The following is a 144,179-nucleotide window of genomic DNA, read 5'->3' as shown; positions in this document are numbered from 1 at the left end:
GATGAAGTTTTTTTTCTTTTCTAGTCTATCACAATGTAACATTCTTAAAAATTAAGTAAACAGACTAGGTCAGTAACCACAGTGTTTGAAGTTACCACAAGCAACAGCACATGTTATATCACATCATGTGTGACTAAAATATGCATTGGCTAAGCCCTACCTAAACTGACCAGACATAGTGTTAGAGGCATCTTTCAAAAAAGAAATACATAGAGAACACTTTTCAGAACAAAAGAACTTTCCATGAAGATGAACAATCTTTGGTAAACAACCAGCCTGTATTTACATTATTCACCATTTTCACCCAAGCATTTTTTCATGTAAGATATACAAGATCTGACAGTGGATAAATAACTGTGGGGAACAGAAACCCCATTTACAGCGAGATTTGGAGCCATTTTATGATCTCAGTTAAAGATAATTCTTGAACATGCCTTGCATAGGAAACTAGAACTACTGTTTCCATGGCTTGATACATATTCTGCCTGCATTTCATTTAGGAAATAAACATGTGTTTCTTTACCACCCAAACTTTAATACATTTCAGGGGAGAACAGCTCTTTTTTTTAACTGTGACTCATTCTTTGCTAATTCAATCAAGCTGGGACTGACAAAATAATGAAGATTTTGGAGGTATTTTTACCATGTTTGTCACTCCACCAAATGACATTGCAAAGTTCCCTTATCTGAATTTTGATCAAATACTTACCAGGAATGCTAAGCCTTTCAGAATCCCATAGTACCTGTTTCATGGCATGTGAGTTATTTGCTTTCATCTTCCCTTTACTGTATAAAAGAGGATCTAAGGCTGTAAAAACTTCAATCCAGAGATTCATGCAGCTGTACATAACAGATCCTTCCTCTCTCGTCATTACAGCACAACATCAAACCAAACAAAATGTCTCAGAAAGCTACAGTATTTGCAATGAGGCTGTCACAGATCTCCTTTTTAGCTTTGGAAAAAAGTGGCTGAATGCCCAGCACCTGCCTCCATACTGACATTTTCTGAAACACTAAGGTAAAAGAATCAACCTTTGTCAGTGTCATCACAGTGATTTTTTAGAAACAATGACATGAAAAACCTCAGTCTCTATCCTTGCTTCTTGAATACAGGATTAAAATAAAGGACACGTGATTTTATTGATTTAAGGGATGGAAGCTTCAGTGGAGCATTCCTTATGATTAGAGAACAAGCAGTGTTTACAAGTCCCACAACCAGTTCTTCCCCATTTACTTGGCTTTCCCCATTTCTTGAGAACTTGTTTACATAGTTGGCTGTTACCATGACCCACAGAGTTCATTCCTGTGCTGCATGAAGCATTCAAATACCTGCAGTGATTTCAGTCTGTCTCTCTCAACAGGGAAAGAAAGAAGAAAAACTGAAGGAATTGCAGCACAGTTCTGTAGACTAAAGAGATGAAGAAGAGCAGATAGATAAAACACCGCAACAGCAACAGGAATAACACCTCCTACCCAAGAAGTAGGCTGTGTGTAGAATGCATTAATCTTTTAGTATATTTTATCAGATAGGAATCCCTCCCTGCAGCTATGAACTAAGATGTAAGCTAAAGGAGTTCACTCATAGTGCTTTGTGGTAGATTGATTCATGAACAGTGAGTTAATCTCTTCCCTTAGACCTTTTACCTTTGGGTTGGGTTTTTTTCTCTCAGTATTCATAAGATATAAAATGACATTTTCATATGGTAATCTCTCTCCCTTGTACTGTTGCTCTTCAAGATTAGCCAGAGGGGTGAAAAAAATTGAGCAGTGCCTTCCCAGAAAAACAAAACAAAACTAAAACAACAAAGGCAAAACTAAATTGAAAAATAAAGTTCATTCCTTATTGTCGATTTAGCAGTGAGATAACAGTAACAGAGTTACTGACGCTTGATGTATTTAAATATAACACAATGAATGTAGGTTTATGTCATAAACACCTACAGTAATAGTTCTGTGTACATAAATACATATAAATAAACCAGATATACAGCATTTACTTTGCCCACATGTTAAACTTTTTCCATTCCCTTTAGTTTTACTTACTCTAGGCTCAAGAAGCCAGAAAGAGCCAGTGCTTAGGCATGCAGTTTCCAAACCCAACACTTCCCTGTCCTCTTTTTGGTTTCCCCAAACTAAGCTACTGTCCCTCCCCCATCTCCATTACTCTCAGTAAGTGAGCAAGTCAGAAACCAGGGGACAAAATAATTTCTTCCCAATTGTCTTAAGCCAGGCAAGATAACCTCTCTCTCAAGGGCTGATGCTAAAATATGAACACAGTTCTGACATCTAGACAGTTATGAAATATAGGTGTAGGGCTCTGCACAGGCAGAAGAGAAATGCATCCCAAATGAAGTGCTTTTATTAAAGTATAATCACTGGGATAACTAATTACGTCAATACCACATAGTTAATTAAACCCATTATAGTTACTATTCCCATGGAGGGGAGGTCAGAGAAAGCAGCTGCCCCCCTGACTCTGCTATGCTAACAAAAGAGAGAGAAATTAAATATATTAAACAATGCTTCTCATTCAGGAGTTAGCAGGGCTCATTGAAAGAGCTTGAAACTAGATTTGAAGGGGAGGAAGGATAAAACCAGGCTCACTAGAGATAACCTTGGGGTTGGCACACCAATATTTGAGGAATGGTGTGCTAGTGAGGTTCTTTGGTCTGACCTCGCAGCGCAGGTAAGGGATAGAGATACATGCACGGCAAAGGCACAAGGGTTATTGATGTGTTAGAAACCAGGGAAGCACCTGAGAATGGTCATATAGGAATTAGGGCTTCTCCCCACAAAAAAGTGTTGGAATCAATAGCCTAACTGAAATGCATCTACACCAATGCCTGTAGCATATGAAACAAAGAGGAACTGGAAGTCATAACATACCAGAGAAACTATGTGTCCTAGTTCAGCAGGGGGGGACCAGCTAACCCTGTGTGGGGGTGATCAAAGCTGTGTATTCTACCCCCTCTATTCATTCCCCAAGGACAATGGGCCATTAGCAGCAGCTGCCCAGGGAGCCATTATCACCTTCACACTCAGCCTGAGGGGGCGGAGCTGCTAATGGGCCATCAACAGTTCAATACCCCCTGGCTCCCAGAGTTAATCACCCATTGTGTGAGTCCCCACCCAGGGGGAGGGACTGAGTGCTCCCTGAGGGTACATAGGTGGTGGGTAAGAAGACCTCGGGAACTTCTCGTTGGATCCAGAGCAGCAGCAGGACCTTGACAGAAGGAGATCCCTGCTCTCGCCCAGACCACAGCCCTCGCCTGCACCAACAGGTTTTTCTTTTCCTTTTGCTCTGGACTTGGGGGAACCACAGGGGTCTCAGCACAAGGGCAAACAAACCCCCTTGGGTTTGTGCCCCAGGATACTGGGTTATACTGCTAGGGTTTTGTGAGTTGAAAGCAATTTCCCTTGTGTGTCAGTGTTGTTATTGTAATATTATTATTAAATTTTAGCTCTGACTTATAATCTCTCTCATGGTGAGTTCATTTCCCCTGCTGGTTCACCTTTAAACCAGCACACTATGACATAGTTGGCATCATGGAAACATGGTGGGATGACTTGCATGACTGGAATGCTGCAGTGGATGGCTATAAACTCTTCAGAAGAACAGGCAAGGAAAGGGAGATGGTGGAGTGGTCCTGTATGTTAGGGAGAGTTTTGATTGCCTAGAGCTTAATGACAGTGATGATAAGGTTGACTGTCTATGGGTAAAGAATTAAGAGGAAGACCAACAAGGCAGATAGCCTGGTAGGAGTCTCTTACAGACCATCCAATCAGGAGGAGGAGCTAGATGAAATATTCTATGAGTAGCTAGGAGAAGTCTCACAATTGTTAGCTTCTGTTCTTGTAGGGGGATTCAGCTTACCAGAAATACAACACAGTGGAGAGGAAACAGTGTAGGAGGTTCCTGGGGTGTGGAATATAACTTCCTGAGACAGCTAGTGAGGAATGCAAGTAGCCATGCGTCCTTTCTGACCTGCTGTCTCTGAATAGAGGAGGATTGGTGGGTGATGTGATGGGTTACTGGAGGTCATCTTGGACACAGTAATCATTGAGTGGTAGATGTTTTGTTTCTTAAAGAAATAAGGAGGAGAGTGAGTAGCACGGCTAACTTGGACTTCTGGAAGGCAGGCTTTGGCCTGTCTAGAAGACTGGTTGAGAGACTCCCTTGGTAGACAGAGCTCAGGGGAAAAGGAGTCCAGGAATGCTGGATATTCTTCAAGAAGGAAATCCAAAAGGAATGTCCTCAAGGGGCAAAAGATGACCTGGAGGGGAAGACTGGCCTGGCTGGAAAAAGAGCTTTGGCTGGAACTTGGTATAGGGGGAGCCCCTTATACCGCGCTGGGCTATGGACTGATGGTCAGAAGAGCTCAGGCACAGCAGAAATCAGAAGGCGTGATCAGAAAGCTCACAACTTAAGGAGTTTATTCAAGATAGATTAACAGACAGTTCTCATAGCTCATAGTAGAAGTAGTTAGTTCCTATTACATCACCTCACATCCTAGTAGATCTAGATCTGACTCACTCTCACATCCTAGTAAATCTCTCTCTCACGCAGTAATGTCCACACCTTTTAAGCACTCTCATATCCAACATGCTAACACATAATTGGTTAACCAATTCACCTTGCATACACCACAGCCCCTCACTGGTCACAAGCCACCACACATACTCCAGGTAGCTCTCATCTCTTTAAGGTAGAACTCCAAAACAGCTTTCCTTAAGGGATGAACTTACACTCACCCCCACAACTTGGGGGAGCAGAAAAAAGTTTATGATCTTTGGAAGAAGGGGCAGGCACCTCAAGAGAACTACAAAGATGTTGTGAAGTTATGCAGGGAGAAAATCAGAAGCCAAAGCACAAGTAGAACTTAATCTGTCTACTGTAATAAAAGATCAGTACACCCTCAGTAAGTTTGCAGGTGACACTAAGTTGGCAGGAGTGTTGATCTGCTGGAGTGTAGGAAGGCTTTATAGAGGAATCTGGACAGGCTGGATTGGTGGGCTGAAGGCCAGTTGTATGAGGTTCAGTAAGGTGAAGTGCAGGATCTACCATGTGGGTCACAACCCCATGCAACACTATAGGCTTGGAGAAGAGTGGCTGGAAAGCTGTCGAGTGGGTGAGGCCACACCTCTAATCCTGTGTTCAGTTTTGGGCCCCTTAATTCAAGAAAGACATTGAGGCACTGGAACATGTCAAACAAGGGCAATGGAGCTGGTGAAGGGTCTGGAGCACAAGTCTTATGACGAGTGGCTGAGGCAACTGAGGTTGTTTAGCCTGGTGAAAAGGGTGGCTTGAGGAGACCCTATGGCTCTCTACAGCTACCTGAAAGGAGGTTGTAGCAAAGTGGGGTTGGTCTCTTCACCCAAATAACAAGAGATAGGACAAGACGAAATGGCCTCAAGTAGTGCTAGATGAAGTTTAGGTTGAGTATTAGGAAATATTTCTTCACAGAAAGGGTTGCAAGCATTGGAACAGGATCCCCAGGGAAGCAGTTGTGTCCTTGTCCCTGGAGGTATTTAAAAAACATGTAGATGTGGTGCTTACAGACATGGTTTAGAAGTTGACTTGGAGTGGTGGATTACTAGCTGGACTAAATGATCTTAGAGGTTTTTCCCAGCCCAGACAATTCTATGATTCTGTCAAAACAGAAGAGTATAACAACAGCACAGTCACTCAACAAAGAAACTTCACAGAAGTAATTTATCTTGCTACATTTATATGGGACCTCTTCAAATGGACATCTTAACTGCATGGCACTGTAGTTCTGTTGCCTAAATTCTTGAAAAATAGACACTCAGAACAGGGTTAGTGGAGAAAGATAGGCAGGTATCGTTTATTAGAAGCTTCTAGGTGCACACCAGAGGTCTACGAAAGCATGACATGAGATGTTACAGTTTTTATAACCTTCGAGCAATTAACATATGAGATCTCTATGACCAGCTATGGTTCTCATTTCCCTTGGTGCCCCATCCATAGAGATCTTCAGAACTGCCCCTTGGAGAAGCTCCAGGACCTCTAGGCCTTCTTCCTGTGTTTTGTCCTCAAGCTATCTGCAGGTGGTTCTTCACAAACACCATGGCCTTTGCAGGGCATGAGAAAGTGTGAGAAACATGCTATAAGAAAGAGTTCAATGATTTCTAGTATGTGAACAACCTGGGGAAAACTGACATAATCCTAAAAGTTCTAAAAACCTACAAAATACACTAAATCTTTAGGCATCAGTTCTATTAGATTTGTGTTAAGTGAATAGATGAGGGGAAAATACTAGTATGGCAGAATTGTTCCATACTTTTTCCAGTGACATTTGAATACAGTTCTTCAACAGTGGATATATTTGATAAGTAACCAGAAACACATGACATAGTGTTGGAAGATAATGAGGTTAGCACTGCCACTCAGTCAAATCTCATCCCATCCCACCCACTCAAAGGCTGAATAAATAAAGATGATATCATGGAACATCCAGAAGTACTAGTAAGAAAAAAGTTTTTATTTCTGTTCCCAGTCATCCCTCAAAAATGTTTTCATAGATTGCTATCACCTGTCTCATGACAAGGGTAATTATACTCTGAATCTAGGGACTGGAATTAAAAGTCTGAGCCATAAGGAGCCCCTGTAGAAGAACTTTCAAGTTCTTATTTAATATTCAGTGAACACCTAAAGCAATAACATCAAGAGGCACATAGTATAACATAGTTGAACAATACCATAAAGATCCTGCAATTTTTGTGAAGGAAAAGTAGGAGTTCACAAGTCTCAGAAAAACACTTGATACATGCATGCACACAGACAAACCTTCACAAAGTTTCGGAAGTGTTTTCACAAAGAAATACAGACATTACAATCATCAGAGTTTGTGATAATTGTCTAAATGAATGTTTTTCAACTTTTGATCCATGGATTCCTAGTGATCAATATCATTGTCCAAAAAAGTCGATGAATGGTGCCCAATAAGTATAATTTCACATATATTATACAGCAACCCAGATTTAAGAAGCTTCCTCTGGAGTCCTCATCTCCCTGGAGATTTTGGAAATCCACAAGTCAGAAAAAAAAAGCTGTTCTGATCCCACCCTTGAGGGAAAGAGAGAAGGATGAGAAAGGGAGGTGAGGGGGAAGGGAAGACGAAAGGGAAGAAGGAAGGAAAGTTAAGGGGCAGTAAGCACTGAAAACTTTAATTTTTGCCTGAAGAAAAAAAATAGCAAAACCTAAGATTTGCAGTGAGTGAAGTTCTGCTGCAAAATTGTTTATCTAAGGCAATTCACAACTTTTTAATAATGACACACCATCCCTTAAACCAGAGTCATTATAATGGTATTATTAATTTTATTAGATTATTGCTTTATGTAGTGCTAGAAACTGCATTTCTATACACACACCCACACACAAAAAAAAAAAAAAAGGTCTGGCTTTCCTGAAAAGTTTAATATCCAAATAGATAATAAAATCAATGAATAAAAGAAATGAAGTGTTATTAGTCCTATTTTAAAATAGGCAAATGGGACACATAGCAATCAAGGATGTGTTAATATTCTACATTACAACGTACAATAAAAATCCCAGACTAGTTCCAGATGACCTGGTTTGCCCAGAAAGCTCACAAAGCACAGCTCCCAGAAGAGACAGCAACTCATTTCAGAAATTATACTACTTTATCTTTATGACACTGCACCCTAGTCAGGATGAGTGTAGATGTACCACATGTGACAAACTTCGTGTCATACAAGAAACTTGTGGCAGGCACAGTTACACATGATCTGGAACATGCTGGAAGGAAGGCTAACCTGTTTCACGAAGTTTCCAAAGGAAAACAGAGAACAAGTGTATTGTGCTGGTGGGGTACAGAACAACACGGGCACCTGGTATTGAAACCTTTATCATGGTCATTAATTTGTTATGTTTGCTGAGTCTGCCTCAGTCATGAGATTCATCCTGAGTCCAACTCAAGACATGATTCATTAGGGACTGGCTGCACTTCCAAAATTAGAAAAAGCCATGAAGGGAAAAACTGTCCTGTTTATCTTTGTGGGTACCACCTTGTATGCCCAAAGACAGTGTGATTATTGTGAGTTCAAACAAAGTGAGATGAGAGAGGACATTACTTCTCATTGTCTATGCAACCTAGTCAGAGCTCTCCACAGCACTACTGTAATGCTGTAATAGGGAAGACATTACTACCTTAGCACACCCATCGCATTCAAGCATATCACTCTCACAAGCAACCACATCAAATACCCAAATCTGCTAGGGAAAGTGAAACCCAGAAGGATCCACAATCAAGTAGATGCTACAGTGAGAATAACGAACATGAAGAGCCTGGTAGTAGGCTGGAGTGAATAACTACCTCTTCATTCAGGTGACTGAAACCTCTCTTCAGTCTATTTCCCCTTTAAATTTGTACAAACCAAAGTCTCCAGCTGCCCCTTTAGCAGGAAATACTTTGCAAAGCTCAGGGTTGCCATTTCAGAGCTCATTCTCCATGCTGCCAAGTGGTGAAAATGGTCCTTGGTATGCTTTTTGCTCAGATCACCCAAAGCTCTCCCATTGAAATTTCCAGGTATGATTCAGAAATTAACTCAGAAGCTATTCCAGTTATGCAGTTAGACATACCAAATTATTTCCTTCTCTGTACACCAGCAAAATTAAATCATTTGGGGATGGCCAGACCATGCCAACTGGGTACAAGGTCAAAAAAATGGCAATGGTAATGTCTGTTTTACTGGATAGAGGTAATTCAGCTTGGACATGACTTAACCATTGGTCCCTAGACAGACATCATGTCTTGCTACTTTTACTGATTTAACCCTTAATTTTCTAAACTTCAACTATTAATACTTGAAATAAACAACTTTTAAATTGTCAGAATGTTTCAGAGATGTCTGAACAGTTTTTGAACTCATGTTTTTTCCACTATCTCCATGCTTTTGCTTAAGGTTTGCTGCCATAATTTGTCCCTGTCATCAAGAAAATTGTGCGATCAATGAAATAGTAGGCAAGTCCTATACGGTTTATTTGAATTTTCAACTGGCAGATAAGCAGAACAGGCGTTTTAAAAACAAGCTCTTCACTGAACTGCATAGAGTAACTTGAAGGTTCAAGATACTGTTTTTATTCTTCTCTGAAATCTAATCATACACTGTCAGAAAAAAAAAGTGACTGATATTTTCACTGTTGTCACATAACTTGTTTCCAATCCCAAATAGGACAGCTGAACTTGTCAAATGCTTTCACTGACACAAGTGCTCAGTTCCAATTCAAATCAAAGGCAGACCTGTGTGCTCTCCCTGTCAGAGTCCTAAGACCAATTAGAGAGAGTTTCAGACACCTACCAGAATAAGAACTTACTGTGGAATTAGAGGTAGTTAGTGGTGGTTTTAAAATGCTCTTTTGAGAACTTAAGTGCACTAAAACTAAGAAATCTGAAATGAAGACCCTTATTCTAAAATTGTAAGGCAACAGAGAGCAGCTTTTGCTACAAAAAGATCGATTCCACTGCATAGCTTCCCAAAGCTAAGTATCTTCTTCTAGTTTCCTGCCTTGAGGCACCACATAAAGACCTGCCAAGTCTGTTTCTTTGGAAAAAAAATGACCATCTGACTCATCTGCCCCAGAAGGACTTTACTTGTCACATAGAAGGCTTTCAGCATATGAAGCAAAAGACACTAGCATTGAATTCGGTCCACCTATTGCAGAAGCTAATAGAATGAAATTATATATAGACAAAGTCTATGTTAATTATTTTAGGTCCCATTTCTTTTCCAGTATATGTGATCAATGCTGTTTAGGAATGATCCCTCACCCCTCCACCTGGTTCATCTTTCATGCATAAGGGGAAATTATGTGCTGTTATTCTCTGTGGAATGTTCTGGGCCCCTCATTTCAGGAAAGTTATTGAGGTGCTGGTGGAGGTCCAGATGGGAGTAGTCTCTTCTCCCAGGCAGTCAGCAATAGGACAAGGGAGTACGGCTTAAGCTCTGCCAGGGGAAATTTAAGTTGGATATCAGAAAAAAATTATTTACAGAGAGAGTAATCAGGCATTGGAATGGCCTGCCTGAAGAGGTGGTGGATTCACCACCCCTAGAGCTTTTTAAACTGAGATTGGATGTAGCACTGAGTGCCATGATCTAGTAAATGGACTGGAGTTGGACCAAGGGTTGGACTTTATGATCTCGGAGGCCTTTTCCAACCCAATCAATTCTAAGACTCTATACAGGTCAATGAAGAGTAGGAATTAGTGATTTCCCATTTCTAAAAATTATTTATATGAGGAAAAGCTACTAAGTTTCCAAGCAGTGGATTGAAAACATTGTCATCACCACCAGTATAAAAGATAGTCCAACACTCTAGTTTTCCCTACAGCTCGTTCAGTTAGCAAGGCAGAAGAATGCATGCAGAGTAGAAGGCATCTTCACACCTTGCTATACAGAAGCAGTGGCCCAAATAGTCAAGCCTTCATTCTTCAACTCTGGTTTTAGTTCAGGCTGCATTCTGGAAATGCTACTGACCTCTGAGCATGCCCAAATGCTATGAATACAAACCAGCTGACATGCCTAAAGGTGAGCTTAGAGACAATCTGTCCATATTCTTCTGTGTGTACCATTATTTCTCCTTCAGATACAGACATTAGCTCTGACAACCTCAGGGATGAATGGGCTGGGTGTTGACAGTTGAATATGAGGGGCTCAGACAGAAGGAGAATCACTGAGGCTCATCAAGTCCTGTGATGCTGGCTTTACATAAGGAATGGGCAAAAGAATAAAATGCAGCTAAACACATGTTTTCAAATTCATCCAAAGTAGTCATTCAGTTTTCCAAGAGGTTAGTTGTCAATGTGTCTTGCATGTCAGGCAGGAGCATGACCATACTGTTGCAATGCTATCATTAAAGGTTAAAATGCAAACATGATGTATCTAGTTCTAATCGCCTAATAAACTCATCAGCATTATAGAAAAAAATAAGAAAACAAAAAATAAGCTTTCCTATTCCCATCTTTTCTGCATTTGTCAATATAGTTAAATTGCATTTCATATTGTAAAACCACCAGATATGTCTAATTAACATTCTTACTGAAAGTATGATTCAGTCTGTCTTTTAATATCGCCTTAAGTTCACGGAGAAATACATACCAACCTATTGGTAAATCACAAAATTACAGGAGTGGAAATGAGCATTGAAGCTGTTCCTTTTGCTGCGCCTTAAACAAAACCAGCTGTATCTGTGTCATTTCTTAAAAAGGTCTATCTAATATATATACCAACTGCAATTCATAAACTATTTCAACTCTTTGCTGTCCTTATTATTACAAGGTTTTCAGTTGCCTTGCCTATTGCTTCTGTCTTACTCATGATGCACAGAAAGCATGATTGGCTTCTACATCTTTCATTTATTCCCACATCATTATTTTTTCCTGCCTGGGCATGGCTACTCCTCAGTAACCGATTCAGGTGAGTGAGGGGGTGGGTCAGGCTCATTAGCAGGTGCTGGGGAGGCTATATAAGAGCCTCCAAAGGAGCGGGCTAACAGGGGTGTGGCAGGGCTACCACCTCTCCTAGGTGAGTTTGTTGTTGGGGCTTTTTTCGGGGTGCGTGCGTGCGTGCGTTTGTTTTGTTTGGTTGGTTTTTTTTTCTCTCTCTCCAAAACTCAACTAAAGCTCGTAATGGTTTCCAGAAAAATGAAAACTGTTGCTGCTGTTAATACAAGGAGTGTGTCTACACAGACACTACCCTCCAAGAAGGATGCAGCCACCCAGGTCTCTGGCTGTGCAGAGCGTCTGAGCCTGGCATTGGTACCAGAGAATGGTATGGGAGGCACCTGTGTACAATGTGAGCAGGTCAATGATTTGCTGTGCCTAGTGGTAGAGCTTAAGGAAGAGGTAGAGAGACTAAGGTGCATTAGGGAGAGTGAAAAGGAAATTGACTGGTGAAGTCAAACCCTTTTGACCCCTAAGGGAATCCAACAAGAGGTAGCAAAGCTCTGCCCCTCCTATCATAAAACAGATGGAGCGGACCAAATTGATGGGGGGGAATGGAAACAGGTCCCTGATCAGAGAGGTAAAAGAACCCTCTCTTGAACCCCATCACCACCCTGGGTGCCCTTAAAGAATAGATATGAGACCCTGGACCCAGAAAGTCAGGCAGAGAATAGCCAAGAAGATTTGCCTAGAAAGCCTCCTGGCTCGACACCATCTACAAAATGGATTGCAACCGCAGCTACAAGGAAAAAAAGAAGGGTGGTTGTAGTCGGTGACTGCTTTCTGAGGGGAACAGAGGGCCCTATGTCATCCAGACCCAACCCACAGGGAGGTCTGCTGCCTTCCCAGGGCCAAGGTGAGGGATATTAGTAGGAGATTTCCTGAGCTAATTCAGCCCTTAAACTATTATCCCCTGATAGTAGTCCAAGCTGGCAGCAAGGACATTAATGAAAGAAATGCCAGGATGATGAAAAAATACTTTAAAGCACTGGGTTGGGTCAGTTCAGGGGACAGAAGCACAGATGACATTTGCCTCAGTTCCTGTGCTATCTGGATGGATAAGGAGTTAAATAATGAGAGGAGTAGAAAAGTTCATATCAACAGGTGGCTAAAGGACTGGTGCCACCATCAGAATTTTGGGATTTTTGACCATGGGGCAAACTCCGTGGTACCTAGTCTCCTCAAATCAGTTGGGCTTCATCCTTCTAGGAAGAGCAAGAGGACTGTAGTCCATAATTTGGCGGGGGTAATCAGGAGGGCTTTAAACTGGGTTTGAATGGGGAAGGGATTGAAACTGGACTCTCCAAAGATCAGCCTATGGATGGAAAGCCTGAGTTTAGAGTGAAATCAGCAGCCCACCTCAAGTGCATGTACACTAATGTACGTAGTATGGACAACAAACAAGAGGATCTGCAAGCCATCGTGCAACAGGAAAGCTTTGACGTAGTTGCCATCACAAAACCTGGTGAGATGACTCTCATGAGTGCTGCTATGGGTGGCAACAAGCTCTTCAGAAAGGATAGGCAGGATAGGAGAGGTGGAGGGATGGCTTTATATGTTAGAGAGTCTCCTGACTCTGTTGAAGTTGAGGTCAGCAGTGACAAGGTTGAGTGCCTGTGGACCAGAATCAGGGGGAAGGCCAACAAGGTTGACATCCTTGTGGGTGTCTGTTACAGACCACCCAACCAGGATGATAAAGGAGACGAGTTATTCTACAAGCAGCTGGTGGATGTCTCAAAATGTCTAGCCCTTCTTCTTGTGGGTGACTTTAGCCTGCCAGATATCTGCTGGGAGCTTCATACTGCAGAGAAGAGGCAGTCTAGGAAGTTCCTGGAGTGTATAGAGGATAATTGTCGGAGGAGACCCAGGGTTTATACAGTGGCAAAAATACTACAAGAGATGGATAGACGAAGACGCCAAAGTCCAGGAACCCGGCTCCCCGAACATGGAAGCTCTGCGAGAGATTTATAAGGACTTTAATAAGTTCACACCCTATATTGATATTTCCCCAGTTTAAATGTTATACCCTTAATGTGGCTACCCTGGTTATTTTTCCCTTAGTCGTTCCTTGTCCAAGTTTCCTCTTCCCACAAAACCCTCCCGGTCGCAGCCTCCTGTCCTGGCACGACCCGGCCATGGGGGCAGTTGCCGATGGGGCCGCCCACGAGGCGCCGCTGGAGCCCAGGCAGGGGCTGTCCCTGCCTCGGAGTGCCAGAAGCCCTACGGTAGAATTTCCCCGCCCATCTCATTCTTCTATTGGTCCTTTTGCCGCTCCTCCCCTCCCTCCTTTCCTTCGTTTGCATGCACCCAATGAAGTGCGTCACTCCGCCCCGTTTCCACCCAGTCTCCGCCCCTCTTCCCCGCCTACATTTGGGGAATTCCCATGCTCTCCTTATAAGCTAGTGCGCGGCATTAAACTTGGCTTTTCCTCGTGGACTCCTGGCGAGTGCAGACTTGTTCCGTTCGGGGCGGTCGCTGGGCCGGGGGTGGGAGGAGCCGACCTCGCTTCTAAGGGGCCTGATCCTAGGGGAGCCCTGCTTGCTGCTTTCCTAGCCTGGCTCCTGGAAGCAGAATCCTTTCCACCGTATCGGTGGCTATTTTCAATCCGCTGATAGACAATTTCCTTCATCAACTGGTAAATGAGCCTACCAGGGGTAAGGAACCGCTAGACCTACTATTTACAAACAGAGAGGGGCTGGTGGGAGATGTAGTGGTTGGAGGCTGCCTGGGGCATAGCAACCATAAAATAATAGAATTTTCAATACTCAGAGATACAAGGAGAGCCATCATTAAAACTTCTACACTGGACTTCCAGAGGGCAGATTTTGGCCTATTCAAAAGAATAATTCAGAGCACACCCTGGGAAACAACCCTTAAAAACAAGGGGTTCGAGGAGGGATGGACATGTTTCAAGCAAGAAATTTTGAGTGCACAGGAACAGGCTATACCAGTGTGCTGAAAGGCAAGCTGAGAGGGAAGATGACCATCTTGGTTAAACAGGGAGATTCTGAAGGAAATCAGGGATAAAAAGAAAGTTTATAGACTGTGGAAAAAAGGGCTGGCTATTATGAAGAATTTATGAAGATAGCTAAGTCATGCAGAAAAAAAAATTAGGGAAAGAAAAGTGCAATTTGAAGTTATTTTGGCTAATTCTGTTAGGGGTAACAAAAAGTCCTTCTATAAATACATTAAAAACAAAAGGAGGGACAGGGAAAACCTTCATTCTGTGCTGGACTTGGGGGGGGAAATATAGTTAACAAAGATGAGGAGAAGGCTGAGGTACTTAAAGCCTCAGTTTTTACCAGTAAGGCAGGTGGCCCTCAAGACAACTGGCCTCTGGAGCTGGTAGACAGAGAGAGGGAGCTGAATAACCCCCCTGTATTCCAGGAGGAAATAGTTAGTGACTTACTGAGCCAGCTGGATCCTAACAAGTCTATGGGACCAGATGGGATCCATCCCAGGGTGGTAAGGGAGCTGGCAAAAGCTTCCAACAGTCCTGGCTGACTGAGGACATCCCATATGATTGGAAACTGGCAAATATCACCCCAATCCACAGAAAGGGCTGCAAGGCTGACCCTGGCAGTTACAGGCCTGTCAGCCTGACCTCGGTGCCTGGCAAGGTTATGGAGCAAATCATTCTGAATGCAATCACGCAGCACCTTCAGGATGGACAAGGGATTGGAGCCAGTCAGCATGGGTTTAGGAAGGGCAAGTCCTGTCTGACCAACCTGATCTCCTTTAACGATCAGGTGACCCACCTGGTGGATGAGGGGAAGGCTGTGGATGTGGTCTATCTGGACTTCAGCAAGGCCTTTGACACTGTCTCCCATAATATACTCCTGGAAAAGCTGGTAGCCCATGGCTTGGACAAGTGTACCCTCTGCTGGGTTGGGAGCTGAAGGGCCAGGCCCAGAGAGTGCTGGTGAATGGAGCTGCATCCAGCTGGCAGCCAGTCACTAGTGGTGTTCCCCAGGGATCAGTGTTGGGTCCAGTCCTGTTTAAAATCTTTATTGATGATTTAGATGAGGGGATTGAGACCATCATCAGCAAATTTGCTGATGACACCAAGTTGGGGAGGGAGTGTCAACCTGCTGGAAGGCAGGAGGGCTCTGCAAAGGGGCCTGGATAGACTTGAGAGATGGGCTGGTTCCAATGGGATGAAGTTCAATAAGGCCAAGTGCTGGGTCCTGCACTTTGGTCACAACAACCCCATGCAGTGCTACAGGCTGGGCACAGAGTGGCTGGAGAGCAGCCAGGCAGAAAGGGACCTGGGGGTACTAATTGACAGGAAGCTCAACATGAGCCAGCAGTGTGTCCAGGTGGCCAAGAAGGCCAATGGGATCCTGGCCTGTATCAAAAATAGCATGGCTAGCAGGACCAGAGAAGTGATCCTTTCATTGTAGTCAGCGCTGGTGATGCCACACCTTGAGTATTGAGTTCAGTTCTGGGTCCCTCAGTTCAGGAAGAATATTGAGGTGCTGGAGTGGGTCCAGAAAAGAGCAACAAGGCTGGTGAAGGCACTGGAGCACAAGTCCTATGGGGAGAGGCTGAGGGAGCTGGGGTTGTTTAGCTCGGAGAAGAGGAGGCTCAGAGGTGACGTCATCACTGTCTAGAACTACCTGAAGGGAAGTTACAGCCAGGTGGGGGTTGATCTCTTCTCCCAGGCAGTCAGCAATTGGACAAGGGGACACGGGCTTAAGATCTGCCAGGGGAAATTTAAGTTGGATATCAGAAAAATATTATTTACAGAGAGAGTAATCAGGCATTGGAATGGCCTGCCTGAAGAGGTGGTAGATTCACCATCCCTGGAGATTTTTAAATGCAGATTGGATGTGGCACTGAGTGCCATGATCTGGTAAATGGACTGGAGTTGGACCAAGGGTTGGACTTTATGATCTCAGAGGTCTTTTCCAACGCAATTGATTCTGTGATTATATGATTAGATGATATCCCTCCTCAGTACTCAAAAATTTCTTAATAGATTGAAAAAAGCCAATAAAACATCCTCACATTCATGTTTTGTAGGTCTCTGATCCTTGTGTTTGCCCCCTTCCAGGCTCTCTGGCTAGTCTACGTCTAAGTCCAAGTTTGGAAACTGTGCTCTGTCTGTGCCTCCTCAACGCCAAGGAGGATCGTGTCATACCTGCTGCATGCCATAGATCTGTTTCATTAGAATTGTACAATGATTGCCTTGCTTGACAACAATATGGCATATAGGCTTATAGTCATATATGATTCTCCTGACAGCCTTCCATAGGAAACTGCCATCCAATCAGTTATTCCCACTTTATATTTGTGCAGCTGATTTTTCCTAACAGAGACATTTTCCTTCTGGAAAGTATCCATTTCTTTCTGGAGAGAATATCAGTATCAAAGACTGTTTGCCATCAGTTGTGCACAAGGAAACTGCACAATCAGAGAACAGAATAAAGCCAGGTGGAGTCAAGTGTAAGGTTTTTACTGGGTTTTGTGAATTTTCCATTGAAATCTACTGCCAATATCAAGAATGAGGAGCCATAAACTACCACAGACATGTATCAGGGGTTAGGTAGGTACATAATGAGGTAGGGTTTGTCCTAGAATTCTAAACTGAAACTCAAACTTTTTCATCAAAATTTAAGAAACCTAGTCTTTCCACATCTTGAGAGTTAACTGGAGACTTTACATGGATTATTTATGAAAACCATATTTGCCTTGGTTAATTCTCTCTTATCACGTGCACAAACTGAAGTCAAGACTTGCACAACTGGTGGCAAAGTAGTTCCTTTATATCAACTTCACATGCTAATGAATTGTCATCAAAAATTTAAAATCTCTATTGAACAAGATCCATTTACTGAAAGATATTTCATAAACATGGTTGTCTAATAATATTTTCAAATGCATCCATACTGAAAGAAAAAAAAGGAAGAAAATAGTGTGTTACTTGTAAAAGATCAAACAATAACACCATCAGTTTAATTGGACAGAAATTACCATAATTTCTCCAAAGAAATGCAACAGTTAAGAGTTTTGAGCCACAAAACCATTTATTCTGTATTTCATTGTCTAGGAATAGACCCACAAAGGTGTGGCTAAACTTTTACTGGTCAGTCATGGAATAATTTACTCACAAAAATAATTTCTTCTTCATTATCACAGTGACACAGTTTTATTGCCCCCGGGGGGTAGAAGGGCTTGCAGAAACATTGTAAAAAGGTGTTTTCATTTTTCTTTATGTCATGGTGAATAAGTTCATTATATATAACAATGTTTAAGGCATTTCTCCAACCTACTGAACTTTTGGCTTCTCCTGATGCTTCAAGAATCACCAAGATGTGGGCACCACACTGAGCATAATTTTTTCCATGCATTTGCCACAGATTTGTGTGGAAAAACCTGCATGAACAAGTGATCAGTTATGTCACTAGACTGTTTGCACCTGCAAAAACCCCGTTTATTTTCACAACCATGGTAACCACATATCCATGGAATCACTTTTATTTTTTTAAGAAGACTTTTACATGCGTTTTGGTGGGAGAAAGCCACCCATATAAAGTGATACACCAGACCAGACAGGCAAACTGGATATTATTTGAAAGCTGCACTTTTCATATCATAATGTGTTAGATATTGCCACTGAAGGGCAGCTGAGGTCAAGCTTTATAAATCAAAAAAAGGCTTATTTTTATCGAGCATTTCTATGTGCAAGCAAACTTAGTGAAAGGTGCCAAAGTGGAAGTATACAAAACCAATGTTCCCTGTTTAAAGGGCTGGTGCTGCAGCTGTGGAAACTTTTTCTACCCTTCCATGCCAATTTGTCTCATCTCCAAGCTTGTTGCTAAGCTCAGCCATGTTGCGGATCTAACCAAACTGATGCATGTCCAAGTGACAATTTGCATGTGCAACCAAGGGATGAGTACACAACCTCCATGGAGTTTCATGTTCATTTATTCACAAGTTTGATTTGAAAAAAAAAATTAGAAAAAAATAGACCTTTTATTGCAGTCAGCAGGCACCAAGCTTTTAAGTGGCAATTCACCGAGCTCCTATTTAGTTTTATGGGCCTGCCTATGTTTCCTTTTCATTTGGCTGCGCTAAGATTCTGAACACCATGGCAAATACTGGATAGCTTTCTCAGCAAGATCTGTGCTCTGCAGAGCTTACACAGGACTACCTATTATTAATTGGTTTTCAAACACATTCTCCTGTGACCCGAACTAATATGTGACTATTATACCTATCAACCCAAAGTATGTAGAAATAAAATATTTGCAATTAGTTCATGAAATCTTTACGAGTTTGGTTAGGTTTCCAAGTTTTAAATAAATTATGTAATACTTCTCTGTATAAAAGCAAAACTGGTTGTCCCAAGGCACCTGCCTGTTATATTCACTTCATCTGGCTAATATACAGTGGTCTAGAGAGTTCTGGAGCACAATGACAGAATGTAGTAGAAAGAACACTTTTTGTCTATGCAATTATAAAGAACCCCTTTAATCCATTAATCTTAAGGTGTTTCACAAGCACATATCAAGCTTCACAACTCTCCTAACAAGAAGCTCAAAGGAAAAGGAAAATCAGTTCATACAACCAACACTGATGGACAACTCTTTCTGACAATGGTGTCTGAAATGATTGATGGCAATTACTGATGCTGTTAGCTGAATGATCTCAGAATGAGGCAACTTAGAGAAGTTGCTTCTGGAAAGCAAATGATTGAGCTCTTATCAAAAGTGTACATCCAAGTTTTGCATACACAAAAGAACTGAAAGAGGAGCAGCTTGCCACTAAACCAAAAAGGAAATCCATGAATGAAGAGACTTCTCTCTCCCCATATTTTCCCAAAATTTGCTGTTATACCGTATAGCCACTAGTAGTAGCCAGCCAGAGCAGCCAGGCAGAAAGAGACCTGGGAGCACTAATTGACAGGAAGCTCAACATGAGCCAACAGTGTGTCCAGGTGGCCAAGAAGGCCAATGGGATCCTGGCCTCTATAGCATGGCTAGCAGGACCAGGGAAGTGATCCTTCCCCTGTACTCATCACTGGTGATACCACATCTCTAGTGCTGTGTCCAGTTCTGGACCCCTCAATTCAGGAAGAATATTGAGGTGCTGGAGTGGGTCCAGAAAAGAGCAACAAGGCTGGTGAAGGCACTGGAGCACAAGTCCTATGGGGAGAGGCTGAGGGAGAGTCAGCTGGGGTTGTTTAGCCTGGAGAAGAGGAGGCTCGGAGGTGACGTCATCACTGTCTAGAACTACCTGAAGGGAAGTTACAGCCAGGTGGGGGTTGATCTCTTCTCCCAGGCAGTCAGCAATTGGACAAGGGGACACAGGCTTAAGCTCTGCCAGGGGAAATTTAAGTTGGATATCAGAAAAATATTCTTTCCAGAGAAACAATCAGGCATTGGAATGGACTGGCCAGAGAGGTGGTAGATTCACCATCCCTGGAGATTTTTAAACTGAGATTGGATGTAGCACTGAGTGCCATGATCTAGTAAACAGACAGGAGTTGGACCAAGGGTTGGACTTGATGATCTCGGAGGTCTTTACCAACACAGTTGATTCTATGATTCTATGATAAGCCTGCCATTGAAGAGGTCTTTGTTGAAGATCTGTTTCCAGACTAGAAAATAAAATATCCATCATGCTTTCCCTTTATTGATTATTTAAATACTCATCTAAAGGTTCAAGTTATAACCAATTTTTGAAGCTATTACAATCAGAGCTTCTTTACAAAAAGGCATTTTAGAACATGAATGTCCAACATGGATGTGCAACAGAGAGATTTAAATGCCATTACTTGCTATGTTTAACTCTCAGGTGCACCTTTTTTGGCAATTCCAAATAATTGCTTTTAGAATGCTTTTGAACACTGACATAAGTAACTTCCCTGTTCATTAGCTTCAAAAAAAACAAACAACTGACTTGACATTTTTCCTTTACAGAGTTTTACGAAGTACATATTATTTTTTAAAAAAAGGAATATAGTTAAAGAAATGGCTTCTTTTTTGTAAATAGAACCATACGTATGGTCACCCTTTAAAATTTTGACAGCTGTTTAGATAATTAACCTAATCACAGTATTTAAAAATTGTAAATAGTCCCTGTAGTAAGTTTGGAGCTATTTAAAATCACTGCTGCTAGGCAGAGATCCGAAGCACATTGAATTGTGTGAGATCCTTTCTACCAAATTCAGGAGAGTTTGCTTTGGGCCTTATTTGAATTAGCTCTTTTCCCAAGACAAAGTTTGCAAGTTTCAAACATAGGACCAAAAGTTTCTTACCCTGTCTTCAATGCCTGTAATTAAAACCTGACATCTACCAAAAATTATTGAGTGCACCATAACAAAATCAGTGGATATCTCAGTGCACTAATCAGCCAAAATTCCTGAAGGCTTGTGAATGGACAGGAGAAGGACACCTGGGAACAACCAGATACTGTACCATGTGTATATGTATATAGTACAGTAGCTTTACCACTACTGAAGAAGTTCCCATCAAATGTTATAGCAAGGTTCTAATGTTATAGCATGTTCTAATAGTCTGCTCCATTGGAAGCTAAGGTCTACATCTTCCTGTCACAATTAGTCAATTTATTATTTAATACACAGAAAGTGAAAGGCAGAACAGATGAAATATGTATTTACTATTTCTCATTTTCAGGCCTGGAAAAGGGGAAGACACAGTCAGCAGCACTTGATGACAAAGGGTGATGTTCTGTCCCTGGATATTCTGGGCAAAACCTACTCTGCTCACAGCTCACTGCAAAGTGAACTGTTGCAGTTCCAACAAAGTATATTTAATTTGGTCATGCAGCCCACTGACCCTGCTACCAGTGAGGAAAACAAGAGTGCTGTCAGTCATGCTTCAGGCAAGTAAAACAACTAACACATTTCCAGTTCCTCAATATGTCCCAGTATGGGCACAAACACACATACCCGCACACACTTCAATGCAGCCTGAGCCAATACCATTAAAAGTTCACAAGTCAGTATGTAGTAAATGTGGGTATATAAATATATTTATACACATGCATGCATATGCACATAAAAATTTTTGAAGAGTTAACTGTGCTACTGTAAATATGGAAATACATATTCATTTCCCTTCTTTACCATTTACGCAAAAATGCTTTTAAAGAACCAAAATGCAAAAAAATAGATACTGATTACTTTTAATACCATACTCCTCCTGTCAATCATACCATCTCAGTTTTTGCCTGTTCTTTTAAGTATCTAGACTCAAATAAAAAAATATCTAAATACTGGACTTATTTGGACAGGAAAGCAAAATAAAAAAACTCCTCAAAACTTAAAAAGCAAATAGTGAAATAGATATAATATTTAAATTTAACCCTCACTATATTAGAGCTTTGCAGACTACCAAGATAATGACTGCTAGTGAGAACCATCATAGAGATGGAAATCAATAATGATATTTTGCAAGGGTATTATTACTAGCTAAACAGCAGCTGCAGGAGACCTATCAGAAATCAACATGGAGAAAATCTTCCATGGATGTCCCTTCTCACCAAGCTGCACAATGATAGTGAAGTCATGGCTATAGAACCCTATAACTTCTATAGAAGTCATGGAGAGAACAAAATCTGCTTTATCTGTACCCACCAGCCAGAAGTGGCCTGAGTGAACCACATTTGAAGCCAAGTCAACAGCTATGTTCCTATAGAGGCACCCTCCATTCATGGTCAGGAAACAATCTCTCTCGATCATGGGAAACACAGTCAAGACTTGATGTTTCAGCAACTGCAGCAGACTAGGAGGACAGTCAAATTCTGATCCTTGCAATTTCTGTGCCAAATCTAACTGGTTTTGTGAGGCTGAGTATGTGTGGTTTATGGTCTCCAGATTTCCCACAAATCACCAAATTAATACATGAATTTGCACCTCTAAATGTTGACTGCTAATTTTATTTGACCATAGTCAACCTCATTTTTCTCTTTCTCCTAATCCCAGAAAAGAGGTTATAATATTCCCTGGGACTCTCAATTATCTCTGAGTCAGAGAAAACACAGAAATTTCAGTACAATGGTCCTGAAACCCAGGACCTATTAAGTTTTAAATGAATACAAAGTGTGTTCCACACGGAAATCCCAAATAGCACTGAAGCTGGCAATTACTACTGTTGGAAAAATATGGGAAAACAGTCATGCTGACATGCTTTGCATGCTTCATCCTCATGCATACCTGTTCCACTGAATTGTAATTCATGGTGTCCTAGGGAAGGGATTAACTCCTGGCTGTGGGTTGTGCTTAATTCCCGGCATTGCTGGTGCTGGCCAGATGCACAGTTCAGTAAGTTATCAAGTCTCTGCACTTCCTGACCCTAACAGAACTTCAGTTAAGGAAAACTATTGATTTTTTTGTGTTGCTAGTCAATCAGAACTGGACTTCAACACACAAGACAGAGCAGTTGCCTATGCATAGCTCCTTCCTAACAATTTGTGCTTTCAAAAGACCTCCTAAACTTTATGAATCTCATATTCCAGATGAGACTATTAAAATCCCACAAATTGCTGATTACTGATAAAAAAGAGTGCGGATTGAAAGAAAAAAAAGTCCATTGTTCTATCTGTAACTCTGATTTGGCCGATAACTTGCAGATAAAACATCTGCCTTGAGAAACTTACACTGCTTATTTGACATCCTATTTTGCATGGTGATGGCATAACAACTGCTGACACAACATCAGAGATTGAGGACAGCACAATAAGACACAACAATGCTGGATTTAGGGAAGGTAACATACTTTATGTCAGATTAGGTATCTGGTGCTGAATCTAATGTTCTGTAGCCATCAAGCTGTTTCAGATGGCTTATACAAGTGATATAAGGCTATTTATTTATGTTTGTATCAATGGATAATTCATGGTTGGTCTCTTGAATAATTTATTTTAAGAGGTCTTTAATATTCTTTAGCATTTTATTTGCCTCTTATAATGGTGTTTAGACACATTAAGCATTCAGAATAAGTTGAGGATAAGTTCTAAATATTCCTTATCTCCCACAACTTCAAAGTCACTCTCTGTTGAAGAAATCAAGGCATATGAATGCCAAAAAATATTTTCCCCTTAAAATATTCACTTCCAGGATGACTTCCATATCATTTGTACTCATCACACAAGATTGGAAACATTTTGGACTCCTTTCAACTCTGCTGAGGCCAAGCCAGATGTTGAGAGCAGTATTTTTATTTTTCACTTTCTATTCACTCAACACTAGGCATCATCAAAATCTGCTATTCTCCTTGTGTAGTCTTTTTCATTAGTACAGAGGAATATGCAAAATGCTTTCAGATGAAACATGCAAGAAAAAAAGAAAGCCAGTTTATGTGAGAATAACTCATGAAACTACTAAATATTGCCAGCAAGGCACCAAGTATAATTATACCCAGTTGTCTTCCATTTTTCTTTACAAAGGTGACATTTTCTCATTCCTGTTTTCATTGCTCATGCTTTTGTCATAGTCACTAGCAGTAAGAGAGACTAAGATCCTATTCTTCCCAAATTAAAAAAAAAAAACCAAAAGTAAATCTGTATTTTGAGGAGGGATTTAGAAATCTGGAGTGATGACTTCTAGAGTGAACAAAATATCTGTTAAGAAGTTTGAGATACAAATAGACATTCCACCTTAAATCACTTTATATCTTCCCCTAGACACCATTCAAAATACGAGAGAGAAATAAGGGAACGAAGGAGTAGAAGAGAAGAGGTATTTTGGCTTACTAAAATCTATTTACATATAAGGAGCTGCAAGAAATAGCATCAGTTGAGACAAAAAGACTTGAACTATGTCACTCCAGTGCACAGACAGAAGCCTAAATAATAAAGCAGAAGGAAATTTTATTTTCTGAGAAAAAATATTTCAAGAAAGGAAGAAAAGCACATGCTATAGTGGGGAATGTTTTTAAAAGCAACTTTCAAACCTTCTTGGCAAATAATGTTTTGTTTGGTTTGGTTAAAAACAATGTGGCTTATGCCTTTGGCATTCAAATTTACATGTTAATAAAAGTGTGCTTATAAACTTGAATAACCACACTGCACAGTCCCAAACACAGCACCCCCGAATCTAAAACCTGTTACTGCCAACATATTTATGTTGCCCAGATCTCTCCATCTGCAATCAATTACTTTCCCTACTATGACCAAAATTTCCAGTCCTCTACAGCATACTCACAATTATTAAACTCTAGTTCTGCTTTCCAAAAATTGCAATTTGTTTATCATCTTCCCAACTCCATATCAAATGCATTCACTCTAATTATGGCTTTTTCATCAATTTGTAAAGCTTTACAAGTCTGTGCTGGATTCTGAGACTGAAGCTGAATTTCCTTCATTTCACTGAATGTGCTCAACAAAGGGAGCTGCAGACCAAGGTAACTCCTATTTATACTTATGTGGCCCTGTTGGCTTCAAATTATACTTTCTGATACCCACATATAACTCAAATTTCAGTGCCTTATTATTGGTGCAGTTGACCAGAATATTTTCAAGACAGTTGACAATACACAACGCACACGAAGAAATAGATTACTTTTCTTTTTCTCCCTCACATCACACCCAAGAACAAGGTTTGTTGAATGAAAGGCTGCTACTTTCCAGATCACTTTTTACACTCTGCATGCAATTCAAAGAGCCACCTGTTGTGCCTTATGATTTTGTTGGCATTTTTGAAAGAAAAAAAAAAAAGCTATTTTCCTAACTGCTGCATCCTACTTAATCTGGAAAGCCCTAAGGTATACTGGAAAACACAGGATACAAGTTGCCTTTACTTAGCCAAATCAGTCAGCAAAAAATGAGACTGATTTCATCATTGCTAACTGTAATTCCTACAGATTCAGTCCAAGTTCTTCAGAGCGATAAAGGTTTCTACAGTGTCAGAGCATAATACCCAGTGCCTTTCAAAACTCATAGAGAGAAACAGAAAGAGAAGAAAATTCTGATAACCTTCAAATAATACTGTTTGCATCACTGAGAATTTTTTTTCATGCTTGGACTTCATCATGAGAACTTATAAATGCTGAAGGGACTGAACATATGAAGGCTTTATTTTCTGATAGACACGTGGATGGCAGAAACCCTGCTGGTACTCGGAACTCATTTAGCAGTTTTCAGACAGAAAAGGAAAAAACACAAAACACACCCAAAAAATCACCCTGAAGAGTTACCAGAACTCGTCATCAAAGTAACACAACTGACAAGACTCAGCTACACTTGCCTAAGACTGCCTTGAGACTGACAATCCCCTGGATGCTGGGCATATAAGAGAAGTCAACAAATTAAAATTGGCATAAGAAAATAAGGAATCAGGCCCAATACACTGGAAGATCCTGGCATTTTTACAACATTTACTACTAATCCTGTAGTAGGTCTGATTCTAACTGACAGCATGTGGCATTATCATAAATGTCAGTTGCATTATTGTTGCCACTTTCAGCCCCTAATCTTAGGGAAAGCAGAGCTGTTAAGATGTTGGAAAAGAGATAGAATATTTTATCCTGATGTTATGGACATATGATCACTTGTGGCATTCCGCTATCATGAAGGGGAAAAGAAGTGCTAAAGCTTCTGAGCTGCTCACATAAGATTTAGCAAATTACCAGACTGATAGGTATAAATGGCAGAATGGAAGAAGGACTATTAGCTAAGCCTTTCCTAGTGCATCTGCTTCAGGGATGGCACGGTGTGCATGGATGTGTGCACACATAGTGATGGGGTAGTTTGAGGGGCTTATAAGAGCTTACACAATGTTGTAATGGGATATCAAGGATTTACCTGCATATTCTGAGTTATATGAGTCATTCTAAAATCTTCAGATAAAATATGACTACCATGCCATCTTGGACTATAATACACACACACACACACACACACACACACACACACACACGTGTGTGTGTATATATATATATATATATATATATATATACACACACCCTCACCTCACTTTGGTTTAGAAAAAAATAGAATTTTTGAAAAATCTCCAAGACTCCAAAATTATAATTGAGTTTCTTTCAGTTAGTCTTTTTTTCTCTGAGACATAAAAAAATAATAATATCTCCATAAAAACTATAGAGAAAGAGGGAAAACCATTGTGGCTAGCAGAACAGTGTGACGAACATTAGAATAGATCACAATGCCTGACAGTGCTGATGCAACCTTTAAGCCAGACACACCATAATGAGGGCACAACACACCAAACTAGTGACAGTTACACCATTATACCCAATGCCATTGTTCATTGCTCCTAGTTGTTTTTTGGAACCAGCACTAAGGATAACATACTAATCACTCCCTCATAGATTAAATGGAGGAAAAAATAAGATCTGTGGGACTGAAAGACTGGTAATTTTTAATTTCTTTTACTCAGAAGGGTCTTTTCCCATTTTCATAGACTTACACTCCAGGTAAAAGCAGGTTTAGCTTTAAAAGCGTAATGCCAGTGGCACACAGTCTTTAGAGAGAATAACATTAACCAGCTTCAGGAATTTTAAACTTCAGTTGATCTTAAAATTAATTTAAGTAAATATAGGACTTGTAAATCTAGTAAGAATATGCTCTTGACTGAGACCCTTTTGGATATCACAGGCATTGGTTATAAATTAACATTTTTGACATTTACCAAACATCCTGCTAAAGCTTCTTAAGATTAGGCAGTTCATGTTACAATCAACTTTCTTTTAAAAAAATAAAATCTTTGTATGAACATCAACCTTTGCCCTGAGGCACATCTGCTGAGGAAGAGACAAAAACAGGTTACATCATCTTGTTAGTTTAAGAAGAGGCCCTCAAAATATATATTGAAAACAGAACCTTAAGAAATCACATATTTTATTTTTATTATTCCAGGAATACTGAGCTGGCATGCTTGTCCTTGAACTTACAGTGCCAAAATTAATACAATTATGCACAAAAGCCCTGTATTATACAAAATACAGTTTATGTTTTCAAAATATTAATACTTGGCAGAAGAACTTTCATCATGGAAGAATTTCAGCTTGCTCACAACTAAACTTACTGAATAACCCTACAAAGAAAACAAGAATGGTCCCTATCTGAAGTATTTATTCAGTGAACACAAAAAAGAAGGTCACCCTTTCCCAAAAAAAAAAAAAAAAACCAAAAAAAACCCCAAACCCCAAACAAACAAAACCCAGAACTGGAAACCCAGAACTGGAAAAGCAGACCCAGGTCCCAGGGACACTTCAGTAATGCATCCCCTTATTAGCACATTGCTGAATTTTTGGGTTCAGACAAATGTCTCAGCACCTTGCTGAAGTGAGGTCCTGATTGCCATGTCCATGCTCTCACATCTGCTCTCAGTTCATCACAGGCATGGCAGAGCTCTCTCTGCACAAAAGGTGCAGTGGAAGCTGCAGACCACCTTTGATCAACACACTCACACCTTCTGGTAGAATGTACAGGAGAACCGCTAATGATCAAGAGCTGATGTGACCCAACTTTGGCGAACGTAAGACTTTACCCCCTTGCTAGCCACTGCAAGGAACACAAAGGTGCATCTCTCCAGCCTTTCACCCTGTCAAATGCTCTTCCTTGTCTCTCTAGCTGGGAGTGCATGGATGGGCTGCTTCATCTGTCACCTGAGCTTCAAAAGTGTGAGACTAAGGAAATCACTGCGCAAGATGAAAGGGAAAGCATGGTCACTCATCTTGAAAGAACTCATTTCCCTTCCCAAATCCATCTTCCTCAGTTCATCCATCTTCCTGCCACCTCCCATTTTGAAGTGAGGTGCTTTTCTTTCCTTTTTCTTCCTCCCTATCACAGTCAGATTGTCTGACTCTTTCATTTGCCATTTTTGCCTCATTCAAATGGAAAAATAATTAATCCCAGGAGGAAAAATACATCTCAGACAAGAGCTTTTACAGTGAATTTAATTTTTGTATGTCCAGCTGGCATTCAATCTTTAGTGAATTAAGTGAAAGACCTGGTTCCTCAGAATAGACTCACTGTTCTTATGACTATGATAGATAACTTTCTGTGTCATGTTAAATCATTGCCAAGTAATGATAGTTAAACATGTAGTCATGATCACTACACATGCCATGGAACTTATGATCTGAAAAATTCACACATCAAAAGCTTCAGAATTAGAGGGAATAAGTTAATCAGATAACTCCAAAAGACTGAAAAAGAAGGCAGCCAAAATTATTTGGCTTCTAATTGTAGTGTTGATCTAGTTGGCTCCTTCATGCTGACACAGAGAAGAAGCAAGTGGATTAGGTTCTCAGCCCAGATCTCTCTGCTATCTGGCTGGTGTTGATCTAGAACTCCATTGAACAGTGCAACCTGTACTGAGGGTAAAGAGGGTTTTTAAAGCTTACTGTGCTACCATATGCACCAATAATCCCCACAGAAAATGAAATCTCTCTCTCTCTGAGTATGTTAGTGGAAGAGCAATCCAAAGGGCATGAAGATCTTATGAAAACATCCTTCTTTATTCCAAGAAACTTCAGATTGAGGTTTTCAAAGACAGTTCAGGTGTTTGAAAATACACATTTGCAAAACCTGGCAGAACCTCCCAAAATACTTTCCTTCAACTTCAGCCTCTCAGACATTATGTGTAACTCTGGCTCTCAGTCAAAGAAGTCAAACAGTGAAGCCTCAAGTAGCTTGACTGGATAACTCAGTTACTTCTTCTGGAATAAGCACTTTATGATAACATTCTGTAAAATTGTCAGAAGGTTGCATTCTCTTATTCTCAGGATGTTTGGTCCAGGATTGCACTCAAAACAACTACTCCTTCAATCTCATTTATTTTTATTTTGCACTGTATCATATGTATTAAAACAGAAATTAGAAGCCTGAAAACTTGGGGGGAAAGGCTGCTAAAATAGGGTAGTATTAAAATAAGGAATTATTTCCCCACAAAAGTGCTCCAAATTAATGAAGGAATAGTTTAAGTAAAGCTAAGCGTGGTATTCAGCATTACCTAACTTCTGATCCTACTTTATATTGTTATGTGATGCCTGCTTAATGACCCATGAAATACAAATACATTGCCTAAGTTCATTTCTCACAGCATATATGTAGGCGTCGCACAGCATGGCTAAGATAATAGCCACAACACCCTGGTTAGCAGTATATCTACACAGAGAGATGATTGAATTATTGTTCAGAAATACCCTAACTAGCCTTAAATAATAGCTAGGTGCTTTGCAGAACTATGTGAGGTTATATTAAGCTGTCTTGGATATTTCTAGTCTAAGATGCAACCTAAAATATAGACATAGTAATGAAAATGCTAGCAATATGAAGCCACAAAAACTGAACCACTTGCATATTGTCAGAGTCAAGCATCCCCAACTAGGGCTTGGGCAAGGGTGGGAAAGCAAGTATAAAAGTTGGTTGGAGCTTTCCCTGTGGCAGCTGGTTTCCAGGGACATTTCACCCATCCACAGAGACCATGTACAAGGCCTTCATCTAACTCTAGACCCTTTTGCCCTAAATGAGAATATATCAGTGTCCTGCACTCTCAGTGAGGCACTTTTACAGCAAAACTCTTGTAAGTCAGCAGTCTCTCAGTCTGATTCCTCAAAACTACCATAGAGAGGTGCACTAGACAAACATGCCATCTAAATGAGATTATTACATTAAGCATCTCATGCTAAGCAAGACACTGTAGTTCCTGATACTCCTTTGGCTCCCTGCACAATGGAACAGCTTGGCACTACTTGGAGCTTGGGCAAGTGAGACAATTTTCAACTTATTTCATCCTGAGCTTGCATGGTGATGGACAGTCAGCCCATAAGCCTGGGAAGCAGGAAGGGAGCTTGTTTGCTTAGTCTAAATCTCTAGGGTATGCTCACTGCTGTTCTAATGTAAATGTTTATGAGGGATGCAATAAAATATTAAACTAAATGAATAATTGATATTTACTTTATAGTAATTCAGAACCTTGCTTGTTTGAATAAAATCCATTATTTACAATATTCTACTTAACTAGGAGTGATTTCTCTTTGTTCATGCCACTTACTAATTACTTGTTCCATCTGACACATTTTCCAGCCAAATTGAGATGGTTATTGCATGTCAGTGTTTAAGGGCTTAGTATCCATTTTCCAGATACTCTGCAACATGAAAAGAAGAACTTCACAAACATATTTCTTGCACGGTAAATGATCTTTAACTTTAATGGATCTTTGACATACACAATCATTATCAGGATGTAGGTATATTAATTAAAGCTGAATGATGGGAGAATATCCTCAAAGTGCTTTATCTAGCACACAGTTTGAATTCAATACACTGGATTTGTGCTTATAATATGCATTATGCATGAATATTGAAATGACAATTTCGTTTAAAAAGTCCCCAAATCTTAAAAACTGCATGCCCAAAGTGCATCCTCTAGAAAAACAAATAAATTAATTTGTTAAATGGCTTCAGTCATCCAATTAAAGTACAGAAACTGAACCTCATGATTAATGCAAGCCTGGAAAAGTGGGTAGTTAAAACTGACAGACTACAAACAGCACATAGCTTGAAAATTATCCATCCAAAATATCCAGAGGAAATTTACAAATTCCTAATGCAGGTAATGCAAACAATTCACTTCTGCTCCAATTAATTATGCAATCACTTCAATTAGTACAGTCCAATCTCGTACATCAATTCATGTTACATACCAACAGCCTGCTAACATACCACTAAGCCCAGTGTACACTCATAGCTTGTGCATACTTAGGTAATTATGTAATGCATAGTGAAGAAGGAATCCCATTTCCCTGGTGTGCACTACAGAGAATTTTCACAGCCTGTCTTTTATCACTGGCATGCAGGAAACACCAGGAAAAGAAGAGGCAGAACACTGGATGTGAATTGCTACCAGAAGTTCCACCATAAAATTACACTGTGAATCTGCCTTGCAAGACTAAAGAACATTATAATACTGTTATAATAAACATGACATAACTCGGAAAAAAATGCTTTTCACAAATTAAGTGCTAAGTGTCTCCTCCTTGAGACATAATCAATGCAATTGTGGAGTAGCTGAAAGGCAGGCTGCATGCATTTACCCTCTTGAAGAATAGCTTTTAAGAAGGGTTCCAAATAATCACATGGGAATCCTGCTTGCTAATTCTTATTGATAGATTAAAAATTAAGTGAATAATTGCATTTATGCTAGCAAAATATCAGTCACCCTCTCTGGCTGATGCTTAACATGCAAGCAAGAGGAGACTTCTATGGTTTTCTAGTGTTATGCCAGCAAAATTAGTCTGAAAATACAAAGTGCCAGATTGCAATTTGTAAAGTTACTTCCCCTTTGAATGAACTCTGAAATTTTGCAGGGAGTTACTGGAGAGCTGGCATGTACAAGAAACAATGGACTGAACTTCTGGGAAAAAAAATCACTGATTATTTCAGAGATCACCTAGAGGAGAACTTCAGACTACAAACCAGCTTCCCTTTAAACTGATATGAATGGAAAAATAGTTACAAATGTATCATCATTGAAGAAATTTTTGATTCCGCTATTAACTTTTCAATTTTCAAGTTGCTATTTTTGACAGTTAGTCTAGGCTACACCTGTGTATATGTGTTTCTTCCTTGTATTCTATCTTTTTATATATGGGATTTTAATAGACATGTTATATATACTTACGTTCAGGTTTTGCCTATGATTTTGCAAAAGAAAATTTCTTTTACTTAGAGCTACATTGTACCTGCAGAGGACCTAACACACAATGGTCCTACTTAGTTGTTATTACATTATCCTTATCACAAATATGGAAAAACTTAATCAAATTTGGCAAAATTATGCTGGAACTAAAAATAGCCACCTTATTTTCAAGCCTTTATTTCAGTCTTGTGCTGTTTTCCATGCACATAGAGGAGCTTTAAGGTAGAATTGATAAGACTTTAAATATCTATGGCTTAGAAGTATGAAGTACTGGTCTAACTTAGTCACACAGACTATTTTATAAACTATCAAAAAAAGAGAAACTTTTAAAGCATGAAACACCTCCCAGAGTAAGCATCCACATGGATCAAGTGAATTGCTTTCTGAGAATATCTACTTTTTTCCACAAATTTCAAGACAGTTATGATGTCTACACAGGAAAAATCTGTGATGAATACAATTGACTGGATTGCATCTTTAACTGAAAAGAAAACTAAAGTCCTCAAGAAAAATGTGTATCCATATATTAGGAGCTTCTGTCTAGCTGTTTAACCTAAACAGAAAATCAGTATGGATAATCTAAGACATGGTGAGCACAGATATAAAGAAGCACAGTGCCATGAATATTTTAAAATCAGCCCAAAACAATGTGGCTTCTCCAGGAGACCATCTAAATTAGGCAGCATCACATATTATGTTCATACCTGCATTTTAACTTTAGCAAAGTAAGAGGAACGCATTTCAGATTGAACACAACCTTAACAAAGTCTTTCACACAAAATCCAGATAAACTGAAACTCAAACTCTATTAGTTTTTGCAAGTGGTCCTGAATTTCCCATTTGGGCACAGTGCCAAGATCAAAAGTATCAAATATCCCAAGGAGTTGAAAGGTCTGGAGCGCAAGTCATATGAGGAGCAGCTGAGGGAGCTGGGAGTGTTTAGCCTGGAGAAAAAGAGGCTCAAGTGGGACCCTATGGCTCTCTATAACTACTTGAATGGAGATTGTAGTGAGGTGGGGGTTGGCCTCATCTTCCAGGCCTGACGACTGACAGGACAAAAGGAAATGGTATCAAGATATGCTAGGCAAGGTTTAGAATAGATATTAGGAAAACTTTCTTCACAGAAAGGTTTGTCAAGCACTGAATCAAGCTGTTCAAGGAAGTGGTTGAGTCCCCACTCCTGGAGGTATTAAAAGATGTGTATATGTGATGCTTAGGGACATGATTTAGTGGTGGACTTGTTAGTGCTGGGTTAACAGCTGGACCCAGTGACCATAAAAGACTTTTCAAACCTAAACAACTCTGTGATTCTAAGGGAATTTTCTCATGGTATCTAACAGCTTGCATGAAGCCAGGCAGTCACAAAGACTTGAATAAGTTCAACTTGAAGTTGATTATAGCTCTACTTTTCCTTAGAACCAAAGGATTCTAAGAAATTCTGTCAATGATGTATTGGGTTTGCAAGGTCAGATTCTGGTAACAGAGGGGCTACAGGGATGGCTTCTGCTGGAAGCTTCCTCCATGTCCAGCAAAGCCAATGCTAGCTGGCTCCAAGATGGACGTGATGCTGGCCAAGGCTGGGCTAATCAGAAGTGGTGATAACACCTCTGTGATGACATAGTTAAGAAGAAAAAAAAGCTATTGCACAGATGTAATTGAGGACAGAGAAGAGTGGAGTGAGAATACATGAGAGGAACAACTCTGCAGACACCAAGGTCAGTGGAGAATGAGGGGGAAAAGATGTTCTAGGCACTAGAGCTGAGGTTCCCCTGCAGCCCATGGTGAAAACCATGGTGAGGCAGGCTGTCCCCCTGCAGGCACCAGCGCTCAAAGGGAGTGCAGGGATCTGCCTGAAGCCCGTGGACAAGATCCATGTAAGAGTGGGTGGATGCCTGAAAGAGGGCTGTGATCCTGTGGAAAACTCATGCTGGAGCAGGGTCCTGGCAGGGAACTGCAGAGTCATGGAGAGAGGTACACACACCAAAGCAGGTTTCCTGGTAGGGCTGGTGGCCCTGCTGGGTACCTGAAGGACTACACCCTGTGGAAGAGTGACCCATTTTGCAGCAGCTCATAGAGAACTAGTGTCCATGAGATGGACTCACAACAGACAATTTCATGGAGGACTGACTCCTGTGGGAGGAATCCCACACTGGAGCAGGGGAAGGAGTCTTCTCCCTGAGCAGTGGCAGGTACAATGTGTGATGAACTGTCCATAATCTTCACTCCCTGTCTCCCTGCACCACTGGGGGAGGAAGTAGATTTTAGGATCGAGGGAATGATGGGGGAAAGGTGGATTTTTCATTTTACTTCTCATTATCCTGCTCTGATTTTGTTAGTAATAAATTCAATTAATATCCCCAAGCTGAGTTTGTTTTACCCACGACAGTATTTGGTAAGTGATTTTTCTTGGTCCTTATCTCATCTCATGACCCCTTTGTTGTATTTTCTTTCCCCTTTCCACTTGTGGAGGGGAGTGATAGAGCAACTTTCGTGGGTGCCTGGCATCCAGCCAGGGTCAACCCACCACAAGTGGCCTAATAACTGGTGAAATTTGGAGTAACTACTTGAAGTAAACTACTTCAGCCATCAGGGTTCCAGAAATAAGGAAAGAGAATATTCATCTCTCTTTTTCAGGGAGTATGTGTGTCTTTGCAGGCAGCAATACAAAGGGAGGCCATGAGCCTAAGAACACTAATGAACATTGCTTTCTAGAAAGCAAATATAAGACACCAGCTACACTATACAATGTACTTTTCAAGTCAGTGCCTGAAGCTTCTGTGTCTGTTTTCAGACCTATTAAATCAAGGTGCAATTGATTTTGGTTGCTTCTTTAAATCCTTGACTTCTTAAATGTCCAAGTATTGTCTTTTTACTGCTGCATTTTGCAGTCCAGTATCCTTCAGGGAGGCTTGACATGGATTGCTCCAGACTGCAGTTAAAAGGGGTAGCAGCACCACGGATTGTGTGACCCTGCTATCTCCACAAACCACCTTTCCTCAAACTGTAAACAAGAGCTTGCTGAGGATTTATTAGTGAATGCTCAGAGTAAACAAAAGCCTACAAGGATCGTGTCAGATTACACTACTGTGAGCGGTGGTTTGCAAAGCTCTCTGAAGGAATCTACTGCATTTGTGAAATATTGCAAGCCTGGCAAAATCATGCAATGATGAGAGCTTAAGAGGATACTGGGTAATAACTTGACAAATCATTCTACATCCTCCGCACACATAACATGCTTAGTGATATCTGAATTTTTACATTGCATCACTTTAAAATGTCTAGTGGTAAAAATGACTAAAACTAAAAGGATTAACATTCCTTAGATATTTCACTTAAATCAGTTACTCTAAAGAAGGCTCTTAGCCTAAGCATTTGTCATGTCTTCAACTTTCCTTTGTGACACAACACTCAGGAAAAATGAGAGGTACTTTTTACAGTTTGTAAGTGAATTTATTGCTTGTGAAAATGAAGAATTCATAACTCTAACTAGAGCCAAACACAGTACATTGCAAAAATTTCCATTCACAGAAGCCAAAATAGCATTCTTCATCTTAAAACTTGAAAAACCCTACATTCCTGGTCCTTTCTCAAATCAACATTATTGGCTAAAAAATTATGAAAATAGTGCTCACAACACATCAAAGACTTGCTCACATTTGGCCAATGCTCAATGAAGAAGGAACTACTTTTCTTTTTAAACATATCTCCTGAATTAAGGTGTGCCCCATAGATCACCTTTCACAGACATGTATATTTGTTCATTTCCTTTCTCAAGGAAGAGGTTCCAAAATTTAAATCCATGTTAGGGAACATGTAAAGGGCTTGTCCTAAAAATACCAAATGATCCCCTCTCATGCCTCCCCAGAACTGGAGCTGACCTGAAGAGAATAATTTCAGACTATTTTCTGGGAAATGCCTTAAACTATGACCCATGGCATGATATTGACATAACCTATGTCTGCTCTGTGGACTCCAGGAGCATTTCCCAGTTTTGGTGACTGTTATTACCCTCCCCACACAGACTCACATGTCCTGGTTCCCATGTAGAAATACCAACCCAAAAAAAGGAACATGTCAAAGTGAACGGCGTTGACTTCCACTGGGAAATTAAGATGGATACTGGTGAACTGGGAAATGAGGGCTGGAGAATGAAAGATTATTTATGGATCAAATATGAAAAGATCAGCACAAAAAATCCATGTATTTGTACTATGGTTCCTTGAGCTCCAGATACCCATAAATCTAAGGAAAGAGTTAAAATTCTGGTCCATTTCTGCTGCTGCTAACAGGGTATCCACTCAGTAACGCTTGTTAATTTTAGAAAGGATCTATATGCAATAAAGGAGCATAATCAGACAGCAAAAAGGTGCAAAAAAGAAGTTCTTCAGTCATTTTTTTCCCCACATTTATTTTACCTTTGGATAATGAGCTTGCTATCCAAACAGCTGACTATACAAAACTGCCAACACTGTGATCCAGACATAATAGTGATGAGCAGCTAATCAGAAACCACCCTAAAATAAATCCTGCACAGTATTCTTTAGCCTTAAAAGCCTGTCTTGGCACTAGTTTGACTCTCTGAAATGTCCATCTTCTTACTTGACTAGGAATTTTCTCATGCAGGTTATGAACATGCCCAAAATAAAGATAACATAAAAAGCAATAATAGTCTTTATTATTCAGGGAGCTGCTGCAACCTTCCCTAGGGATGCGCTTTTCTGAAAACTGGGGGAAACAGAAACCCTCCAACTGTCATAGGCAGTTGTTGTGGTATGAGGGACTCCAGCAGCCTGGTCAGCTGGCCTGCTGAAAGCACAGACTGACAGGATCCTGGACACAGGAAAGGTAATGGAGAAGAAGAGAAAGAAAAATTGCAGTGGGGAAAGGAAGGTGCCACTCTAAAGGGCTGTGTAGTGAGATCTTAAAGTTACAGCTCTTCCATCAATATTTGCCAGGGCCTGAGCTAAAAACAGGTTGTGCTGCTTCATGGTATCTGCAGTGCCTTGCCCTGCACTCACCCTTCTCAGTACAAGGACTCAGAGATTTGAGAAAGCAGGACACTGCAGCCAAAACTCATCACTGAAAGAGGGACCCTATTACACTACCTTACCTCTGCCTGTGGTCTGAGCCATGGCCTTAGCCCTTCTGTGTTCACCTTAGCTCCATGGCTCTCCCCAAGGTGACGTGTCCGTCACTGGTCAGGTGGGCTGCATGGTCTCCAGCCACAGCTCTCAGAGTCCCTCCAGCCAAGTCTGCCCTTCAGTCTGGATTTGGTTATATTCTCTACTAAGTTCATGCTTTTTTGGACTGTAATAGATCACTGACTCGCCTCCTGAGGGTCTCTTGGATGACCAGTATTCTTTGGAGGCATATATAAATGGGAGACTGCTTCACACGTCTGCTCCAGAACAATTGGCGGAGACTAATGTGTTTTCATTGGTCAGAGAGCCGGGCAAGTGTCTGTGTATCAAAGTAAAATGATACTGAAATAATAAAGCATTTACTTAAATTCACATTTTTCAAATGAAAGGCAACCTCACCTATTTTCCCTTTTCAGATAGGATATTGACAGGTCCAGTTTTTTATTCAGTTCACATGAGACTTTAATATAACAGTTAAATCTTATGCTGTTAAATTCTCAGAAATCATTTTTATGTGGCCAAAGAAAGGCATGGACACTAGAGATTTTAAGAAAATACAGTGGTGTTTATTTGATTTTCTTGTTACATAAATGGATTTTATGTACTGGAAAAGTAACTAATCTTGATAGATGTGCATGTGGTAATACAGCTGATGGTCACTGAAGCCACACAATGTGAGCTTTCTCTTTCCAAGCCTTTTACTGGGGAACTGTGCTGATACTTAAGTAAATAAAATCACAAAAAGAAAGGGGATAAAAACGCAGAGCTGATTAAGATCAAATTAAAAATAAATCAACAGCAATTCCTACTGAAATGCAACTCCAGGAGCTGCAGCAGTGTCACAATATAACGCAAACGAAGAAAAATGCATTGATCTCTAGACATAAACATAGCAATCATTTTTTCATATATATCATTTGGGCATTTAAGACATTTGTTTGGAGTGCTTAAATTGATTCTGCTCATGAGATCATCACACAGCAATCTCCAAAATACTGGTGAAGCTTACCAAAGTAGTTGATGGATTATACTGCCGCAAATACAACAGGGCAGTGGGAAATATCTCTCTCTACTTTGTCACCCTAGGCTTCAAAAATAGTAATTCTCTATGTGTATCATTTGGATGTCTATCCAGACCAAATCACTTCTTTCCCCACATTTTTATATCTGCTTTTTACTCCAACATTGAAAAACAGCAATTTATTTTAACTCTAGAAGTATGAAGGATGCTGCATTTTTAAAGCAAGAAAACACAACATGGAGCGAAATGTCCAAATATCTAACACAATTCAACTGATACATTAAAAAAAAAGAAAGCAGAAAAATTGTTTTATACTCTGTGCTTCTATGCTTCATGTTCACGACATAAATAGAGAGACTCACACAATTACTGTGTTGTTTGGAGGGTTTCTTGCACTTAATCCATATCACCAGGCAGTTCACTGAAAGGCATAGGACACAGAAGTCTAGTCATATCCCAGCAGTCATCTGTTACTGTTAGAGCCAGAAAGGGTCCAATTTTCACAGCAGTAAGAGGCAAGAGCAAAGCTTCCAAGTGGAAAGACATAGGTGTATATATCAGAAAGCCAAGTTGAGCATATATGGTGGAACTCTAAAAAGAGCATCTGAAAGCTATATCAATGCTATACTTGCTTATGAAGCATTTCTTTCACAGGTACTGACAGGAACCTATATACTGCAAATTTAAAGTCTCTTTACTCTTCAAGTGCTGTTTTAAAGAACACACTTTAGAGTAAGTTCAGCATAATGTAGCAATTCGGTAGGGAAAAATCAAAATACAATGCTTCTTAATTATTTGTTTGATTGAAGATACCAAAGAACCTTGGTCTTAATTGTGCCAATATAGAATTAATAAAGATGTTATATCCCAAATATCTACTCCATATCAATGGTGCTGTAAGCCATACATACTCATGCCGCTTTTCATTCAACATAAAACTTTGAGCTTGCAAACTTCTAGTTGCATGTCTTTCTTAAAGCATCTCAATAGTTACATCAAAGTCAAGTGGCAAGTTATTCTTTTAAATCTGTTCTCTTAATCATCAGACCACTAGAGCAGTAAGTTAAGTTACTTAGGTAGTGACAGCTGCCACACAGACCTTAGTGCTGGCTCATCTCCAGTCCGGATGTTGTGACTCAAATATTGCTTAAGAAACTTGGGTTATCTCCTATTCCTTTTAGAAAATGCAATGGAAAGTTCTGTCTCAGTGCTACTAGAGATATTCATTTAATGATAGAAATTAGAGACTGAAATAGCATCTTAGGTCATTTTATCCTACAGAAATGTATTACAATAGCTCAGGCCTCTTAAAGAGCACTGCAAACATCAACAACAAGCATAAGTGAAGCACTTTCCCTGAATACCTGACCATTTTCTGCACCTCTTAATATATTTATTTTTAGCTATAAGAATGAGTACAGCTGCAGCAGCTAAATTAAATTTCATTGAAAGAATGCATTTAATAGGATAGGCAAACAATGTTTATGGGCACAAAAATAAATGACAGGTTTGTTGTTTCTCTTGTGTTGATTATGAAAGACATTAAAAGAAAGCTTGGAAGCAGAAGAAAGATGGGAAGTTTAGATGAAGATCAAAAAAGGTCAACTAGTTGAAGAGTGGAGAAAGCAGTAAAACAGTCATGATAACAGGAAGTGTGATAGCAATTCCAATAACACAAATTATTTGACATGGATAGGCCACGTGATGAGAGCACTGACCTGTTAACACTACTGGAGCACAGCCTAAGTGTTCACATTCATGTAGTTGCAGGACTGGTTTCACAGATTATGATAGTTCTGGGTACTGATATTGTAGTCAACTAGCCGATGAGTGAGAGCTATGGGCAGGCTGACAGGAAGACACTGCTTCCTGAACTCCTGTGGGGATGTGCTCAGCCTGTGAGGTATCTCAAGTCTATTGAGATGGTGTGTCAGCCCCCCCTCCCTCATGCCTGCAGCCCTCCCTGGTACAGGAACCAAGTTCATGGGCTACCTGACCACAGGGATGGGCACCAGTTTCATGCACTGTGTTTTTCTACTTCTGCATACCAGTAGATCTATGTCAATCATATATGATATTTACCTTTAGTGTGGAATAATGCAGAAATTATGATTGTATCATTTCCTTTTTAGTGATGTAACATAATTCAATGACCAAAAATTATAGCAGTGCTTTGGCCTTTTAATATTTACACTGTAGTGCAGTACCATCAAGTTGGAAGGTAGATCCAGTACCCACTCTGCACATAAAACCACAGAAAAATGACTGTATTCAGAGACACTCAAATCTATATACGCCTGCCAGCTAGGGCTTCCCCAGGTGCTTTTAAAATCATAAGCATAAAATCTCTAAAACAAAAAATGAAAAGTTAAAAGTTTCAACCTTCACAAGCAGCAGAATGCTTTGATCAGATCTTGTTTGTGATTGTGATAATTATATAGGAAAATATGTCAGTGCAAATGTTTGAAAAACAAAGGACATCAAAGCACCTAAGAAGTCCTGTTTGGTTATTTGCTTTAGAAGTGTCCTTGACAATATTCTTGTTGGTAACAGCCCATCTCTCAAATGGCTAACTAAATATCTGAAATAATTATAACAGAGCCATGGCCAAGCTACAACACAAATATCAAAGGCATAGAATTCAAAGCAAATAGCATTATAAGAAGCAAACAAAAAAACCTGCTGTTTCATTACACACAACTCGATTAACCACTGGTTCAAATCGTGATGTATGCAGAGAGTCATTATATCATAACTTGCCAAAAAATTCAATTATCACAGGAAATGGAGCAGCTATAGAAAGAGAAAGTTAGTCTGAAGCTTGTTACTTGATAATCAAGAACTATTTTTAAAGGTTTGTTGATCCAAATCATTCAATTATTTCATAACTGTTGCATGCTGTATACATAGTACTCAGAAAAAGTCAATTTTAGTAACATCAATTTGCTATAGGGGAAGATGTATTTTACCCAGTAAGTGCATGAACCACTTAAGAGTGAGAAAAGGTGATGAAGATGATACGTGGGTGATTTGAATAGCCTTTGCCTACAAGAGGGTGAGAATCGCTGCTGGTTGGGTACTTTCAAGGGAGAGCACAGAAGAAATGAGACTGATTATACAGTTTCTCTAATATTATGCAACTCAGAAAAGGTCAAAATGCAATCATAACAAGAGGCATGACTTATCTAGTTTTCCATTTAAATATTTCATTTGCCATTTAAATATTGCATGTTTGTTGCGCAGCAGTGTGAGCTAGTGAGATGAAAAGCTGTTCCTTACACTGGATGACCTATTTGCAACCTGGACTCCCTGCTTTGCCATTATATGACTGAGAAGGCAGTGTTAACTTTGGCTTTTCATCTGTGACACTTTGGGAAACGAAGCTGGCAGAGAGTGATGTTTTTCTTGAAGGGATTATTTCTTTTGGTTGGTTTTTTCTCCCTCTGTGGCTGGTCAAATTAAATTAAGTTGTTTTGCTGAAGGAAAGGGAATTATTTATTATTATTCTTTGCACTCAAGATGGTTAGATTTGCAGCATATGCAAGTCTAATAGGGAGAATAGAAAAGAATGTCTTTAATTCTTTAGGGTGGAGGATGATGAGTAATTTCCGTCTTTAAAAAAACTCATTGAACCACCCATGGGTGGTTCCTTCTGGTATATGTTAGGTATGAGAGAAAACATCATAAAAAGCAAAAAGCTGGATTTAGCATGACAATTTAGGGCAGGAATTCTGTTTGTGCTTTTGGCTAGCAAATAAATTTGGACATATATATAATCATAGAATGTTAAGGAGCTGGAATGGACCTTAGAGATCCAATATTCCCTTTCACAGGCAGGGACACTCCCACTTGATCAGGTTGCTCAAGGCCTTATACAGCCTGGCTTTGAACACTGTCAGGGTTGGGGCATCCACAACCTCCCTGGGCAACCTGTTCCACTGTCTCACCACTCTCACAGTAAAAAATTTCTTCCTAATATCTAACCCATTTGTACCCAATACTCCCTGTCCTATCACTACAGTTCCTCATGGAGAGTTCCTCTCCAGCTTCTCTGTAGGCTCCCTTCAGATACTGGAAGGTTGCTATCAGGCCTCCACACAACTTTCTCTTCTCCAGGCTTGAAGAGGCCAAAATCTGCCCTTCTGAAGTCCAGGGCAGTGAACTTGCTGTGGGCCCTCCTCACTGCCCTGATGATTCTACCATTTCATGGGCAATGCAGCCAAGGCTGCCTTGGAGCACTACATTCCCTACCAGCCCCTCCCTCTTGGTGAGCACAAGGTCCAGTATGACACCTCTTGTTGACTCCTCAACAAATTGTATAAGGAAATTGTTTTTGACACATTCAAGGAACCTCCAGAATTGCTTTTGCCCTGCCATGTTGCCCCTCCAACAGATACTGGAGTGGTGGAAACTCCCCCACGAGGACAAGTTTTATATTCTGTGAATATTCTGTCCTTTTAAGTACAGCAGTGCTAAGTGTTACTCTTCCCTCTACCTATTTATACCTAAAGTGTTGCTTCACATGATGCCATAAACTAAAAGCTACAAAGAAATCCACTAAATTTAATACAGATTAGACAAACCAAAGCAATGTGGTTTGTGTTTACAGAAAAGGCTGACATTGACAGGACCTACTAACTAAGCACTAGCATTTCCTCTCTGGTCATGGCCCTGCAACATTCCCCAATAAAAGCCACAGCTGTGCTCTCGGGTGTCTGCCCTGCTATCCTGTCTTGAGTAGCAGTCTCACCCATTCCCCATAGCAAGAGCCAGTCTTTTCCCCTTCTTCTTCTTCCTTGTTAACTCTTACTCCTAGTACTTCTGACAACATATTTGGGGAAAAAGGATAAATTACCTTCCGTTGGGCTGTACATGTGGCAGGAGGCACCTTCACCTTATGTCTGGATGAGGCCATCTCCCCACAACCATACCGTGATTTCTCAGTCCTATCTCAAGGGCAGTCTGGGGAAAAAAGGGATACTCGGAACTATAAAGATGGAAATTCCGTAACAAGAAAGTAGGAAGATTTGAGATGATGAGGCTAATGTTTTTACTTTTAAAGTGAAGTGGACAAAGAGATATTGAGAAGGGATAGAATGAATTCTAGGGGACACTATCAAATGGTGAAATTACATGTGTTTACTGAGATGATATCGTAATTTACTTCTGGAGAAGAAAGTTAGTAAAACCACTGGCAAGTATTTGAGAAAGCCCCTGACACTCTTTAAATATTCCCTTAAACAGATGTATATCTGATTGCAGAATCAGAGTCTACTCTGTTTTTCTAACCATGGAGAACTTCAGTGACTTTCTGAAGGACTTCAGTTTATTATGATTGAACTCCTAAGTTTAAATGTTTTTTAAACAAATGGCTTTAGCATAAGTATGTTTTTGTCCAAGCAGAGACTCACTTTTAGCTTCAGGTCTTTTAGTGCTTTCTTAAGTATGATGACATTGGGTCAGATTTATCAGATAAGAATAAAATTAACAAAAAATAATACTTGGAATGCCAAGTATAAGGTTTTCAGGCAATGGGATTGCTAGTTCATAATTAATCACCCATTTTTTAGCTATACTTAATTACAGTTTATGTCAGGAATATGATGATAAGCACTCAGCCATACAATCAAATAGCAAGACCAGCAAAAAAAAAAATTATGTTCCCTGTTACTACAAACCCTTTCTTTCAGTCTAAGGCTGAAATTTGTACTCAAAAACTACCTTAGCAAAGAAAAATATATTATAAAGTATCTCTGTTCATAGACAATGTGTGAACAAGATGCCTTATTAATATATCTAAATATGTGATATTACTGACAGACAAAAATGGACAAATAGTACCATAACCAGAGGAAAATACATAGCCTAAAAATGGGGTGCTAACTAAATGTTTTACTACTTTAATGAATTATAATTTTTCAGACCTAAAGGTAAATAGGAAAAGCAATATTCTTGTGTATAGAAATAGAAATTTTGAATACAGAAGGAAAAAATCGTAATAGGCTGCAATGTCCAGCCTACTGTTCAAAGATGTTAAAATAGGCACAATTCCTGTAATACAAAATAAATTCATGACCAAAAATATTGTTTCTATAATAATATTTTGATACACTGTTAAGAGTTACTACTGAAAATTAGCTTACAAAATATGGCTTCAGTTGATAAGGATGTCCTGGTTCAGCAGGTGGGACCAGTTTATCACTGTGTGGGGGTGACGAAAGATATGTATCCTACACCCTCTATTCATTTCCCATGAATTTTAACCATGGACCATTTGCAACAGCTGCCCAGGGCACACCTGACCCCTCAGGGTGTGAGCTGGGTGTGAAAGACACCTGTGAGATAAGAGCTGTGATAACTCCCTGTCCACGGAGTCATTAGCACCTTCGCACACAGCCTGAGGGGGCATGTCTGCTAATGGGCCATCAACAATTCCAAAATACCTCGTGACTCACAGTCAGATCACCTATGGTTTAACTCTCCACCCTGGGGGAGGTACTGGGCATTCCCACATGGACTTGAGGGTACATAATCTGGGGGTTTGAAGACCTCAGCAAACCACTTGCCAGATCCAGAGAAGAATCAGAACCTCAACAGGAGAAGGCCACCACTCTCGACCGGACTGCGACTATCACTCTTCACCAGACTGCAACTCTCATCTGCACCAGCAGGTTTTTTGCTTCCTCTTGCTTTGGACTTGGGGCAACTACATGGGTCTCAGCACAGGGGCTAACAAGCACCATTGTGTTTGTGCCACAGGGTGCTGGGTTGTACTTCTGGGGTTTGTGAGTTGAGACCAATTTCTCTTTGTGCCATTGCATTTGTTGTGATATTGTTATTAAATTGTGGCTCTGACTTGTGAACTCTTTGTGTTGTGTTTGTTTTCTTCTGCCAGTTTGCATTTAAACCAGCACAAAGGAAAACATTGACTTTAACCTACTAGCTCACACACCATTTGCTGGTTAGCCCTGATACAGACTGTTACGTATTCCCTCTGAAATGAACATGGAGGGCTAAACATGGGAGACAAGCTGCTTTTAGATTAGTACCTGTGCCACCATAATAGCTGAAACAATCATAGGGACTTTAGTTCTAGAGACATGTATGAAAATAAAAAGTGACAATGGATGAGATAGCATGAGTAAAGTTTTCCTAATTTTTTGTAATCCTTTTAGCAATCTTCACATCTCCATTAAAATCTTAATAACACCAGCTCTGTTGAAGTCATGGTTGAGACCAGTTCCCTTCTGTCAGCTCTTCTTTCAAATCCATTACCTACACACTTGAAAACAGTACTGCCCAACATCTATAGATGAAAAAAGCCTCTCATTGTAGCTCCCTGCGTGAAAAGCTGGACATAGCTTACCTCAAGTACATAGAATTATTTTGTTTGGAAAAGACCTCTAAGATCAGAGTCCAACCATTAACAGAGCACCCCCAAGTCCACCACTAAACCATGTCCCCAGGCACCACGTTTAAATATCTTTTAAATATCTCCAGGGATGGTGACTCAACCATTTGTCTGGGCAGCCTGTGTCAGTGCTTGGCAACCTTGTCAGGGAAGAAGCTTTTCCTAACATTAATCTAAACATCCTCTGATGCACCCAGAGACCATTTCCTCTTGTCTTATCACTTGTTACCTGGGAGGAGAGACTGACCCTCAACAGGCTACAACCTCCTATCAGATAGTTGTAGAGAGCGATAAGGTTCCCCCCCCCCCGAGTCTCCTTTTCTCCAGGCTAAACAGCCCCAGCTCCCTCAGCTGCTTCTTGTCGGACTTGTGCTCCAGACACTTAACCGGCTTCCTTGAGCTTACTTGTTCTTCTTTGGACCATTTGAAGTCTTTCCCATTGAAGAATCTGTGTGTGAAACAAGAACGTTTTAAACACTTATCAACATCACAAGTCCCACCTCCTGTCTCCTTGCCTTCCCTGCCTCAGGCAAGCAGTCAGTTTTCAAGAGAGCCATTCAAATACCAACTAGAGACAACTTCAGTTAGTTATGGATCTCCTCCACCTACAGTTCACATTCAAAGTGAGTTCTAATCTGTAATGAAATACAAACTCTGGACAATTGATATGATGAAATGCTTAACAAAAGACCTCACTTGTGTTGTCCAGTTTGTATGATAAAATCTTAAATCTGTGAAAGTAATTGCTTCTGACATCTCCAGCTAGGCAATAGGCTGCCCAAATGGTTCTGTTCAGTCACAAATTCTGAAGCTACAGTAGTGAGAAGAGCACAGTGTAGATAGAAATCAAAGCCTACTTAGAATGAACAGTCTGGGTTCTTTTCTTAAACTCCAGGTTTTTGCGTGGAGAGGGAAGAAATCTGTTCATAACAGTTACCCTTTTGTGGTTTTGTATTTTTAGAAGTTGTTGTGGTCTTGTGATTAACAGCAAGGAATGGCCACAGGGTAATTGTAATATGCTAATGAAACTCCACTCTGTTCAACTTCCTTGAAGATTCTTTTTATGGATTTCACATTGAGGAGGAAATGAACCATAAAAAATGTGCTACCTAGAAAATGATAAATCATTTACAACTTGCCTACTTTTTTTCCTTTGCTATATCACTCTCCAGCTTATTAAAACATTTAATTTATTCCCTTGCCCTCCCTGTGTGTATCTTTTATGGATTTTGCTTCTTCAGGTAAAATCTTCAGGCATTATTTTCATACTTAAGCAACCACATTCTGTCATCTAAATGACTTAATAAAATTTTTTCAGAATTATTTCACATGTGCAACTCTGCTTCATTTATCTCATTTGTTGTCAGGAATAGGAACGGTATGTGAAAAATTTAGCAACCTTACCCTGGGTATCTAGTTTTTATTTACTTGAGCTTGAAAATTTTGGCAAGAGTTCATCACCTGGAATAATGAATCGCTGAATAAAGGACAATTTGTCACTGTGGGAAAAATGCAAGAAAATATCCTCGAGGTTTTCCATCAGCAGTAAACGCCTACACTTCTAGAACTGGTGGCTCTATTTAAATGTGTATAAACCTGGCCCAGCAATTCCTTCTTTTTAGACACCTTGAAGAAAAAAATTTAAGGTAGACTCAGTAATCCCTTCAGGGAGGGCTAGGTGCTGATACAAACACATTACATAACGGCACAGACAGCATCATTTGGCTGGTGCCTTTTCTATGTTCATGGCCCTTATTTTGTGATTATTTATTGATAGTTTTTGATTGCATACGTCAAGCACCGAACTTGTATAATCAATAAACTTCTTTCAGTAAATGGACAATAATGAAATACCATAATCAAAGCAAAGTGGAAGTCTTTTTTAACTGAACAAAAATTATTGAGTGTAGTTTCCTGAGAAAGGAACTATTCAGTCACCTCCTGCACTGTGGTACTCCTACAGAAGCAAGTGCCTCTCTCTTATAAAAATCACAGGATACAAACACCTTACAGTGCCTTCACTGTAGTGTTATGCATTTAATTAATTGTTTCCATACTACTGTGGACTCTGCTATGGCTGTTATGAAGAAGCACAATGGGGGTTTTTTTCAGGCAAGCCTTGTCCTGGGCTTTTCTTGCAATGTAAATGAAACTTCAAAACATCTAAATAGCCTAGTAAGAACCTGAGAGTATCCATTTCAATTAATTCAAATTAGCAGCCTATGCTACTTGAGCACCCTCATATTTTACTTTGTTAATGCTTTATTAAAATATGCTTTGCAACATTGAAGGTATAAGTCTACCCACTGACTTTGCAGGTAGTGGATTTTGATACACAGTGATGTAAGTAATGTATAGACATAAAGCTGAACTTGTTCTTTCTCATGTTTTCCTGTGCTTTCCCAGAACCTCTTGCACTTCCTTTGCTGTGCCCCACAGACCACAGTGGTGATTGGTATGAGAATCAACATCTCATTTTGAAGATAGTGTGGTGTTCAATTAACCAAGATTTGCTGGAAAACAATGAAGCACAATCCATTCCTAAAACCTACTGACTTCTGAGTTACATTCCTAGATGACTTACATGCCTATGTAAATTCAATTTTCTATTTTTTGTTACCTCCCTCGCTAGCTCACTCAGCCTGTTCGCTCATACACTGTACCTTCTTTCTTTCATCAGCTTACTTAGTGTGCTAGGCAGTAAGCTGTTTGTCATAGGGTACCTGTCATTTCTTATATATCTGTAGAATGCCTCAGCTCTGCCAGAGATTACAGATGGTACTGTAATGTAAGTGTTATAACTCAGAGGAATGTAAAAATAAAATCTGGTACATCTGTGTTACATATAATGATGTTTTATTTTCTTTACATGCTCATTATACTCTAACTAAATATGTCAAAAATTAAGTGAACAGTGCTCAGATCTGCAAGGATTATATCAAGGGATGTGACAAAACCCTTAGCTGGTACAGAATTCACTTCATAGAAGAAAAAATACTTATGTGTCAGTGGTTATTTTAACTGTACTGTGAATTACTCCAAAGAAATAAATCATATATTTATATGCAGAAACTGCTTCTGCCACTATTAAATAATTACGACATCTCGCCCCACTCCACCCTTCATTCTTGATTATGTACTCCAGTTCACCATATTTGTTTATCATCCCTTCTCTGTGTCTTCTTTCTCTGCTCCACTAAAACCTCTTCCTTCTTTCCAGCTCAGTAGCCCTAGTTTAAACTTTATTGAAAGACTGTCCTTTCTGTTTTATGAACCCGGGCAAGTCCATTGACAGAGTTCCACAACACCCCCTGTACAAGCTCTATCCAGGCATTCCTGTCCCTCTCCTCCTCCTCCCACTACCTCTCTTAGATCATTACAGCTGGACCACTCATACAGAGTGTTTAAGCATATCGATGTCAAAAAAATTTGGAGCTACTGCTTCAAAAGTTATTACTAGTGCATTTGAGAGACTTCTAACATGATGCAATCTTTCAGATGGTCCACTAGACTACAGACCATGACAGTTGCCTTTCTGTTGTATGATATTTAGTCAAGCCATGCTTTAATTTCCATATTTTGACAAAATACTTCAAATTCACAGGATTAAAAACATGATGATGTAACTGATTTCCTCTGAGGTGCTTACCAGTTCATACCTAAGTATGTAATAAATTTATTAAACCAGAATCTGTCATTATATTCTGTTTTTCTCATGTTCCTTAATTTCAATACCTATATTAGCCCAGAAATGTGCAGATTTTTTTCTCATTTAAAAGCATATTAGAGTAAATATTGATCTCTTAGGTGTTGAAAACCCTTTTTTCCTTCACTATCTATAGGAAGGTCTCTCTGATTCCAGGTTATAAACTTCAGTGGTCTAAAGGGAGATAAAATTAATTTTGGACACAACTGGGCAGGGAAATCCTATAATGACAAGAGTAATCTTTGTAACATGTCCCAGCTCAGCACAAGAGACACTCACTTAAGAATGGTTTAGTTCAGCTAAAGCCTCCTCCTTGCTTGTTTCACTGCTTTATGCCCTGACCAAGGAACAGGAAAGCAAAGATGCAGTGGTCTATCATCCCAGACTATCCCAGCTTTTGCTGGATTTTATTATATTAGCATGAAATATCTACTATTCTAATGAAACCTTATTTGGGTTTTCTGATAAGAGTTTTAGTTATTACTCCAACAACCAAAGGCAAAAAAGTAAAGATTATACCAGTCATGATTTGACACTTGAAGCAGACGTACTCCAGAGGAAGACTAGAACACATTAAGTGCTCTCCTATAATTTCTGATATCCATGGTGGCTGTCACCCACTAGCTGAAGCTCATAAAAATTTATCAGCACTTGACAATGCACTTGGAAAGACTGAATTCTCTGGAAATATGTTTCGCTGAGGAAACACAGGAAAGTTGGATTGCTTACAATGAAGTGATTGAAATGACTGCCAAGAAAAATGCATGCAGGTTTCATTATAACTATTAATCTAATAGGTTCGCATTGTATTCTCTATTTAAATCAGAAACATATCTACAATTTCCCACACTTACACTACTATTAGCTTTAGGTGAAGAAAGGAAAAAACAGATGAGGCATCAGGCTTGGGACTGCAAGCACTGTGTGTAACCTAGAAGCAACTGTGGCCATTTTTTTTCAATGTAGAACAGAAATGGAAACAAACAAAACCTTCTATAACTCTCCAGCCAATTTGCTTTCCATACAACAGGCTGCGCTCCATGTCTGTTCCAACCTCTGCTGCAGACAGGCAACCAGCCACTAGATTTCCATCCCCATTACCCTCATCTTGCCATTCTTTGCCTGATTTTCTCCCTACAAAAGTAAAGGAAAGATTTGAGCTGAAAACTTGGTGCCAAATATCAAAAAAAATTCCAGCCTATCTCTGATGTAACTGTTCAAAACACAAGAAAATAGGGACTGAATGGTTTACATGCTCCAGTATGTCCAGAACTGCAGTCATGGGCTACCATGTTAGAAATGTCCTTTTGTCTATCATCTAGACTACTCCACAAAATACCTATACCCTAGGCCACGCCTATGGTACATACTGTCAGGTACCAAAACTGTCTTATACTCTGCAACAAACTTGAGTTCCTTCATAAAAGGTAAGTTACATAAATAAAATATGCCACAAAGAAAAGAGACCAAGGTTTTTTTCTAGCATTTGGCGGAAGGGATTTTTCAAATAAAATTTCTACAAAATGCTGGGAACCAAGTGATGTTCCATGGTACAGGAAAAGGTTTAAAAAATACCACTTAGGGAGTCAATCTTAGCCATAGGAAAAACACTTCCTGACTGCAAGTCTGGTCACTGGTTTAACCCTGAGTTTGTGCACAATATATATGAATCAGACGTATGAATTTAATGCCACTAAAAATATTTTATACATTTCTACCTCCATTGCCCAGAGGCAGGTGAAAAAAGAACTCACATTATGGATCAAAGAAGGAAAAATTCTTTCTAGCCTCCAAAAGTAATCACTGGAAGCCCTGAAGCATGGGATTAGTATAATATAAATACAGTATATACAATATATTTTACACCACCTTTTGAATTCAAACCCCTATTAACTATCTTGTCACAGATATTAATCAAATTAAAGACTTAGCAAGTATATTCAGCCACAGAATATCATCAATGCATTCCTGTAAAGAACTGTAGAAATTCTACTCTACAAAATAGTCCTGCATCCTATGCTTTTAACCTGACAGACCAGAGTACAGAAGATTGCTTCATAAACCTATCATCTACTCAGAGTTATTAATTAAGTTACTAGTTTTGAGGAGATGTTAAGTCACAGAAAAATCTGGCTCTTAGAAGGATACTATTTTCTAGAAATATGACAAGTATTTTACATTTGGAGATTTTGATGAGAATGCTAAGAGGTCCCTGATATGTAGAACTGGTTCTTCAGTGTCAGATGCATCTTTGTAAATCAGATCATCTGCATTTAAATGTTTTTGGCAATCTGTGTTTTAATAAAGTCACAAGTCACAAATCTTTCAGCATTCAGAATATTTAGTACCCAGAATTATCCAGTGTTGGTGTTTTTATGGTTTCCTAGTTTCTGACAAGTGAAGTGATGGGGACAGGAGCAACTAGAGTCAGTCTAGGTAAGATACTGTCAGCAGGAATCCAGGTGGTGTTTTTCAAACACATTTGTAATGGCAATGAAAGTACAAGTTTTTATCCTGGAAGGCAACATAAGGTTTTGATTATGAGTTATTGGACTGAGACCCATTTGCTGGTCAGATCATGTCTTTCTGTCATTTCTTGGCTTATGGTCTTCCTGGTCCAGCAGTTAAGGGGTTCCAGTATGGAGTCAGACTCTGGCAGTCTGCAAGACTCTAGATCTATTTACCACTCTGATTTTCAGTTGACCTCTAGGCCATTTTTAGTAACAGAGGCAGAGGTCTAGTTAGTGAGACTTTTATTCCCAAAGGAGTCATTTTCTTAACACACAGTTTCAATTTATGCAAGTTGCCCAGGTGCAAACATGACAGCCAGTACAGCAGATCTGAAAGAAACAATTAGGGAACCATGAGTAATTGAATGACTTTGCTTAAATCATTATAAAAAAAGCACCTGGCACAATAACAGACAATTCCATAGCAATAAGCAGCACAGATTCTTTTTTATCGGACTTCCTTATCAAACATAGTTCAGCAGCTGGTTTGACAGCCTTTATATACAAAGGTAAATAAAAGCAATATTTAAAAGATAGTTAGCTTCTATGTCACTGTACATCATTGTTTAGTTATATGCACTGAAATAGTGGAACTGTCCATTATTTTCTGATGTTTGGATTTCTAAAGTAAAGAATAGATGCAAGAGAACAAAGAGGGCATCTGACAAATATGACAGCCCAAATATTATCACCAAGAAGGAAAAAAGAAATGAAGACAGAAAGGGAGACAAATGGCAGAACTATGCCAGTGTTGAGGGATTTTTTTGTAGGCTATATCACAAGGTAATTGGCTGTGATGTGAATTATGCTTCCCAAGCCAAATGTAAGAGTGCTTAACAGACACAGAGGTCAATTATCTCTTAGTAGATCCTGCTCAGAGAAAGGGGCTATTGCAATTAGAATACACTATTAAAAATGCTTGACCATTTTAGTATTTTAAATCACTACCCTTCTCAAAAAGCTGTGCATAGTAATTCCTGTCATTGTATGCCTAACAGAATACTCTGTCCTTGGAAGAAAAAAATCACTAAAAATATTATTCCTCTGAGTTTCTTCTGCTATGAGCCTTGGAACTCTGAGGTTACTCAAACAAAGAAACCAGAAATTTATTTTGAAGTACCATATATTTCTCACTTCTAAGTACTGTATATGTTTACCTTGTCAATAAAGGGAAATTTAGAGATAAACAGTACCTAGGGGAAAAAGGTTGCAATTTGCAAATGTGATTCCAGTTCTCAGCGTTGACAGCTTGTTACAGTGTTGCGGATTACAGGGTAGTCAGACCCAAATCAGGACTCTGCTTCACTTCTCACCTTTAATATGACTGGACTTTGAAATAATTTGTCCTCTTGCATTTCTTTGAGGAATTCTATCATTTTTGTTATAAACTTTAAAATATGAACTGTCTTCAAGGTCATATCATGTTTCATTTTGGACAGAAGTAGAGTAAGCACTGCCCAAAAATACTGGCAAAACTGTTCCAAAAGATATGTGATGTAAAAACAGATGTACTTTTCTTATAAGAGTGCATTTACTTAAAGCAACAGGTATTTTTCAAGATGTTTGATTCCTGTAGGGGGAAGTTCGTGCCATACTATGGTGAGTGAAAAAAAAAAAGGTGGGGCTTTGCCACCAGAAAAAAATATTATATAAAGCACTGAAAGTGTTGTTTCACATAAACAAAACGTAACGTCTCATCGAGTAATTAGCACAATAGAGGTAACAGCTATGGTAAACTATAGAGATATAAAGAGCAATGAGACCCTTTCCCAACTGACACCAATAAACCACAAAGTTTTGTTTACAATGAACATTCTCAGCAAGGCTAAATATAGGATTTATTTAGCTATCACTTGAGAAATCTCTTTGTTTGAGGACTGCTAGTAGAAACAGGAAATGATTATTCAAAATCACTAATACAAACATGAAAATACATTCTCTTCAATAAGAAGAAATCTACCCAGCAAATAAAAACTTCATTGTCTAAGTAAAATCGGTTGAGATTCTCTGAAAGCGACTGATTTTCCTTCCTTCAAAATACAGAAGGTGCTTTAGCTGTACTTCCAGTTCAACACTCTATTATCTTGTGTACATTTATATTTGTTTTCTTTGTTATGTTCCTTTTTGAGAGACTAGTTTCACTTATCTTTAATGAATTTCATAAGAGTGAAATGCATTCTTTTATACACAATTTCAAAAATGGTAGCTCTGAGTTTAAATTTTCTGCAGGCCATCCCAATTTAACATGTTGACTATGCACTTGTCAAGAGTATTGCAGCATGCACAAAGATTCTTACAAGCACAATTATTTCTGATGTATGTGTGACTGCAAAAATACTTCATTCCTTGGCAAAACTGTTATTCTTACAGAGTTTGAAAAATTTACTTTGAAAGACACTAGTTGTCCTCTTTGGTTTTAGAGGGGTTGTTTTGCCTTTCTGGAAAGACAACATTGTTTTGAAGATTATTCAGTTCTATTCTAAGGTAAAAAAAATCATACTACTAGAAACAACTTCCTCAATGTAAACTTGTGGTGGAATTTCAGACACTGAGCATATTCCTTAAAATCCTCCTATTCAGGCTTTTATACTTGGAATATATATACCAGTTGCTTGCTTGTTGCTTGCTTGTATAACTAGCTAGGCCTCCATGACAATTTAATATTTAAGAATTTTATATAGCTTCCTGTGAGTGTTCAACCAGGTCTTATAAACAGAGAAAAACATACAAATAAACTAGAACACACTACATGTTGGTCAGCTTCCTGGATCAATGTCCCAGCCACTCTCCAGAATATCACCTAGCTAACTAGTGTAGAATCCATTAAAACTTCTTAGAAGCTTTAGCAGACTGGGGTATTCTTCTGGTTCAGACATCTGTAGAACCATCTTCTACTTTAATAGTTGATGTCATCAGCTGCTTTACACATGACCACTTCTCCTGAACACTAGAAGAGAGGTGAAAAGGGTCATAACTTTTTTTCCCAGAATAGGCTCAATGACTGTTCAGGACTAACATTTTAATAATTGTTATCTCCCAGAACAATGCAAAACGCTACATATTTTTCCTTCATCATCTGCATTTTTAATTTGCTTTGCAGAACAAGAGTATTATTAAGGCAGGACTCAAGGGTATTATCCTGTCCTACAAGGCTGTGTTGATCCCAGTAGCAATGAATATGCAAACAATCTCACTTACAGTTTTCTCTCCCAGTTTCAAAAAGAGGTTAAATTTGTCAGTGCATTGTACAGCCCACAATAGTCGTGTTAGACACCAACAGTAATAACTGCAAGGGCTTGGATGAAAATAGCAAATTGAAGATACCTCCTGGATGAGCAAATGATTCTTTGAGGAGACAGAAGGACCCTTAAAATCCTTGATGTCTCTACATCATCCTCTTGCAAGAAGAATACACTGGATACAAACAGGTTTATGATAAATGCAAAGATATACCCCAAGGTTAAGACACCCAAAACTTAATCTGGCTAAAACTTTCCTTCTATCCACAGCTAGCTGTGTAACTCAAAATATCATGATTCCTTGGCTTACTGTAATCCTGTGTAGCAGGACACAACAATATGAAAGAGTTGTCTTCTACCAAAATGCTATACACAGTTGAGAAGTCCACTTGCTCAGCATCACAGACCACAGGGAATACAGAGCTCTTGCTGCTCTCACTCTCTGATGAACACAGTCAAATACAAGGTTTCAGAAACCTTTGCAGAATAGCCTGCCTCACCTACATAAGTATTATCTCTGTTCACAGCCCTGACCATATTACCCTAGGGCAAAGAAACTGTTAACCCTGAGAGAAACACATTTCTGGGAGACAAGGAACTAGTTCATGAAGATGAAGTTCATGTCTGGAAGAGATCAAAACACAAAAAAACCTCAGCTGTTCCAGTGCAAACAGCTGAACTTATGTTTTAAATTACCTTTCCACCTGTGTATTCCAGGGTCTACACCCCACTAAATGTGGTAAAGAATCAGAGAACAAGACAAAGAGGAAATATTTTTTCACACATATTCTCCCTAGGCTAGAAACTCATTAGGATATTCTAGAAGACTCCAAGAGCCTCAGGGAAGGTGGGTGGAAATTTACTAACACTGAAAATGCTCAAATAATTGTCCACAAGAGGTATTCCTTACAACTGAAGTTGTATCACATTACTTGTTATTTAGTTTGGCTTTTTTGAGAGGATACAGGAGTTGCTTTTTTTGAAGTGCTAGTTGACCACATAGTATACAATAAAGTAGTTGAGTTTGCTAATTTGAAATGAATCCTAAAGACTTTAATATTCCTGGCGCTACAGCAATGCAGAAAGTCATTCCTATTTAATTAGTTAGGCCAAAGTATTTGCAAAACAATTAAGAATGTAATTTAATTTTGGTGTTTCGTAAACATCCAGGGATTCATTCATTCTGAACTTATGACCTACATGTTGAGTTTACTTTGCAAAGTATCGTTAAACCAGTCAGTTAGAACTCACAATTAAAATGCATGACATGGGAAACCTTATAAGTATATATTGCAAATTAGAAATACATGTTTGAAATTTATTTTTAAAAAAGTCTTCATAGCTTGAAAAATGACCCGTTGGTCAAATGAAAATGGTGTCAGTGAGGAAGTCCCTTTGAAACATCTCCATGAAGCCTGAGGGATTTAGCTCTTTAAGAAATTATTTTTCAAGTTGCCTCCTTATTTCCATAAAAAGACTAACTCAGTATACAGGTACTAGTAGGGGATTGTGCCTACAGAAGCAGCTCTCACCAGCAGTGCCCTTCAGGGTAGATACAGGCAGTGATGACAATACTATGTGCTACAGTCAGCCTGTTTCTGTGAAGAGAAAATTTAGATGGCAATCGGCAATTCAGCCTAGACACACAGGCACAACAGCAGCTCACCAGCCATGTCAGAACTATTATGCATCATGTCTATATTACTATGCACAAAAAAAGCTATGTAAAAGGACACCACACTTACTCTTACAGGGATTAGGAAATGCCAGAATTAAGACTGTCTATCCAACCTTTATTCTCCTCTCCTATATATGTAGTATGTCCATGGTGTAATGGAGAGCACTCTGGACTCCGAATCCCAAGGACCTGAGTTCAAGTCTCAGTGGGGACCGACCCCTGGCAGTAAATGCCTCTGTGCCATCCCATCCTGTCAGATCTCGGATGCTCAGCAGGGTTAGTACCAGGTGCTGCAGATAGTCCCGAGGACTTCACTGCCACTGTCCAAGCTCGCTTGGCCATGGCAAATGGACCTTAGGATTTAAATGGTGGGGCCAGTTCTGTGCACGCTGTGCCTCACCTAAAAATCCACTGCACAGGCTGGAAGGGCTCACGCACATGGGGAGAGCCCTGCCCAAATCTTTGTTCACAAAGTCTGGCCATACATACATATGTAGTATGACTGTCTTTACTCCCTTGTGTGCAGATTTACTAACATACACTTTCCTCCCCATGGGACTTCCCCTGACACAGTCTCTAAATGGGTGATTATTCAAATTTTAATTTCATGTTCCTCATTGGTTGTTTGAACTTATTTAATGCTTATCAAAACTTGTAGTCATTATAAAATTATTCATCCCTTCAATTCTTCATTAGGTTACTCACAGTCATGTCTAAATCCTTCTCAAGCACCAATCTTTACAATGTCCTGAAGGGAAGAATGAGTATTAAGAGTCCATCTCACGGCAAAAGAACAGGGAAAGGCCAAAATTGTCAAAATTGTCCATTAGTTTTCTGTACCCAACATGAAACATCAATACATCATGTATTTTACAGTTATTTGTATACTCAAATATATAAATGCAACTATAACTGCAACTGTGAGTGCTGAACAAGAGGCCTCTTTCTGCCTTCAGTTCCCAATCTCATTCACTATTCCCCTTCCACCTTCTGCAGTCAGTGAGACAGATCACTAAGAGAAGGGGAGCTCTCCAAGCACAGCAAAAAACCACACAATTTTGCTCTCAGCTCCCCTTCTGCACCCTCAGTGGTGAAATCAAACACTTCATAAGGAGATCAAGTCTGAGTATTAAAAATCTAAATTATACTAAAGACTGGGATCAAAGTTACACAAACAAAATAAAGTTTAAGCAGGCTATCAAGGTTATCTTAATCTTGATACTAATAATCATATAATCATATCATATGACCTCAGCACCAGAGTAGCCTCCTACAAAGTGTCAAGAACCTCATTCAAAGAATAAAGGGTCTGGAGCTGCTGAGAAAAGAGATGTAATAACTTTGACAAAATGGCTGAAACCATATTATTTTCCCAATTTATAAACAGATAAGTTATTTTTACTCATAAATCTCTCATGATGAACTTTTCTGAAGCACAAGCAGAAAGCAGCTTCCTGGATGGTTAATTTTGAGAAAAAAAAAAGTAACTGAGAGAATGGTCTAAATAGAGACACATCCTGAAAGGCAGTCACTGTAAGACTCCAACAGATACAGGGAGAAAGAGAAGCTCAGGTCTTTAAAAATATGGATGCACCTGGCTCTGGTGGGAGCAATGCCCCTATGTCTGCGGGAGGGCCAGGCCCCTGCTGTCAGGCAGACTGTGACATTGCACTGCGTTTTCTCTTGCAGATGTCAGCATGTGCTCATTCTGCCCATGCTTCGATCCCCACAGTTCAAACCCTGAGATTTCCCCAAGCAGAAACTGCCAGGCATCTAACACATATCAAATTCAAGCTTGTTTTCTGTGATACAGCCAGACGTTCAGGACAGACAAGGCTGAAACCACCAAAGCCGTTTTACATGTGACCTAAGCCAAAATCCAGCTCTCCAGAGGCAAAAGGCTAGTAAATTAACCTAGTGTGTCACCTAACCCTTCACTATTGATTAGTAATTATTCTTTTCAAATGAAACAAGGACATAGGACATAAGGTCATCTACAGTGTATCCTGAGAAAAGCCAATGTTTCCCTACATCCTTCCATCAATCACTATTGGGCACTGACTTGAAAGAAAAAAGTTCTCATTGAAATACAATTAAAAAAGCAATTTAACTCAGTCTGCATAAACCAGGAAGAGCTCACAGATGTGAGCTAGTTCTGAGGCAGGCATGACAGGCACAACTGTGGTCAATTTTTCTTCAATCTGAAGAAGCCATGGGAAAATTTGATAAAAGAAGTGGTCAATAAATAAATAAAACAACCAGGGACCAGTGGTCCTAATGATGCCAGTTTACACCTCAAAATTCTTCCAGACTGGGTCTCTGTGGCCCTACTGACTTTGCCTTGATCATTTCTTTCCTTTGTATCTTTTCCTACATCTGATTAACTGATAATTAATTGACCGAAAAACATGTGGCTCATACAAATGCACTGACTAAATTATTTTATTAGCTAGAAAAACCCACTCCATCTTCTTTCAAACTATAAATGTTGCAGTTAAAAGAACCATTGAGAAAAGAAATATATCTATATCCTTTAAGGACATAGCACTTATAATCTTTGAGGGAAGCAGTGGCCCTATATTGTCCTGAGTGATAACCAATGCTATATTATCCAGACAATTGACTTAGCGCATAGAACTAGCAAATGCAACAGGTGGGACCACGCTCTAAGATCTGAGTTTCCAGAAATCCCTACTGAACCTAAATCTAAGATATGTTCCATATTTTGAAGCTGAGACTTGAAATGGACTGGATTTAAGCTCAGATCCCAGGTCACAGCTGCACTTTTGGACACCAAAAATTTGTTTTCTTTTCAATCTATCATAAACACAAGCTGTTCCATAGTAGCATAAATTCTGTGGTACAAATTCTGAGCAGACAGAAACATCTCAGTCTTTAGGACATTCTTTCTACAACACAGTGGATTGCTAGCTTCCTTGAGGAACCAGCATTATTGCTTTATTTAAAAAAAATAAAAACGTGAGTCAGTTATAAGTCACCACACAGTTTTCCCATGATTTTGAAAGTGCTGCCTCAGTTCAATCTAAAATATATGATTAGTTTACAACTATTATTTCAGAAGACACATGAGAATCTCATACCTAAGTTACATGATTGCACACATAGCATGGGAAATGCAGTACATAGTGTTCTCAATACGTTAATGCCATAAGTTTACAATAGCAATTAAAGCACACAGAGTAAAATTTGTATTTGTATTATATCCTGTCAGTCTGTATTTCTAAGGTAGTGAAACTGTTCACCATTTTGTGGTGAGTTTATGATTCTAATATCTAAAATATGTATGAAGTGTATTTTATCTGCATTCATGTTTGAAATATAAAAAATAAAGGAATCTAAATTTCATCACCTTGCCTAAGGCCACAATATAAAGGTATTTTAGACTTAAGGCTATCATACTACTCTGTTTGGTAGCATTTGGTGGGGGGGAGGGGAGGGTATATTTTTTCTACAGTAGGAATCTCAAAACGGGTATTAACATTACATAATAGATGCATTATATCCAATTCTCAGCAACTTGGTCTGTTGCTACCAAAGCATTTAACTAAAACGCAAGCTAAGAACTGACCTAAAGGAAAGATTAGCCTGAAGAGTAGCCAGGTTTCTATCTAATGCACAAGAAACGAGGAGTGTATCACTCCTGAAGGTGAAAGCAGAGAGCAAAGCCATCCAGCACAGCCATTTGCTTGACTTGAGCCAGAAAAATCTCTCTTTTCAAGCTTTTAATGTCCTCCTTATTTAGCTTTATATCACATTCCACATGTATTCTCCTTTCTAATACCAAATATAATATTCTTTTTATTCTGAGGTACTCTAAGAAATATCCATGTCATGTACCTTTCTCTAGATATCCCCATACTATGTTCTATAGCTTTTATGTAGCATTTTTAAGATCTTTTCAATATACTCATCATTTTTGTCTATACACACGGACCATCCTGAAGAACTGATTCAGCCAAATATTACTTTCTTTTTTATATCTTTTCAGCAGCATCTTCTCTGTTGCTGCAATATAAGGTATGTCTTTATTATTCTCAAGACTCTTCATTGCCATCCTTGGCTCGGAATGTTTCACCCAAGGTTCCCCTCAAGTTTTCATAAACACCCAGAAAGTCCACTCTCGTACTAGTTATTCCTAAAAAGAAATTTTGTCCTATGAAAAGATTTGGAGGAATTAGTTTGCTAGTATGCTGAAAGTGTAATTCACTGCAACATAGCATCATTCCTTTCTTGTCTTCTTTTACTTCATCTTTCTGCATAAGCTTCTTGTCCTTGTTTTTGTTTAGATTGCATACTGCCTAATGCATCTGGGACTCACATGCAACTTCTCTGCTATACATCAATACCTATAACATAAAATAATGTTGGCAACTTTTCCACCTTATTTCTGAGACCAATTTAAATGTAGGATAAAGGATACTTCTCTTCACTTTTGTTTTTTTACACAGTCAGATGTTAATGTATAGCATCTTTCAGATTCTGATGAAGATAATGCAAAATTGAAGCATATTTCCCTCAAAGTTTTCCCATTTTTAAGATTTAGTAGCTTATCTGATTTATGTCAATAATATAATTCTGAGCATCGCAAATTTTATCGTATCATTTCTTACACAAAATACTTAGGCCAAGTTATGAATGCTTTTCCAGACTGATGTGGGACTTTCTTTTTCTGGCATTTGTTCAATATATGTTGGAAAGATGCTTTCAGTTCCTTTGTTCATTGTAGCTCAAGCAATCCTAACAGTCTTCTCAGTTCAAAACCTCTGTAAAGTTTTGTCATTGCCATGATAGCCCATTCAAATTTAAAGTGTTGATTTGTGCATCCCCTGTAAAGTGTGAAGATTTCTGTTTTTCTTGGTGATAACATTTGCAGTCATCTATACATATCCAATAGTTTTTAACAGGAGAGAAGAAATTTACACAGTATGATATCAGCAAGATGGACACTAGAAAAGACCAAGAATTGATTTCTTCAAATATTATTCCTAACATTTTAAACAGTCCTTCTAACATTTTTACATTACTTGATAATTGATGTTAGATGTTTACATTTCATCACAGTGCTAAGTAAGCTTTGAGAATAAGCATATGACGCTGTGAAAAGGGACTGATAATGAAATACGGGTTAACAGACAGGAAATGTCTTGGCTGTGCATGAAACCAGATTGCTGTTCTTTGTTGCTCTAAAAGAATGACTGAATAATATAAATTTGATTGTGACTCCCTACAACCCCTAATGAACAGGTATAAAGATCATAAATAATGAAAAGAACAGTTAATTTCATCTGAGTTTAAACAGATAGTGGACAAGAACAGCAAATTGAAACTAGATAGTTACTGAGCAAACTGAGGCCAAGACATTAGCAGAGTAATATGAAGACCTTTTTACTGTTTACACTAATGGTTTCTTTGAGCAAACAGATGTTCTAGAATGATAAATCAAATACATTTCAAGAATGCTAACAACCTCTAGAAAATAACTAGTTTGCTAGAGTTGGATTATAAAGTTTACTTCTTTAAAAAGGAATTTTGCAGCCAGCCGATTTACTAAATCCAATAGTACCCTATAGTGCCATATTTCTAAAAGTTTTTAGAAGTGAAACCAAAAATTAACATAAAAATCAGTGGCTGAGTATGTAAAATTACTTTTTCTTAGAATGCTTTTTGAAAATATGCACATCTGAACGAGAATTATAATAGCTTTGACACTGTGGATTAACATCATATAAGAGCCCACAATTATGTCAAAGCAGCCATTTCACTCTGGGAAGGACAAAGTAGATATTTCTGAATGTACAAGTTAAGTGAACAGTCTGTCATTCATATCTTCACGCATTTCAGTGGCACAATTTTTCCCCTCTGGCACTTGTGGTTTCAATGTATCACCCTCCAGGAAAGGACACTGTTCTGGAAGGTTTAGCAAAAAAGCACTGAACTGTAACCACAAAAGAAGACTTTAAGTAGCATTAAGGATCTGATTTAAACCCACAAAGGCAATGAAATTTAAAAATAAGTCAATTATGATTGACATGTGTCCCTTAACGTATGGTAGATACTGCTTGCTGCACATGCAGGAAGTTATTAAAACCAATTAACAATGCATTTTGCCTGATGACAGGCAGATCAAGGAGCACAGTCAATTATAATATGAGACAGATAAATTCCAAAGTTATGGGAGTTAATTCAGTACATGGATATAATTAAAAGTTAAAATGGTTATGTAAAGCTTTCTGGTTCACTTGACAAGTGTCAGTCACATGATAACAAGTTGAAGGGACCCTGCAAAGAACCATAACTTTCCCCTTGACTGCCTACAGTGGGTCCTGCAAACTCAAACACAGATCTCTGCAGAGAGGCAATTTTCTGTACAGAAATAGCAGTCACTGCTAATCCTGCTAAAGTTACTGTGAGCTGCAGGTGGTTAAAACTTTTGTCTGTAAGTCTAACTTCTGAAAATTTTGTTTGTGGATATTAGCAATTGGTCATCATGAAAACTGCCATTTGGTATAAAGACACTCGTGGTTGCTTAAAGATAGAAACAGGTGAAGGGAACCCTGAAACTAGGATCTTATGGTTTGGAAAACCCTTCAATAACAAGATGAGAGTCTCTTCAAATTTTTCCAGAAGAGAGGGGAAAAAAGGGAGGGAGGGAACTGGAAGCAGTAAGTTTCTGGTATTTTACTTGTTTTGCAGGAGGTACAGTTTATTAAAACACTCAAAATGATGCAGCTAAGAAAGCAGATTTTGAGTGAATGTTAGTGAGGTCTGCAAATAAGAGTTCAATTCTGCAATGCAAGCACATTCACCACCTCCCGCAGTCAGATGGGATGTGGTTTAGTAAACATTTTTTTGCTGTGAGATGCAAAGTTATTCACACAGACGGCACAGAGAGACCAAAGCTCCTCATCTAAAAGCCATCCAGCCACATTCACATAGCACCAGGCTCCAACTGATGCAATGCTCTGGCAGGTTGCAGCCTAAACGGGGTTAGGACAGCTCTATTTCTATCTGCTTCTGTAGAGGTAACAAAGAAGACATGAAATACATATTTTTTTCCATATTTTGATATTTTAGAAATTTTGTAACTTTTATCAAAGATTGTCTCCTCTCAATATCACTGTCTTTTTTGTCTCTTTTATTTCTTCATTTTTACTACCTAAATTGCAATTTTTTCTGTACATCTTTTATTAAAGCACCTAAAACAGTAATGGACTGATCTTTCATTTCTTCATTTAGGCTCAGTAGGAAAAGAACAACAACTTGTGGTATAAATGGTAAGAATATGCTCTAACCCCTTCCTGGCACATTTCATCCAAAATTATGGAACATTTTGCTATACTCAGCCTCATATAAGCATTGTCTCCATGTTGCAGAGGGCACAGAACAGTTACAAAACTTCACCAAGGTCACTGTGAAGTCTCTATCACAACAAGAATAGAACACACGATTGCCAGTTTTCACTGTAGCTATATAATGATTATTTCCTTGACACAAAATATCTCTTTATGCACATGTCCTTAGTAATAAAAAGTAGGAAAAAGAAATGCCTCAAATATATATGATGCAGTCTATAAGCAGAACTCTCACTAAACAATATGTCTTTCAAATTTTTCCATGAGGCATCAACATCTCTTTAAGGACTTTATCATTGTTACTGACACGAAATCATTCCTTGCAGGTGGAAAACATTGTGCTGAGAGATAATTGGGATAGTTATTGGATATGACTCCTCACTGGTTTTAAGTCAGTATTAAGGTATGACTGCATTCTGCTCAAAGAAAAGAATGAATATTCTCTGCATTTATGTCAGACTGAGTGATTTATGGGTATTGTAAGTACTGCATTAGATTATAAGGTCTAACATTATCTGATGGGATGCAATGCAAACTTAAAAGATGGATGCTTTCCCCTTAGAGAAGAAAAGCTGTTTTGGTTGTTGGAATCACGTTTGCTTTTGGTTTATCTGGGTGGGGTAATTTGATCTCAGCTTATGTGGAGGAAGCTGTCATCTCACAGGGCCGCATTCACTCTAAAGGGAACAAATATTTTGAAAACCCTTCCTAAATAAGTGGGCTCATTGATGAAAAAGTTCTGGTATCTATAAATAAGTATTTTGCTGACACATTTGTGAGCAATAAATCACTTTTAGGAATCTTGTTTGTGATGGACTGAGCAAACCTTGTTTCCACAAATATGGGCCTGAGATTATGTGGTAGAAAAAGGGGACAGTTCAAGGGAGGCACTTCTTCATCCTAGAAGATCTTTGAGAGGGAAATGCCTGCCCAGAAAACTGGGGAGGGGAAAATCCCCTACCCAGAGCAAGAAAAATAATGGCATTATATAGTCAAGAAGCCTCTAAGGAAGCATTAAATTGGCTATTCTTTGTTCTTCAGGATATAGTCACCACATGCTAAATGTGGAGGTTCAGATGTTTCTTTTATTCTAATTGTGTCACACCTGAAGAAGATTAAACAGGTAAAATAATGTGTTCTATGTGAACAGTAAGTATTTGATGCCAAGGAAATAAGGACCGTTCTTCAACAAAATGAAGGACAGTTCTGTAGCAAAGTTCATATTTTGTCTTTAATTCAAAACTGGTCTGACCCAAAGCCCACTGGAGTCAATGTAAGCTTCAGCATTAATTTCAGAGGATCAAGGCCAGTATTATTCCTTTTGTTAGGTCTCATTGTTTAATTTCAGTAAAAGAAAACTGTTTAATTTCCTTTTTTAGAAGAAATTTTACAAGACTGCATCTCAGTTGTGTCTGTTTTTTTATCAAAAGTTTCTTCCCTGAATACTTTTTCAGTAGAATGGGTAAGTCATTAAGATTTTTTTTTATTCAATGAAAAGGAATGTCAGAAATTAACCAGCCCAAAATTTACACCTCATGCTATGGAAACTTCCCAGAATGGGGAGGAGGGGAAAAAGTAAAGAAACCAGATATAATTTTATTGCTTAGGAAGACCTTTGGCTATTGTTCTATGTTGTTTTTATGGGATATAATGTCACTATGTGCAATACTACAGGCATTTCCAGTCATTGTTTCATATACAGAATTCCCACTGGATCCAATGGCACTATTGCATGAAACTCCATGGCAGGATATGGTTGTGAGAGCAGTGATTTTTATCCTAATGTAGCAAGTCAGATGACTGTAAAGACATCACTAAGCCAGGTGATGACACCCCTGAAGCTAAATTTCCTTTGAAAAAAAAATAAGAAAATTATGAAGATATAAGACATTGAGCCCAGATCCCCCCTGCTGTTACTCCACAGCCAGAGAAACTTGGGTGAAGTGTTTGTAACCTTCTCACTTTCTGTCATCTGCTCCCCCCTGCAGTTCCAAGAGGCTGAAGGAGAAAGCAAGCTCTCCCGCTATATGGCAAAAGCTTCTCTGATGCCAAAATTCCAGTTCCACCTTTCCCCAGACCAAGCCAAAGCTTGCTGCCTAGACATCATGCCAATATCTGCTCTATTTCACAGATATCTGACAAGGCAAACCACAGGGACCTGTGAAAAATGTAACACTCATACAGTTTTTACTTCTGGGGTTTTTCATTCTAGTCAGCATTTAAATGCTGGATCATCCTTGTCTCTAAAAATCTGGCTTAATGGTAGCAATTACCATCTCAGCCTAATTCTCAAGTAGCCTGTCACTTGCCTCAGTGAAATTAAAGTGGTGTCCACCTACATATTTTCAGTTCTTAATTTGTGTGAGTCCTTCACTATGGGATGCAGGGCAGCAATCAAGAAACAAATTCAGAAGAAACACTGTTATTGGGGGAAAAGCTCAGCTAGTCACACCAGAGACACAAGCTGTTGGGAATACTGCAGGGTGTCCCAGACTCTGTTCATGGCCGTGTATATGACTGCCTTCCCAAGAGGCCTTCAAAACCAACCATGTCTAGGCATGTTGTGTTTAAGACACCAGTTTCATGGATGTGATTCCTCCAAATGATCAGCCTTATGGCTATTTTCAATTTTCCAGTATTATATAGTGCCTGAGGTGAGTAATTTTTAAAAAGAAATTCTGATGGAAATGTTTTTGTCAGTTTTATGAGGAATGGAAGAATGAAAGATATAGTCTCATTGTAAATAGAAAAAAGACAGTAGCACAACTCCCGCAAACATGTCTGATTCTGAGATGTGACATTTAGCATGGAATTCTTCTGCTTAGTTCCAGGGTAAAAAATAGACTGAGTGATAATAAACAAGAGAAAAATCGTTCCTGTGTATGCTTGGTAGACAAGTACCCTGAGGAAGAGTGTTTGTGATATCATCCCATGATAGCGGAGAATGCTTTTTAATCCCTGGAAAGGGGATATTGGTTCTCAACAAAACTGGGTTTTGTCCTTGCTTCTGCCACTGGCCTCATGAGTGTCACTGAGAAAATAACTTTTCCCTACTTTGTCCTGCTTCCATAGCTTTAAAATCAGGAAAACACATTCTTAGCCTTCCCTTTTTTCCTTTTTTTAACTTTCTTCTTTTTCCTTCTTATGTTTTCTTAAAGATCTCTCAGCCTCAGTTAAGAATTCAGAAAAGAGTTAGATAGTGTTTGCATTATTAGTCTCAGTTAACATGGGAATAAACCACAAATTATGGCCCTACAAGTTTTTTTAATACAAATTCTCTAGAATTCAGTCTGGCACAAAATTATTTTGTATAAAAGTACAGAGAAACAACAATGTAATAAGGCTACTTTTCTTAAAACCACCATTGATTTAGGGTACGTCAGACTTATGGAGTCCAGATCAGATGTTTTTTGTTTTTCATGCTTTCTTTAGTAAGAATACACAACTCCACTTCGGGAAAAACAGAGGGCTGGAAACAGCAAAGAATGAAACACAACATGTTTCAAGCCAACTTTATTTCAAATAACAGGCAGTTTTGTTTTACAGTTAAAAAGGAAAAAAGTACTTAGTTGACATTGTAGGAGATCAAATGCTGCTTCCTTTAGGACTACATCTGCATATGTGTACATATGGGCACACGTGTGTCTATATTCTTCAATTAATGTTTGGTTCTGTAAAGTGTTTAGAAGTAAAAAAGAACAAAATATGGCCTCTCCAATAGTTTAACTGACAATATCTCATTAAATTGAGGGACTGATTTTATTCCAAGTGCATGGCAAAAAAAGAAGTCAAAAAGTTTACTCAGAGCCAAGGGCGACAGGAGAGTTGCCTTTTTCAAGAAACATGGCGGTACAAAACTTGCAAAGTTTATGGAATCTTTCTGGTTTGTATTGCTTTATAAGATCTGACAGAGGAGTATTGTTTCCAGAAGTGTAACTTCTTAATGTGTTTCCCAGAATTCTGAAAATATTGTATGTAGGCATTAGCAGTCTAAGGGTCACCTGCATCCTGCTGGAATAACCTTACCTATACATGGATAGAAATATGTAGTAATATATATAGATGTACTCCTTTTTTTTTCCCCAACAAATTTTTGAGAAATACACAAAGATGTTGAGACACTAAGGATGTCTTTAGCACAGCAGAAATACACTTTAAAATTTTTAAGTTTGAAAAAAACCTTCTGCTTTGTTCGTTTATCATTATTTAGCTCTGTTTATTATTATTTAGCAGAAAGCACAACATCCTTCTTCCCTTGCCTCTTCATTTCACTAAATGCCCCACAGGTACCATTCAAAGGAGGTCTGAAATTCTAATACAAACTAACTTGATCCAGAAGTCTCTTCTCAAGCAAATTATCCTGATCAGTACAGCTTCATATGGTATTTCTATGGATGTAAAGCACATGAGACAAATATTTTAAACCACTGCTCTCCTGTACTGACCATGTGCAACCAATAGATTGTTGGCTATGCCTAATTATTTCTTATTTTTTAATAATCTGTGAGCTGTAAAGCACCTATCATGGCTGCCAACCAGACTTCTCAATAACATTAAAACAAAGCAAAAGAGCTCTCAAATATTGACTCAGTAATTTATCTCCCTCCCTCAAGGAAACCTTGCCTGCCATAAAATTTCAATCAATTGCACACACACAATTATGAAAATATGGGCCTCAAAACTTCATTCAAAAGCCTGATTATGCTAAATATAGATCAGCACATAATTTCTTCTTTCTTTCTATTTTTAAATCATGGTTTTTGACAAATGTTGACATTACAGTGAGTGGTTTAGATTGTTTTTCTTCCTCTTTTGCATTGAAAGGTTTGTGGAGGGTTTCATAGGTTTAATAGCTACATATTCTTTATTGCTCCTTTAAACTACTAATAAAAGTGATGAAAAGGCATGAAAAATCATCACTGATGGCATAGGAATTCACTTAAAATACGATCTTTCCTTTGCTCAGTTATCATCTGTGGTAGTGTTTCTTTACAAAAATGGTAAAGGGCTAAAAGTTCTTAATAAAAAACACATGCCTTTCTTTATTCCACCACCAGACTTGAATGTATTCCCTTGAGGAAAACTACACCAGGTTAACTACTGCAACACAGCCTCATGGTAAATCAGATCCGTTTTTAAAAATGCATTCCCAGAAGATTCGGTTTAATACACTGTTTCTGAGAATACCTCTGTGAGATTGTCTTTTCCCTCTGATAGTCCCACTCTTCATATTTGGAAGCAATCTCAGCTGGTGAAAGGCAAGAACAGAAAACATGACTTTTAGACAATAAAGCAACAAAGACCAGAATTACTTAGACATTAAAAACATAGAGCTTATTATGTTGCATTCAGTAACTTTTTTTCTATCTCTGGATATGCAAAATTCTTCACGCTTAACAGAAGGAAAATTGGGTGATTTCCCTTGAAGTATGTGAGAGGCAGTGTTATTGGTCCAAACCTTAAAATATGACAACATTAAGAAGCTTTTATCCATACTTATGGCCAGGTCTATGGACCTTCTAGTTAAAAGGTGAAAAGTGTGGTATTAAGGTTTTATACTTATGTTTTCAAAGTTTATTTTAATTTGAGAAAATATCCCCAAATTTAAAATGGAAATCACTGGAGACTGAGCAGCAGGACTTGTTTTAGAAGACAAAACTTTTAAACCAGATCTTCCCATTTGCAAATGACATGGGGTCTGCCAGTGATAATTGATTCCACATAAAACAGCTTCACTTCCTTGTTCAGGAGCAGTGACATAGCCTTGAACATTAAGGGAGGGGGGGGAGCAGAGGGGGAGGAAAGCATCTTAATTCAAACACAGAAAGAAAAGCCTAGAACAAGCATTTGACCTTGCTCTGAAGGAAAGGAAAAATAGTAAATTCTAAATGAACTAAAAAGAAATAGTTTGTGACTGATGAAATAAGAGTATCAGATCAGGTGGTTTTCTGGTAAAGCTGCTTTACAGAATGGATAGAGGGACATAATGCCTAATGATACTTCACCCCATTGTGCATCATGCAAGTAGCTTCAAAAGCACACTAGGAAGGGGCTTCTTCATGAAGATGTTAGGTACAAGGAGGGTTATCGGGTTAGGAAGAGGTTCATTTTCTTTGTAATTTCTCAGACTGTGAGGTTAAAATGGTTAAGCAGTTATCCTTCAGTCTGTATTCCTACAAGCAATAAAATGAAGGAATTACTTGTAAGGGCAGAAATGTCATTATTTTTGCACTCATCCTGACCCCAGCATCTAAAAATACAAAATGCTGGAATTTGTGGAGCAGGTGACATTTTAAAAAAGGGCCCAGGGAAGTCTAATAGTGTAAAGGCTAAATGTACTTAGGAGGTGGAGGAACAGAAATAGAGAGATATCTCTGCTTCTGACCCAGGCCTAATAAGATTGGCCACATAATTCATTTCAATGACTCCTTGTCTGTGCAGTTTACCTCTGGGTTTAGACAGAAACATTTCTCTTTAGCATAATGGATCACAGTGTCAAGTTGCCTACCTTCTGCCTCAAAATGGGGTTACTTTTAGTCTGATCCTCATGTTGAACACACAAGGAATATATATGACTCATCAACCTTTGCCAAAAGCATAAGATATATTCCTGAAACTCAAAGGCTATCCACTATTTGAAAAGGTTTGGCTGCCTTGTATTAATTGAACTGAGCTTCCTTTTAGGTCTCCAGCAGCTTTCTGAAGCTGCCCAAGTGTCCTGGATTGAGCTGGCAAAATGCCAACTGCCCAACATAGCATGTTAGAGCTTCCCTCCCTCTGCCAAGAAAAGGGAGAAAGGAGAAAAACTTCAAAACAGGTTAAACTTAAAACTAACTATATATATTTATACAGAAAAGAGAAAATTAAAAGAAACTACAATATAACACACACTTACACAAGTTAGATATATCAAAAAAAACTCCCATCGAACACAAATCATTATTCTAACTACAAATTACCTCTAGAGAACTCAATTCCCCAGAGACAGACCCAAGCAGAGAGAAAAACTAAGAACAAACATTTTACTTCTCTAAGATAGCATGATGGTGAACTGGTGATGGGCTTGGGCCTCCCGTCCCTCCTGGGATGGCACTGTGTGTCTTTCTGGGATCACAGCCATGAAGGAACTGAACAAGCCACTCCCACACCAGCTCCTTCACTTGGAGATGATGTCAGAATATGGTATGGAATACTATTGGCTAGTAGTCAGCTGTCAGCTAGCCCAGCCCAGCTCAAGTCAGCTGATAGTCTCAGGCCTAGTCTGAAATCTAAAGCCTAAATTTAGGTCTACCTGGCTAAACCCATAACAACAAGGTATATAAAATTTCTAAAACACAGTATCACAGTTCTGTAATCCCTTTGTTTTTCCTTCTTTTTTTCTTCCTAACAGCCTCACTGTATACCCAGTCAAAGTCAAGTACTTAATTCTGCTTCCTAGGGACACTGCATTATTTCTAGTGTATTACCTCATATTTATCCTGCACGCTACAGCCTGGAGAATCAAGCATTTGATCAGGAGTTAAAGAAGAATTAATGTAATGGTGAGCAAAAGATCTTTTTATTCTTCTTGATTTGAAGGCAGGCATGGCTAAATTCTGAATCACATGAGTACAACATCAAGCAGTCTTTGAGAAGTCCAGTAAGGATGGCCATGTAATTTGAGAAAAATGAAGACATTTCTCTGTATTTACCTTAGTCCTTGTTGTTATAATCAACAAATACCAGCTAATACTGTCTGCCCCTCCACTCAAATTTCCAAGTTTCGTGTGTAGTCAGGCCACTAGAAACGTGCAAGCAAAGTATTCAAAGGACAGAATAGCGCGGTCTTAGTAAGAGAATTTTAGGCACTTCCCATCTCAGAGGACCAAGACTCGCTTTTCACATTACTTTTTCAGAGTAGATTTGACCCAAGGCTAAAATCCCTGCTATGCTGCAGGTCCTAACAGAAAACTCATGGGCTACACCAGGGTCAGGCTTTCACTTAAGGAGCCTGTAGCACACTTTGCTGCTGCAAAACAGAACTGAGTCAAAGGAGCAGATATGCCAAGCAACCTGGTGTCTTTTCTTAAGAGGCATCGTTTTACCTGGTACAGTAGCAGCTTGTGGTGCAGCAGGAAAGACTTGCAGTTCCCTATGAACATGATTCTACATTTCACATGGCCAGCTCTTCTGCTTTCCCAAAACATAATGATTCATCAAATTTAGCCAGGAGCCATACCAAAAAGCTCCAGTCATACATGGCTTCATCCACTGCTATATTTATCCTGCCCGTCTTACACCAATGTTTCTTCCTTGTGCCCAGCAGACAAACCAAGCAGACCAACAATGCTGGGGCTTCTGCAGTTTTGGAAACAGGCTTATCTAACAGCATCCTTCTTGCCTTCCTGAATTCAGAGAATATCAAAGCCTATCTCTTCTTCCCTAGCCTTGCAGAGACAACCCTTTAGTCAAAGCACAGCCACTGCTTGCTGTCAAGAGCCAGTGGTCATGAAGGGCAATAACAGCTTTTTGCCACCAAGCCCCTCAGTGCCAACTGCAGTGGGAGACACTGTCACTACACTGATAATTTTTTTCAGAAGCCTAAGTCATCTCCTGTGAGACATAGAGAGCCTGCTGCTATAAACTGGCATAATTCCATCAAATTTATGCTGTTACACCATTTGCAACCATAAGTCTATCCTCTTGTGTATTTGAATTATGAAACAGATTTTAGTTACAGTATCCCACATTGCTCCTCAAGTAATAAACCATACAATATTCTCAATCTCCTTAGATGCATGCTTAGCAATACTTTGTAATATTTTTAATAGTTTTTCTACCATCACTAATTTCATTAACTTAATGGTCAATGTCTTTATGCTTATTGAAAAATCTCAGGTTAAAAATGGTTGTTAAGTATAGAACAGAACTATAAAAGAAAATTATAGTATTTGATTAAAATAAAACTGGTAAAAAATAAAGAGGATTTTTTTTTGTTTCTAGTTATAGCTTTTAACTAGAGCACATAATCAAACTCCAGATTTTAGATGCATATGAAATGTGAACCCTAATCTAAATGACAAGTAACCTCCAGTGTAATGGGAGGAAACAAAAACCATAGATCCAAACAGTCCTAAAATTTGGGGGTTTATAAATCTGGATTTGAAATTTATGGCTTATGCCTACTCAAATAAACTTCTATTTAAAACCATATTTCAATAAACTTCTATTTTGTGGTTTAAGCCTATTTAAGTAAGCCCTTTAAAATTGAGTTCTATTTATAGACCCTGAACTTATTTACAGTATCATTTTTTATTATTTTAGGATTAGCTATATCTTTATGTAAAGAAGAACCTTTGTTCAGAAGGTATTTCTCCCTTCTTCATCCATGACATAATCTAAAGGATACAACAGAAATGGTTGCATCATGTGTTTATTATTATAAATAAATCACTTACTGGTAGTGTTTCAGGATGAGAACATACAAGAAAGATGACCATGAGAAGGTGAGATTTTAGTTGCTCTTATTCCCATAATTTTTTTCATTTCATTGTTGTATTTGTTTGAAATAAACTTACTATAGGAGGTTTTGAATTCAGTTTAATTGAAAGGTAGTCCATGTTCTCACTGAGTATTTTCCAAACTGGGTAAGTCTTAAGACTATTGGTAAAAACGATGATCTTTTTACATAGTGTTCAAAAACATCACCCAAAATGAAATTATCACAATTATTTTTGTAAATAACTTTTCTACCAGACCTTCCTTTTTCAGCAGTCTTCATTCTTTATTATCCATTACCATCAATTTATCCCTTTTGTTTTTCTCTAGTCATCTCTTTCCTTTTACCCAAATATCTGCCAGTCTTTTTCCTTATATTAGTACACCTTTCCTCCTGTTTGGGGCCAAAAATCGACAGTGAATTCAGATGATCCTCAGAGATCAAAAGTATATGTGACTGTGCTAGAGTGACCTTGCAGTATTAGGGCTTTTATAGCTTCCTTCTTATCTCCCCATTAACATTTGAACTATACCTCTTTTTTATAAGGCTCCAAGTTCTCTCTCAGGAGAGATGAGCAAAGAAATAGATGACAGTTGCCACTTCTAGGTTTTCCCAAAGTTGGCAATCAAAGTGAGAAGTCATGAATGCACAGTACTGCTGCAATATCATTTTCTGTAGACCTAAGACATAAATTGTCATATGATTCCTTTATGCTTCCCTGTCTCTTTTGCTATGTTTTTGTTTTAACAAAGAAAAAGGTCCATCCTTTTTTCCATTTCAACTGAGGAGATATGACAAAAGACAGTTTTCATGAACTAATTACAGTCCTTTGGAAATTACCTTTTGTGCATAGGAAAATATGGGTTTTTTTCTTTTTTTCCCTACTGATGAGAAAGCAGTATGAATAAAAAGTACTATTTAAAGAAAGAGTACAGTTACATAACCTTTCCACAAAATTCAGACAATTTTTTAGCTCCCCTGTGCAAAAAGAATTATGCTACTTCCACAGAATTATACTCACAATAATCCATAAAAAGGTTTCTATACAGAAAAAAAATAATAGGTTTTTCCTTTGGAAGAGAGTATTGCCTTATGCCACAGTGCACATTCACTATTCAACAGTGCCATCACATTTTGCCATATTCTATCTGTATACAGCAAAACCTGCCAGTATATACTCCTGACTCCCTGGTTGGAAAATTAAGGAGAAATGTATGCACATACTTAATGACAGACTCCAGTCCCTCATGGTGCAGGTTCACAGTCATCACAAGCTGATATAGGGCTGCACTGTCACCAAAACAGAGCTTTAGGTCAGAAGACAGTTGCCTTCACTGGAAAATCATGATCATTATATATTTTTTTGTTTCTGATGTGGTCTAGAAGGACCATGTGGGTAGTCCTCCCAAATCATCAAACCATTTACCAGCACCACTGCTAGAAATCAGAAGAGAGGTACTTGAAATGCAACAAAATTTGGTGGGGTTTGAAGAAAGTATACATGTACCAAGAGGACTTACCTATGTTAAATTGGATGTGGTTAATTATTTCACAAGCCAGATCTATGCAAGAAAAGATTTACTACAGTGTCTCTGCAATATATTGTCCACTTAGGTGTTGTTCTGAGAAAACATAGGAATGAACCAGTACTCTGATAGGATAAGAACAGGACTGAAGATTTTTCTACTGCTAAGAACTGTATGGAAAGGTGCTATCTATTCTTCAGTGTTTAATCAGTGTGTGAGAGGACCCCACACATAGTTTGTAACCATATAGTTGTAGTTCAGGCTTTCAGGTTCCCTCAGCAAACTCCACTAGCACGGGAAACAGAATCAAGAGGAGTATGGTACCCGAAAGGCATGAATCATGTAATTCATTTTACTTGCTATCTCCTAGGACCCCTGAGTGAGCTTTTCTTTTTCAACCTGTATGTAATATGCATTGAGAAATCACAGTTGTTTGGATGAAGGTTACCAGATTTGCATCTGTGTTAGAAATATTCTTCCTCTCTCTCTCTCTATGTCCTCCAAGGAAGAGTCATTATTTCTCATTTTAATAGACAACAGCAGGACAATTTTTATATTAGAAAAACCAAACATCATGTGAATCATGCACAAAATCTCTTATTTTTCCAGGAAGTGTAGAATCATGAAAACAATTGTAGCAAAATGTGGCATACTACTTTTGGTGCCTTCCTGCCAGCCAGAAAAAAAAAGCAGCAGCAACAACAAAAAAGTCACAAAGCAGCTTTGTGGTTTATCAACTATACCACTGAGCCTTTTGGCCATCACTGTAAATCTCTTCAAATTCTTGCTCCTGTTTTGATGGAAAACATTCAGTTCTATAATAATAGTACTTAGATAACCTGTACTTGACCTGTCTTTGGATAGTGATGATTTTCCATACAAGATGTTTTACTGTGATAACATGGTGATTCAGACACTCTATCTTAAGGCAGCTGGTGTACAAGTGCTTGGCTCTGGGAATTTTTTTCTCTACTGCTATTTGAATGTAAGCCGCGTGCTGAAGGCCTTTCATCCCAGGCACATTTTCAAAGTATTCTCCCAGTTAATGCATTTCCATTAGAATTCCTCTGTTTTTTATTTCAAGAACACAGCATTGCACCCATGGGAACTGAGCTTTTCAGGTGTTAAAGAGGATTTGTTATAAAGAAAGTGATTATAATAGGATTTAATGTAATTGAAAGTCAAGGTACAGTAGCCATACACTGTATCAGAGACAGCATTAAACTTGTTTTGTGAGTGAAGGAGTTTTGCTAAGTAAAACCTGGGGCCACAATGAATAAACCAGGGTGGAAGACCTCCTGCTGTTGTGCTCCGTTCATTAGCCAGTGCTATCCTGACTGCCTTGCTCCCCGGAGAGGCAGGACAAGCAGCAGAGCTGAACTCCCAGAGGCTTGTAACGGCACGAGAAAAATCTTCAGAAGTAGCAGAGGCAGCTCCCACGGATTCAGCTTGTCCAAGCAGGTCCTCCTCTTGCAGATTGTCACGAGCTCTGAAAGAGCTCTTTCCAGCCGCAACCTCAGGTAAGTTTCACAGATGGCCTAACATTGCTGTGCAAGGCAATGCTTTTGTTCACGGGACCAATGTGAAACTAATTTGACTCTTCCACAAATTCACTGAATTCCTTTGTGCTATAGACCCTCCTGGCAAGCAAAGGAGTTGTCAAAACTCTCTGGAAGAACACTGTTCCCCTTAATTGCTTTTCTTGCATCCTTGAAATCCTGTGGACAGACAGGCTTACGGTATCTCACATATTTAAATAACCCTTATTATCAAGTAATTGCCATTCTTCAGAATTTTCATCTTCTTTTTCCTTATCATAGCTTGCACTCTTTACTTTTGGCTTCACTCCTGCTCTCTCTCCATTTTCCAGGGGATCTTGCTTACCTCAAACAGCATTTTGAACTTAGCCATTTAATCATAATTTGTTTTCTCTTTCCTCCTGCTTTCTTTTTAGCTGCTTCTGTATTACAATGTCCTTAGATAACTTCTTTCTTGATGGTATGTGGGTAGTAGAAGTCACTGCTAGTATCTTTTATTCCACTTGTTCCGTCTTTGTTATTCTTCAACATTATGCATTCAGTAACTTCTCCAGATCAGAGGTCAGGAATTTAAACTCACTAGTGTTTGGGCACTTTTATGTCCCTTGCTGACTTGGTCAAAATGTTTTTCATTTAAAAGACAAAAAGTCTCTTTCAATAAAAATGTACTTTTAAGGAAAGAAAAATATATACTTTACAATGTTTTCATGACAGAGGGGATTGTTCCAGAAAGAAATCAGTTCAGATCAGAGCAACACAAACTAGACTGAGGCTTTAACCACACTATTGCTTCAGTTTTCACTTTTGACAGGAAATCTCTAACAAAAAGCCTGACATTTTTCTTTGAAATTTCCTAGAGATATAATTGGCATTTGGAGGTCATAATGAAAGTAGGTGACTGCATAGATATGTTTGACTTTAAAAAAAACAGTGACAGCACTGTATTTTGGTTCTTCATTAATCTGGGTCTTTACATTGAACAAAGATGTTTAGAATAATGAAGTATTTTCATGCACTACAGTGAACATGAGTTTCTCACAAGCTGCTCCTTCCTAAATTACATAAAATATATGCTCAGTTCTGAGTCAATGACAAATCAAGCAACTTGGGATCTGCTGCATGTATGCATATATGCACCAGCATCATAATCATCATCATACCCCACCCTTTTGCTTGTTGCCATCCCTGAAACACAGGCCTCTCAGTAGTGTTGAATGGCAGCAATTCCAACAGCATGAGAAGCCACTAGACAGCTCCAGTTTTAGGCAACATGTTCCTGTATGTTTTACTTGTCATGCCTCTGCCCTTCCAGAGCTCAGAAGTTGCACAAGTGTAAAACGTAGATGTTCTGCTGTAAGCAGGCATCAAGCAAGGAAAGCATGGTCTAGTTTCAGAAAGGAAACGAATTATGTACCACCACCATAGAAGGCTGAGGGTGTTGGATTAGAGAAGAGAGAGGTGGACGTTTATTTTCAAGGCTTCCTTGCTTCTTGTCTTGCAGCTCCACTTTTAACATTCTAGATGGGGCATGAAACTGTAAATCCTGGGTTCACCATTTCCATCCTTCTCTTATTCTGATTACAACTTGGGCAGCAACTCTGAACCATCTCTTTTATTATATTTTCCAAATGTGCAGTGGCCATGCACTTCTAGCATTCCTCATACACAGAAGAGAAAAAAGTTGTTTGCACTATAATTTCCTTTATATTCTACCACTTCACCTCTCTATTTTGGGTCAGGATTTGTATTCTGTCTTTCTGATGAAGAAAGAAAAAAACCAACAATCAAGGAAGTTCATTAGGAAAAAAGAGAAATGTCACCGATAATTAGTTAAGAACACCAACCTGAGGAACCAGTTTAGCAACACACATAGACACACACACACACAAAACAATTAGTGTTTCAATCTTAAAATTCAGGACCTTTGATGAAAATGTTCAATGGTGAGGATCAATTTCTGATGTTCTTGAAGGGCAGAAAGAGAGATAATAACTTTGATGGCGGCTCTTTGTTTAAATGACTATTGTTTGTAGTTAGCAGATATTTAATCTCCACTACAGAGAGGAACCACTACACAGCTAAACTCTCTTCTAATGAGATCATTATTTTCTTACCACTCTTCAGAATGAATGTCATTTTACATAGCAAAACTACAGAGGCAGCGTTTTAGAACACTGCTACCTTTTATCTAACCAACATAAGAGGCACTTGAGAAAAGGACAAGGAGGGTCAAGAAGAAAATGTATGCGGCAGAGCTTCTCTGCCTGGCAGGCAAGGGAAGGACAAAGGAAGAGGTCCATGATAACAAAACTGACCATCATTATCAGTGGAGAGGGGTCCAAGCTGCAAAGTTTCAGAAATAGTTGGAGTGGGTTTGGCCCGGTATATTAAAGGGATTTGCTTGGATTTAATGCCAACCTTCGGGGTTTAGTCACATTTTTAATTACCACTAAATATTAATATTTTGACATTTGCCAATTATTATTCAGCCTGGAAAGATAGCAGCAAGCTTAGCAGCAACAGAAACCTCACCGCTTCTGCGTACTGCCCCTTTAAAGAGCGAAGTCTCTCCCTCCCAGACAAAGGGGACATGCATGCGATATGTGCCATTTTGCATTTCATTTTAGCTGCAGACTGAGAGAAGAGAGCCGGTGCATTCTGCTACAGCGCTTTCAAACCCTTCTGCCCGCCCTGTCCCTGGGCCAGATCCTGCTGCCGTTCCCTTAGAGCTCCGCCAGCACAACCCGAACATATGCCCATGGCTCAGCCACTGCAGCCCCAGCCCACAGCTCGGCACTAACACACCGGATCACTGTGCCGGCCATGGAATCCTCAAAGAGGGGAGGGAGGGTGTGCACTGTTGGAGGCAGTCACGTTTTAAATTGCTCTAAGTCACTGCTTTGGTGCCTGCCACTGGATCAGTCTGGCAGGACATAAATATTCATAGCGGACTGCCACTCTACCTGTGCCCCTCTGGCTTGTTAATAAATGAATGGAGGGTTCTGACAAGGAATTTGCAGACCAAGGAGCCGCCTAGAGCCAGCTAATCAGAAAAAGTAGTCCCAGGCAGCAGGTAGAAATTATACTGCCCGCCTTGAGCATTCAGAATTGTGAAACTGGCCCAAGGAATCACAAGAGCTACTTAAAAATCCTGTGATTTTAATAAACAATTCACACGGGAATGCTTTTATTTGCTTTTGGATTTTACAGATTTCCGGGATCATATTTATAAACTTTAGTGAGAATATAAGGCCCTGAAGGCTCTTATTAAAAAGGGAAAGAGAGGAATATCTGCATCCTCTCCTGCAATCCCAGGAACAAACCAATGACAACAAAAGATGTGATCAGAAATCCTACCACTGTCAGGCTTCTAAAGCCACGGGAGCAAGCAATCATTTAACCTCTTTCTCCACCTCTCCCTCTCTCCCCATATTCCTCTTGAAAAACATGGAAGTTTTTGCTTTTGTTCCTTCTGTTGTTTCATTTGCTCCCCCGTGTTTCTCCAAATCTGAAATAAGTCATCTCTTTTGCCCTTTGTTTATGGGGAAGCATGTTCGAGAAGCGAAAGAATCAATGCTCCACTCATCGAATGGAGGAGTGTTTGGCATTCATAACATGAATGGATGAAAATAAATGCCTCTGGCTGCAGTTTTCACCCTGCCTCCACGCTCTGGCTCTACCAGGCCTGAATCGGAGCAGCGGCATTGGGGAAAGGGGCCTCTTGTTGAGTTCTCAGTGTAAGGGTCAGAGCATTCAGGCATGTGCAGACATGCCAGTCCTGGCCTGCGCTGTTTTTGTTTGTTGTTTGTTTTAACAGCTGCTAATAATTATATTATCCTGCTACAGAGGTAGTTCTGGGAAATGGGGATCTTTGAAAGCACTGAAGTGATAGGAGGAAGATACCGCTTCCCTCCCCCCACTCTCCTTCATCATGTTAGTTTTCAGATACAAACAGCATTCCTGCCTCGTTCCCCTCTGAAGTTAAAAGACTTAAATTCTTTACAAGGAAGGTCATCCTTTTGTAGCCAAAACGCTGTTTGCTTTTGCCTTTCCACTCACTTTCAAACGAAACAAAAAATAACCCTGAGAGTGAGCACCAGAGTCCACTTCACCAACTCAGAAATTAAGCATAACAAGCTCTGGGAGAGAAAAAAAAATAAAAAACCTGTTTCAGTTTATTGAGGGTGTGTGTCTGTGTCTGTGTCTGTGTGTCTGTGTTTTCAGCACCGTGCACTTCCCAGCAGCTCTTCCACGAATGCTGTGCAGAGTGTTCCCAACGTGACCCGATGGTTAGTTAGCAAGCTCTGGGCACACAGGCAGCAGTCACACGATGTTCGGGACCTCGGTGTGCTCACTCAAAGGAACACTGTCAACTACCTTTAATAGTGTTAAATATAATTTATCGATTCTCTATTGTTTGTAATAATAACCTCCCTGAAGCTTGAGGATAATGTTTTCTTTTCCCCTGCAGATTTTGTCCTGTCAAATATTTTTTTTCTTTGTGCTGTTGCTAATAGACCTTGAAATTAACATTGCATTTATACTTAGGATCCGTACCATGATTGTGCTGGTGCACTGCACTCATCCATCAGCAAAGCAAAAGAGGAGAAGGAAGATGCATCTGAGCCCCTTACCACCCTGGGAAAAAATGGGTCAAATTCTGCCCTTAGACATAGGCACAGGACTCTCATTAAAGTCAGGGGGAGCCTGGCTGCATATGTGTCACTGAGGCAGAATTTGGCTCTGTGCTTACTAGCTGACTGAGCTGTAAAGCTAGGGAAAGCATAAAATGTTGGGGGGGGGGGAGGGGAGAGCTGGTTAATGTGTCCTGTATAAACATTGGCTGTTGGGGATTTTGATATCATTCTGTGAGATCAGATACATTTAAAATGAAGAAAAGTACACCTAATTATCTATGAAATTAGAATGAGCTTTAACGTGAATTAAACTGGGGTCTAAACAAAGTGACAGTATCCCTTGGAACAGTTGCCTAAGAAATATTAATAAGCTCCAGGTAAAATCAGAAGACGGGGTTTGTAAGACTCACTTGTATTTAGCAAAATGGCAGTTATTCATTTTACATTAGCAATTAGCAATAAAGAATTTATTAACTTACTTTGAACTTTTTTCCCCACTTTAACAAAACTTCAATAAAAGACTTATGCTGCTGTTAAAACCACATTGTGTTGACAACCTCTGGAAAACACAGTATGTACCAGGGTCCCATTAGCAAGCAGGAATCAGGAAATATTTAAAGGGCCCCTTGTTATACCTGCTAGTATCTCTTTCGTTCCCATGGAAAATGAGAAATGAGCTGGAATGTAAACAAGGGGGAAGAGGAGAATAAGAAATGTACCAGAAGCACATTCGGGATAGCCAAATCCTACAGTTTTGCATAAGGCCTCGCACTTCTAGGGAGGGGGTTTCCATCGCTTGTAGAGAGCTGATGATGCATGGAAGGCTGACGCTGCAAAATAACCAGCACAGGGGGAAGGGAGCAGGGAGAGGATGAAGGAATAGTATATATAGCTTTTCACCTTTCGGTCTCTATTCGATTCACTCTCTGTGCATGTTATGAAATCACTCAGTGCAACACAACCTGATGAAATAATCATGCTTACAAAACCTGTATGTATCGAGAAATTGCCAGAACTTCATCTATATGTAGGGTTCCCATACAGGAAATAAAACTGGGTGATTTATGACATTTTATTGCTCTTCTTGGCCATTGCTAATGTTTTCTTCATTGAGAAATGACAGAACCCACATGGATTTTTATTGTGCATTTCACCAGCCTTCTTCCCAACCCCCTTCCCTCTTCTTCCTTTCCTGGGTGAACTTGCTTTGAGTTTAGATGAAAGTTTATGGAGGCAGAGGAGTGTCAAGGGGACTGAATCCAAACACAGAGCCAATGAGCATGTTGCCAGATTTTATCTACCCTCACTGAAAATACCGTATCCAGAAAAAGATGAGTGATTATAAAGGAGAGTGACTTAGCCTCTAACTTACACAAAAATTCTTGGATCAGTCTCTAGTTTTCTTTTTAAACAAACAAAACAATGTTTCCTGTTGGCAGTTCCCAAAGTCTTTCATTTTTTTCCCATTTTTTGGCACATTGCTGAAAGGTCATGCTGATGTATTTCCAAAACATGCTCATTGAGTACAGCTTTGCAAAAAAAAAAAAAAAAAAAGAGAGAGCCCCTTTCTTTAAGTCCTGATCCTCTTCTCATTCTTTCATTTAAGGCAGAGACAAAATTTCAGCTGTTTGCAGGAATACAGGAGTAGAGCCTAATCAGAGATTCAAACTAGCTGTAGGATTAAATATAGGCTGAGTAACACCAGGTACTCCTAAAGCCACTGACACCATTATACCATCCTGTTGCTTCTGTCTGCCAGACTGTAAATGGTTCAGGCTGACAATGCTCATGGTACTTTTCAGCCTCAAGTAAAGATTTCTGACAATGAGGCAAGGGCTAAATCAGCTGTTTCTCATGTTAAAATAGTCTAGTGATGATTCCTTCAAAAGCACTTGTGCCCATGGGGGAAGAAACTTAAAACTCCATGTACTTTATTTCTGGAATGAACCGTATTCCACCAAAATGTTGCCTGATGAAAAACCTTTCCAAGATTGCACTTTCCATATGCTCAATGGGCTGCAATCTTAAACTACTGAGTTTGTGTAAGCATCATGCATTAAAATACATATACACACGGCTGCTTAAACTATAGGTGCACAAGCACACCTTGCCTGTCCACCCAAACATTTGAGTTTGCTTGCAGGCATACTGTCTTGTAATGTGTGCACATGTACCTACGTGCACGTGTGTGTGTGTGCGCGCATGTGTGGCTGCTCTTGTTTATTTGGCTTAGGCAAGCCAGCAGGAGGATGGGTAAATGGACAAAGAGCTTGACTAGAACTCAAGGAACTTACGCTCTGTTCTTGGCACAGCATCAGGTTTCCTTCATGACCATGCACTTATTCTGTCCTGCGCCTCAGTTGTCCTTGCCTGTAAGAACTTTCCTTCCTTCCACTACTGCTATATACTTAAAATCCATTAATGAACCAAGAGAACTGGCCAGGGGGCAGAGAGAAGGGGTGCACATTAAAGGAAAACTTCCTTGGTACTTGACTTTAAGAATCTCACTCTTTACAGGTAACTTTAACTGAAGAACAAATAACATTATCAGTATTCACTGTTGTGTTGTAGTAGTGCTCAGATGCACTAGTCAAAAATTTGGAACTCATTGTGCTGGCTTCTGTGAAAGCAAAGGACCAAAGTATGATATATTTGGCCTCAAAGTTACCATCAGAAGGATTTTCATAATGCTGAATAAATTGAAGTCAGCACTGCAGATCTTTGTGCCTAGCACTTGTTTTTCTAGATTTTTTATATTTAAGGGAACACAGTGTGAACTCAGTTCACAAACACTGAGAGTTTCATGTATTGCTCTGATAGGAAGCCTGCTGCTCTCTCCCTTAGTTGCTTTCAGTGAGAAGTGAAATCTTGTTGGCTTCTGGATCAGGCTTTTATCTAAGGAGTTAAAGCAAACACCAGTCTGGTGCCTTTAAACTCCAGTCCTGATCCCAGCGAGTTTGCAGAGGGCTGAGAGGCTTTGAAAAGAAAGGCAGGGTTTTTGTGACCTTTGACACACAAACATCCCGGCAAGTTACCTTGTTGTTTATTTCCACTGTACAACCCTGAACACGCTGCTTTCAGGGTGCTTACCTTCCACAGCATGACCTTTCAAGCAAATATATCCCTTCAAACTTTGGAATTCAGTGAAGTAGAATTAAAATCATTGACCTTTCATTCTTCTTCCCTCTTACACCCACCTCTCTCTCATATGCTTTCTTTTAATAACCAAGAAACACATCTGCAGTTTTTGCTGTAAACACTGCAAAAAGCATTAAGGTTTTTAAGGTAACCTTGGCAAAATCCAAATTAGAAAACATACTGCAGTGATTCACATTTAACCTCCAAGTTATTTTGCAGCATAGCTGACAGCCTGCATTCTTCAGAGCTTTGTGTTGTTTGCTTTTTTCTTCCCCTTTCTCTTTGTAAGCAGCAGGACAAAGAAAGAAAACAAACCCAAAACAGCATAGGAATTTTTTTCTCCATTAGGGGCCTGATATGTAAAATACACATGAAGAACTAGTTCCTTTTCTAGTCACTAAACTAAAAAGACACACATTTCTTACAAGATTAGAATAACTATCAAATCAACAACAACCAAAACAACAAAAAAAAGCCACCTGGGGTCTTTTTTTTTTTTAGAAAAATTTTGTTGCTTATTACTGGATGATTTAGGTCTTCAGCTTTCTCCCCTCTAGTCAGGGCCACTCAGCCAAGGAAAAGCCTTCACTGACTGCTCAAGTCATCATAGTACTGTCATCATTTCCTAATTCTGCTAGTGCTATTGCCTTGGATCATCCTTCAGAGATGAGGGAAGACAAAATCAGTTTGGTGAGCAGGGAGGGAAAGGTACCCCTGACAGCAGCACAGAGGCAGTCATTCTGGATGGAGGGCATCTGCTCAGCCTCACTGAGAGAGCAAAAGCAAGAGAAAGATGCTGCAAAGGCAAGGGGTGGGGTTCTGTTTTTCTCAGAAACGTGCTGCACTGTAGGACTGTGCCTTTTATTTTTGGCACAAATTGCTGTAGCAAATTATATAGCTTATCAGATGTGGTTTGTTAGGCTCAGTAAAGAAACCACTGCAAGGACTTGTTTTCCTTGTTGTCTGCACCCGATTATGAGATTGGCACAAATCAGATTCCTGATGTTGCACAGGAACAAGGTTGAAACTCCATGGGCCTTGTTTTTCCTATAACGAAATTAAGCATGATTGGGTTACAAACCAATTCAGCTCTGTTGGGTTGATTGCCTCTCGGACTTTACACAAAAAGTAGTCTGCCTGTTCACCTTAGTGCACAGGGATTTACTGGTAGACAGGATGCTACATGCTAATTTCCATCATTGCATAAGCTCACACAGCTCCTCTTAAAACAGCAGAATGGCGGCAAAATGCCCTTGCTCCAGGGTTACATTTGGTCACTTAGTCTAACTGTGAGAACCCACAGACTGCAGGATCAAATCCTGCAAGCCCCTGTTTTCTTCTCAAGAGCCCAGACCAGCCCTAAAGGATGTAAACATGAATTACAGGAGGTGCAGGAGGGATTTCAGAGTACATTAATAAACAGGGCTTAGCTACAGCAACTAGGGAGCAAATACACATTTTATTCAGTTGTCACAGCTACTGGAAAAATAACCTTAAGTAAAGGGGTGGGCAGTGAGGAGATTAATGTTGCCACTTCAATCCACTTGCTAGCTGCAGTGCCTCTCCCACACCAGTAAGGCACTGTCATCGCTGAAACAGCATAACCTTTTTGCCCTGATGCTGGTGGTCCCTGATGAGCAGATCTACTCAACAATGAATGGCTGGTGCCAAAGGCAGAAAGGAACAAGAGGGAAAAGATAGGCCCAATAAGAAATCCTTAGCCACCCATCTGTTTTCAGGGGAAGAGAGAAAGTATTTCATTTTCTACCTGCAAAGAAAAATGGATTCATGTCACATCCTTCGTTGATTATCCCCAGCATTATGCAATTCAATAGATTTGCTGTCTTGATTAGACAGGCAGAATAGAATTTTAATTGTGAGTCTCTGGAAGGCAAAATGGAGAGATTTGTATGAAAAAAATGGGAGGCAGCAGCGTTATTGGAAGGCTGAGCTTTTTATAGGCAGTCTTTCTGTTCATTCAACCATCTGCCTTTACTTGTGCTCTGCTGCTTGGGGTTGAGAAGTTGCTGGCTTTAAAGATGAGCCGCAAAGTTTAACCAGATAAATAAATGTGTGCAAGATCTCTCCCTACTAGCAGAACAGCCTTCAGCATTCCAGCTACATATGTTGACAAAAAGAATGTTTTAATTTTAGCATTGTTTTTACTGTTTATCAAACAGAAATTATGCACGTAGTTGCATGCACGAGTCACAGTTAAAAAGAAAGTCCCTTTCATAAAGGCCTGAGAATTGTAGACCGACAAAACTATTTTACAGGAGGCAAACAGAGAATTTTTTTTGTAGATGTGTGCTTAGAAGTGTATTGGTAGGAAGAGGAGTTGGCTGGCCTAGACTAGTGGTTACAGATCAGGGAGAAGGTAGGAGTGTCTCAGTCAGAAGCCATTGCTAATTTAAGGACTATGGAGCTTAGTTCATGCTGGAAATCAGAGCTGAACTCAGCCCAGGACCAGGTGAAAGCAAACGTGGACCTTCTGATTCCTTAATTCTTCATCAGTGATGAAATATGCCAGTCATATTTACTGGCTATGCAGGTAGGCAGTAAAGCCAGAAGTCTGGGTAAACAAAACACTTTGAGTGATATATGGTAGTCTCCACTATAGGGACTCAACCCATTTGGGGACATGATTTGCAGTGATTTCCTCCGAGGTGTAATTGTCTCCCTGCCTTTTTAATCATAAAAACTCTGGAGACAGAAAACATCACTTCCACAGGTTCATACATGGACTGGCCAGAATTCAAATACACAAATTCCAGTTCAAATAAGCCATACTCTGAGTTCTGTCAGTTCCCTCATTTAACTTAGTATGAGTAGGTTCTTAAAAGTTCAGTGCTGAGCTTTCTCTCCATGAAAAACTAAAATCATGTTGAGTTTGTTCCAATAAGAAATACAGTTGCAATCATAAACAGTTCCCTGCCCAGATCTGACCTCTTCCATAGGTGAAATAAATATAAAAATGCCTTGAAATACATCATTGCTACTAGAGGTTTATGTTGGTGGATTGAAGTGTCACTATTTTGTTCTTGTCTATAAAATAACCCTGGAGGTCCTAATGTCAGTCCAGTTAGTCTAAATAACTAAAAACTCTGGATCTTTAGTTTCTGATCTGAAAAATTATGGTGGAACTCTCCTAAGGCTATCCAACATATGGAGATTTCAGGAATTTCTGTCCTCTCAATGGAAATATTTGCATAGAACACCTTGTTATCTGCCTTTGCAATGGTCCTGGTAGTACAGCTGAGGCTGCCTGGCATTCAGGTAGTATTCAGTAACACCTGTGTTTCAGCTACCATTTCATCCCTCTTTTGCAATGACCTCTGGGGAAAGGCTTGCCTGGGTTTTGTACAAGCTCTGCTTGGTGTCATCCCTCCATCCGCACAGGAAGTGCAACAACTAACTGTAATGTTGCTGTTTCTCCACCATTTTTCACTTTTGCCGGTTTGCAACTATGAAGATTTTTGTGAGGATTGAAAAACCTGTGCCATCACCTACTGAGTGGTATTTTGTGTAGAAACAGGAATTTTTTTTTTTTTTTTGCAGAGGTCAACTTATCCATCACATGTTACTTACAATGTTTTTTCTTATCTCAAGGAATAAAGTGTTCCTTCAAGGACTGTGCTCATTCTGCATATGGAGTTTACTTTACTGCTTTTCAGGATCATTGCAGTAAGAAGGCAGAAAGCAAATTTACAGAAAAAAAAATAGCAAAGAAGTAGCTATAGAAATGAAACTGTACCACCTTTCAACACTGCCAAAACACCTGTAAATCTCATTTCAAGGCAGACATAACAGACAATTAGGGACTGACTAGGGGAATGCTTAAGATGTGCCCTTATACAGCAAAGCATTTAAGTATCTGATTATCTTCAGTCTTGCCTTTTACTTCAGTATTTATTTATATACTTTGCTAAGCCTGATTCTGAACAAGAAATGCTCATCTGAATTTAAGGCACTTTACTGAGAAGATCAAGATAATATTTCAACTGATTAACCAGCGTTAAGGGCTTCTCCTTCTCAGCAATACAAAGGACATGCTGATACAACTGAATTAAATGAAAACTGCAAATGCTTGCTGCCACCTCTGGAAAATTATGCCATTTTCTTGGGGATCTCAGCCACCTTCCATGCCTGATGTTAGGCACGTGCATATGGAAATGTTGTTGTTTCTGTGTTAAACCCTAATCAATTACTGTTATTGCATGGGTTAAGCAAGCAAGTTTGGAATTTGAACCTGCACAAACAAAATCCCTTGCACAGAGCAATGGGCCATTTACAGTACCAAAGAAAATGAATGGTCCAGCTATTTCATGGCCCCTCTGTACCTCACACAATCAATACTGCTATACTTAATGATAACATGTTTATCAAACTTCACAGAAATATATGTTAATTTTAAAATGTATCAAGTGTAAAAGAGAGAGGGAAAAGGAGAAAAGCAGTGCTGCAACCTTCTGTTTGTGGACTTTCCAAATTTTTATTCTAAACACGAGTCTAACATCATTCATGGAAAAACCAGCTCAGCACTGTTGAACAGCAGTCTGTTTCTTTATATTTATTTTGCCCCCTCATATTTTCTTCCATTAAAATTTTGCAATGTACACAAGCAAACTGCAATGAGAAAAAAGAGAGACAAAAATGAAACGCATAAAAAAGCAGGGAATAGAAATGACCTTTGCCACTCCTTTGACAGTATTTTGCACATTTCTCTGCTAGTGGCTAAGGGTTGTTTGGTTTTTTTTGCACTTTCAGGCAACCGTAGATGATAACATGAATAAAATTGTATGGTGTCTCATGAATTTAACAGAAACATTTTAGAGGGAATAATTGCTCTTTCTGGAGTGTAGTTTAATTTAGAGATGGAATTCTTCCTGTGATTTATGTAGCAGTATATTATATACCATCTAAAGCATGCTTTTAAAACTGTCTTCTCCCATACACACCTATTTGCAATATTTGCCTTCATATACACACTCACACAAACATAAATACAAAAATCTATAGACATAATGCAAATACATAAAAACATGCAACAGGCTATTCATGTAGATGTGAATAAATCCATGTATGAAGGCAGGCATTTGTGTTTGTACATATGCAGAAATTTCAAATTATTCTATCCCTGATTAGATCATATTTTGGTATAATGCAGAGCCACAATAAATTATAAGCAAAAAGTGACAGTCTAAGGGAAACACAGGAAGCTCTTATGATTGACCTTCAGTGCTTTCCAGGAGTGGAGGTTAGGGACAAATTTTGAGTGTTTCTGGAATCACCACAAAGTTCTGATTAGCAGAAATAATGAGATTCTGACTGCTTTGTGGTTTCTCTTCCTTTAAATACATGCCCAAGCAGAAGATGCTCTGTGTGTAATGATATGCTAAGGAAACAGGGACATGGCATCTACTTCTTTTCAAGATTGTCTTCATCTGCTACAAAGAGGGTAGCAGCACATTGTATTAGCTATAGTACAGTCTGCAACACACATATTTATGCAGCTGATGGGCCTGTTCTTTCCATCTGCCAAAGCACTTTACATGCCTGCTGTGCATGGTGCAGACAGTATGTTTAGTGCTACTTTTCACCAGTGTGAATACACTATTGCCGGTGACCTAGTCACACTCTGCTGTGGCTGGCTTAATAAACTGGGGACAAGAAGCCAGGAATTTTATTCCCTTTCCTTCCACTTGCTGGCTTTCCCTTTTTCCTATCCCACAAATTTAACCAAGATTTCACAAATTTTCCCAGTCTGCAGCAAAAGGAAACCAGTGACATGTAAATTTTTCCACACATAAGTGAGGCTGGCCTGTTGTACCCTTGCCTTCAGATGGGCCAATCAGCCAGGACATAGTACTTTGTGTATCCAACTCCCTGAATGGACATTGCCTCAGCTGCTAAATTACAGCCAGAACACTCAAGCCTGGAGGACACTATTGGGAGTCTCCTGCACCAGAAAACAGCAACACCAGACTGGGATTGTCCCTGGGCCAGCCTTAGGACCTTGGCATTCCACATGCCACATAAACTGGTTGACTAGTGAGCTAATGATCTAGCTTGAAACCTTTCCTCCACTGAGAAGATATTTAATTAGTAACAAGAGGTGGAGTAGTTGAAATGGAGGAGCAGAAGACAAAGAGCAGCAGAGTAGCCCAGTGCTTCAGACATACTCTGTACTTCATTTTCAGCAAGACAGAAGTAAACTCATGTCTGCTGTATCTAGGCAAGCCATGGAGAGAGTTTTCTTTAACCAAAGAACCAATTCTGTTAGCCTTTTTCACATTCACTATTCCTTCAAAAAATATTCCCATTTCAGTTGGGTACCTGTAGAAAAAGTAACTGTTTAGCATGAGAATGATGGGTGAAGGCCCCCTACAACCTAGGCATAAAGGACTGGGGCTTTTTCATTTCTTTTTTCTCCTTCATGTGTCCTTCTCTGAGTCCCTCCCTGGAAATGGAAATGGTGTATTGTAATGCAGATTTCCTGCAGAATCTCACAGATCACTCTCTGCAGGGATTTCACTCTTCAGCTGAAATACTTTTCAGCCATGGTATTGTTCATTTATTCAACAGCTTTATTTTTGAACATGGAATACTATAATTGTGCATTACTAATTCTTTTTAAAAGCATTATAGTGTTTATTTTTTGATTGAGGCTTGAGGGCTCAAGATCATTTAGCTGAGTTTTGTTGGTGTCTTTTTTTATTCCATTATTTATGAATTTAAAGTACACTATGAAAGGATCAAAATAAAGTAAAAGACCTCAAAACCCCACAAGTCTTGTTTTCCTTTCTTCAATCCCAGCAACCAGTCTGTTTTCTCTTTCATGCTTTCTGCAGAGAACCATTTTCTTTAATGTAATCACTGGCTGATTGACTCTTGCCTCTGTTTTCACTTTGCTCCTACTTTTGGAGGTCGCAGAAACAGCAAAGGTTTCATTTCATTTCTCATTAGAGACCACACTAGCCCCAAAGCACTCAAGAGCCCAGAGAAAGAGAAACATCATCTACCTCAGCTCAGAGCCAAGGTGTAAGACCAGAACTGGAGGCAGGGAAACCCTCAGTCCTATTCTGAATTCACCCCTCAGCTCTAGTCTCTGGCCTGGGTCATCTAATGCTGAAGTGACCAGAGGATGGTCTTCTTCAGCAGTGCAGTGGCATCTCCCTCACAACAGTTTCAAAAAAGTCAGACAAGTCAAAAGGAATGACATAAAGGGGAAGGACTCTCCCTGCCCTGTAGGTAAAGGGAAGATCTGTGCCCCAATGCTACTAGTGCAGCTGGTACAGAGGAAAGATTTTCTGGGCAGAGGTCTAAGCTTTTGTTGTGCAGCTGCTTCAGAGAGAATAATCCAGTTTTTGTGGAGAAAGGGGAAAACTGACCCACAGAAAACAAGAACCCTGTGGAGGCAGGAGGAGGGAAGGGTGGTATTCACTGGCTTCCCCCACTGCTGCAAGCAAACTTTTGATCTGAGCCTACTTTCACTATCTCACACAATCATAGAACTGTTACAGTTGGAAGGAACTTCTGGAGATCATCTCCCATATATGCTGTATGCCTTACCCACGGTAACACTTCAGTAGTGAGAGAAGACATTTGTCCTCAGCATGTTCTTACTGTGGCAACCCATGGTAGAGCTTGGAGAAATCAGAAATCAAGCTTGCTGGCAGTACCAGACAGGGTAGCTGGGGGATCTAAAGAAAACAAGCCCTGAACTACTCTGTTTGGTGATCAGATATTAATTCTTTCTTTCTTTTTTTTTTTTTTTTTTTTAAAGCAGCAGGAAGATTTGTCCTTGCAATGATGACTATAGCACACAAAATTTGCAGTCTGGCTCATGAAAGGATCCTGAAGCATTACACTGATGTTCAATAAGTTTGCATCTTACTGTAGCAAGAGCAAAGTTTGAGTCCTTTAGACATGAATAGGTCTCAAACATACTTAACTAGGAAAGACTTCATTCCAGTGAAGGTAAATCACAGGATTAGGAATTTTGCTGAATCTAAGCTCCCAAATACCTGACTTCTATTGTAATGGAAGTAATGACCACAGGTATATTTTTATATCTCCAAAGCAAAAAAGTATCCCAAATTGAAAAGGACTCTTTAGACTGTGGTTAAAGAATCCCTAACAAAAGTATTTACTAGGGGATAATAACAGTTGTAACCCCCTACATTATCTTTATATGCTAAATTCTCCCTTAAAATGTGCACGGGCAGTTTCCATTGATGCATGTAAACATAAATTATTGAATAAAGAATAACTGATTTAAAACTGTAAAAAATCAGTAGCCTTGCAGAGAAAAGGGACAGCAGTAGACAGATACATTTGAAGTACTAATGACTCTGCCTTATGAGAGTAGCTTTACCCAGTGTATAATGCATGAGTGGTAAAATAGGTCAAACCCTGGAAGCATCCACATGTTTGAAATCATTATGAATACAATGGTTTTACTGCATCACCAATTGCATAAGAGCTCCAAAGCAAAGGTGCATGTGGAATGCAAAACATAATGAAAATCCTTGCTCTTGCGTTGCAGATTAGAGAGCTACTACAGATTTTGGATCCTTTCCCAATTTTACTACAGTTACTTTCCTGTGGTCAGTGCTCCTATGTTTTCATTTTTGTGTGTGATAGGATTTTGTGCCTGTGTTCTTTGTGTACCATTTGTTAGATTTCAGCTGTTTGTGGTACAGAAAATCTGGCATATTAACAATGATTGTCACTTTTATTCAAAGAAAAGTTTGGCCATCCTGTTTGTATTCTGCTAGAGCTTGCAGGGGTGGGGGAAGGCTTCATCCCATGACATCCCATCCCCCACAAACAGAGGAAGCTACTTGCTGCCTACCTACCCCTACAGCTATAGTTATGACAGTGCTAGGTAGTGAAAAGGCTTTGTTATTTAACAGGCAAATAATAGAGAGCCTTTGTGCAGGGATAATTACAGTAGTTTGGATATTCCTGGATTAACTCTTGGGACGAATCTTCACCTCAGTAAATCACTAATAAATATACATTAGCACCATGTCTCTCTCTATTTTATATTCTAGTAAACTTGGTCATACTACTCACAAGTTTATCTGGGGCTAGTTATGATGTACAGGCTTCAGTGCGCTTTGCCCATTCTTGCTGTATGACTGTAGCAAACAGTCAGAACTTCCTGTGTTTTACCTCAGTCAATCTGTCTTCTGATAAAGCAGCAACAATGTTGCAGAGCTGGCTGGCTGCTGGGAAGAGTAACTAGCAAATATTTGTACAGCTCTTCGAAGAAGTAGGACCTGACTCATTGTGGCATTACTTCAGTTTTTAAATCAGTATTAACCATTCAAATTCATGACAATATCATCTGAAAAAAACAGCTGCTGAGAATCATGCCCATAAAGGACCACGTGCCTTTGCTGCTCTCCTTGCGCTATTTTCATATCTGTTACTTTTGCTGACTACCATTTATTTGAGCCAGTTTACCATACAAGTCGATGAGAGGTTTGTGAGAACAAGGGAAGGAATGCAGGGTGGTGACAGGTACCAGAGATGCCCAGACAGAGGAGCAGCAGTCGCCTTTGTCTGGACCTCTAGCTAGTGTGAAAACACTCCATGTAAAAGACTGGTTTCCGTGGAAAGAAGAAAAGTCTTGAAATTGTATAAATACTAATCACAAAGATGTGCTGAATCTCATGCCTTCATAATTTATGCTTGTGGAAATCAGCACAGGCCCAAGTCTTCGCTGTATACAGGGGGCTCCTTATTTCACAGGATGACCCACAGATACAGGCAATGACATATTGCCCAGTACTGTTGTCCTGGACCTGAGGTCTGACTGAAGAGTTTTTGATGGAAATCAGGAGGCCCAAGGTCCAAATATTTACCTTATACTTATAAGCGGTATTATTTAAAATAAATTATGCTACCTGACAGGTCTTTTTAGTCAGAGGCTACAAAATAGCCTTCTTTAAAGAAAAAGTAAGACACAAAAGTTTAAGAAAGTTCTGCTATTATTTTGGAATAAGAGTGCTGGAAGATTGCTGTGAAAATTGGAAATCCATAATTTTATTGCCAAACCTGGTTTTGCCTACAATAATAGTCATGAACAGTGGAGATGGGAAAAAAAGACCCATTAGGCCATTTTCCCTGTCTTCTTGTTAATTAAGAGTGCATCCTTACAAGGATTTCACTGTTTTGTTCATTTTAGAAATAACTAAAGCAATGAGGGTTCAACTCATTCCCTTGGGAGACCATTGAACATACTAGCAAACCTCACTGCTATGAAACTTTTCCTCATTATCAGCATGGATTTTCCTTTGTTCACTCTCATCCTGTTATTTCTAGTTATACTTGGTTGGACTATTTCTGTATTACATCAAATTCTGTCATTTCATCTCACATACATGTTTCTTTCCCAAGGCAGACACTGGGCTAAATCTGAGCTTCAATGAAGAAACTGGATGTAAACTCAGAGTAGTGATTGGCTATAATAGGTCCTATTTTTACTACATATTGAGCACACAAACAAAGAGAATTACTCTTTCAATTCTGAATGGGAAATCTGAAAGTCGATTTTTTTCTTCAAGGATTCTTTTTTTTTTCCCAAGTATATGGCTGCCTGCTTCTCAAGTCCACTTAAGCACTTAAAAAGCAGCTTGCACATGCCAGATTCTTCCCCTTCAAGAAAAATGAACTGACATTCTGGACTGAAAATCACATATTAGTTCACATTTAAGGGGAAGGAATGTCTATTATTTCCCTGGGACCAATACCAGACATATCTTTGCTCAAATAGTTAGTTAAAGGTGAATGTGTTCTCTGGAGAAGTTTGCAACAGGGTATGTACCACTTAAGTCTCAATGACGCCCTATTTATACCTCCCTCTGAAACTCTCCCTAATTGGAGATTCTGGGAATTTTTCTCCATTTAGCTATATTTTGGATATTTCACTCTATCTTGGAGAAAGCATTTGTAGAAGAGTAAATTAAATATTATCAATAATAGTGTGAAGTAGACCTCCCACTATAAAGCAAGAGAAAACTGTGTAGGCATTTAAGTAATATTGTTAACTAATATTATGCACAATGCTCCTCTTTATTTTTCATCTATTCTCAGGTACCTAACACCTTTAAGATTCAATCCCCTGTAAAGAAAGTGGAAGCTTTATTGAAAAATCTTTTCTTTTCCCCCTCAGAAAACAGCAAGTAAAACCCATGAATAAAAATACAACTTTTCCAACCAAGCATGGAGAAAGTGGAAACGAACTGCCAGCAAACAAGTGAACAAACACATTTCATCTTAATATTAACTCTAAATGGGGCTAACGAAATTATAAAGGTGTTTCCTAATGTTTCTCTGAGAGATTCATCCTTTTCTTTGAAACACATTCTCCATAAAAGGATATTGGTCTCACCATACCACCTTCTTTCAAGCTGATGACTTCTCAACAGGAGAAAAACATAGGGCAAATATTCATGCCTATAGTCAAACTCCTAAACCTTTGGCCAGATACCCTAAAGAGAAACTAAAACTTATAAAGAAGATCCAATCGTAGAATCATAGAATGGTTTTGATTGGAAGGGACCTTAAAGAACATCTAATTCCAACCCTTCTACTATGGACAGGGATACCTTCCACTAGACCAGGTTGCTCAGAGCCAGACTGACCTTGAACACTTCCAAGGATGGGGCATCCACAGCTACTCTGGGCAACCTGTTCAGTGCCTCACTACCCTCTGAGTAAAGAATTTCTTCCTAACATCTAATCTGAATCTCTCCTGTTTTTGTTTAAAATTGTTACCCTTGTCCTATCACCATCCACCTACATAAAAAGTTTTTATAAGACCTCTTTAAGTACTGGAAGACCACTATGAGGTCTCCTCAGAAGCTTCTTTAATGCCTCTGGTTAGTAAGCCATTGATTTTTCTTTGTTGCTAATTTTCAGGAATAATTGTGTAAAAATACATTCCTAGATTCCTGTTTCCTATTTCTGGCCAACTCCTCCCTTCTTTTATGTTTTGCAGTTCTGGTAAATGAAATACTGACTTGTACACTACAAGCTTGTTCTCATTTCCTTGTGAAAATAAAGACTGTCACTTGTTCTTGTGAAAATAAATTCATTCTGTTCAACTCTCCCTGTATCACACACATCCTGGGATAAAAGATTACTCCACTGTGAAGGCTCTGAACCTAGTCAGCTACACGGCAGTGAAAAGAATGAATGGATTACAGGTGGTAAAAAATTAAAGTGAAAATAAAAAAAAATGCTTAAAACTACATTAAAGCATATATGTATATATTACAGGAAAGCCCAATGCATCAGCATTCTGGAGAATGGGATAGTGTGTCTGTAAACTTCCTAGGCTTGCTGTGTATATGCCAGAGCCTTGAAATTAGCTAGTGTGAAATATGTTCTTGCGGTTTCATTTCCTCTGCAGGGTCCTGGGTTAGAGTTTTGTTTTGTGGTTTTGCCTTTTGAGGGTGTTGGTTGTTTTTTTTTCCCTCTTTAAGCAATGAAAAATGTGAGGGAAAGAAATTTACCAGTTCAAGTCCCTCAAAGAGCAGGTTTACTATTCTCCTACACATTCTTATCTTGTGTTTGTCACCATTTCTGAGCTCTATTACTACACAAAGCAGCCTGCTTTATCTGCTTTATCATTCTCTCCTGAGAGGAAGGTGGACAGTCTTGGGATCTGGTTTAGATGTTTAAGTATTATATAAACATTTATGTTGTATCAGTTTATATTTTAAAAAGCAAGTTCAGAGAACTGATGGTGGTAAAATTCACAGCAGCCTTTAGCTGTTCTAGATATCCTCTACAGTTCTGGACTACCAAGAAGGAAAGCTCTGTCACTCATTAACTTAGTGTTTGATGTCCTGAGTAACAATGTGAGCCAGAAGTGCCTGCAAGGGTTGCTCTCAGTGCAGGGCTCTCCACTCCTCAAGGACCAAATTATGTGCAGCACTTTTTCCAGTCAAGGAACATAGTAAAGAAAAGCCCAGGTAGTGAAGCCTAGACTGTAATGAAGCTTTACCCTTCTTCTACTCTTGTGTGAAGGAGAGTTGGGAGCTTTAGAGTATGTTATTAGAGGCATGTTTTTCCTAATACTCACATGTCCCCAGTATTCATTAGGACCTTTTAGAAATCTTTACATCAAAAGATGTGTAGTGGCTGGGACTGCTGACACACTAGAAAATGCAGGAGGGCTCCCTAGGAACATGATTCTCTCCAGCCTGCAGCACAGAAAACTTAGGTAACTTCCTAGCTCTCAGGAAGATTACTTTGAAACTGCATGAAACAAATCATTCCACCAAATAATTTCCGCAGTCAAAAGTTGACAATATTAGTCCATAAATCAAACCTGTATTGCATTCAGCCCCTCTACTCTGCTTCTCTCCTTAAAGACATGCAAGCAAACCCAGATTCCTTACTCCAAACAGTCAATACCAGCCATTGCCTTCTAAATAATTTGAGAAGGCTGTTCAGTTGCAGTTATACCTGGGGATGAAAGTAAAGTTGTTGTGATCATGAGATCCTTCAATTCTGAAAGTACAGTCAAGTCAAATATTAAGATTTTTTTCTGATGTCTGCTGTTTCTGGTAAGCACTTATGTTTTTCATCAGTCCCATAGATAGACTTGGCAGTCTGCCTTTCACTCCAGAAAGGATTTTGTGTCATCAGTTACACCCTAAAACACAAAGGCTCACAGGAGCAATGGAAACTGACCTTTGCAATAATGTTGATGTAAGGCAGCGGTACATATAGATTTATTTAATGTCTTGATCAAATATATACAAGTACTACTACAATTTCAGTTTTTCAACAGTTGATTAAGACAGTAATAACAAAAAAAATGTTCATAAAACACTACAGTGTGCTCTTAGCAAGATTCTAACAAAATCTGGTAAAATACCAAAGTGATCAGTCTTAACTTTATCTTTGGACAAACTAGCAGATTGGGTGGCTTGAATTTACTGTAAGAAAGTCTTGTCTTGCCACCTGTATCTGACCAGCCCTTTCTCCCAGCATTGCTCACTGTAGGGCAGCTCCAACAAAAATATCTGTAGTTCCCAGGGCAAACTAGTAGAGACAAGTTCACAGCAGGTTCCTGGTAACTCTTTTGTCTAAAACTACTCAGCCATTCCGTGCAGCAAAGCAACTACTATCTTAAACCTTCTGCTTTTGCTGTGACCAGAGGGACTGCATTGCTGTTAGCAATGGGAAGGGATAGGGACAATTTTCAGGAAAAAAAAAAAAAGAAAAAAAAGGAGAACCCTAGTGAAGGCAAGGGCATGGAAACACAAGTTCAAACCAAGCAGCTCCAAAGCACTATTACTAATTTCAGAATCCTTTAAACATGTGAATAAAAGCATGAATTCAAATTAATCAATTGTCTTTTAAAGTCGCTGAGGTAGCACTCTGACTATTACCTGTGCTTTTAGAGTGCATCTCAAATGTGTCATTCAGGCTTCTGAAGACAAGAAAGATACGAATGAATCACCTTGTTACAAATTAATCACCCTGGGATTAGGGCTAAAACTTTCAAAAGCACCTTAAAATGACTTAGAAATCTAATTCCCATTTTCAGAATTGACTTGGGCAGTTACATCCTGACTCCAGTCAAACGTCAGTGGGATGATAACTCTAAATCACTCTAATACATCCAAAAATATTACCCATGTCTATATATGACACAACACCAAGCGCCTCTGTATTCATGTTTGCCCTTCAGTAAGCATCCTGGGCTTCTGCTTTTTTATCCCTGATTTCAGTCCACATTTACCATACGCTGTGCTTTCATTTTCATTAAACATTTTGAAAGATGGAGGTTTCAAAGTGAGCTACTCATTCATTCATCTTTCCACACAGAAACCTAGCATTAGTAAAACACCAATTTCAGACATTATTTTTAACTAATGAAAAAAGAAATGTTTTTCCTGACATTGACAGCAAAATCCATCCACCCATTTGTATGTTTTACAAGATGATACAGTACGTACTACTGTCATATCTCAGACTAAGCAGACATTTTGGTCTTCTTTCAGTTACACGCCTTTTTTGCAAGTTAATGGGCAATCACAGGATGGACAAAGTTTCATTGGAGTCCTAAGACAGTGAAGCAATAGTTGAGCTATCTAGATGATACTGCTCTTCCACTGACAGATTATCATAAAGTCCCTTTTCTTCCTTGGGTCATTGGAAAAATCTTTTAATTCTCCATCTCTATTCCACTCCACCCTATGTCTGTCTTGTCTGTTGTATCTGCAACATTATGTCACAGCACTTCTATCATAAATGTCTGATTCCACTATGGCACAAACTATAAGAAATAAAGTAAGGAATGTGCATGTCTAGATTGCACTGATTCAGAAGCATAGTATCTTACATTCTGGTACAGAAAATTGATTAACTATATAGTGCTAGTGAAGGACCAGTTAGAAAATGGAATTAAGATAGGGCAGGAAGGCAACAAACAAAAACAAAAATTACATTCAGATCTGAAGGAAAATTATATTCATAATAAGTCAGCAGTCACCCTGGCTTTCAGCTTTTTTTATGATTTCTCTTCCCTCCCCCACCTCTCTTTTTTTATTGCTTACTTTTTTTAGTTCTTTTGCCCAAGACTCTGAATTTTTTACTCTTTTGTCATCTTCCCTAGACAAAAGTACAGGATTTGAGGAAAAGGATTAGGGAAAGGGAAATTCCTATCCTGAAATTTATTTCTTCAGTGACCTTGACAAAGTCGCTTAATTTATTGTTTCCTTTGCTGCAACAAAATGGACAGGAATAAAAATGAAGTATTTTTTCTAACAGTCACAACTACTCTGTGATCCAACTCTGTCTGCTGAGTCTACTCTAAAACCCCAGACCAAGTTAGTAAAGATTCAAGCTGTAATTGTTATCAGTGATGCCTCGCCTCTCATCTAGACACACTTTCTGCAGCAGTCAATACCTGTTCAGCAGCCGGTCATGGTGGGAGAATAGCAATCGCCACAATAAATGCTATGCCCTTTCTCCCAAGCCTGTTGCATCTCAATAAACTTTGCAGTGTCTCCAGCAAAGGGGGAATTCAAAAGGGTGCTGCCAAATCAGGACTCTGAAGGGCTTTGCATTCAGAATAAGACACTATGGGAGTATCATGATGACAGCTGCACTTATATCACTGAAAATAACTATTCTGATCTATGCACACAAGCTAACCCATAAGAATGGTCTTGTAAGCAAGGTCTGTTTTAATAGAAACATAAGTATTATGCATTACAGTCTATTATAAATTGCTTGTAATTTTCTCCTGACACTCTGTGAATTAAACTAGTTAGGATACAAAAAAAAAAAAAAAAAAAAAAAAAAAAAAACAAACCAAATGCCACAAAGCAGAAAGCAAGCTCAGTGTCTGAAGGTTAATGATTGCTCATGAAAGCTACAGAAATAAATTATCTGCCTAGGGACACTGTCACATGATCGGCACAAAAGCTGCAACAGCCGAAAATGTTTATGTAGAGAAAAAAACACTGTCAGCATCACAGCGCCCTTCCCCCACCGCCGGAGCGCAGTCCCGAGCCAAACAGCTGCTCCTGACTGCTTACATTAAACTAATTTGTGCTGCAACATTGCAGCTGCTTAATTTTTAGACTGAACTTTATCACCGAGAAGTGTTACAATAACAAGTGATCCAGCCCTATCTCTGAAAAATAGCAAGTTCCTCAATAACAAAGGCAGCTCAAGGTGCCGAAATTCAAGACAGAAGCAAGAAGACAATGACCAAAAGAGAATTTTAAATCTTAATGGCCTACTGTACTTTTACTGGGAAAGTAAAAAATGGGTTTGCTTCTAAATTAACTGCGGGGTCAGACTGTGCTTCTATGCGGATGGGGGATTGTCCCACCCCCAACATCAAAGATCAGTGACCGAGAACCATGGCATAGGCTTATGCAACAAGGTGGAAGCAAGGTGAGGTACTGGGGCTTCAGAAGGTCACCCACCCTTCCCAGTTGGCCTCTCCTGCACCTTGTGTTGTGAGATTGCACTGTAGAGCCCCATCACTTGCATCCCCTTCCCTGCAGCCTTGCCTCTTCTCCAAGCACCCACTGGTTTGGGTTTGGTATGCTGTAGCACAGCTTGCACATCTTTCCAGCCTCAGACTCACCGGTGTCTCCTTAAAACCTTTATTGCACTCAACATTTAAAACGAAAAAGGGTTTGTTTTTTTTTTTAAAGGGGGAAACCTTTGCTAGTTCATATCCCAACAGCTGGAAAGCCCTGACCTCCTCTTCACCCCTCCCGCTGCCTCCCCCCGCCCCAATCCGAAAAAATGTGTTCGAAGTCAGTGGCATCGGAGGAAGTGTTTACAGAGAGTGGTGCGCCTTGGGTAACGCAAGTGCTGCTCTTACAAAATGTCACATGTTGTTCCTCCCCTTTTCCTCTGAATTATTTTCCTCTGTTAACATGCAGGGCTTCGTTCTTCTGCTGAAACAGACACTGACCTGAACTGGTGGTGATTCCTGCCAATTATGCAGGCACTGTTTTGCTACATTTTGGAATTCGGCGAAGTCCATGTGTCAGGCATTTGCTTGCGCTCAGGAAACGCCAATGCTCAGACCAAAGCCCTCCCCGCCCCCTCCCGCCCCCCGTGCTTGGAATGCACACAAACTTTTCAGTTTTTAATTAGTTTTAATATGATTAATGTTTTAGGCTGCATATCTTGTTACATCCAGTATGCTTGTTAAAAAGAAAAAAAAAAGAAAAAAGGACCATTTAAATGTACTGATCTTAGTTATTAAGAAAACAAATGGAGACAGGGAAAAGAAAACCCACCGAGAGAGCAATTATACAGTTAAACAAAAAAGCTGGAGTTGCTCGCAGTGGTAACCGGGTTGCAGATAGACTGTTTGCCTGTGTGTGCCTGTCTGTGCCTGGGGAGGAAAAGGCACAGGGAATTGGTAATGCAAAAAATGGGGTTCTGCAATTGTACCCCCCACCTTTCCCAGTCTTCCAAAGAGCAGCTAGAAGAAGAAGATGCTAAGTGAAATGATGGCTTCTGTCGGTTTTAAAAGAATAAAATAAATGCAGAATCCCTTGGTGGGGGCGGGGGGGAGGGGAAGGAGGGGGGGAGAGAGGGGGAGGGAAGGGGGGGGCTCTTTGGTTTTTATCAAAATAACATTAGTCTGATTTTTACCCAACAGCAGGAGGTGATGGTATCTGGAGTCCATTTTATTCCACCCCAAATCTGTAAGAACAGGGGTGACTGGATAAACAGGCCCCAGGGGCTTCTGACTGCTATTCATGGAGCAAAGCTGCAAAATGGAAAACTATTTTAAAAAGAAAAAATTGGGGTAAAAGAATAGCAAAGTCCCTTGCACCCTTATCAGATCTTCCTCTCAAGTTTGGCCTTTAAACCTGTAAAACTTTATGGATTTCTTAAAAGAACACCTCTGAAAGAAAAATGCAAGGGATAAGACCCAGCTACAAAACTGGAACTCTCATGTGTACAACACAGACACAGTGTGAGGGAATAACTGCCAGTGAGCTGAAAGAAAAAGGAAAGGAAGAAAGTGTTAAGGAGTGGTTTAGATCAGGAGTTTTAGGGGAAACAGGGATGCTGGAAAAGGAGGCAACCTTAGGTCCAGAGGGTCTATGGCAGAATCCAGAAGTACAAGAAAACAAAAGGAGGAATCAAAAGTAAGAAGCAGCACACTCGGAGGAATATAGATAGATATTTAATTATCAAATAGGACTCTCTTAAGTGAACAACCTTAAATATGCAGTGGGATTAATAGCAAATATAGGCATTTAAGGATTTGCAGAAAATTTGATTTTCTCTCCAAAATTTCAGTCAAGAGTATCTTTCCAGATTAAAAAAAACCCAAACAACAAAAAATCTCCAACCTCCCCCCAAAACAAAACAAAACCCAAAAAAACAAACACCCCACATAAATCTGTTTAAAAATGGTCCTTTTCATAAAACTCACACTGAGCACAGCCTCCTTGTGCAGTGCCCCAGGCTCACCTCCTCCCATGAGGTGGGCCTATGGGCAGTTAGCTCTGCACTGTCACCCATGTCCAATGCCAGGCACCTCAGCCAGTGCATTATTCCAGTGGAAAGGCTGGTGTTCTTCTGCCACTCAAATTCTCTCCTACTACCTGAAAACATGCCCAGCCAAATCCAGGTGAAAATAAGTATGTGTCTGTAAGAAGATTTCACTTCACTGAATTAACACTTTCCAATATTCTTCAGAAAAATCCCAGTCCAGCATAATATTCATGAAAACAATTAATACTCAGTCATATCATCTACACAGCCTGAGTACATATACACATTTTTATGATTCACTTGTGATTGTACTGACTGACCTCTAATTCATTCGTTCACCTTTTTCCCTCCAGATGCATTTGGACACTGACAAACCATTTTCTTTTTAAATTGATCGTCAAGCAAAAATGTTTCCTCCATCTGCAGAAATTCCTACACTCACCATTCAATAAATTTGCCCAGCTGTCATTGTAGAGTGACATGGCAAAATAGCACACTCAGTAAGAGCCATGTGAGAAATTAAATGTGTATAAAAATACCTTTATCAAGCATCTTTGACCTCTGCATATTAATCCTGCTCTCTGGGAGTTATTTTAATATTTCAGGGTCATAAGAAGTTACGAACATCTTTGATTTTATTCCTCCACAAATTACTTTTAAAGGCAATGGCAGGCAAAGTCTATACAAGAGAAATTTTGTATTAATAAAAAGCATAACTTAAAGCCTTAAATTTTTCCAGCCTTGTAAAGCAGAAAAGGTAAGTGAAAGAAGAAACCACTTCTTTCCCAACAGGTCCTTGTGATTGCATCTAGCTCTTAAAACTTCTTGAAATATCAAATTTCAAACTCCAAATATTTTGACGTTACTTTTATGGCTGTCTCAAAGGCCTGGGGTAGATATACATGTGGAAAGTACCAGAGTTTACATACAGAAAGTAATATTTTTTGAAATTTTTTTAATATAACTGCTTTGAAAATGTTTTTTCTGTTGTCACAATACATGCATCATATTTCATGTACAGAATGCAATGATACAGGGTACTATTCATACCAGCAAGAGATGACCCACCATATTTTAATCATTAATAGCGTGGCTGTCCCAAATTCACACTGAAAAAACACCTATCATGACATGATATATTCCCTTTATGTATGTATAGAACATATAAACAACTGTACTCTTCACGGTTCAAAACTTACTTTTTTCCATTTAGATCCTGCACAAAATGTGTCACATTTATTTTCATTTCTAGCAAGAATATATGCCTTCTTATTTCTAAACATAAGCTGAAGCAGTTAATAAGTTAATACGCAGTAATTTCTGTTTCAGAGCATTAATGCTCAGAGTTACAATACTCACATGTATTGTTATCACAACATATTATTGGCGAGTAGTTTTTTGAAAGACAAAATAAGAACTAATGTATATGAAGAACTAACACTGTACATCTCTTCTTTATGCAGCACTGAATTTCAGCCGTAAATTTTGTGTTCAAGCCACTTCAAAATGTTTAGTGATAATGAGGTATTAGGGGTTTGACCAGCTCTTGGCTTTTGTTATTTCCCTCTTAAAAGAAAAAAGTATTAAGGAATAAAATTCTCTACACCTAACCCTTTGGAGTTAGATGGAGCCTTTCAGCCACAGCTAAGCCTCTCTAGCAGAAGCAGGTTTGCTTAATAGTCATGAAAATTTCCTGGGTCATTTATGCAACGTACAACTTTAGGGAAAGGATAGCTCACATGCTTGTTCCATCACTACTTCCCTACCTAAGTCAGGTCTGGTCCCTGAGGACAACTGGACATCTAGCCAACTCTTTCAGATTGCAGTAAAGATGCTTAGGCTCAGATTCTTCCCTCTACATTTCTGCACTTCCTCTAAGCTTATTTTCACAAGCTCCAAAATTATGCAGCTCTTTTATCTGTCCTCTATAGTTAATGGAGAAAGACAAAATTGCCTCAGTGTGCAACCCAGCCCACATAAACGAGACTTACAAGCCTTCTAGACTTGTCCACCTCTCTCCCTTGACTTCGAGAGAACGTAAAAAAAACTAAGCTGTGATCTTTGGGAACTTAGTTAAGCACCTAAATTTACATAGATCTAATCTTTGCCTCTAACAAAATTTCATTGGAAAGAAAGCTTTGGTGAAAAATGGGAATGATTTTTTAGATAATTTTGTTATGATTTTGTGCTTTTATCCAGGTCTAATTAAAAACAGTAACTTCATCTTTAGTCAGAAGCTTTGAGCTGTCAGCAAGAAGATGTCACAGGACTTCCTTAAGAACCTGCTTCAATAAATCAAGCAGCCTTGCTAAGCTCAGTTTTGAGAACTCAAGGTACTTCTTGTTGAAAGAACATTTCTGTGGACCATTCAGAAGGTAAAAAGGTGTTTCAAGGTGTAACTGAAATAAATGGGCCTATTTACCTTATCAGCAGAAATAACACAAGCGAGGGGACATGTGCCACAATAGTTTTCTGACTAGCCAGAACTAGGCAAAGTGTCTAACAAGCACTGTCCACCAAGAACGTGTCCCTTCACCAAGCACCTTATTTTATTCATATGTTGGAGATGAGGGATTTCTAAAGAGATTCTTAAAATACCCCTGTAGAAAGGGCACTGATGTATAGCACCCAACAATGCCCTTTGGGACCATCGAAAAGGAAGAAAAAGTACTTCAGGGCAACCATTTTCACATTTGCTTTGTGCTAGGGTGGTTCAGCTGGGTGAACCATGTAAAGCTATGCCTGAAAGAATTGCTGTTCAACAGGCCACTTACCCATACTCTACCAATAACCTCCAGCTCCAAAACTGAAAATGAGACACGCTTGGGCAGCTGGCAAGATTGTCAGAGTTGTGCCATCGATTCTGGAGCAACATGAGCCCCACATCATTCCTCTGCAACTGACAAAATACCTCTTCCTAGCAGTCCTTTGTAGAGCATTATAAACTGCCTAAGTAATGCAGTGAATCAGCAGTGGCTTTCACTAGTCAGAAAAGACAAAGGTGCAAACTGATGGTGCCCTGCAAATGGTCCCAATAAGTCCAGAAACCTCAGAGACAGCTAACAACCAAAACTGAAAGAGTGATAAAACTGGATGTGATTTTTTTTTAGATAGCTATATGTTAATACTCATTGCCATTCTGAAATTGAATTGAAAATTACTAATTGCAGAGATGAACTGTCAGATATTTTCAAAGGGTTTTCGTCACAGAAAACCATGATTTTTATAGAAAGACAGCTTAAACACATGAAAATTTCTTTGCCAGAGGGGACCTCTGATTCAAAGAGGAGGGGAAGATTCAAAACAGGGAGGGGGGATGTTTTAATAAAGCCAAAGACTATTTCTCATATATGTGAGATGGTAATCCCCTAAAATACAACTTTAGAATAATTTCAAGACAGGAAACCTATTGACCCCCCCCCCCCCCATTTTATATTTTTCATAAATAAGGACACAAAACATAAACAACAAAGCAAATATAAAAAATAAGAAATCTCTCTGTCTAAAAATCCAGCAAATCACAATTAATCTTTAAACCAAAGAGTACAAAAAGAGGAAGTTAAATTCAGAACAGTCTCACACTGAATCTAATCACTGTTTCAACTAACTGTTAAAAAGAAAGGGATCATTAATTGCTTTTTACAATTTTTGTGCTAACATTCTTGACCAAAAGCTGAAGCACATGCTCAAATTATTTCTGAGAACAATCTCAAAAAAAAAAAAAAGTTCAACCTTGAAAGGTTCCCTTTCTATATTGTAAGTTAGAAGGCACCTTTATATCTTAGGTCTGTGAGAAGACAAATAATATATTTAATTCTATAAGTGTGTGAAAATTAAGAGTGAGCTAGAAGTTTCCTGGCAATATGTCACTTTTTTCAGAAATGTTGACTCATCAAAACTGAAGTTAAGCAACTTCAGTTTCGTTACAAAGAAAAGGAAATGTTGGCAACTCTCCCAACTAAAAAAAAAAACGGCAAAAAATGCTTGAAGATCTGATTCCATATTTTTTAATTCAAAACTATATTTTCTTGTTAAAAAACTAGTTACTAGAGGTTTTAATTAGCATATGTTACACAAAGTTCTTAAAATTGAAACTGTGCCATCAGAACTTCCCTGTTATTGATTTTGGCACAAGCTCATTTCTATTCAGGTCTATCTAGTTCGAGCTAGTATATACATATAACTTAAAAAGAGGTCTGTGCCTTTAGAAGACATAATTTATAAAAACAAAACATAATGCACATATCTGACCATAGACAGGGTAAGAACACCAATAGATTTTAGAGAAAAGAAAATGCTTTTCAACCTAGAAAAATTCAGCTGAATCCTAAGTCCCAGTTTCTAGCTCAGTCCAATCCCTCAGTTCCAGTCTCCTTCTTTACCTGCCTTGCTGCATGCTCCCAGCTCCCCAAAACATGTATCATGAGGAATGAGTCTGCACACAGTCTGTTACTGCTGAGCAACTGGTGTCGAGGAACAGGGCATGGGTCTGTGGGGGCTGTGGTCGATGAGGACATGGAGCCTACGTGTGCCTCACACCAGCCTTACAAAACTATGACAAAGTCCTTCAGAAATCATCAGTACTAGCTATGGAAATGCATTTTAATATGGTCAGGCTAGACACTAAGAAAAGCAGAAGTAAAAAACCATAAACTTGCATTAAGTATGCTTTGAAAAAATTAGTGGCTTACTTCACTCATTTTCTACAATTTCACAATTTTTTAAACCAAGTATGAAGTGTATTCCAATTAAAGTGTTTTCCCTTTGGTTCAGAACTGAGCAGCACCTTCATCTAAGAGTAAATTGCTGATGTAGTAACGCAACTTAGAAGAAACTATCATTTGCAAAGGCGGTAGAAACTGGTCTTCACCATGAATTGCCACCATCGCTAATGAAAGTGGCTAGCTGGATGGCTAACGAGACCTCTCATCAGGGAATGTTAATGGAGAGGAATCAACCTTATATGCAATAAGTGAACAATCAGGTAATGGAGTCAAGGAACCATATAGGCAAGGTGGAAAATAAATGCCAGGGACTTGAGAAATCTAATCAATGCCTGATTAAGCTAATTGAAGCCTGGCCACTGAAAATTAATGATTCAGAAAATTGCTCCCAGAACAGAAAAAGCAAAGATTCCTGGATCTCACGTAAGAGACAGAAGGTTCAAATGTGAAAGCAGTTATCAGGAGATTAATACATGGTATCCAGGGTACATAAAAGTTTGTTATCTCACCTTTCACCACATTAAGTATATTGCTTGCCTGCTGCTTCTCCCAGCCCATGCACCCACCAAGGCTCTGAAGTCCATTAGTTTGATTTTTTTAACTGTAGGAATAAAGGGAAGGCTAAGGCTGAAAAGAACAGCAGTGTTCTAATTACTGCAGAATGTCTTCCTTTCCAACTTCAATGAAAACAAAGGGCTTGTGTTCAAATTGAGAAGAAACAAAGTAGTGATGCTAAAAATAGCCATGGCATGAAATGCAAAATACTCTTTAGCGCATGCTTAGGTACAATTGTTCTAATCCTAATCATCAGTGTTTTCAACTAACTAAAGGCTCTTTTAAAAACCCTTACTGAACTAGTGGTTTTTCTTTTTGTTCCTATCATATGAGTATTCCTGGATCTCCATGCGTAACTGCTGGGATCTGTAGGAGGTAATTAAAATAAAGAAAAAAAAAATTTAAAAGGCAAGCCTAAAATCAGAACACTTGCACTTATTACACAAAAGCCTGCACCTCTACAAGAAATTTCTCAAGATACTACAAATCACAAAAATTGAGAAACCATTACTGCCTGAGCCCATGGATAGGCACACAGGCAGCCTGAGTTCAGCACCAGGTACTGGTAATTCAGTCACCTCACTGAGCAAAGATAAACTATGTTTTGAAACCATTAAGCTGCAAAAATACTTAAAATTATACATTTTGATATGCTGTGCTTTCTTAGGCCAAGAGATCCCAAACCAAATTCTTGTGGTTTCCATGGAGTTCTGTTAAGCCATGAACATAGTTTGTGGACTGTCCACAGGAACATATCAAAAGTACTATAATTCATCCATTAAAAATCTGATTTTTAAAAAAGTGTATGCTTTTAGTAATACTCATTTAAGTCTTAAATTTATTCTGAATTTTTCTGATTCTATCATCTGCACCTCATTACTCATTTGAGGTACGGGCTTCATTTCACTCCTATTTTTAAAAGCCATCCCTGGCAAAGCTGTGTTAGTAAGTTCTTTCGCATAAAATGGTTTAGGGATCACCACCTTAAATCAATGCTGATTTTATCTTGCCATCGTGACAACTTTGCTCCCAGCTTTGTTAGTTCTTCCTGAAGTTTGTTCATATTTCTTCAACCTTAATTAAATTATTTTGGAGCATATTTATAATGTAATACATCATTGGTCTTCCATTTTCCAAAATTATTAATGAATAGACCAACTTCCACCAGTATGTGGGAACCTGAGATACTGCAAAAGTTATTTTTTTTTCTTCTGATGAAAAAGAACTTCCAAATTTTTTTCCTGCTTTGTATTCTTTTATCCACCCAGAATGTTACTTTCACAGAGTATTACTTTGCTCACAACATCAGAGATACTAAAGTGTTACTATGCCTAACTCAGACATGCTTTGATACCTAATGGCATACTTGCATGCAATTAATATGCATCTAAAGAGATTCCCAAAGCTGGCAGAATGTCACACCACTAAGCAAATCAGCACTGAAACAGAGGAAATGGGTGGGGTTTAGGCATCAATTCAGCTGAAACAGGCATTCTGCCAGACACTGTAAATCCCATCAGAACAAAGGGAGCAAAAAATTCACTCCTTGAGATCTCAGAAATCCATCGATTTGAACAGTCATATTGAATACAGACGATGTAAATTCAAATCTATCTTCTACAGTGATTCAGAAGGAATGCTTGAATCTCAGACTTCTACCTCCTCTTACCACTTTTCTATGGAAATCTACATCCTTTTGTTTCCTTAGCTGTCATTTCAAAAAGAATAAGTGATTATGTACAGAAATATACTTTATCAACTGGTTTTCATTCATCTACTGTATCATTTATACATTTAAGGAATCAGTGAGGTGCAATAATCCTTTACAAAATTGGTGCCTTTTTTTTCTTTACCATATCATCAAACTCAGTGTTTCCGCAATTTTTTTATAACTGTATTTTTAATCATCTTATCAGCTAAGTCGAGAAGAACAGAAATAAATCTTACGGGTCTGTAATCCCTCAGGTTATTAGGGGGGCTTTCTTTAAAGACAAGTACAATATTTGCTATCTTCCAATATAATTACTGACTTAATAAGAGAATGTGTACTTTAGTTAGCAGCTATTTTACTCTTAAATTCATTAACATGCCTATTTATGTTCCATCCAGCTTGATGCTTTCCTTAACTCATTACTTTGCTACCTTTGGACTATTCAGCAATTTAGACTGTCATCTTCCCAGCTGAGCAGAAAGAACTTCCAAGGCTCCATTCCATTAAAGATGAAAATCCTTAACTTGTCAGTTGTCAAAACCCTATCTCTTGGAAAAAACCTCTTTCCTTCAGGATCTACCCCGGTTTAATCTATCAGCTACCACTGCTGTCTTGTTTGGGTCAATGTTTGTCATGACACAGAAACCGTGTGGGTAGTCCTTCTCACTTGCAGCAACTTCTGCCATGTCCCTAATATCTTTTGAACAGAGATTACTGCAGTGACTCTACACAGAAAACAAAACAGGAGAGAGAACTAAATCAGCCTTCCCTCCACAGCGGGCAAAGTACTGTACTCTGCAGAGGCAGAGCTCAAAGGCTGTTCAAGTAGCTTTGGAAAAGGTTTCCCCTCTGTTTGCATCTGTCTGTTTGCATTCTTCATTTTCTCTAAGTTACTGCCTGAATCAGAATACCTTCTTAATTACCAGTGCATCAAATTCTCTTATTTATCTGTCCAACCCTTACTGTTGATTTAGGAGGACACCAGGTCAAAAGCCAACTAAATGTACTGTTCCAAAATAACTAAGGAAAGCACTATATGCTGAGCTGCTGTCAACTCCTTTCTCCAGACTGTACAATCCTCTTTTCCATTCTGCCAAGTGCTTGCACAAGAAACCGTTTCCTGAAAATATTGGTCAAGTAGATCAAATTGATCATTTTGTAACATTCATATGGAAAACTATCAGTTTTACTTTGTAAACATGATAGTCTTCCCCACCTGGTGTATGACTATTGAATTTAACCATTAAACGCCCTCTTCTTCATCAAGTTCTACATCAACCAGCTCTTTATAAGACAATAATTATTGTACTATGCCATCGCAAGTTTTACTACAAAAGGACCAAAGGAAGCTCACCCTGTTACTACTGTATTAAACATTTGTTTTCATAAAATCTTCAGTCTTAATTGTTCCTGGAATATTGTCAAAATCAAAAATCAACTTCTGAAGTGTTCACAAACAGAAAGTATAAAAGAGCAGAAGACATGATTGAATAAGAATTTCTTCTTTAATTCAAATGAGTGCATAGATTTGGTGAGGTTTTTCACAATTCAATCAACTCTAGTCAGATTTAACATTGTTTTAGCAATCTACAGAAGTGGGCACATGAAGTACTTACTGGGTGCACCACACTAAGATGTTTATGTGGAATTTTAAAAGAAAATTTTAAAAACTGGAAAAGGACATGCCATCTATATATTAAAAAAAAAGCTGATATAATTATTTCTGTCCACTACAATCAAAAATCAAACTGTATTAGAAACAGACAATGACTGCACATATAAGAGCTATGTCATATAATAAAAGAAAGCTTTTGTTTGATTTCAATTAATTCTTGTAGTCTTTTATCCACAACTACATGGAGTGAAGTGGACAAGAATAATTTGCAGCTGGAGATCAGGAGTTGAAAAACAAACCCACTGGAAAACATAAATTTTTACATATCTGCACTTCTACTCCATGCAACAATTGCAAAATGCCACTCAGGAAATACCAGCTCTGAGCTGACTGATAAGATCATTTCCTTATCTCTTTTTTAGCACTTGTCATTCCCCCTTGCCATAGCAGTCACAAAAAATAGGCCAAGAGGGGGTGTGGATAAGTAACGTTTAATAAATCTGCTAAAAAAAGGTAAGTGCGTGCATATATATGCTAGAAGAATATACACCTGACTACATTTTTTACCTGTCCTTGCAGACAGGTAAAAAACAATATTCATGTTCATCTGTAAACAAGTGAATAGTTAAAATGAATTGGCTTTGCATAGGCAAGCAGCCTACTTGATGCTTCTGATAAGAGTTTCAGGGAACTACTGGTACCTACATAGGAACTGAAATATAAATAATTACTAAGATTGTATTCCACCTGAGTCAGTAAATGATAGCTTTCCAATCTGAATTCATCTTCTCACAACAAAGGAAAGACTCTCTGACTCTCTTAACAATTTCATGGTGTATCCCAATGTACCACAAGCCTTGAGAGATAAGGGCTTTCCTCTGTTAAGAAAATCAAGTTATTAAATTGGTCAAAGATGACTCTAGCAGAAATGTATTCAAATCTTCTTTATTAATTACCATAGGAATTTAGTTGGAGAGTCACATATAAAATTTTACTCAGCTTTCACAGATAAAATGTATTATGTACAAAAATTCCTAGGATTTTAATTTAGTAAAACCCCAATAGTACTTTACTGAGCAAGTTATTCTCTGTACAGAGAAGAGCTCTGCAGGACTGATTCATTCTTTTACAGTGCATTAGTTTAATCACCTAGGAGATTTCTAACAGATGATGAAATCTAAACAGGAGCAGGAACTTCACTTATCTTTGGATGAACATGTTAGTTCCACATTCTATCCTAGCACCAAGCAAAACAAAACAGTCTACTCTTTAGTTCTATCCACAAAATTTATTTGACTTTTGTTGTATTTAAAAGGGCAGAACCAGATATTGTATGTTAATGCTGCAGCTAAGTTCAGGTTCCCCTGTTAATGATTCCCTTTAAATAGAAGCTGATATTATTTTTTCTTCTACTATTTACTGACATTCAGTAATTGCAATAACACAGTAAAATTTGTTTAGAAATGAGTCAAACTAACAATCAAACTATAGAGCAACTTTCTCTTATACAGTGTACCTTTTAAAAGATAATTTGTTGTGTTACACAGTCTCCCAATTATCAAATAATAATCCAAGAGATTCTCAAGACATAGTGACAGTGTTTACAGCTCAAATAAAAGTGAACTCTAATAACAGTCAAAATCAACAAGTAAAAGGATGAAATCCTGTTTTTCCTATTCAAAGAATAGTCTTTTCTGGTAAGAAGATACTGGATCAGGCCCAAACTGTATAAAAATAAAAGCAGCTGATCATAAAATAGATATTATAACCAAAGTTAATTTTAAAAAAAAGTGTATAAAAAATAATGACTGTTCAATGCTACCTTGTCTATTCCCAATTTTTCAAGGTCACTAGGATATGTAAATGTATTTCGTTCTATAAAAGCCCATATTTTAATAAATCATGCCAAGATTTTTATTAAAAATTACCCTTCTAGATTGCTGTTTCTTATTCCCTTATTTTTTTCACCTTTTGTGTTTCTGCTTTGTAATAGTAGAATTTTTCATGACCAGAGATCTCAGTTGTAAGAATTATATAACATGCAGTATCTAATTTTAAGACTTGTGTGTAGAAATATGTAACTGGGTGCTAACATACAGGAGGTACCAAGGGGAGCTAACATGCAAACAAATTCAACTTACAAAGAAGTTTTGCGGTATAAAATTCAGAAAGTTGTGCACCCATAGTGGACGTATGTAGCAGCAAATTGTATCTCCTACACCTTCCTTCTCATTCTAGATGATCCTGATTGCATTGAAAGAGACACAGTCAAGTGTCCTCCCACCTACACATCAGATGCCTGCGCCATCAAGGGATCATGGTTTTCACTGAAGTGAGGATCTTCCCTGCACACATGGGAGGTGAGGAAAATGCTTTCCCATCTGGCTGCATGAAGTCACTTGCAAAGACCATCTGAATCCAGAGAAAGTAGGAATTAGGCTTACATGTGGAAGGCAGACATACATTTTGTTGCCTTTATTCCCGGGGTCAATGTATTTTGGTTTATCATTATCTACAAGTTTGTAAATTTGAATCTAATATTGCTTTTCATTGTTGACAAGGAAAGCTTTGCCATCAATTCATTATGCAAATCAACCTGTAACTATTAGTTACAAGGTTAGGTGAGTTCCTTCCCCTCATAAAATCAAATGATCTATGCATGCAAAATACAGACAGGTCTGACCTACTCTATCCTCTTGATCTTTGTACATTTAAACAACAGCTGTGCATGGAAAGGTCTGAATTAAGGACGAAAGCGTAGCAACTAATACAGTAAAGAATCTATGCAATATTTATTAAGGTGGTCTGTGGGAAAAAACAGGAAAGGCCTCAATCTGTTTAAGTATATATAGTTCTCAGAAATGTCTTCCAAGGTGACTGAAAAATAAAATGTTTGGTATGGAGTGGGTTCAAAATGGAACCTGCACATAGGAATAACTGGTAAAAAGGGAAGGAAAAGGGAAGGAAGAGCATATAATGCCATACATAATGTTACAGGCACAGTTCTAGTAAATAAACCTCCATCTGGAGCTCTACCTTTAGGAACTGGATATTGAACTTTGGAAGAATAAATTTCATTTACGTTTAAATATTTTCATAGACAATTTTCATACCCATACAAGAATGATGTAAAAATAAATCACCAATATTTAGACTACGAGCTGTTTGGAGTACACCCAGTCTTTAACTTTATGGTTGAGAGCACCCTGTGCCATGTACCTCATCACACATCCCACCTTGTTATCTGTTTTGCTGCAGCACTCAGTGGAAATGGGGATCTCAGAACATAGGTTCCTAAAATATTTACATATATTTTAAGATATTAGACCTGCCAGAAGATACTTCACACTAATTAAGCATAGCAAAGTGCAAGCAAAATCAAGATTCCCATTGTACAGTCAGAGAAATAATGCTCCATTAAATAATTAAGTCAAGGGTTCCTTGACCCATGTCACAAACCTATTTATCCAACCATAAATCCAGATAAGCTTTTGTATTGTGATTCTTGGTACAAGTTGTGATGGGGAACAAAAGATACACTAGTTCAATAGATCTGTATGCAATTGCTCTTTAAGTTAAGTCATATTCAAAGATTACCACCAGGAAATGAATGCTGGGGTTGACCGGAACTAGGTTCGCGAGATACCTACATGGCTCTTTAGATTTCCAAGCCCAACATTTAAGGGATCAGCCATTCAGTACTTGGTTGCAAAAAACTGACAAAGGTGTTGCTCTTCCATTTCTCTCTCAGGAGCCCACATCAGTAAGCAGCAGCACATAAAATAAAAATTCTGGATTCCCCTGTACTTAACAGCTATGGAAGTCCCTTCTACTTCAGAGGTTTAATTCAACTGTTACATGACCATCATCATTTCCAAACAAGGACATCGCATTTCCACCCTTCTTGCTGGGCTTTTTCATTTGTAAAATCTATGTAAATATTTCTGAGTAGAAACTAGACCACCACATGTCCCATCCCCCAAGGTGAAGAGAATCCAGTATTGGCCTCCCAGTATTTGGGCTCTCCCTTCAAGCATGCCACTGAGGATGAATGAAACATGACAGTCACAGAGGGATTTATTTTAACAGCCCCATTTACATCTAAGTGCCATGTTTAGAGAACTGGGCAGCTGACAGACTCTAAGGAATGACTTAAAGAACTAAAATGAGGGTCAAGACAGAGAGCTGCCTACAGAGAGCCAATAGGAAATATCAAGCACAAGGCCTTTGATGGAATTCACCCTATATGAATATGACTTATAGTCTTTCACTACCACCCAAAATCTTAGATGACTTGCCTGTATCATATAACGAACCCTATGCAGCAAGTACCTCCACAGAGATGTGTACTGCACTGCATGGATGTGTTAGCTCATGTCCCAAGACAGCGCAATCAAATTAGTGTAGAACATGGATCTATCTAGTAAGCCCTGCCTTTCAGCAGGAAAATATAATATCATATAAGCAGTGTTACACTTTGAGTCTAAGACATTAACAGGGTTATACTATCTGGCCATCTCCACATTGCATCCTATTCTGAAATATACATGTGCTAAATCTTACCTGGTTCTTTTTTTCACATTGTTTTTTAATTTTTTTACTTTAATACCTCTGGCACTCCAGCAAGCATTCCCATCCAAGTGCCCACAGAACACTAAAAGCAAACACACTTTATTTTAAAGTCTTGGGGTCTGACTTCAGGAAATTGTCTCAATCCAAATACACTTTGCTGAGTGTAAATTCAAAGCTTGGAGCAAGGCCCATCGGGTAATGAACCTCAGGGGCTATTAATCCACAACCTACAATTTGTAAATGTGCAGGATACTGACTCAGTAGAAAAAAATAATTTTAAACATCTGTGGTATTCTTTCAATTCCAGATTAATTACATTGCTCCGATTGTAACGTTAGCCAGAAATTTCAAGTCTCTCCACTGCTATGTAGAGAATGCTGTAGTTTCCTTTGTGTTTATCACTGCTCTGCTACAGTAGGAGGTTTCCTGACCAACACAAGCTTATGTTCAGTTCTGTGTCCTACATTCATTCTATAGCTCACCTTGCCTGCTTTTTCTTTCTCTCTTTGTCTGAAGTCCTTCTGAAACTCTTTGTTACACGGCATTAATTATTATTATTACTACTTTTAAGACAAAGGCTGTGTACATACCCCCACATCACTCCATCAAAATGGTGATATAAATGAAAATCTAAACAGGCTGTTTAATCCTTTTGAGAAGCTAATAATTATTTTCAATCAGCAAAGACTATTCTGCCATTTCAAAGAATGATTAATGAGAGCAAATGTGTTTGTAATTTATTAGCAGCAGCTTGGGGTGTGGGGAGAACAACTTAGGAATGGCAGCCATAGCATCAACATCTGATGATGTGAAGGCACTTCTGCTGCATATTATAAAGTCAAACATAATACTGCCTCTTTGGTGATTTATACTCTGCACAGTTATAGTGAGTGCCTAGGTTTTATTCATGAATGGCTTTGCAGTTATTTTTTGTAGAAGTGTCATGGAAAAAAAGAAATCCACAAGTATATACCTCTTCCAAAACACTCACTCAGCCATCAGTATTCATCAATGTATGCTTCCCAAAGAAAAGAAGTATATCACAATAAAACAGGAGGGAAAAGGCAAACAAGCAGAAGCAGAGGATTGACTTGACTGAGATAGGAGGAGCATTAAACCCCTCTATCACAGTACCTCGTGAAATAACTTTATGTCCTGCACACAACATAGTGTCTGAGAACTCTGTAGACTTGAATATGTAATTTCATCTCCACACACCATTGCAAGAAGAGATTATGTCCATGTTAAAAATAGGAAATCAAGGCATGGCAGGGCTTAAAATCCCTTAAAATGCATTATGTTCATATCTGTTCACTTAGCTGCCTAAATACTTCTAAAAATTGAGTCCTGAGGTGAGACCTCCCCGCACCCAAAAAGACTTTGACAATTAATTGTGACTTTATGTGCCTAGACAACCTACCTGACAGCAGGCAGACGCAGCTTTCATTTTGTCTTGAATGTGTCTTGCTTCTCCAGCACAGAGCTTTCCCTTGGACTATTCTTCAATGAAACCTAGAAACTAGAAAGGCAATTCCTATGTCTAAATCACTGACGCATAGAATTTCTCAAACAAGTAATACATGCAGTATTTCTAAAGGTACAAAAGTCCAGCCTAATGTGCTGCACACACATTCTACTTGTTATAGGGGCAAGCAGAATGTCTGCAAATACAGAAAAGCCTCACAATTTAAAACAATAGCAATTTTGCATGCAAAAAACATCAGTGGGAATATTTGACTTGATAGTAAACCATCCCTAAATGGATAGGTATTCCTCCCAGACAACTGACAGGATGAAACTGGAACTTGCTGAAACTCTTATCTCTTGCCTGCCTCCCAGGAGGATGTTTCTTTGATAGCTGGGATCAGTAGCAGCACCATCTGCCCCATCTTTTGAAGTTGTGTCACTATGCAGAAAAAAAAAGCAAAACTGAAAGAACTAGAAGGAAAAATTAAGCAGAGCATCACGACATCTCTTTTCTCCCTTCTTGTAGTCCCAAAATCTTGTTTTCCTTCTTTGTCTTTACCTTTGTATTAATGTAGAGGGATGAGAGGGAAACCAACCATGACCCATTTTATAAACAAGCAACTATTCTTGTCAATTTACCACTTGAATGACCCGTCTGGAGCATTGTGTGGAGTTTGGGGCTCCCCAGGATAAGATGAATATTTACAAACTGAGAAGTTCCATCACATTAGCAGAAGACACGACATATGACAAAAAGTTGAGGAAACTGGATTTGTTTAACTCAGAAAAAAAGCTAAAGGAGAGGCTAGTTTCTATTTTCAACTTCCTAAAGGGGGTAAAAGAGACAGAGAAATGACAGTGACAGTTTCTTCTTAGCAATGCACAGCAGAAGGCCAAGAGGCAATCCTAAAAAAATCACATCATGGGAGACTGCAATTAAATACAAATGGGGGAAAAAAGCATAAGAAGCATAGTCAAGTGAAGGAATAGGCTCAAAGAGGTCATGAGACTTCCATCTTTGGTAATATTCAAAGTTTTCCTGGAAAAGGTCCTGATCAATTTTACCAAATGTTAGCACTGCTTTGAGCAGGGAAGGGGTGACCAGATGACCTCCAACGATCCCCTCTAACCTACCCCATTCCATGATTCTGCACTGACTTTCTTATAATGCGACAATTTGGAAGATATAAATTTGAGCTGATGTAAGAAAAAGAAGAATATGACACAGAGGTTGACCCTCAGCTCCCAACTTTACATCTGCATTTTGAGGAAGTAATGCCTTAGCTGATGAGTTGTATTTCTGACTTAAGCAACAGTTCCTGCACAAAGGAGAAATGAATGAAATATCACAAAGTTTTCTGAGCAATCAGAAAAAAAAGAAAAAATAAAATAAAATAAATAATTCCAAAGAAATTCACCTTGCAAAATTAGGTGTTTCTGTTCAAGGCAGACATAACCCAGGTAGGCACTGAATTTGGCAGCCATTAAAGGGATAATATTTTCCTAAAATATTTCCCCTAAGATATTTTCCTAAAGTCTTATATCATTTTGCCTGTATGTTAGACACAGATATGCTTCCTTCATCAACTATCAACTGGTGTGCATGGTTTCCTGTCCACCTCACTCTTACTTAACCAATCTATTTGCAGTGAACACAAGCAAAACCCTTGAGACGGATTTTAGTATGGCATGCTATGAATCATACTTGTTTGGCCCTTTTTATACAATCAAAAGGTACTGGCCACAGCTGGAAGCAGAACACAGTCCTCCTCAGATCAATGGTCTGCTCTGAGATGACAAATTCTGTGTTTTCCCTTTGATGTCTCTCTTCTCAAGCCTCATCTTGTTTTTATTCCATACGTTGTGTTTGGTGAATTAGACTACAAAGTCTTGCAGAAGACATTGGTTTGAACAAGACTTCAAAAAATGGCTTAGTATGTCTGGATACTTCAACTTGACTGACACTTTAATATAACTGGATTTTTACAAAATGATGGACACTTGCTCTTTGAAAATCAGGGTCCTCTTAAGTTGTATGAAGATAAGCACCACAGAAGTGACGCACCTGAAACTAATAGACACTTCTGAAAAGTCCTGTGCCTTTACTGTGATTGATAGAGAACTGTGTGCATTTACAGCATCCTTTTAAGAGCAAGCTGTGTGTCTGGCTCAAGGGTAACAGCACTACTGGTTTCATATGCAACAACCTATCATAGTGCACCACTATGTTAATCTATTCTGAATAAATGAGAAGAGCGCTAAATTTTTAATGAACAGTGTTTCCACCTGTCTCAAGATAATGAAAGATTATAAAGCTGTTCTTAGAACTTCACAGGCAGCAAGAGCAATTAGACAGTATTGGCACCTATAACCTTGGACAGATCACACTACCACATTTTGTGCAGAAAAGGGACTTTTTTTTATTAGATCTATTCTTTCTAAAAGAAAAAGATTCTTTGATGTTATCTTACTCAGGGCAGCAGCATGAGGGAAAAAGAAGCTCTATTCCACAGATCATTCTGTACTCCCATTGTTCCATAATGCTAGGGTCCTATGGGCAAGGGACAAAACCTACAAAACCAGTATATGGGCTCACACTCACCTCCCACCTAAGAGAAAGCCTCTGCCACAGACAAAAGTACCCAGTTTTGAATGATCAAATAATTACCGCTTGAAGTTCTCCATCTTATAACATGAAGATCTGGAATGTTTTTCTTACCTCATTGAAGTTACATTGGCAGGGAAATGACAAACAATACAGAGGCAGGAGTTTCAACCCACCTTGGCAAAAGCAGACCATCATTTTACAAGCCTGTTGTCCTGCCCTATCATTTGAAAATGCTCGTGTGCATTATAGATTAAATAGTATCCCTTTACTAAAAGATAAAGTAGAGCATCCAGTCCGTGACAGGACACTGGCATGCTTCTCTCATCAAGTCAAAATGGTGTCATATTTCTTTTGTCTCTGTTTGAAATGCAACTTCCTTCCCCAAGAACATATGCAAGAACACTGATCATGTAACTCACACCAGATTGTGATGCTAGGCTAGTGCAACTTATATTTATGAGGCAGAATGAATGTTCATCATCATGCTGCCTAATGAAATCAACTACATGAATAAATCCAACGCTAATTAAGAATACTATTTATCAGAGTATGGATTGGATTGTAAAAAGACTGTGTTTCCAATTGACTAAGTTGGAGAAAAGAACTATCTTGCAGGCCTGCAGGTGGCCTGGGGCTGCTTAACTGATCCTACAGAGTTACTGTGGATGCTGAATTTTGAGGACCTGTTGGTAACACCAGCCGTGTTCACACACTGTGGCGCTCTGGGTGCTGAACAGGCCCGACAGAACATTCCAGATGTGAAATAAAAGCAAAGATCTTACTCTACACACTCTACACAGTGCAGTATTTCAAAGGTAGGAAAAAAGATATGAGGGGACATATTGACTTTGGTTCCATGTATCACTCAGAGCAGCTTTATCCTGGTTGTTAAGAATACAAGAAGAAACACAAACCACCTTACCAGAGAGATTAAAATTATATAATCAAAAAAGAAAAAAATTCAATATGAAAAGTGGGAGGGTACTGAAAGTGAGACAAGAGAATGAAATAGAGATTGATTTCAGTGAATTATGTAGGGCATGTATAAGAAGAATCACTGAGAAAAAATGTGTTAAGGGCATGGCAGTGCAAAATAATACAATGTAGGAACACTGAAAACTGAACTGCCAGAGACCTTGACAGAGGACATGAGAATGTCTGAGGATGTAAAATGGATTTTTACAAAGGCAAGCATTAAAATAAGTAGATAATGAATATGTCCTAAAATATGGTTTAAGCATACTAGAGAATAAGAGATAAAGATGGTGGTATAGCATCTACTATCATCAGACTCAAAAAATTAAGACATAAGTGAATCTAAATTAATAAGAGGTTGGTTCTAGATGGTTGATACTTGACAGTATTCAATGATAAAGTAAACACGTTAGAACAAATACAAAACACATGCTATCACATAAAGTGAGTATCAGAGTATTAAAGAATTACTCCTATTTTTGCCTTACCTGTAAAAAAAAAACCAAACAAAACCAAACTAAATGAAACTGTGAAAATGAGAAAGATCAAGGCAACACAGGGGAGATGAATCTTCGACTGTTATCAATAGACATGAAAATATCTTTTTCTTTTTATTTTTTTTCATTACTGTAGTCATACAGTGGTTATACATGGATAAAAATCCCTCGTGTTTCAGCTGTCAGATTTTAAATATGGAAATCCAAGATAGTCCTAGAGAGTAAAGTTATGCACATGTTTTATTTGATTCAGATGAAGTACTCTGCACATCAATCAACTGTTCTAATAAATGAGAGATCAGAAAAATTATATACAAGTAATTCCTATATTCAGAAAATCTGTTTTTCTGTGATGGCTGCTCTGGGAAAAACTGAATTCAACATACATCTCATAGGACACTTGAGTCTGACCACATAATTCAGAACAACTGGTATTATACAGGACAATTATTGCAACACTAATACAGACATGCTACCTTAGTCAAAAAGCAAGTATTATTGGTAGAGTTTGCTCTGCAGGTTAACTGTGTAGCTCAGTGCAGAACTTGAAGTCCACACTAAAGATTAAATGCAACTGCAAATACATCAGTTAAAAATTCATTGCAAACAGAGCCTAGATAAAACTGTGGAGTCTTCCACAAAGGCAAAAGTGATAGGCAGGTTTATAAATAAAACAAAGACACATTGTTTTACAAAAAAATACTCTTCCAGCTTGAAGGGGGGGATGGAATCAAGTAACTCCACAAAGAGACTAGTGACGTACACTGCTGTCTTCTTAAAGCTTTTGTCAAACTGTATTTTTCTTAAGCTTTAGACAGAACACGTTACCTTTAAAACATGCTCAATAGAATGTCTTAAAGCATGATAGGGAGCCTAGGCTCTAACAGGTTTGCATGGGTTAAAGTTGGTTGTACATGCTAACATCACACCTCTAAGTCTTTGTCTAGACAGAGCATTAGAATAGATAACTTGTTTGTAGGATGTGAGTATACAGAATTAGATAACAAACTGTTCGATTAGGAGTAAACAAAAAGTCAATGTAATGACAATGGATTGCAGAAAACAGATGTAACAAGTTTGTTTCCTTGGAATGCCTGTTTAGTTTTCTGTTGTTTATTAATGACCTTGAAAGGTGCTGTCTCAATGTGGCTAAAAATATGTGGTAACTGAAAATAATAGGAATACCTCATATACTTAAAAATATGCCATAGCATTCAAGTGCCTGCATTGTCAGAGGTAATGCCACCATGAAATGCATCAGAAGGACTTCTGGGAGCTCATCCCCTGCACCATTAGCTGCTTTGCACATTCTCCTTCAGTGCTCAGTGAGAATGCACAACCAATTTGCCTAAGCATCTGTGGGAGCCAATTTATCTAAGTTATCTGTGGGAAAAGGTAAGGGGAATGTACAGTGCACTGGAAGAACAGAGGCACTGAGTGTAGCTGACCTGTAGGGAAATTGCATTTATAGATTCAGCATTTCTTCAGCCTTTCTCACCAAACAACCCATCAATGTATCAAAGGGGATGGATTCCTAAATTAGTTTAACTAATCTCATCTTGCCAATCCAAGCTTCCAGTCAAGGAAGCCTATGTTTGAATGTTTTCCTTCCTAATCACTCTAATGGAAAGAGATTTTCAGTGAAAAGCTGTTCTATGACAATACCCATATTCTGGCAATATCAAGTTAACCAGTGCCTGATTTGCATACAAAGGAAAGTTCATCTATGCAAAAATACATAGGTGTTTTCAATTGCAAGCACTATCAGCTTGCTACTCAAATTTCTAAATGTGTAATGTTTCAATTAAGGCAACATCTAAACTCTGCCAGACATATTTCAGGCATAGAATTAAACTAACCTGCCATCAGACTGCCATCAGGAAGATCTTTTCCCTGTGCTAATAATGCAGCAAAAGCAAAACCATGCTTCATCCACTTCCTTTGATCCCATAATTGCAATTTTCCTTTTAGTAAAACTTTAGGGAGTTGTTACTAAATCTCTTGAATTTCTTCATGCTTCTGTTTAACTGACCATTTGTGTCCTGAGTAGATTAACCCCCACCCATGTACACATCATAATAACATATTCCCCAGCTTTTTAAACCTTGATCTGTCACTGTTGTGTACTGTACCAGAGTGGTGTTGCTGTAGCCATGGCATATAAAAGGGTTGTTACCTGTTAGTTCAGTGTCCTTATGTCCAATTGAAACAACACGTGAGAGGAGAGATTAATAAATGGTGGAAGTTGATAGTCAGCTTCTCATCTTTTGTCACTAAAAAAAAAATAAATTAGAAAAGAAATGTATGTATAGACCTATTACAAATGAATGGATAAGGTACTTTCTCACCAGGTTTTGGTGCCTGGTAGCATTCTCTGTGGTTACAAGATGGGCAGGAAGCCCCAGAAGGCTGTTAAAATACAAAGAGAGTTTCCTCATAATGATCCATACTTGGTATCTGGCTTATTAATTGCAGCATGTTTTATTTGACTGTACCTCCCTCTGATTCTAAAAATAGGACTGTCAAAAGGCATCACTGTATCAGCCGGTTCCTCTCTGCAAGTTAATCTATTATACAAGAAAAGGACTTTACAAATGGCTACATTAAAGACATCTAATGAAGTCAAAGCAGCTGTTTTAAAACATATTCAAACAAAATCTAGTCAATGAGATTTGGTCTCTGAATTTCATGTTGTACTATTAGGTATGTAGAAATTGAGCTTTTCAGGGGAATGAATTCTTTAAATTAAGTGAAAAGTCAGGCTATTTGAGCACCTCATTATACTCTGTATTGAAGATCTTTCTCATCCATATTATCCTATTAAGGATTGCAGTGATACCCACAACTGTATTCACTAGTGTAATAAAAGGACACACACAGCACTCAAACCAGTGCTTTTGATACTTCTGTCCTTATTCAAGCCCAGTTCCTATTTATCTCAACAGAAATTTTGTCACAGGGTATGGAATTAAGCCCTGTGTTTTTTAACCCAACAATATATTACATCTTGCAAAAATGTAATTTTCTGGGCCTTACAAGATATCAAAGCTTCAGATCATTATTAATTACTTATGCATGCATATTATTCCTCCTTCCTACAGACAGATCTTCTTTGAAGCAGAATGGGTGCATTTCCTTCAGGCTATTCTGCCTTGAAAGGGTCAGCTTGAAAACCACATTTTTGTTATGCTTATCAAATGTGGTATCCACAGCAGTGAAAATAACACTTAAGGCTACTGCAACTGAAAGAAACAACAGAGAAATATGTATGTGTGTCTCTGACATTTGATTATGTGCCCATCCTAAATAAGCTCATATAGGCATGTTTTGCATGCTTACACTCTCATTTCTCCCTTACTCAATGATCTCATGCATTTCACCAATGAATTAAAACCTTTTTTTTTAATAATTCAGCGTATATTAGTAAAGTGCATTTTACCAGAAAGTATGTATTTCTAATCAGGAAATTTTAAGGAAAGTCCCTTTCAGAAGTTCAGAATAAGAAAGCAGGTGGCCCTAGGTAGATTTTACACTGGAGTTTTAGTGATAAAATACAGGCATGTATATTCCATTCTCAACTGTAAAACAGATGCCCATTGCATCTAATAGAAAATTTAATGCTCAGGAAATCAGGGCTTTCATGTAAAAGTACAATCCTGCTTTAATAAAAGTCAGTTTGAAATCTGATATTAATATCAGTGGGAGCAAGTGCAAACCTTTATTTTTTCAGGATTCATTTTAATTCATTGTGCTTCTGCAACTCTGATTCCAATCTATCACAAACTACAATACTAACTTTGTTAAACTCAGAAAATCAAATTAACAAGTATTCATTTGTGTTGCAGAACCAATCAATAATTCCTGGAATGCCTTCCAAAGTAGCGTTGTCATGATACATAGAAAATAAGCAGATATATATAGATATAGATATATATAGATAGATAGATATAGATAATGGGCACTCTTTAAATTATGAGTAATTACATAAATTAATACACTTTTGTCTAATTTAGTTCTATAATCCCTTCCAATCCCATTCTGCTTTTTCTCTCATCCTCCTCTCATTTCCTTTTCCTTCGACTCCTACCCTATTCAGTCTCATCATGATGTTCCCTCCTCCATGTCCCCTCTGTTCACACTGCCCTGCCTTGTGTGAGCTGAGCATCAACTGTGCCACCTCGTACACCAAACTTTACACGTCATTCTTCAGCCGTGGCCTCCAGAGACTTTTGTTTACTGCTGATTTGCTTCCATAAACTGCAAAGCAGTGTGTGGATCCAAGTACACTATGCTGGAGAACCTGAACAACCTTCCAGGTAACCTCTTGGCAGAGTAAGTTATCCACCACCCTAGGGTGCCTTAGTTTCAGAATCACAGCCAAGTGGATTGCACATAGGACTGGTAGCCCAGAAATTCCTGAGTGCCAGTAATAGTTTTAACTAATGATTCTTTCAATGGATCACGACAATTCATTAATCCTCTTTGTCTCAGATTATCTGCAAAGATTGGTATAATAACACTTTGCTCACCTTCCTCGCAACATTTTGCAAGAAATATGCTTCAGTTTCATTTATTTCAAGGAGATTGATGTTTTTTCACCTGAAGGCAGAATTCAGCCCTTCTACAATCAAAACGTAAACTTCAGGTTTTATTACAGTCTTTAAGAGAGATATGCAAAGTCAGAAGTTGAACAGAAGGCTGTTAGTCCCATTAAGAAGAGATTTGACAGGAAAAAGCAAACAACAAAAATGAAGCAGTGTTCCCTATAACTTAGGACAAATTTGTGTCCCAGAATAGGGGATGGAAGAAGATTCCTGCTTTCAAGGTAAAGTATGTTAAGTGCTGAAAACATTGACTTCATTGTTCAAGAACACTTTATGATTACTTAATGAATGGTTACTCAGTTATGTTCCCAAGGTGAAAACCTTGGGTATCTGTCATCTGAATGCCACTTCCATAAATTTAAGTGAAAAAAACCTGCAGGAACTTTTGATAGCTGACATTTTTAAAGGCTGTGTTCCCTTTATGATATTGTTTATTTATTTAAGCATAGTCAAATATCTGTATCACATTCATTTAAGACTAACATTCATGTTCAAATACAGACCTTCCTAATTCAACTCTCAAAAAAAAAAAAAACTAAGAAAAAAAGTCTTCCAAAAAACATCTTCAATACTCTCTATTTCTCCTTTCCAGTGAAGATGTAGCAGAAGAGACAGCATGACCTAAAAGTCAACAGATTCATGTTCTGGAAATAAATGGAGGAATTAAATTCTGTGATAATAGATTCCCGATTCAGATGTGCCCTGTATCCAACCCCTCAAATTACTGCTAGACCAAGCTTCACAGGTATCTCCAATTCCATATGATCACAGAAGTAGAGGAGATGTTCTTTTTGTTAACTGTAGAAAACATATTTATGGCTTTGGAATTTAAAGCTAACTCTTTATCTTGCAACCCTAAGTGTATCAAAAGGTTGCACAGATCAGAGAGCAGGTTGCAGCACCCTTGCGTAGGGGACACAACAGAACAGGTATGTCCTGGTCCAGCTGGAGCTTTAGGTGGCCTCTAAGGTGTGCCACCATGAAAAGCATTTCACCATGAGCTAATTAAGAGGTTTTGAAAGCATAAATCTACTGTAAAGTTACAAATGCCAAATCACTATTTTTCAGGGGTTTGAACATCTAGAATCAGCATAAAAAGTGATCTGCAAAAACAACCCTGCACACTCTCTTCACTGACTATCATTTAAAATGGTGCAGTAAAATGTAACAAGATGCTATTTCTAGAATTACACTTGAGTTACATGACATTATAATACAAATTATATCACAGAATCACAGCATCAGTTAGGCTGGAAAAGATCTTCTTCACAAGAGTCTTAAAAAAAAACGGATAATTAAAAATGCCAAATATATACATACATGAAACACATATTATTTCAAAAATGAAATGCTTATTACAGAAACTAATTATTAAGTTATACTGTACTTCAGATTTTATTAACTAAATCTATAAATTAATCAGGTGCCTAATTCCAACTTTAGGTACCTCAGGTTAATATTTTAGCACTACTGCAACCTACAGATCCTTTTCAATCACTGCTCATAATTGCAAGTAGAGCAAGAAATCAACAGGTAGGCACATGCTAGGTTGTGAAGCTGCTCACAGCCCTACCTCATGCCTAATCCCTGCTGGGAATTTCACATTCAGCATTTGGCAGGGGGAGGTAGGAGGGAACAGCAGGGTCAGGGCACACATCTGTCAGGATTAGGGCACATACATGTGTATTGGGGAAACACATTCTGAAGTCTCCTCTCTGCTCGATTTATTGAAGGAACTAAAATCCATTCTCCTGTTTCTCCAGGAAGTGGTCAAATGTCAAAGCCGTTCAGCATTTTGAAAAAAAATAAGTCTCAATCTGTCCCACTTTAGCTGCTTCACTTTGCACAGAACATGCACATGAATCTGGGTCTCCCATATCACCACTTTAACTAGCAGGTTAGTCTCACAAGCTCTAATTCCCCATGAGGCAGAACTCAATAGAAGATACTTGCTCAAAAATGTGCTGCAGTCCCAGATACTGGAAACGTGGTTATGTGTGGCTCCAAATCAGACCAAATACAAACATGGTTTGAATACTTGCCTGCTATTTTGCATTCTCCTTAATAAAATAAAACAAAATAAATTAAATAAAACAACATAAAAAAATCTATCCTCATTTATGACACAATGGCTTTCAAGGAATTTTAAGGAATTTCATGGCAAGTTACATATGGAGTGAATTCCACTAAATATTCTGAGGAGAAAGAGCACATTATCCTAGCATTGTGGAACTAGGGTCCTACCAACCCAACCAGGAACTGAACCAGAGCAGCACCATCTTCGTCTGACCGCCAAAAAGCAGGGAGAAGAAAAGGACAAAGAAGCATTGGTCACACCCTGAGCAGGCTAAGCACGGGCAATTGGCTCCTCACAAGATGGTACAGAAAAGAGCTTGCACACAAATAATTTAACAGCCAGTTTGCATGCCAGCTATGGATAAATGTTCCCTGAGCACATCAGCCCACCTCCAGAATAATCTTGCTTCCTACCAGCCCTAGCTCAGGAAACTCCTGTGATGGCAACAGGAAGAGGTTATCCTGTGGCACCCTGAGCCACCTTGGTCTTTAAAAGCTGCCCACAAGAACTTGACAACCGCCCTGCACTAGCAATAATTTGTTGTAAATAAGAAAATTTAACCCAGTACTGGCCTGAGCAAAGCAAGCCATTTAGTGACAAAGGGTTAGGTTCTCTGCAGTTATCCTTTCCTAATATAAAGGAATAAATGCGCTTATTCATACCTTTGGCCAACACAGCTATGCTCACAAGTGTCTAGTAATGCGTGGCAAGCTTAATGCTGTACATACTAGGCAGCAACAGTGACAGGTACTCACTTTTGTGACCCACACTCCAGTGTTTATGGGACTGGGTGTTGTTGACAACAGTGTATCTGTATGTACCTGGTAATAAAAAATTAAATTATTCTCAAATGTCTATTCTGTCCCTGCCAAGAGCAGTATTATTCACATGGGAAATGACAGGCAATTACTCTTCTGCTCTAAGGTCACTCCCGTGGAGAACACCATTCTGTGACCACTCTCACATTAAATTTAGGCTTGTCTACACATGGAGTTGTTCCTGATTAATTGTTCCTGATTAATTGTTCCTGATTAATGTCATGTGTGGCCAGTGCATCCACATGTGGCACTAATCAGAAATAGCTGTATGTGTAAAAAAGGCCTTATTCACAGTAGGAGTGCTAACAAGATCAGGAGGAATGGCCTGTGCCCAGCACCTCTTAGGACAGATACTTATCTTATGTAACAGTGTGAGCCATTCCTCAATCAATGGCTCCAGCCACAAGATATTCTCAGAATATACACCTAACCAGATGTAAAGCACAGTCTCGGGTACTTTTTTAAAACTGTGCTGTGGACAGATGCTCTCAACTAATTGTTCTCTGCTCTGCCCTCACAGAACAGGAGGGCCCACAGGAGTCAGTCCCAAACTTGTTCAAGCTTGGCTGATTTGGGTCAAGCAGCAAAGAGAGGGGGTTTGAACTTGCTCAGCTGACTGCCTGAAGCAGACTAGGCTGCACTTTCCTTGCTGTAAGTCCTCAAACCTCTTCCTTCCCTTGTAGCCACTGAATCTTGCAGATCCCTTCTTTTCTTTTTCTGGTTTTAAGCCCTCATTCTCTCTTGAATTCTTTTCTATCCACATATTTCTGATGCATGGAGACATTCTTTTTTTCTCAGCAAGTTTTGGTTTGGTTTGGATTTCCATCCAAGTTGGTTCAAGTAAATATTGTATTATAGGGAGCCAATCAGTTATTACTTCAAGTGCCACAATTCAAAAGTACTTTCTTGAACAATTATTTACTGTTTTGTTTTTGTTTGATCTTTTGAGCATCTACATTCAGTTTTGTCAGTGAACAGAACTTAAAGAATTATTTTCAGCAGAAGTTATTAAACCAATGTCACCTAAGCACTCCAGGTTTCTTATTTATATACACAAAACTAAAGAAGTACTTATATTTACTAGATAAAACATATTTTGATAGAGACCCTATCTGATGAACTTTTATTTTCCAGGTTTTATCTGAAAATGTTTCTATTTTTATAATGATTCAAAACCTGAAAATTTATTCTTAAGTCATTAATAATAATTTTTAAATGTGTCAGTTATAACCGGTGTATTATTACCTACATTCTCTTCATTTTTTTTTAAATCTTATCTGTAAAATTTTGAGTGTTTAGAGTTTCTGGTTTCTGGGAAGATGTGAGCGCAGATGGGGTTTTAACTGCCTGTTTATTTCACTGGGAAAATGATACGTCTGTTGTTAGATGTGGCTTTGGAATTTTCTTTTAACAGTATATCACTTGTTTCAGGCCAGGTGTTGACTGGTCAAATTACATGAACATGAAGTATAATTTGTACTTGTCACGCAGGCAGCCCTTTCTTAAAGGCATTAAGTACTATCTTTTTCACCTGATTCAGTGAAAAGATATCTAAATGTGTGGTGGGCAGTTACAACCTCTCAATGTGCCTCCACCCACATCACCCTGCAAATGGTGCTTTGTTATCTCAACACAGGAATCGTACTGGACCCAGCTGGAAAAGAGGCAAAGAAAGCAATGTGGGAGTGGCAGAGCTCTTAGAAACCATTCCTGGTTTTGTAAATAGGAAAAAACAATTTAAATTCAAGATGATGAAGTTTCCAAGTGGTTAAGCCGGAGAGAAAGACGACTTATTTTTCCAGTGGAATTGGAAGAGGGACGTAGAGAGTCACTAATGCACTCAAGGGTCCAAACTGACACACAGTGGGGCCAAACACTATATTCCTAAAATCTCAAGCGAAATTTATCAATAACCACTAATTTGACATTATGCACACAGATAAGTCAGTCAAAATTTTTAGTATTGAGGCCCCTATAGCTACAATTCAAGCAGTTTGGGGAACTTCAGACTAGGTTTAGTCTAGTTCCCTGAAATGAGTGTGTATTGCTCCAGGCAATTCCAAGTTGTTCAAGGGCCGCGTTACAGGCTTGGACCATCACCAGCTGTCAAAGCGGTTTGGGTGTGTGAGCAGAGCAAAGCTTCTGGTTTAGTTTTTCTGAAAAGAAACAAAATTCAGTTAGCTCATACCAAAAACACTTTGCAAACTAAACTAGAGCTCTCTAAGTGGAGACAGTTGGGGAAATAATTTCAAAACTGCATTGCTGCTCTGGCCCAGAACACCATGCACAGCCTCAGGCACCTGAAAAAAGAATTTTGATTTCCAAAGCAGCCAAGTGCCAACAGAACCCACTGACTGTTTATGAAACAAAATCATAACGTTTAGCTACATAACAATGGCCAATTAATTAAATTAAAAAGAAAAACCCTAACACACACAAGAACTACTAAAGCCTCATCTATTCTTTTTGATGCCCCATGTAATAAATTTCTGAATTAGAAGTCCAAAGCTGTGTTTAGAACAGGGAATGGGAAGCCAAGTATTCAGGCCAAAAGCAACAAAGGTCTAAAGTACCGAGCAGCTGTGTAGATGGCCAGCTCACACTGAAATCACTCAAGACCAGTGAGGTGCCTAAGTAACATTGTGCCTCCTGTCTCCTTCTCCACCAAATAAACTAGGGCAAATAATTTTTAAACTTCTGGGGTTAGATTAATGGATCTCTGCTCAGGCAGTTACATAATAATTTTGCACTTCATCACTTCAAAACAAAAAACAACTGAGAGACTTCCAGACTGCAGATAAACTAATAATACACTGCACTTTCAGTTTGTTATTCAAGGAATGCTACATAAAGCAGGATTGATTTTGCAGCTATTGCACTTGAACAGCTCCTGTTTGGGGCAATGGTTGCTTGTGTAGGAAGAACTGCTGTGGAAGCAGTCCCTGTAATGCACTTATTGACAAGATTAATCCACAGTTTTCCTTCAAAGTGTTTACAAGCTGCATCACCATTCCAGTGGTCTTGGACGGTTTCTGTATATTTTCCCACATGGTTTTAGCCAGAAGTTTTTAAACTTATATAGCAAAAGCCTGATTAAAAGAAAATAAAATCCCTAAATTGGGTCATATGTAGGACATTCCTCTTGGTAATATCACTGTATTATGGAACAGTCTAACAATTTAAATAGAAGTCAAGCCAATTTACAAAATTGGATTGGACAAAACACTAGAGAACATGTTAAAGTATAGGGAGTCATCATGCATACACAGTGCAGATGCACTTCTGAATGACCTAACTTGCCTATTTGCATCTCTAATTTCTATGATATAATCTCCATTCCACACTGCAATTATTACAGAAAGAAATTAATTTCTTGGTTCCACGGAAGTTGGGAGAGGAATAGAGGGGTGAAGAGAGGAAATCGAATTTTGCAGACCCATGATTCCAAAAATAATTCAGAAAAGAAAAATCCTGTAGAAAAAGAGGGTAAAAAGTTATGGAAGAGAATTGACATTCAGCATGCTGTTAAAAGTTTGCATTGCTGGCATAGTGACAACAGAGTCACTCCTTGATTCTATTATATTCAAACTGTTTTGTTCTCTTCCACTATTCTTTGCCAGTTGTTTTTATATTTACTGTTACATATACCAATTAGGAATTCTTAGCAGGTCTTCCAAGCAGTAGAAATTTAAATTAGCTGCAAAAAGAACCTCAAAAGCAGAATGAGATTTTAAATGGATCATTGAAACTGCAAAATTCTTTTATCAGAAGGGAGAAGGTAATATTTAAGAGTGCCTTAAAATTAATGCAAAATGAGTATCACATTTTTTCAGCGTGTCAGATTTGGCAGGTCTATTCTGAGGTCACTGTGACAATAAAAAATTTAAGCTTTTCAGCAAACTGAAATACCATGAAAACTTTAGGAAACCAAAGTGGTATCAACAGTACCAACCATACAGTATGTATGGTGCACTAAAGTATATTCTATTGAGGGAACTAAATTGGTGTACAAGTTGCTGCTTCTCCTTCTGCCACATAGAATAGTGGAAAAGGTATCTGGCTGCACATTACTTGAAGGGAACTGCAGTCCTGTCATGCATTGTATAAGCCAGCAAAATGGGCAGTCCAACCTTTTGCCCATGCCACCAAACTCCTCTTTTCCTCCTGCCCTATGCTGGCACGATGGTCGTTTCTTGACCAGAAACACAGCTGATCTTGCACATTTAAACCTGTAATTTTTTTGCTAGCAAAATCCAACAAGTAGTAGGCAAGGCAATCTTCTAAAACTGCAGCATATGCTGTTTGGGGGGCAGTAGCCTTGTCTGCACCAGTGATTTTTCCAGAGTCTCTGTGAATTGACAAGGCTGATCTAACCCCATCAATATCAGGGATTCTGGGCGCACAGCTGCAGATGGAGCTCCCTAGACGTGCGTATGTCGGTGACTTTTTCATCTCCATCCTAGTTCCCAAAGCTTTAAAAAGAGCTGTGCCACACCCATTGCCAGTGTTTAACAGCCTGTGAGGAGGGGGTGGGGATGGGGGAAGAGAGAGATAAAGAAAGAAAAGAGGAAAAAAAATCACAACAACAACAAAACCTGCAAACACCCACATCAAAATCCCCTTGAGGAAGAAAGTGTGTCCCCTCTTGTGAAAGGCCCCAGTTTGAGAGCATCTCTGCTCTTGGGTGCTGCACCACTTCCCACACACTGTCAAAAGTCTCCAGTACTTTGTGCTGTTATTTTCTGGCACCAGGTGATCTCAAATCCTTTCTTTTTTCTAAGGAATTTTCCATGCCTCACACCTATGAAGTAGAGTTTGCTAAAGATCATCCACCCAAAGCCAGGTGAATTCTGCGCATTGTTTTGGCTGGTTCCCCAGGCTGGGCCAAGGGACTGACCACACTGGACCACAACTCTCCTCCAGGTTGACATGTCTCAGCTCATGGAGATACCAAGACACCACTGTGAAAGCAAAACCTGCTCCAAATCCCCCAATTATGCACAGCCACCTGCCCCAACAGGCAAAGACTTCTCTGCCCAGGTGCTGCCAGCTGAGGCAGTGGCCAGGGAGGGGAAAGTGATCCACTTGAGGCTTGAGGTGTTGCAGAGGCTGCTATATGAGGCCTGAGGAGAAGAGGCACCGGGGATGAGCAAGGCTTGGGCAAGGCAGCTGTGGAGCGGCAGGCAGAGAGGAGCCCTGGAGGAGAAAGGAAGCAGAGGCTCTCATAGCTGGCAGGCCTGGTGTCTGACAAGAGCCTCTCCTGCAGGCAAAACAGAAACCTGAGGAATTCTCCTCAAGGAGAAGGTGGTAGCTGCTGACCAGACAATACCAAATTTAGTCACACAAGCACAGGAGTCTAGGGTTAAAAGTGAACCCTCAGCAAACCCCAGAGTGGGGTGTGGGTACTTGGATGCATCTTTGCTGAGAAAACTTCATGTCTCCATTTTTTTTTTCCTGTTCTTGAGTGGCTGACAGAACTGCTTCTGCAGAGCTTGCTACTCATATGAAACACAACAGCTTGCTGAGATGAATTTAGTTTATAAAGTAGCTCCCTATCACAGCAACACTACAGTAGAATAGACCCAAAAGTCACCTCTATGGAACACCAGAACAACACTCATAGCAGCAAAAACTTCTGGGTCAACAAACAAAAGTTTGTGAAAAGAAAGAAGGCTTTGATGTCAGTTCTTTGGATTTTGAGCAATTTTGAGAAGCTATAGCAAAGTGCAGGGTAATGGGGAATCAGAGGAAGTTACTTTAACAGTCCAAAGGCTTTGAATAGTGTTCTCAAAGGGCTACTAAGGAAAGCCAGTTGCCAGGAGAAGACTGGGTAACACCCTGCCAGTCATGGATGCAAATCCAGTTAGGGGATAGCACACAGGGGCAGAGCAGGAATAATTGCTCAGTTCTCTTCACAGCATTTAAGTAGTGGGGTGCCTCTAGGATCAATACAAACAGTGGCATTGTTTAATGTACTTATCAAGGTCCTACTGGAAAGCCTGGATTCGTAAGAGCAGTGCGCAAGACAAGGCTGGTGAGGCACCTTGATAAGCCTTGACAACACTAAGTAACTGAGTAATGCATTGGCAGAGGGAATGTGGTATAGATGAGTGCAGAGTAATGCACCTTGCAAGGCATGATTTAAACTGCTCAAATACACAGATGGGTTCTGAATTAATTGTAACCTTTCAACAAAAAGATTGAGGCATCAGTGTGGACAGCTTAATGAAGATGCCTGCTCAGTGTGCTGCAGTGGTCATACCCAGAATATAAGCTGTAATTAAAAAAAAAAAAGGATGACAAAAAATATTGTAATATGATTATATAAAACATGGATAGAAAATTTCAGTTATCCAACCTTGGAGGAATGCAGAATAGAAACCTGTCTACATGATAAGCCAAATGACCTTGTAGAGGTCAGTCTTGCCAAGTGTTGGTTATCTCCTAAGTAACTGACTGCAGTGCATCCTCTCGACACCTTAACTGAGCAGATTGATGACTTTTAAAGAAAGAGTACAGAAAAGTTTGTACAATGAAGGACAGACCAGATGTGGCACATGCCATGCTTATGTATATTGTTCATTAATAAGGAAATGTAAAAGGGCATATTTTATCAGTGTAGCTGAAAACAATCTGTAGAAAACTGGTCATAAACTGTTCCTATGGTAAATAGCTTTGTTTACCACCAAAAGCAAGGAGAATTAAACATACATTAAAAAAAGGAAACAAAGTCTTTCAGCTCATTTAAATAAAGTCAGTCCATTAACTGTTGTAATCTGTTGAACTGATTATACAAACCATGGAGGTACCATTTCATCAGTTATACAGAAAATAAAATTGACAAGAGCCTTCAATTTCCAATGTCCAAGAATCAGCAGGGTTAAGACAGAAATCCCTCAGATTTATGTCTCCATCAGTGATGAAATAACAGTCAAGTTGCTCTATATTAGAGACTTGTCCTCTCAGTTGTATAGCCACAAGGGAATCCTTCCCCAGGTGTAGTGTTTTTGAATGCTTGGTGCAGTATGAGTTCTTTAAAAGACATTAGTGTTGGCATTGCTAGTTAGGCAGATACTGAACTTAGCGTACCAGCAGCTTTTTCTGCGCTATGAATACCTTTCTTCAGGCAAAATACACGTGACTGAATTTCGGATATCCTTTTAGCTATTTGTTCTTTCTGAAATCAAGTTCCCTTGTGCTGTGCTATAAAAAATTGAGTGAAGGATTGCTAGCCATGCAATACATAAGCAGCAATGAACCGTATATTATAGTTAAAAATAGCATAAATCAGAGCTATAACACTGAGTTTAAGTACATATTAGTCACAGAGCAGTTTGTTTTGTTCTGCAAGACCATCATATAATGTTCAAGACCATAATAATAATATTCTTGAGCCAGGATAATTTATACATGAAAGACAATGAATAAAATGTTCATAAAACATTGCAAACTGGCAGGACTTTTGTCTGTAAATGTGAAGACTTAGAAAATCTACAAATGAAAATACAGAGTGGTGGATATTTCTAGAACTCTTGGAGGAGTGAAAGCTCCACGTTTATTAGTAGTAATTACCATGTTCCTACCCTGACATGGGAATGGTGTGGGGATTGGAATAGCAGACAACCTCATGAGGTAGAAGGCTAGGTCAGCCTTTACTCTTGGAGGAAATATTTTACTAAAAACTTTGAAGGCAACTTCATATGGATATAATAACCCTAGCACATGTTTGTGCTATTGCTGAACACCTTCCTAACCAGAGAAAACTACAGGACATTTGTTTTATTGTGTATGGGCATTATAGTGAGGGAAGTTACTAGATTTAACATTTTCTGTATGAATGGAAATTGGTTATTGGGATATCAGAGTCTGGAGGGAAGAAAGAGGCAGTGAATGTGGTTATGCAAAGAAGTTGTCGAAGAACATAACTTCACTGTGACTGATAATATGTTGCTGGACCAGTGCCATTCACTCTGTGAGAGATTTGGTGGTGGGTGTTGCATGTAGCTGCAGGAAATGGCCTATTTGGAAGGAAAATTGCAGTGATCTTCCTGGACAAGGAGCTATGAGGATTGAAAGTTTGCAGGGATAATTCATCTTGGAGCAGAAAGGAAGCAACAGCCTCCAAAGAGTCTTGCAGAGGTAATTGGTAAGAGGCACTGGGAGTGAAATATTTAGGACACAGGGAAGGCAGAGAAGAGACAGGAGAATTTTGTCCTGTTGTTTGGGTGGAACTGAGTGAATGGTTATTGGAAGGGTTACCTTTAGTGTGAGATTAAAAGTGTCAGGGTGGACCTTGCCTACTCTGCGATCAGTGATGATAATGACTATTTCCACTGACATTAAAGTGACTGGAGTCCCACTCATGATCTGAAATAAAAGCAGAAAATTAGGATAGCTGTAAAATATTTTTCATGTCAAATATCTGTGGCCATAGTAGTGATTCTAAGACATTAACCCAAAAAGATCTCTGCTAAGCATTTTCTAGGAGAAAGGTATCAATTTTTTCCATTTTACAGAAAGAGAAACTGAGGTCTCTGTAGCACTTTCAGAAGGAGAAAGGAATTTGGGTGCTTAAGTCTGACTTTGATTACATTGCTGGAACTAGGAGAAGGGGGAGAACAAGTACCCTGGCTCCTGGCCTGTCCTTTTGATGAGACCACTATACAAGCTGCTAAAGGACTTGTTTTCTTTTCTGACTACATATCACCATTTAAATCCATCAGCTTCTACTTTAAAAGGAAAAGAATACATGCTCAATTCTAGAGTAATTAGTTAATGTTGGTATTTTGCTCTGAAGTTGTAAAGTGCTAATTTATGTGAAAGGCAATAGTAGTGTTATTAGTGCTTGAGTATGATATCATCAGGCTGACGCCTAAGAACAGCAAAGTGTGAAAAATTACATACATTTGTTGTGCCTTCCTAAAAACAACTGAAACCAAAACTAATCAATTGAAAAAGTCCAGTGTAGTTTGCAACACTCACAACGATGTCTGATCAGAAAACAGTGTTTATATTTTCAAATAAAGGGCTACAAAACTTGAGCTTAACTAGTTTTAGGAAATACAAACGATATTGAATATTTAATATTACTTTGAATATTACTTTGTTTACATATTAGTATTTTTCAGGGGTTTCACTTACTTACTGTACGTTTTTCAGACCAAAACTTACAACTCAGTGAAATCGAGTCTGTTGTTTCCAAACCCCATGGCCCACGAAACAGCTACTTACACAAATGCAAACAACACTTTCTGGTGCCAACCAAAATTAAAGGGTGAGGGAAAACAGGAAGTAATCCACATAGAAAGTGTGTAACTAATCTTGAGAGGGGTAGCCTCTGCAGCAAGCATTCAGAAAAGGAGAAGCACAGATATGCATCTTCTACACCGACAATGGCCTGTCTGAGAGAGATTAACCCTTGCCACAGAAAACAAAGATATTGTTTTCGGTGTTTCAGGGAACAGACAATGTGAAGTCCTGGATTGAGATGAGACTAAATTTGAAATATAAAACCTCAAAATACAGGTTTGCAATAAAAAGGTTCTTAACTAAAGAAAAGCAGTGAAAAAACACTGCCAAGACAGGTCAGACTGAAATTATTCCCAGATTCTTCATGCTCTTAAAAATAAACGACTGGAGAAGACGTATGCAAAGTAAATTGCCTAAAATGCCAAACGAGATGAGGTTTATTGCTTACAAATTCTCCTGAATCCACAGCATATTCCTAAAGGCCTGGAATGGATGGTGCTGCTGTTACCACACAGTACACACATTATAATTATTTAATTTAGGAGAAGAACATAATCAAATCAAAGGAGAAAATGTAACTGAAACTGCAACTGTCTGTTGACAATGTGTGACGTGACCAACACTACAGCTGGCTTGTAACCCTTTATCATCATGAGGAGGATTAAACTACTTCCCAATTTCTTTAAATAAAAATTCAAAGTGGCAAAGATGCTGAAGAAGCGTTAATGATCACAATGATTATATGGAATAACTTCATACATACTGCAATAACATTTTGGCACACCTTCTTTGCTTTACATTGAACCCTCGTAGAGTTACATGAAAGCCAGTGTCTCTCATGTGATTTAGAGAGATTCTGCTGCATATGATACCGTTAGGTCCAATAAGCATATTCAAAGTACGTGCTTACCCATATCTAAATTGATGCTCAGCATTGCAACAGAACATTCCTGTTATATAACCATTATGTTAATTTTACTAACATTTTCCTCAAGTCACGAATATTAAAACTGCAAAGAGAAAATGTGAACTTAAGCAATGCAATAATGTAACTACATTTTAGATTGGGTATTATTAACTTCCAGGCCAGACACAGAGATGAGCACCTCAAATGGACTGTTGTTCCGTAAAGATGTGACCACTTGAAAATCCATTTCCCAATATGGACTGTTACTGGATTTAAGTTGTGTCAATTAGATCAGTTGGTGGTCTAAAAAGTTAAGATTTGGTCAACTTCATTCATACTGAGAAATATCTTACTTCCTGCACAGCTTCACTAACTTAAAACAGAATATTTGTATGCAGATAGAGGAGAGTAGGGTACTGTGTGAAATGATCTGCCTAAAAATGTGAATGTTAATCACTTGAATAAATGTATCCTGTATTGGGGCCTATATTTGTAATCATAAATATGTTTGTTTGTTTGTTTGTTTGTTTGTTTGTTTGTTTGTTTTGGGGGGCGGTTGAGCATTCCAATTCTTTCTAATAATAAGTTTCAATTATTTGGCAGACTTCAAATAAATTACTTGTCAACTACCAGTTCAATTAATTACAGAATGTATGCAATGGACACTTTGGTGTACTCATCCAGGTCTAATACATACTTACAAGTATGTACACTGCTTTCTAATAATTTTTAATTAAATAAAACATATCATTCTACCTACCTAAATTTTTTAAAAAGTCTTTGGTTGACCCAGGCCAGTAACATTAGTGCTTGGCTTGGTCTCCAAACAACACAAATATTTGTTCATACACCCTAGCTGATGACCACTTTCCACCTCTGTGCTCTATTTGAACCTTTTGCCATTAATTTACTACAGAAGCTACTATTGCTTTGTCAAAGGCACATGAATGTTTCCTTTTTGATTTCTGGTTCCCGATGATACCCAAAAGTAGAGTAGTGAAAAGGTACATGTTTGGGTTCTGTGTGACAAAAAGCAAAAGGAATGATGCTTGATTAATTTTTCTGTTCGTGTGTGCTTATTTGTATATTTACATCCTTTTGAGCCTCTTCAGGAAATAATATTCTTAATAAGTTTTTTCCATTTTTGTAGAGTTACTTTTTCAAAGAAGATACCTTGCATTGAAATTACACTTAAGGAAGAATCTTGGTTATGATCACACAAGTTTGAAGGACTGCACTGAGAGGGCATATAAGGATAAAACAATGGACTTTGTCATACTTCCAAAGACATTCTCACACATAAAAATATGATGCAGATGAAGGGTGCAAATCCACATTAATTATTACTGAAATATACTGTCATGTTACTATCTTGAATCATCTAAACAAACACAAAAGAATGTGGGTGGGCAGAGAGTAGCACAATTTGCATAGCCTGTGTTCCTTAATTGTGACCAGCAATTTGATATGTATATCTTCGGTTCCTGGCATACCAACAAGAGATGCAAGTACATGAAGCCCTCTAACATATTCCCCATGGCTTCACGGAATTTCCTTGCTCTGGGTAACTCTTTGCTTTTCAGAATGATTTGATGCTAAAAAAATATACTTGTAACCCCCTTTCTCAGCATAGTAACCACTTCCAATCAGCACAGAGAGAGTTTATCCTATGAAACTTGGCAAAGAAAAAGTTAGTCCCATGCTGTCTAATGGAGACAGCATATTCTGCATCTCTCTATATATATATTTCCAGACTTTCCCACACTAGCCAGTTCTTAGGAACACAATATAGATTTGCTTTGACATCACTCCAGTAACTTCTTGTAACATAGGCCATCACTGAAAGAAATTCCCAGTGAGCCATCTCTCACCACTGGGTCATCTCTTCCAGACTTAGGCTCCCTACCTGTATGTCAGCTGCACTACCTCACTGAATAGTGGCTTTGCCCAGGAGAGCAGATTTTTGGAATAGGAGGGCAGATGCTTGGCTATGGAGAATGCCTGACTGGTGTCTCAGCCAACAGAGGGGAGATGTGATGGTTTTAGGAAGCTTGTGCCTGGTATTGAACTAAGTGAATTGAGTTAATCCTATGTTTTCTGCCATAGTCTGGACTTTGGTGCTGTACAAACAGCCAAACTTGCCAATAAACTTGCCGTAAGTCCTTCCCACCTGGATACTTGAAGGATCTCATAACCAGACCCATTGCTAATCTTGTGTCCAAACTTTCACCTTAATCATATAATAATAATAGGTCTCTCAGTAAAGCATGCAGAAAATGGAACTCACTTTTAGTCAAAACTCCAACAGCAAAAAAACCCAACTGTTCTCACAAGGGGAATTCCAGGAGGGAAAAAAAAGGCATAAAAAAATAAAAAGATTTCTCTCCTTCCTGGGTCTCCATCTGGCACAAGCTTGTCATTGTGCTCCTCAGAATGAACCAGGGCAGCCACCCAGCAAAGAGCTGGGGACCTCCTGTCCCACAATTCCCTCTTCCCTCCCAACTTCCAGGTGCTTCTGGGAAGGGTGGGATTGAAGGAAACTGTGAAGAGATCAAAAGCGAGAACAGCCAGAAAATCATGGTTGTCTTTTCAACATCAAAGCATAATCATTTCAACAGAAAGGGCATTTCTTCCAGGATATCATTCTAATATGAAATTTCCTATCAGATAACCCTAGCAGATGTCCTGACCTGGGTTTTCCTGACTGCTTTGTGTCAGCATGAGAGGAAACACACAGAAACTCACCTCCATGATCATCTGGGACAGAAAGTCATGGAGATTTAGGGATTATATTTTCAGACTTGAAAAAAAAGGACTTGGAAATCCAAGTCCCTCTGAAATTGGTTGCCCCATGTATCTTGTTCCAGTAGTAAAGCACCAGTATTCAGCCAGCTTAAACATTTCCAGTAAAAACCTGAAAAAACATCATCTGGGATTCTCCTTTTTGATTTTCCTTTCTTTCCTTTCACCACACTCTACTGACATTCCAGCCTGGAAAGAGTGAGCAGGGCTTCATCTGCAACCCAACCTCAGTGCCTGTCTGACCTTCCAATCCAAAGTGTTAACTCTTAACCAAGGATCCATCTTTCCCTTTCTTTTCCATTGTTATGTTTGATATTTCTCAGTGATTCTTTCTAGATGGACACATCAGTCACATTCTGCTTTAAACTCTATTTAGATTCTTCACCTGAGAAGTGACTCTGTGAATCCTGCTGCTTTTATTCCCACCCCTGGCCATCTCTGGCTTTCTCTTGATATGAAGTGCCTTGCTTTCTTGCTGTTTGACTGAGGAACCAACTCATGTATGCAGAAGACTTTGAAGAATATGAGTGAAAAGATTTCTTTAAATAACTGTGGCTTAGATCAGGAGAAGCAAACAAATGAGATTTGGGGTTTCCTGCAAGCTCAGTAGTGATGCGCTCATGCTTTGTCCTGCATTCCCTTAGTTGCCTGTCACAAGTCTTCTAGCCATTTCCTGGAAAGCAACCAACTGATTGTGTTCCCACTTTGCTATGACCATAAACAATTACATACGTGGCTCCGCTGGCACCAATCTGCTGAGCCTTATCTGGACCCCACTGCAACCCCAATGAAGAAAACACTGTCCTGCCCAATTCTCTGTATGTGGGCTGTAAATACCTGAAGACGTGCTTTGTATAAGTGAGGTATCATGGAAGCTGTGACTTCCTTACTATTGCTTCTGGCAGTCTCACATGAATCGTCCATAACTCACTTTGGCAAGCTGGCAGCTTCCAGCATCTGAAAGCTGAAAATAGGAAAGGGCATTTGCAGGTCGATGATATGATGTGTGCTTGGCTTTAAAAAGGATTGCAAACTTAAGGCAGTGGAGAGCAAAAAGGCATACCAGTATCACCATGGATATGTGACATTAAACAAACCACTTGTCATGATACACAGCTGACTACTTGCCAGATGAAACAGGATCTTCTTATTATTCATTGTTTTGCCCTGCAAAACCTGCACACCAATGAGAAACAAAAATCACTAGAAAGGTACTGTCATTTTTCTGACCATCCCTGGCCATATTGGAGGTTCTCATTCCATGGCAACTCCCAGATGTCCACCTACTCACATGCATTTGCAAGACCAAAAAGTGAAATCATGGTGGGCACCCTACTTAATCGCTGCAGGAAGGGGAACTGCAGGATGAGGTGACTTCCTTGAGGTAACTGACACTTTTAAAGCTTCCTGTCATCCCAGCACTTTGATTCCCTGTTGTCCCTCACAACTGGGGTGTCAGCC

The 144,179-nt window shown here is 38.9% G+C and overlaps 1 long non-coding RNA gene across 1 annotated transcript; it reads right to left on the bottom strand.

Moving 5' to 3' along the window:
* Positions 1-68,503: 68,503 nt before the first annotated feature.
* LOC139668947 (uncharacterized) lies at positions 68,504-118,225 on the bottom strand. The gene is made up of 3 exons (XR_011697151.1): positions 118,135-118,225; positions 69,388-69,448; positions 68,504-68,588 (listed from the first exon to the last, which is right to left on the bottom strand). It is a non-coding gene; the product is annotated as an uncharacterized lncRNA (long non-coding RNA).
* Between the last annotated feature and the right edge of the window lie 25,954 nt (positions 118,226-144,179).

Source organism: Pithys albifrons, chromosome 2 (assembly GCF_047495875.1).
Source record: "Pithys albifrons albifrons isolate INPA30051 chromosome 2, PitAlb_v1, whole genome shotgun sequence".
Classification (NCBI taxonomy): Eukaryota; Metazoa; Chordata; class Aves; order Passeriformes; family Thamnophilidae; genus Pithys; species Pithys albifrons.
The sequence above is the reverse complement of the archived record's forward strand: the minus strand, read 5'-3'. Positions and strand labels throughout refer to the sequence as shown.